The 144179-nt window shown below is 35.8% G+C and overlaps 6 protein-coding genes across 7 annotated transcripts in view; 5 read left to right on the top strand and 1 right to left on the bottom strand.

Moving 5' to 3' along the window:
• Positions 1–47257, bottom strand: part of LOC121375015 (putative polypeptide N-acetylgalactosaminyltransferase 10) — a 55334-nt gene extending 8077 nt beyond the window's left edge. Inside the window, exons 1-8 of the mRNA XM_041502211.1 lie at positions 46797–47257; positions 36872–36947; positions 36277–36421; positions 35422–35777; positions 34280–34457; positions 33809–33926; positions 32965–33075; positions 31088–31309 (exon numbers count right to left, since the gene is read on the bottom strand). Coding sequence (XP_041358145.1) covers positions 31088–31309; positions 32965–33075; positions 33809–33926; positions 34280–34457; positions 35422–35777; positions 36277–36421; positions 36872–36947; positions 46797–46976 — 1386 coding nt within the window. The 5' untranslated portion in view covers positions 46977–47257. The remainder of the gene's footprint in view (positions 1–31087; positions 31310–32964; positions 33076–33808; positions 33927–34279; positions 34458–35421; positions 35778–36276; positions 36422–36871; positions 36948–46796) is intronic.
• On the top strand, positions 3480–12838 carry LOC121375016. Its single transcript, XM_041502212.1, has 6 exons — positions 3480–3572; positions 3971–4060; positions 5752–5838; positions 6243–6393; positions 8055–9001; positions 12191–12838. Exons 1-6 carry the CDS (start codon positions 3501–3503, stop codon positions 12449–12451), a joined length of 1608 nt encoding a protein of 535 aa, XP_041358146.1. The 5' UTR covers positions 3480–3500; the 3' UTR covers positions 12452–12838.
• Positions 17132–25666, top strand: LOC121375017. Its single transcript, XM_041502213.1, has 6 exons — positions 17132–17775; positions 18211–18300; positions 20525–20611; positions 21017–21167; positions 22405–23350; positions 25027–25666. Exons 1-5 carry the CDS (start codon positions 17695–17697, stop codon positions 22821–22823), a joined length of 828 nt encoding a protein of 275 aa, XP_041358147.1. The 5' UTR covers positions 17132–17694; the 3' UTR covers positions 22824–23350; positions 25027–25666.
• Positions 47258–53785: 6528 nt separating the features above from the next.
• Positions 53786–68883, top strand: LOC121375612 (putative polypeptide N-acetylgalactosaminyltransferase 10). Its single transcript, XM_041503155.1, has 11 exons — positions 53786–54145; positions 56439–56514; positions 57648–57792; positions 59132–59487; positions 59881–60058; positions 60586–60703; positions 61434–61544; positions 62513–62734; positions 63567–63677; positions 66636–66779; positions 67198–68883. Exons 1-11 carry the CDS (start codon positions 53960–53962, stop codon positions 67372–67374), a joined length of 1824 nt encoding a protein of 607 aa, XP_041359089.1. The 5' UTR covers positions 53786–53959; the 3' UTR covers positions 67375–68883.
• A 1755-nt stretch (positions 68884–70638) lies between these two features.
• Positions 70639–75036, top strand: LOC121376214 (zinc finger MYM-type protein 1-like). The gene has a single exon (XM_041504030.1). The coding sequence runs from the start codon at positions 72266–72268 to the stop codon at positions 74624–74626; it is 2361 nt and encodes a 786-aa protein (XP_041359964.1). The 5' UTR covers positions 70639–72265; the 3' UTR covers positions 74627–75036.
• A 2642-nt stretch (positions 75037–77678) lies between these two features.
• LOC121374306 (centrosomal protein of 135 kDa-like) lies at positions 77679–143223 on the top strand. Of its 2 annotated transcripts, XM_041501362.1 has the most exons (25): positions 77679–77981; positions 82691–83013; positions 84673–84840; positions 85498–85724; positions 117856–117984; positions 119162–119377; positions 120463–120528; positions 122664–122814; positions 123345–123619; positions 124769–124894; positions 126012–126104; positions 126570–126632; positions 126979–127152; positions 127815–127892; positions 128530–128681; positions 130261–130531; positions 131120–131175; positions 133260–133428; positions 134016–134126; positions 134620–134805; positions 135320–135529; positions 136433–136635; positions 138650–138754; positions 139612–139758; positions 140328–143223. In XM_041501362.1, exons 2-25 carry the CDS (start codon positions 82698–82700, stop codon positions 140470–140472), a joined length of 3837 nt encoding a protein of 1278 aa, XP_041357296.1. In that variant the 5' UTR covers positions 77679–77981; positions 82691–82697; the 3' UTR covers positions 140473–143223. The 2 variants fall into 2 exon arrangements, with proteins under 2 accessions (XP_041357296.1, XP_041357297.1); XM_041501363.1 differs by lacking the exons at positions 77679–77981; positions 82691–83013; positions 84673–84840; positions 85498–85724 and adding an exon at positions 104970–105101.
• The last annotated feature ends 956 nt before the right edge of the window (positions 143224–144179 follow it).

Raw genomic sequence — 144179 nt, 5'->3', positions numbered from 1 at the left:
AGTCATCATATCTTGCCAACATAGATAGTGATTGCAAGATAAAAATCATAAATACTGAAAATATATTCAAAAATATTATGTACATTTATCAATTGGAAGCACGGATATCAAAACAACTCCGATTCAGGTTACCAAGAGGTTACCATATGACAATAACATTCTGAATGCTACTTCTTTCTTAACAATGTAACAGGAAAATCAACATCAACCTCCACTGAGGGGATTCGAACCCAAACACTCTACCAACTGAGCTAATAGGGAAATTCCCACTGGCTACTACCAGTAGGAGCACTTTATACCTACACTACTACATACTCCATTCTCAAGTGAAGCTATGTCCCGGATCTGTCGGATATGGGCAGTCGACTGTTACGGGTTCTAACTGGGTTATAATTGTATTCTTGTGTTAAGAAAACATCCAGTCCCTACGTCCTATCAACTGAGCTAATAGGGAAATTCCCACTAACTACTGCCAGTAGGAGCACTTTGTACCAACACTACTACAACAAAATGTTTGAGTGAATAATATGTCATTCACAATTAACTTGTTTCTTTTTGTACTATCAATTTGTTCCAAATTTGCATGTTTAATTTGTGTAGTCAACGTACCTAACTTCGTAAAGACTAACACAGTTGCAAGCAATCTGTTGTGTTAATTTTTCAAATACAACCATAACTTGTTATGTAGATCTACTAAGTAAATAGGAGAACAGAATTATGAATGTATAACAAAGATAAAAACAACAACACCGATACTCATTGATCCATGTGTGTGTGTGTGTGTGTGTGTGTGTGTGTGCATGTGATACCCGTATTTTCCCATGTATTATGCGTACCGATGTATAATGCGCACCCTCATTTTGAACATTTATATCAAGAAAAAACCCACAAACCACAATATAATGCACACCATTTTGTTTAAACCACAAAATCGACGGCGAATGCAAGATATACCGTTTTCCCCCAGTCACCAAAATTAACTAAAAGTTAAAGCAGTGGTGTATTGAAGAAACAAAACTTAAGTTAGGTACTTGCGTACATAGACCTACATGTCACACAAAACAGGCTAGTACTTGCATACTTACACGTCCAGGGCTTCTAGAATTTTTATAAAATCCACCAGCCATGGGATCAGTGATTAATTTTTTTTACTAGCCAAGATTAAAAATTCACTAGCCCTACTTTACTTTAAGTTAATACAATTTTACTAAATAATAGTGATAATCAGAAATGACACCTAAAGACTATTAGAGAGAGAGATAGAGCTTAAAAACACTAACATTGGGTGAGGTTGGGGGTTTGGGTGGGGGCAGGATATTCATATTTACAAAATAAACTTAACTGCAACATCTGACCAAAAACATTTCACTAGCCGTCGGGCATGGCAATAGTAGTTATTTACTAGCCCAACATTGAATATCACTAGCCATGGGAGGGGGGCTGCCATAATCTGGAAGCCCTGATGTCACAGACTTACACATGCATAAATCAAGACAAGATTATATACCCATACACTGTAAATGACTAAGAAATAAATGAAAACAAAAATATAGCATATTACATTTGGTTTTCGTGCCTAACGTGAATGCGCAAGATTTCTAATTTTATAGTCGTGTCATATATTTCCGGTTTGACAGAAATGGCCAAACTAAATCTCATAGAAATTAAAAATATTACGGTTCATTTTTGTGCACTTTTTCACGATGTAAAGTACCATAAACTACCAATCAATGACTTTTATGGGTGATTGCTGGGCATTTAAAAAATATTTTTTCCTACTGTTATGTATAATGCGCACCCCCATTTTAACCTGTATTTTTCGGAAAAAAATATGCATAATACATGGGAAAATATGGTAGTCAAAATAATTGGAATTATAAAAGTGGATTAAATTGTTGTAACCTATGTTAAAGTTAAAGTTTGTTTATTTAATGACACCACTACACCAAATTGATTTAATAATCATCAGCTATTGGATGTCAAACATTTGGTAATTCTGACATAAAGTCTTGGAGAGAAAACTTGCTATATATTTTCATTAGTAGCAAGGGATCTTTTATATGCACCATCCCAGACAGGATAGTACATGCCACTGCCTTTGGTGTACTGGCTGGAATAAGAAATAGTACAATGGGCCCACTGATGGGGATCAATCCTAGACCAATCTTGCATAAGGTGAATAGTTTACCACTGAACTACATCCTGCCCCCTGTAACCCATGTTATTGGATCTGTAGTTTGTAGTAACCTGTACATGGATTACCAAACAATGCTTCTTTCAATGCCTGGAAGTAGGACTCAAAAGTCTGAATCATCAATTTTTGAATTAGTCTGTCCACCAATAAATAAAATAAAATGATGTTGTGTATACCTTTGTCAATGTTTTATATTATTTGGAAATCTTTGTCAAATTTCAACCATCTACAAACTTTGCAGTTGGCTTGAGACCATTTTACTTGATAAACAGGAACTTTTTCTGTTAAGTATACATTGTGTAGTAAATGTCATTTTCTGTAAATTCGGTGAGCCACATTCAAATATAATGATAAACATCCTTTATTTTCATACCAATTTCTGTAATTAAATGGAACATTAACTAACTATGTATGTACTGCAAGTATACTAAAAGGCAAAATTTATTTTGACATGGATTGTTTGGAGTAATAAATTTGTGAATGGATTTATCGATGTAAACCAGAGAAAATGTGCATGAAACAGCTCAAAGAAATGCAACCAAGCAGTTGTTGCAGCGATTGCATGCTTTGTGCAACAAACATGGAATATTCGGGAGAAATTCTGTCCAGTGTTCACCATAAAAGGCCAGACATGTGCAGCTTTCAGAAGTTCAGAAGTCAGAAAAACACCATTAGTGAACTATTTGATGCAATTTCATCGTGCCACGCCTCGGTGAAAATGACATGGCGAGTCATAGGGATACTTGAATCTGGGACCTCGCACGTCAATTTAACATTGCACATCAATTTAACGTCCACAGAAACACCATATGGCACTTATGGCAATGATATCAACCAGGTCAGGGACCGTCCCCGTAGCGACCGACCACCCGTGACAACCCTTCGCCAAGACACATGGTTGACCCTCAGATCTGGAATGGCATTCACAGGAACTTTCTCCAGCATTTAGTGGCCTCAATGAGACGACGGTGGCAGGCCTGTATCAATGCTCAAGGTGGATAAATTCGCTACTGACTGTGTGAACTTCGCTCTGGACTGCCTCTATTGATGTGGCTCATTTGCATATGGCAGGTGTGCCCTTTTCATGGACTATTGCTTGTTTCCATACCTGCAAACATTTCTCTTTCCATGTTATAACGTTTCATATACGGCAGTAAAATCTTATCATCAGTTATCTTTGTCTTTTGTGTGTCACAATAACTTTTACCTTTTAGTATATATAAGTGCAAATTGAAGGACAAATATTCAGTGAAACAATTCGATTCAGCATTAGTCTGTGGGACGCTGTAGTTTTATAACGTGCAACATGTCACTGCTATTTTGTAGTGTTTGTATCATTCTATTTGCCGTTTGCTCATCACATGCTGAAGATTCAGTTGTAAGTAACTTATAAACATTGATGCAACAGCTAAGTGTTTCTCATCTAGTTTTATATAAGCCTCAACTTTGTACATGAAACATAACTGTATAATATAAATATTGTTTTTTTTTTACAAAAAGACAAATATTTTTATGACTAAAAATCAAATGTTTTACAAAAAGAAACTCTGATGTTTGATTTTGTAAACATTGCAGTATATTTTAGCACTTCTAAAGCATTTATTAAGTTTTGAGAAATTATCTTCATTAGTTTCTGTGCATTACACACATGATCTTACAAACTTATTGAATATGAACCCTTACATATTCTGGCTCCAAGATCTAGATAAGTTGTGTGGTTAGGTTTTGAATTCTACAATGCCACAGACTATAACTAAATTAATTTTGTTTCAATAGAAACTTTCAGGGCAAAGTCATGATGAACTTGTGGAAAAATACAACAAAATTATTCAAAACTTGGAGAAAAAGAATCAAAAGCTAGAACAGGTAAGAATTATAAATATTTTCATATCAAGTAAGCAATTCCCTCTTAACATTTTGTTTCTTAACTTTAATTCAAAGTTTGGATTTTTTTAACTTTATCACATGCAAATGCAATAGATACAATCAAAATTTTTAACATATCTAAACAAATGTAATCAGATAATATTCTAGTAATAGTAAAGACACATTTTAATTAGATGTATGAAAGGGAATAGTGTTTATATTAATTTATCCAGCAATCACTGTATACATTGGCAAGATATGATGACTAGATAAATCTCTATATTTTCGGTCACTGACCAAAAATATAGATCACGTGACATAAGCCCGACTCGACTCAAGTATTTCAGAGTAGATTTTCAATAAACACACTCGTTAAATCATTTGTTGAAGTGCAGTAAATACAAATAACTTTTAGTTTTGCGATAACAATACAAAACTTATATATTTATTTATGAATTAGAGTTTAGAAATGCTTTTTTAATTTGACAGAATGTAGCTAGCATCTTACAAATAATGACATCATGCATCTTGTATGACGTCATATGGCAAAAGCCTTGCTAGGTTGACAATACTCGATTTGCATACACAAAATTAGAATAAATAATGATTTTCCAAATATTCCTGTAGGATTGCAGGATAAAAGAAATAATTGGTTACTGTCTTAATATGTCGGCAGAGCCTCGCTGCATTCGCCATTCTAACCTTCGCAGGATAAAGCCGATATCTTAAGACAGTAACCAGTTATTCCCTATATATCCAATAGCTAATTTAAAATAACGCGACCCGTTTTTCAGTAGGTTTTTTCTTCTTCTGAAACACCTCAATGAAAAACACTTGCCAGATGCCAACTGGGCTATTTTGAGCCTATGTATGTCCGTCACACACCTTTGGACAACCATTCCACAATTTCTATCAAAACAAATATATTTTTAAAGGGTCTAATATGAAACTTTAACTAATGTTTAAATGAAGCCATTATTAACTTTTCCAATTTTTATTTACTTTTCTACTATTTAGTACTTTAGTCATCCAATGTGTACGTCGGTCACAATGGAATTGCCCAGCAGTAACATCACATCTTTTAAAAGACATTCTAATAGTTTGCTAAAATTAATAAGCTATATCTGGTTGGAGAAGGCTTTGGTAATCATTACTCTGCTATTACACTTGCAAAGATGTTGTACAGTTGTATGAAACTGAATGAATTAATTTATTTACACATTTACTTCATGTTATTTAAAACCACACATAATCAATCTCCAGAATTTTTTTTCTAAGTAATCATGTGTTAAGCAAGCTCCTAAGAGTATGAAACATAATATGTTAAAACAGGCCACTGCTTAATACAGGGCTGATTTTCATCAGACCAAGCAGAAAAATGTTTTGTAGACTGGTTTACGCACTTCTGTATATGACAGCCTGATGATGTTAACAAGTTTGGAAGGTATGCCATAGTGTCTGAGTATCCGCTAGAGCGATTCGCTGTGAATACTGTCAAAGGCTTTTTCAAAGTCGATGAAGTTGACATATCCTGCTCTGTTCCAGGATATGTCTCAACTTGCCCTTAATTAATTTGTGGAGTATACATCCTAGAATCACATTCAAGATTGTTCACTAATTTAGATCCTGAAGGTGTTCACTTGATTCTAATCCTGTATTTAATTATTACACGGATTACATGTTTTCTCTAGATCACAGAAGGACTAAGAACTTTATGCAGCAGTTTCAATGACTTGCCCAAAGAGGGGACGATAGTGACACCTGTTGACAGTTCACCAGTAAGGACATAATTCCATTAACAACATCAAATAATGTATTTAAATTTGCTTAAATGCACACAAATCAAGAAATTTTGAGATTTAGTAGGGTATTTGTTTTCATTTATTGAAAATTATTTCTTTGTTGTTGCAGGTATGTGTTAATCTCAACCAACTGAGCTATATTTAAATTTTTAAAAATTACAAAAAAATATATGCAAAATGTCAATATATTTTACAGTTACTATACCCTGAAAAAGAACCAATGTAATGACAATGTATATGGAATAATTAGTCAGCAACTGTGTGTAGTGTATTTACAGTTTTCATTAATGTTGTTATGCATAGAATGTTTTTTTATCTTTATCTTGTCTCTATATATGGATACAATTTCATAGGCTGCATGTATTTGTATTTTATTACAGAACGAACACAGTATCACGCTGCAAGCCAAAACCACACGGGCTGAAACAACTGCCGACAGTATTTTGTATGTTGTAGAATATGAATCACCATCAGAACCCTTGGTGCTGTGGTCGCAACAAACTACAATGTATCATTATGAAGACATTATGTGTAAGATGTGAATTTCAAGGCAACACACCTTGTCGTGTCGTTTCTTGCTGTAGCAGCTTAATATAATATAGTTTAGGAAAGTTCCTCATAAAAAAAAATACTACAAAATTCTGATATGCTTTTCGAAATCAACGTAGGTTGACCTCTGTGGTATTTAAATAATCCATTGGTTTGAGGTAACTTGTTATATGTAGTACTAACTGATAACAACTGTGCAAGTGGTATGGTGCCACTTGTATAACAGCAACACGAGATGGTGGTCAGTCATAGAGGCCATTAATTGAAAAATTTCGAGGTCGACCTATGTTGATTTTTAAAACGGTACTTGTCAGTTGAAAGCACTCTCTAAAATTAGTAGTCACACAGGGCTCAATGCAGAAGTTTTTTTTATTTCACTTGCTGCTGGCTAGTAAATGACAATATTCACTAGCCAAATCACTTCATCCACTCAACAGTTTTACCTAATATATGATTTTATAAAATAGCTATATGGCAATGCCCCAAGTAAACTTCCTGTACATAATATCATACCGCACATGCTCAGGTGAAAACAAAGGGCTAAAAATAAATACATCTATAACAAAATTCTGATGATCTAAGTCGGAGTTTTGTAAAGTAATATAGGAAGTATATATGATTTGTTTCGAAGTCCTGTTATACTAATTACTAAGATATTAATAACTGATGGTTTCATAGATATTTTCATCTTGTTTATGTTTACTAGGTCCATTATTGTGTAGTCGCCATTTGGCTACTACGTTTTAACAGTCGCCTGTGAACAAAAGTTAGTCGCCTGTGAACAAAAGTTAGTCTCCTGTAAACAAACGTTACTCGCAAATGCGAGTGATTTACTCGCCATGTAGGGCCCTGTCACATGACCCTCTCAACAGCTGTATTTTTCACAGAATATATTTTGACTTATAAATTGTATTGAACTGCATGGAGTAATTAATGGTGGTGTTTAACCTTAAACATGGTTATCAAAGTGTATTACATTTAACAGAAGGTAGTATTTCAAGTGTGCTAGTGAATTTTCCAGGTTTCATAATGTGGGCACAACCTAACTTGGTTTGCATAAACAAATTCATACAAATATGTCAATTACATTATATACTAATAGACTCAATCATATAGGTCATGTGGAAAAGAAAAAGTACACCCAAGGTGGTGGAAATTTCAACTGTGGACGAGGCTTGTCAAGTACCAAGGTCGAAATTTTCACAACCGAGAGTGTACTTTTTTTTATCCCACATAACCGCATATAATAAGTCTTTTTCTCCCATCCATTCGATAAATAAACCATTATTTTACACAAAGATGGCTGAAAAAGAAACTTCTTTATTTGACCATTTTATCATAAATAAACTACACTATCATATTTGTCACTACAAATTAATAAGATAGTTTTTATTAACAAAATATCAATGTAAAACCAACTTGCATTAATATGAGGTCATATATTACCAACAACGTTATGTTCTACATGTTAAAGCAATGACGTTATAGTCTATACAAGACAGATTTATTCTATATGGGCTGACTTCATGGAATGGGTCTCTCTGAAACATAACTAACACCCTGGATTACTATGCATACTAAACTGTAGAAATAACCATAATAATTTTCTTCAAATATGCATATTATGGACTTTATTTTTGCAGCAACCAAAACTGATGTCATAACAAATGAATTTGATGGAAAGCATGGGAAAACAACCCTTGTGACTTCTAACACACAAAAATTACGCATGATGGTTTCTTTCCAAACTGAACTGGATTACATTTCTCTCGATCTGACTTTACCAGAAGATAATAAATCTGTTTCGATGGAACAACAAGTACCACCAGTAGAGATGGAAGTAATCACAGATGGAAAAGAGGTATCTTACACAGTTGGTGATATCCTAACATTTAATGTCACAGTATCATTGGCCGGTGAAGAAGATGAATCAAGTTACAGAACTCAAGATCCCGAGTGGTATTTTATTACAACAAACCAATCTTCTACCCCACAATCAGTGGTTGTAATAACACAACATAAAGATGAAAGTAAAAAATTATCTATTTCAGTGGAAAAGTTGATCAAGTCCGATACAAATACTAGTATCACATACCTGTATAAAATGGACACAGGAAAACTTGATGCTGGAGGAATTTTATCTTTCTTTGTAGGTACAGTGTCAGTAAAACACAGTTTAATAACATATGTTAGTGAATCCCTTGGCATAATACTAAAACAAGCAGAGGACACAGGACCATTTCCAGACAGGTTTGTTGGTTTTGTTCCAAACCAAGAAAAATCACACCATGGATGTAAAAAACATGACACATGTGTTATTACATGCACAGCTGTTGACACCAGGACAGATCCAGATCCCATCCAGCTGGTCAATCAAGATGGTCTCAACCCAGAGTTCCCAGCAATCCAGAAGACTATGGGTTATTTTCATTATTCATTCTTCCTTGTTGAAAATATGACTCTGGACAAAGAAGGCAAGTACCAGTGTTTAACTGGGACACCAGTAGCAGCTTCCACCCAAGTAACACTCACAATGAGAGAGCACATCAGAATTCTGAACATTTCTGGAATTGTCAACCAAACTAAAACGGTGACTGTGCATGTTTTTTTTTTCATTATTCTAGATAACTTACATAGCAATCCAACAACAATAACAACGAAAATAAATTTTAAAGTTTTCAAATATTTAGTATATAAATACATGTTTTGTGATTTAGTAAAATAGTTTAATCTAACTTCCCATGTAATATTTTGTTTTACTTTTAAAAAATGAAGTGTTTTGATCTCATTTATTAAACACTTGTTCAAACTTTAACTTACAAAGGCATTGTTAATACAAGCAATACGTTTTTTTTTGTTTATCGCACATCCTAAGTCTACTATATAACAAAACTAAAACTAAATTCTGTTAGAGATCCACCATTTCCAAATTCAACACTGTATTGGCAATTCTTCATCACTTAATTGTAGTTGTACAAGATTTTGTTTTGTTAAAGTTTGTTTTGTTTAACAATACAACTTGAGCACATTGATTTATTAATCACTGGCTATTAGATGTTAAACATTTGGTAATTTGGTAGTCTTAGAGAAGAAACCTGCAACATTTTTCCATCAGTAGCAAGGGATATATTATATTCCTAATCCAACAGACAGAATAGCAGATACCACAGTCTTTGGTATATCAGTGGTGGGACAACAGCTGGAATGAGAAATAGCCCATCTTAATGGACCCATTGGCGGAATCGATCCTAGACTGACAATACGTCCTGTGAGCACTTTACCACTGGGCTACATCCCACTCAATATTTGTTTTTAATGCATATGGATATTATACTTAATATATTTTATGGATGGATGCAGTTTATTTAATTATATTTTGTGGGTGGTATGTATTAAACAAACTGCATCCCAGCTGCAATTAGTTAATAAATAAAAGCAAGTTAAACATAAAAATTGGTCCCCGTTTTGACCCACATTTTAATGTTTGAAATAAAAAAATAAAATAAAAATTTAATTGTAAAATATTATTTTTTGTCATATCTAATAATGTATGCATGCATACACACACACACACACACACACACACACATACATACACAGTAGGGAACATTTACGATATTTCTATGGTTAACTGAAAATTGATTAGCAGCTACTGTTTAATGTTTTAAAATTGTGTACCAATCTCTGAAAATTGTGTAGCGAATAACGATGCGATACTGAACAAAATGTTCCCTGCACGCATGCTTGCACGCACCCACATACACACACAATTGATCACCCCACCCCTACCTAAAAAACTACAACCAGTGCTATCTGGGACTGGTTCATCAAAAGCTGTGCTATTCTGTCTATGGAACAGTGCTATAAAAGAAAGGACAGGCAGGTTTTTAGAAAATTATTTGAGATGGTTATGGGTTTGAAATCTTTTGAAATTAGACACTGCATTTTATGTATTTTGACATATTTTAAACAGCAGTTTTCTTACTATAATCTTTCAAAAAAATTATAACAATGTATCCATTAATTTCTTAGATTTTAGGGTATGTAATTTTACCCTTCGTACTCTCTGGCAGAAACCCTGACAGGAATGTTTGTTTGTTTAACAACATGACAGCACATTTTAAACTATGGCTGTTTGGTGTCTAACATGTGATTATTCCAACATTTGGTTGAAACAGAGAAAACCACAGCTGCTACATAGGCAATCTGATTAAAATTAGCTCTACTGGTCTATCAGTAGATCTAACAGCATTGCGTGTCCAGATGACATTTGGTTGAAACAGAGAAAACCACAGCTGCTACATTAAAGCAGCAAGTAGAAGTTCTGTCAGAGGATTCCAAGGTTAAAGTCATGTACCCTAAAATCAATAAAATTAATGGATAAAGGGGTGCAGAAATGGAAAATATTTCACTAGACTGCCTGCCCAGAACCAACTAAAATTTACTAGCTCGCCAGAATTTCTACTAGTCAGCCAGCCTATAGAACAATATATTAATTATAATTTTTTAACAATATCTTTATAATAGCATGTCCCTGGAACCCCACGCCCAACATTTTTGCCCACTTCGGGGGGCTCTGTTTATGTTCAACTATTTTACCAAACCTCTGACACAAAACGCACATGTATTAATAACCATTAACTATTAACCTTTGACTGACTGTTTCTGAGGAATGAAACTAAATTGAAATTACTATCAAAACGAAACCATTTACCGGTATGTGTTGTTGTTTTTTTGTTCGTTTGTTTGTTTGTTTGTTTGTTTGGGTTGGGGTTTCTTTTCTTTTTTTGTTTTTATTTTGGAGGGAGGGTTTGTGTGTTGGTTTTTGTGCAGTTTTTTGTGGGGTTTATTTTAGCTGTAAGGGCATTTCAATGTATTAGTTGGTGAAAACGGTGTTGGGGTGTTAAAACCTGAAAATGTTTGGTCTCAACATCCATTATTAAATGTTGAATAATGTAAATATTGAATGTCTGTAATGCCGTTTTAGCCATACATTTAATTTTGTGCTTCCGTTTAAGCCAATGCTAGGTTCTGTTTTGTCCAATTTGGTTCTGTATTCGTTTGAGGCCGTTTTGGTACGATTCTGTTTGTGCAGTTCAGAACTCTGAAGTAGTCTATTGGCAATATGGTATATGTACCATTGTTTGAATGGTTTGGAATTTTGACATAGCTGATGCGGAGTCGTGGATTCAATGCAAAAAGATATATATATATATATATTTAAAATAAAATATATAAATAAAATTTGGTCAGAAAACCCCCCCAGATCACCCGACAGACTGTTAGTTGCATTTTTTAACTCGTCAGTCAGAATTTTTACTTGCATTTGGCGAGTGGGCAAGTACTTTCTGCACCCCTGAGGGATACATTTTTATAATTGTTTAGAAAGATAATTGGTAACAGAGTTTCTCTTTTCACTCTCTAGACCACCTGCTACATAAAACAAACAGTGTTGTCTAATTCTTCTGAGGATTGTACCCACCATCAAAAACATGTGCATTTTTAAAAAATAAATGAATGAATGAACAAATTGAATGAATAAATGAATGAATGTTTAATGAATGTTTAATGACACCCCAGCACAAAATTCTTTAAAATATGACTGAAGTAAAATGGGATAGTTTTTGATTGAGGATTTTGATGATTTAGGATAAGATACATGTAGCTTCCAAATCTATTTAAGATCACTCTTGAATTTTCTGTTTTAAATTATACATATGTGAAAAGATAGCAGAAATGATAGCTATAATGCAAATAATATACACGTTATGTATTTCAGAGTCTGACATTTAAGTGTGGAGCAAGAGGTATTCCAACTCCAAACCTCAAAGTCACCAAAAATGGTTTTGACAATGATCTCACCAAGACTGACGATGACAACATCAGTGTAGAACGATACTCAGCAAACCATGTTACCATGGCTACCATAACTATAAGCAACATAGACAACAGTGATTATACCAGGGAATATATGAATTCAATCACTTGTGAAGCCAATAATGAATATGAGATGCAAATTGAACACTATTATGTTCTATAGTCTACTAAAACTACCGACTGTTACATGTACACATTAATCGATTAATTGATTAATAAAAATCTTGATGCACATTATTTATAAAGACAATCTTTGATTTCTTTAAAAAAAATAACTGCTGATGAATAAAACAATTGTGTATAGACAGGAAAATCAAAATGTCAAATTTGTATTCATGAATGACCTGTGGGCATAATTAAGCTCTCTCTTTAAGATGTTCAAAGATGCGCAAATTTTTGGTGCATTTGAAATTAAAATTGTTCCATGTATAACATTAAATGGTATAAGAAGAAAGATTATCATCCTAGGAATCGACTGATCTATAGTCTGTCCCACTGGGAATGCCTTTTTTTCGTGCTATGGAATTTACTATAAATGATCTGTTTTTGAGTTGATTGTTTTTTAAATTAGACATAAATTAAAAAAAAAATTGTTATTTCCAAAACAATTTTACCTTTCTTCTGAAGTCAAACAAAACTGAAATTATTTACCAAAAAGAATGTATGGATGGACTATAGGTTTTATGGTATAAATATATTTTTAGGGGTTACAGAAGTCTGTGTTTGATCAATATCTGTTTCCAACACACTACACAATACAGCATAATGCTTGACTTGTTCCATCCAGTACTAGCTAAAACTCCAACCAGAACCTGAACACCGGTGGGCTACAATGTGCAGCCTCTCTGGTAATCACATGTTTGCACTGGCCTCATACTTGTCCAATGATGGAAGGCCCTCTCCTCATACTTGCCCAATGATGGAAAGCCCTCACCTCATACTTGCCCAATGATGGAAAGCCCTCACCTCATACTTGCCCAATGATGGAAGGCCCTCACCTCATACTTGCCCAATGATGGAAGGCCCTCACCTCATACTTGCCCAATGATGAAAGGCCCTCACCTCACACTTGCCCAATGATGGAAGGCCCTAGTCTCATACTTGCCCAATGATGGAAAGCCCTTGCCTCAAACTTGCCCAATGATGGAAGGCCCTCGCCTCATATTGATGGAAGGCCCTCGCCTCATACTTGCCCAATAATAGAAGGCCCTTGCCTCATACTTGCCCAATAATAGAAGGCCCTAGTCTCATACTTGCCCAATGATGGAAGGCCCTCGCCTCATACTTGCCCAATAACAGAAGGCCCTCAAATCATATTGATGGAAGGCCCTCACCTCATACTTGCCCAATGATGGAAGGCCCTAGTCTCATACTTGCCCAATGATGGAAGGCCCTCTCCTCATACTTGCCCAATGATGGAAGGCCCTCGCCTCATACTTGCCCAATGATGGAAGGCCCTCGTCCCACACTTGCCCAATGATGGAAGACCCTCACCTCATACTTGGCCAATGATGGAAGGCCCTAGTCTCATACTTGCTCAATGATGGAAGGCCCTAGTCTCATACTTGCCCAATGATGGAAGGCCCTAGTCTCATACTTGCACAATGATGGAAGGCCCTTGCCTCATATTGATGAAAGGCCCTCACCTCAAACTTGCCCAATGATGAAAGGCCCTCGCCTCATACTTGCCCAATGAACAGAATGACCCCAAGTAAAAAGATGGAAAGATCCACGATTGCCACCATAATGTATCTTGGACAAGTGGTCCCTATTAAAAGTTGAAACCTAAAGCCCCAGTCTCACGATTCTGCTCCAGACTAGCCACGAATCACTACGACTGTACTACGACTACTCCCCGCCTACTCCGATGTCATACGAATTGGATAAATACTGCTCCCGATCAGCTATGAACTCATTGTGTTTTCGAACTTTATAGAGTGTACATCGACATTGCTTGAGAGATTTGGAAGATTTTGGACGTTTTTGGAATTTTTTGGTAGTATTTTGACAACCCATGCAGACCCAGAGGCTCAGCCACAAGCACAGGTGCAGGGAGAGGCTGAGGTCATGCCAGAGGTCCAGCCAGAGGTCTTGGGAGAAGGAGAGGTGCTTGCAAGCAAGGGAAACCAGGGGATGAACAAGAAGAAGTCTGGTGTGATCTTCACAGATGATCAGGAGAAGGATGTCGCTGAGTTTGTTTGGCCACACATAACAGTTCTCAGATGATGTTATTCTGCCATGGTACTGCCCCACTTGGTGAATTCAAGTAGTGCTTCAGGTACAGTCTTTGCTGCTTGGATGCTATTGTTGTAAAGTTGCCACCCCTAATGTGGGCCATGTTATCCAGGTGGGCACCATCCCTCCAAGCTCCTGGGATAATATTGTGGTTCTCATCTTCGTGGTCTAAGAGAGAATTCTGAGCAACAGGGTACCTCATTCTCATCAGGTAATGAAGGCAGACGCAGGCCAGCACAATGCTATTAACTGTCTCTGGTTGTTGTCTGAGGGTGGTCAGCAAAGCTCCAAATCTGTTGGCCAGGATTCTAAAGGCATTTACTACTATACGCATAGCCCTCGAGCGTCTGTAGTTGAAGATTCTTCATTTGTCATGTTGCGTTTTGAAAAAGGCTTCATGAGCCATGTCCTGAGAGCGAAGGCATCGTATCCGATGATGAAGTAGGGCATGGGTCTGTCATCTGCAGGGAGAGGAGTTGCTGCTGGGAATCCAATGCTACACTCTTCAATGGCCTCCTTCATCTCATACTGGTTCCAGATTTGAGCATCAGATGCAGAACCGTTGGCACCAACATCACCCATAAGAACTTATAATCAGCATCCACCAATCCCAACAACACTACTGAATAATACCCCTTGTAGTTGAAGTAGAGAGAGCCAGAATTATTTGGACACCTCATTGCTATGTACTTGCCATCCAATGCACTGAGGGCATGGTGAAACTGCCATCAGGCATCAAACTGGTCAGCTATCAGCTGCCACTCTTCCTGTGTAGTGGGACAGGGGATCACTTCATCTGCATATTCTTCAATGATGGCTTCACAGACATCACGCACATCAGGGAATGATAACTGTTTCCTGTTGCTAGGTGCCTGAGGGTTAGGGCCAGCTTCAATCCAGGTGGAATTGCCTTCCTGTATCATGTGTCCTTCTTCTCTATTCTGACTCTGTTAAGCAGTTCTTGGAACATCATGGGTTCTAGCCTCATAAAGTTCTTGTAACCAAGTACATCTTCCTGACTCAGCTTAACCATCAGGCGTTCATACTGTCCTAGCAAAGGTCTTCTGGTCAGTCAGGCCCTGGTTCAAAATTGTTTAGCTCTCCTTACACCTCTTCTTCTTCTCTCCTCCTCAACTTGATAGGCAATTGCCAGGTCATTCTGTGCATTATCTGCCTCCAGTGCTTCGAGATCATGCAGAAGCAACACTATTCCAGGATCATCCATGGTAGAAGTTCTTGGTATATGTTCTTGGTAGAGCTTCTTGGTAGATGTTCACTGGTTGGAAGTCACAGAATTAATGATTTCTGGGATGCTGACGGCCTGTATTTAAAATGTTTGGTCCTAAACCGTAGTGAAACCGTAGTGGCATCGTGAGAAGTCGTAGTAGTTCTTACTGCAATCTTAGCGCTGTCGGATAATTTGTGATAATTCGTAGTGCATTCGGCAATATATGTGGTGTTGTCGTCTTAGTTCTTGATATTCGGGACAAATTCTAAGTACGTTTGTAGTGTAATTGGAATACTGGCGACGACATTACGATGGTACTACGACTGCTGCCGATTTTTCAGATCGTGGCTAGTCGGGAGCATAATCGTGACAGTGAGAAGTGGGGCTTTAAGCAATGGACAAACATTTTCCTCTTTTTAATGAGAACAGAGTAATACAAAAGCAAAATGATGGTAAGACTCACAATTTAGTCATTCCAGCATGGTTCCTCAATAAGTCTATATATTTCATTTCTTTTATTAAAACAATCCATCTAGTAATATTGTGGATGATATAACTACATGCATTACCATCAAAACTCTAAGTTAGATTAAATGGTCCCTTTTAAAAATTGAAATCTAAGGCAATGGTAAAATATTTTCAATTTGTTACAGGTAATGTGTAAGGATCTGTTGACTGTCTGCAAAGTAATTATGGGTTTTTTACACTTTTGTTAGTTTTGTAAATATGACTTTCTGTGATTTGTTGTGATGGCACATTTTTTTCAAAACAATTTAACAATGACCCTTTAATTACTCACAGGGTGTCTGTCATTCACATTCTAAGCAGTTGAGTTGAAATGTCCCTCGTACATGAAGCAGTAGAACCATTAATGCCAAAGTGTTGGATTTTTAAATCAACAAAATGTCATGGCCTTTTGACCTCTGGTGACCTAATTATTATACCAATTTGTATATATTGTATATCAGTGTGTAGAGGGGTTTAATATAAACATTTTGAGTGCTAATTTGTGTGGATATGTCCGTTGGTTGCAAAGTTAGAATACATTTGATTATCCCTACTACAAAATAGCATACCAGAATTTGTCCTCACCTCACTGTGACTATGGGGTGATATCCACCAAAAAGCTACTCCTTACTAATTTATTAACTACAGGCATAGGGCTATTAAAAGCCCCCACCCAGGTGATACCAATTCATTAAATTTCGGGATCTGGCCCATGGACTAATTGGATGTTAAACATTTGGTAATTATGAAATAAAGTCTTAGCGAGAAAACCCGCTACATTTTTGTATTAGTAACAAGGGGTCTTTTATATGCACCATCCTAGACAGGATAGCACATGCCACTGCCTTTGGTGCACTGGCTGGAATAAGAAATAGTCCAATGGGCCCACTGATGGGGATCAATCCTAAACCAACCGTGCATCAGGCGAACAGTTTACCACTGTAACCTTTGTTATCGGATCTGTAGTTTGTAGTAACTTGTTCATGGATTACAAAACAATGCTTCTTTCAATGCCTGGAAGTAGGACTCAAAAGTCTGAATCATCAATTTTTGAATTAGTCTGTCCACCAATAAATTAAATAAAATGATGATGTGTGTACCTTTGTCAATGTTTTATATTATTTGGAAATCTTTGTCAAATTTCAACCATCTACAAACTTTGCAGTTGGCTTGAGACCATTTTACTTGGTAAACAGGAACTTTTTCTGTTATGTATATATTGTATATATTAAGCAAATACCATTTTCTGTTTATCTGGTGAGTCACAGTCAAACATAATGATAAACATCCTTTATTTTCATACCAATTTCTGTAATTAATTGGAACATTAACTAACTACGTATGTACTGTAAGTATATAAGTGTGCAAATTGAAGGACAAATATTCAGTGAAACAATTCGATTCAGCATTAGTCTGTGGGATGCTGTAGTTTCATAATGTGCAACATGTCACTACTATTTTGTAGTGTTTGTATCATTCTGTTTGCCGTTTGCTCATCGCATGCTGAAGATTCAGTTGTAAGTAACTTATAAACATTGATGCAACAGCTAAGTGTTTCTCGTCTAGTTTTATATAAGCCTCAACTTTGTACATGAAACATAACTGTATAATATAATATAAATATATATATATATTTTTTTTTTTACTAAAAGTCAAATGTTTTTATGACTGAAAATCAAATGTTTTACAAAAAGAAACTCTGATGTTTGATTTTGTAAACATAGTGCAGTATATTTTAGCACTTTTAAAGCATTTATTAAGTTTTGAGAAATGATCTTCATTAGTTTCTATGCATAACACACATGATCTTACAAACTTATTGAATATGAACACATCAACTTGTTGAATATGAAACTTACATATTCTGGCTCCAAAATCTAGATAAGTTGTCTGGTTAGGTTTTCAATTCTACAATGCTACAGACTATAACTAAATTAATTTTGTTTCAATAGGAACTTTCAGGACAAAGTCATGATGCACTTGTTGAAAAATACAACAAAATTATTCAAAACTTGAAGGAAAAGAATCAAAAGCTTGAACAGGTAAGAGTTAAAATATTTTCATATCAAGTAAGCAATTTACTCCAAAGTTTGGATTAAATTTTTAAATTTTATCACATGCAAATGCAATAATATATACAATCAAAATTTGTAACATATTTTAAAAAATGTAATCCGATAATATTTTGAAAAGTTTGTTGATTTCACGAAATAACAAGACTAAAGGATATAAACAAGCCATTCTGAGTAACAATATGGTTCATTAAGGTTTAATCTGCCAAATCAAAAATTATTATCAATTTGATTAATGAGTTCAGAAAATCTGTAATCAAATTCCAATTTCGATCAACCAAAGAGCCAAAATGGCTGTAGATTTACAAAGGGCAGGCAATTTTAAAATTTAATGATTTTACTCAAAATAAAGTACAAAAAAACTCCAATGCGTTTTTGTTGCAAAAAAATGCTGTAAGAATGTGTTTCAAAAGGTAAGTTATGACGATTTACCAATTTTGACTAATCCCAAATGTTTGCTTCTAAAAATAGCCACCAAATGAAACTTTAAAAAATGTGACAAACATTGGATCTTTCACATCTGCATTATTGAAATCCTGCTTAAAAGTCGGACATCAACTGAAACATTTTTAAAAATGTAATACACCAAAATTTGAATTTCAGTGGTTAACAAACTTAATTAACAAAAAAATAGTTTTCTCATCTGTCTGGGGATTTATTTCAGTCACATATAGGCACTCTTATCTCATATAGTCCTGTATTATAATAAAAATTATCACGCTACAAAGACATTTGTTGAAATGGACTAAACCTGTATATATTTTGTATTCCTAGTTTTGTCCCAAATATTGTTTTTATTGAAAAAACATAGGAAATTAAAGGAGGAATAATTTCCATTTACAAGTTTCATATCTTGCTTCGTAATCTTTCTGTATTCTTGTTCATCAACATTATTCCTATATCAAAAAACTTTTAGAAAAAAGAGAGAATTAAATACCTGAAGCAATAAATAGTAATTAATTTTGTTGAACCTGTTAGTTCGAGTTCAAAAGTAATGAATGAAGACATAACACTGTAACACTCTACACTGGTTATAATCATTTGTGAGTGACCTAATTCACCATAACCTTTAATTTTGTGAATGGATTGTGGAAATAAAGGATAAAGCATAATATTTTAAGTTTAGTAAACCTTTCTTTATTATTGTGTCAGGGAAAGTAGTAATAATGGTGTATATGCTTGACCAAACAAATAGTAAACACTCTAGGATAAATCTAGATTTTTGTCATTCAAAAGTCAGAATCACAAGTATATGTTTCGGTGAAGGGGTGGGACGTAGCCCAGTGGTAGGGCACTTGCTTGATGCACGGTCAGTCTAGGATCGATCTCCATTGGTGGATCCATTGAGCTATTTCTCATTTCAGCCAGCACACCATAACTAGTATATCACCATGGTATGTACTGTCCTGTCTATGGGATGGTGTATAATCAAAATTTTGTGATAAAACAACGAAACACACTGATATTATGTCCTAAGTAAAGAAAAAACCCCAAAACAACTTAAGTATAGCTTGTTCAATAAGGTAACCTTATTTTGAGTTTCATTTCCAGAACAAAAGTACTAAAGTGTATACATGAAATTTTTATCACAGGTTGGAGAAGGCTGGAATAATTTAATTACATGTAGTGTCTAGCAATTCAGAATAAATGTGAGTAAATAGACATTAGTAGTCATCATTGGCCAAAAGGAACATGTCTGCTATATCAATAAATTGAAAGATAATTATGACTATATTTTGTTTCCTTTAGTTTTTGGTTTACTAGTTAAGCAGACTCTAACCTGAAAAATAATGTGTGTATATAAATTTTGTGACTTCAGGTTGGACACAAACAATGCAAAATTAATATGCAGGCATATTTTCCCCAGTTTACAGTATATCATTATATACTAAAAAAAATTAAGTAATGGCCAGTTGATATTTTCAGCATTTTTCATTTAGTACAAATACAGTACATTTGTTTTTGGTTTTATATTGTTAACATTGGTCAAAAGTTACTCAAACAATCATCTGAAATCAAAAGTTGCTAACATACTTGTAAAAAATTACAAAAAAAGTCTACTTGCCCTTAATTAATTTGTTGAGTATACATCGTAGAATCACATTAAATATTGTTCACTAATTTAAATCCTGAAGGTGTTCACTTGATTCTAATCTTGTATTTAATTATTACACAGATTACATGTTTTCTCTAGATCACAGAAGGACTAAGAACTTTATGCAGCAGTTTCAATGACTTGCCCAAAGAGCAAGAGATAGTGACACATGTTGACAGTTCACCAGTAAGAATATAATTCCATTAACAACATCTAATAATGTATTTAAATTTTAAATAAACACAAATCAAGAAATTTTGAGATTCAGTAGGGTATATTTTTTTTCATTTATTGAAAATTATTTCTTAGTACTGTTGCAAGTATGTGTTAGTCACAACCAACTGAGCTATATTTAAAAAAAATTTAAATTACAAAAAATATATGCAAAATATCAATATATTTTACAGTTACTATACCCAGAAAAAGAACCAATGTAATGACAATTTATATGGAATAATTAGTCAGCAACTGTGTGTAGTGTATTTACAGTTTTCATTAATGTTGTTACGCATAGAATGTTTTCTTATCTTTATCTTGTCTCTATGTATGAATAAAATTTCATAGGCTGCACGTATTTGTATTTTATTACAGACTGAACACAGTATCACGCTGCAAGCCAAAACCACTCGGGCTGAAACAACTGCTGACAGTATTTTGTTTGTTGTAGAATATGAATCACCATCAGAACCCTTGGTGCTGTGGTCGCAAGAAACTACAATGTATCATTATGAAGACATTATGTGTAAGATGTGAATTTCAAGGCAACACACCTTGTCGTTTCGTTACTTGCTGTAGCAGCTTAATATAATCCAGTTTAGGAAATAGTTCCTCATAAAAAAAATACTACAAAATTCTGATATGCTTTTCGAAATCAATGTAAGTTGACCTCTGTGGTATTTCAATAATCCATTGGTTTGAGGTAACTTGTGATATGTAGTACTAAGTGATAACAACTGTGCAACAGGTATGGTGCCACTTGTATAACAGCAACACGAGATGGTGGTCAGTATAGGGGCCATTTACTCGCCATGTAGGGCCCTGTCACATGACCCTCTCAACAGCTGTATTTTTCACAGACTATATTTTGACTTATAAATTGTATTGAACTGCATGGAATAATTAATGGTGATGTTTAACCTTAAACATGGTTATCAAAGTGTATTACATTTAACAGAAGGTAGTATTTCAAGTGTGCTAGTGAATTTTCCAGTTGTACTGAATTAATGTTTCATAATGTGGGCACAACCTAACTTGGTTTGCTGGTTGTCCTAGTTGCTTAAAAAAAATCATACAAATATGTCAGTTACATTATATACTAATAGACTCAATCATATGTGGTCATGTGGAAAAGAAAAAGTACACCCAAGGTGGTGGAAATTTCAACCGGGGATGAGGCTTGTCAAGTCCCAAGGTCAAAATTTTCACAACCGAGGGTGTACTTTTTCTATTCCACATAACTGCATATAATGGAGTCTTTTTCTCCTATCCATTAGATAAATAAACCATTACTTTATACAAACAAAGATGGCTGAAAAATAAACTGCTTTATCTGACAATTTTATCATAAATAAACTACACTATCATATTTGTCACGTCTGTTTAATGTGTTAAATATAATTTAACACTACAAATTAATAAGATAGTTTTTATTAATAAAATATCGATCTAAAACCAACTTGCATTAATATGATGTCATATATTACCAACAACGTTAAAGCAATGACGTTATAGGCTATACAAGACAGATTTATTCTGTATGGGTTGACATCATGGAATGAGTCTGTCTTGCATAGCCAGGGATGGGAGAATATTACATTACTGAGTAAGTACTTTTTTAAGAATGTGCTTAATATGGTCACCTACTAGCAGGCTCCAACTTCGAAACATAACTAACACCCTGATTACTATGCATACTAAACCGTAGAAATAACCATAATAATTTTCTTCAAATATGCATATTATGGACTTTACTTTTGCAGCAACCAAAACTGATGTCATAACAAATGAATTTGATGGAAAGCATGGGAAAACAACCCTTTTGACTTCCAAGACACAAAAATTTGGCATAATGGTTTCTTTCCAAACTGAACTGGATTACATTTCTCTCGATCTGATTTTACCAGAAAATAATAGAACTGTTTCGATGGAACAACAAGTGCCACCAGTAGAGATGGAAGTAATCACAGATGGAAAAGAGGTATCTTACACAGTTGGTGATATCCTAACATTTAATGTCACAGTATCATTGGCTGGTGAAGCAGATGAATCAGATTACAGAATTCAAGATCCCCAGTGGTATTTTATTACAACAAACCAATCTTCTACCCCACAATCAGTGGTTGTAATAACACAATATAAAGATGAAAGTAAAAAAATTCTATTTCAGTGGAAAAATTGATCAAGTCCGATACAAATACTAGTATCACATACCTGTATAAAATTGACACAGGAAAACTTGATGCTGGAGGAATTTTATATTTCTTTGTAGCTACATGGTCAGTAAAAGACAGTTTAATAACATATGTTAGTGAATTCCGTGGCATAATACTAAAACAAGCAGAGGACACAGGACCATTTCCAGACAGGTTTGTTGGTTTTGTTCCAAACAAAGAAAAATCACTCTGTGGATGTCAAAAACATGACAAATGTGTTATTACATGCACAGCTGTTGACACCAGGACAGATCCAGATCCTATCCAGCTGGTCAATCAAGATGGTCTCAACCCAGAGTTCCCAGCAATCCAGAAGACTGTGGGTTATTTTCATCATTCATTCTTCCTTGTTGAAAATATGACTCTTGACAAAGAAGGCGAGTACCAGTGTTTAACTGGGACACCAGTAGCAGCTTCCACCCAAGTAACACTCACAATGAGAGAGCACATCAGAATTCTGAACACTTCTGGAATTGTCAACCAAACTAAAACGGTGACTGTGCATGGGTTTTTTTCATTATTCTAGATAACTTACATAGCAATCCAAAAATAATAATATGTTTTGTGATTTAGTAAAATAGTTTAATCTTTAATATAATCTGTACTGGATTAATTTAATATTTTGTTTTACTTTAAAAAATGCAGTGTTTTGATCTCATTTATTAAACACTTGTTCAAACTTTAACTTACAAAGGCATTGTTAATACAAGCAATACGTTTTTTTTGTTTATCGCACATTCCTATGTCTACTATGTAATAAAAATGAAACTAAATTCTGTTGAGATCCACCATTTCCAATTTCAACACTGTATTGGCAATGCTTCATCACTTAATTGTAGTTGTACAAGATTTAGATTTTGTTTTGTTTTCTAAAGTTAAAGTTTGTTTTGTTTAACAACACCACTAGAGCACATTGATTTATTAATCATTGGCTATTGGATGTAATCCATCATTATTAAATGTAGAATAATGTAAATATTGCATGTCTTTAATGCCGTTTTAGCCATACATTTAATTTTGTGCTTCCGTTTAAGCCAACGCTAGGTTCCATTTTATCCAATTTGGTTCCGTTTTTGTTTGGGCCATTTTGGTATGGTTCTGTTTGTGCAGTTCGGAACTCTGAAGTAGTCTATTGGCAGTATGGTACATGTACCATTTTGTATTTCGTCATCATTCTGAACTGTTTGTTTGAATGGTTTGGAATTCTGACATAGCTGACACGGAGTTGCCGATTCAATGCAAAAATATATATATATATTTAAAATAAAATAAATAAATAAAATTTTGTCAGAAACCCCAACAGATCACCCGCCGGACTGTTAGTTGCATTTTTTAACTCATCAGTCAGAATTTTCACTTGCATTTAGCAAGCGGGCAGGTACTTTCTGCACCCCTGACTGATATATTTTTATAATTGTTTAGAAAGATAATTTGTAACACATAGTTTCTCTTTTCACTCTCTAGACCACCTGCTAGTCATACTTTAAAATGTGCTAGATTCTCATAAAACAGATATTGCTGTCTAATTCTTCTGAAGATTGCAACCACCACCAAACACATGTGCATTTCTTAAAAATAAATGAATGAATGAATTGAATGAATCAATCAATGTTTAATGATACCCCAGCACAAGAGTCTTTAAAATGTGACTGAAGTAAAATGGGATAGTTTTTGATAGAGGATTTTGATGATTTAGGATAAGATACATGTAGCTTACAAATCTATTTAAGATCACTCTTGAATTTTCTGTTTTAAATTATACATACCGGTGTAACAGCCCAAAATATACCCCCCGCCAAACTATACCCGGGGTTAAAGTGGGCTAGCCTGTTTTATACCCCTAACCCTAACTCTCATTTTTATAAAATAAATAATAAATAATAATAATAAACGCTTTAAAAGAAAAGCAACTATTGCTTTCATAAAAATAAAACTATCACAGATTAGTCATTTTAGGAGATATTTCGATATTCTCTAGCCCAAAATATATAAATTATGATGAAAAAAAAACCCCTCTGGACATTGAAATACAGACTATTCTGGGTATATTCTGGGCTAGTCCAGTTTATACCCCGGGCAGGGGTATATTTTGGGCTATTACACCGGTATGTGAAAAGATAGCAGAAATGATAGCTATAATGCAAATAATATACACATTATGTATTTCAGAGTCTGACATTTAAGTGTGGAGCAAGAGGTATTCCAACTCCAAACCTCAGAGTCATCAAAAATGGGTTTGAGAATGATCTCACCAAGACTGATGATGACAACATCAGTGTAGAAAGATTCTCAGCAAACCATGTTACCATGGCTACCATCACTATAAGCAACTTAGACAACAGTGATTATACCTGGGAATATATGAATTCAATTACTTGTGAAGCCGATAATGAATATGAGACGCAAATTGAACACTATTATGTTCTATAGTGTACTAATACTACCGACTGTTACATACACACATTAACCAATTGATTAATAAAAATCTTGACACACATTGTTCAACTTGTGACCAATACTTTTTAAGCACATGGCCAGCACATGTAAATAACCTGGCTTTGATTTCTTTAATTTTTTTTACTGCTGATGAATCAAAAATTTGTGTAGAGACAGGAAAATCAAAATACCAAATTTGTATTCATGAATGACCTATGAACAGTCTTAAGCTCATTCGTAAAGATGAAGATGTGCAAATTTTCTGTGAATTTGAAATGAAAATTGTTCCATAGATGACATTAAATCAATCTAATTAAAATTAGCTCCACTGGTTAATTACTAGTACCTGTGGATCTAACAGCACCCCGTTTGAGCTCATGTCCAGTTAACCTTTCATTCGACTAATCAAAACCTTACTTGCAAAATCATGCTAGTGATTTGAAAACATTCGGGATTATGCCGAGGGTATACAAAAATGATTCGGGTGAATTACGAAGTAGGCCAGAAACTAATTTCAATATAAAATTTTATATAAAATTTGTTTCAAGATGAAAAAAACAACTAGTATACAATCCAGAGTTTATTACTGCATGTTTCGCCCAAAACACTTTTACTTTTCTTCTTAGATCAAACAAAATTGAAATTATTTAGAATAAAAAATATGTAGGAGGATGGAATGAACTATAGGTTTTGAGGTATAAATGTCTTTTTGGGGGTTACAGCAGACTGTGTTTGATCAATATCTGTTTTCCACCCTTTTTCAATATAGCATAGCATAAAGCTTGGCTTGTTCCATCCAGTAGTAGCTAAAACCAGACCTGTCAACCCTAAAAACACAGATGGAGTTGTGTTTGACATAAAGTTACTCACAAAAATGGGTATAATTCCAGTATATTTCACACGATTTCGATACACAAACCACAAATGATGATGTAATGTAATCTGTAAGTGTAATACCGTAAATATACTAATTAATGTTTAAATGTCTTGTGTTCTTAACATTTATGGATAAAAGAGTTATTTTTAAAAATATGTATTAAATCATCATAAAATTTAAACTTAAAAAAAAAAAAAAAGAGAATAATATAATGTATATATACTCTTCAAAAGAAGAAACGCAAAACCACATTGTCGTAACATTTGGAGAATTGATTTAATTATTGAATGGTGAGTCCGATAATTACCAAATGTTGCAGGATTGTTCACAATTCACTCTAGTCCATTGTGAGTAAGTGATAGGACACACCACCAAGGTCAAGGTCATCTGGAGTCAATACCGGGTGTGGCCTCCGCGTGTGTTGACAACTGCCTGGCACCACCTGCCCATTGAAGCAACCAGAGTACAGATGACGTCCCGGGGGATGGTGGCCCACTCGGCCTGCAAGGCTGCTGCCAGCTCGGGCAGGGTCTGGGGCTGTGGTTGTCGCTGTCGGAGGCGTCGGTCCAACTCGTCCCATAGATGCTCAATTGGGTTCAAATCCGGTGATATCGATGGCCAAGGAAGGACATTAATGTTGTTGTTCTGTAGGAAAGCCGTTGTGAGACGTGCTGTGTGAGGCCTGGCGTTGTCATGTTGGAACACTGCGTTGGCGTTGGCCATAACTGGAACGATGTGTGGCCGGAGGATCTGGTCAATGTAGCCCTGTGCATTCAGGTTGCCCTGCACGTGGACCAGGTCAGTTCTGCCAGTGTGTGAGATGGCTGCCCACACCATGACACTACCCCCGCCGAATCTGTCCACTTCCTGCACGCAGTTTGCCGCATAACGTTCACCACGATGCCTATACACGCGACATCTTCCATCATGACGTCGGAGCAGAAATCGGGACTCGTCACTGAACCACACCTGTCTCCATCGCAGTTGAGGCCATTGTCGATGAATCTGGCACCACTGCAGTCGGAGTCGACGGTGTTGTGGTGTTAAGATGACACCTCGAACTGGACGTCTGGCACGAATTCCTACCTCACGTAGGTGGTTCCGTACCGTCTGGTCGGATATCCTGCGCAAACCTGGTATTGCTGCGGCTGTATAGGTGGCAGTAGTCAATCGTTCCCGAAGGTGGCGTACCCGGATGTAGCGGTCCTGCCCGGGGGTAGTGACCCGTGGTCGACCGGATCTAGGGAGGTCACGTGTTGATCCATGTTGCTGGTAACGGTCCCACAGTCTGGAGATGGTGCTTGGGGACACATGGAATGCCCTGGCAACGGCCGTTCTGGATTCGCCTGCATCTAGTCGGCCGATGGCATTGTTTCTCTGCGGTTCACTGAGACGTGGCATGTCCTGGATTGTCAACTGTCGGCCAGATACAGAGGCCAGGCAAGCGAACACCCTGCACTTTTATACTGTCGGTGTTCATGTTGCACGTGCAGACAACGCACGTGCAGTGGTGACATGGTTTGCACGTGGCTGCGTTTTTGCGAATATTCACATTTTGGAACTTTATTGTACAGTAGCTGCGTTTTATCGAATGTAACCGTGGGAATGTGTTTGGGACATGCAATGACCTTATATTCACAAAGCATGAACCGGTAGGAAACATAAAATCGGAGTTATAACCCATTTGTACCCTTTTGCGTTTCTTTTTTTGAAGAGTATATATATATATATTTTTGTTTTAATTAATTTTTTTTAATGCCAAGATCTAAGGTTGACAAGTATATATGACATTATGTAGTGTTCATATAATTTATTGTAATAATTTTAAAATCTTGCAATTTTGTGCTAAATTGTGTGCATTTAAAAAATCTCCTGTTTTTTCAACACACACTTCCTGCTTTCTCTTGACTAAAGGTTGACAGGTCTGGCTAAAACTCCAACCAGAACCTTAACATATATGGGCTAAAACTATACATATGGCACACATGACTTGTTCCATCCAGTACTAGTTAAAACTCCAAAAAGAACCTGATCACTGATGGGTTAAACTTATACATGTGCAGCCTCTCACTTAATCACATGTTTGCAATGGCCTCAAACTTGCCCAATGATGGAAGGCCCTTGCCTCGTACTTGCCCAATGATGGAAGGCCCTCCCCTCATACTAGATCAATGATGGAAGGCCCTCGCCTCATACTTGCCCAATGATGGAAGGCCCTCCCCTCATACTAGATCAATGATGGAAGGCCCTCGCCTCGTACTTGCCCAATGATGAAAGGCCCTCGTCTCGTACTTGCCCAATGATGGAAGGCCCTCACCTCGTACTTGCCCAATGACGGAAGGCCCTCCCCTCATACTAGATCAATGATGGAAGGCCCTCGCCTCGTACTTGCCCAATGATGAAAGGCCCTCGTCTCGTACTTGCCCAATGATGGAAGGCCCTCGCCTCGTACTTGCCCAGTGATGGAAGGCCCTCGCCTCGTACTTGCCCAGTGATGGAAGGCCCTCGCCTTGTACTTGCCCAGTGATGGAAGGCCCTCGCCTCATACTTGCCCAATGATGGAAGGCCCTCACCTCATACTTGCCCAATGATGGAAGGCCCTCGCCTCATACTTGCCCAATGATGGAAGACCCTCGCCTCATACTTGCCCAATGATGGAAGACCCTCACCTCATACTTGCCCAATGATGGAGGGCCCTCACCTCATACTTGCCCAATGATAAAAGGCCCTCGTCTCATACTTGCTCAATGATAAAAGGCCCTGCCTCATACTTGCTCAATGATGGAAGGCCCTCGCCTCATACTTGCCCAATGATGGAAGGCCCTCATCCCATATGATTCATCATGTAGCTTTATTATTTGTTTTTGTGTTGATAGGTTTGTGGTAGTGTTCTCCTAATTTGGAATTTCTTGTCTGGAATTATTATCAGCAGAGCAATAGAGTATGTAAGTAATGTATGTATGTATGTATGTATGTAACAAAATTATTTTGGAGTCATTTATGGCTTAAACCACTACTTAAGATTAAAACTTGTCAAATCAATTTTCTGAGAGTTAATTCTAGGCATGGACTCTAGATTTTTATTATTATTTTTATTTAACGATTGTCTGTTATTTCTTTTACGTTAATGAACAAAAAAAATAACTGGCAAATTGTGTGAATCGGCAAAGCCGTTCTTACATAAGTTTGCTGATAAAAAAAAAATTCATACCAGGGCTCGAAATGCAGTGTTAGTACATGCACCGGTGCATGCTGATTTTTGCGTGTGCATGTAACTTTTAAAACTGGGTGCACGCGGTGCATGCTAATATTTTTCAAGTACTGTGTATTGCGTATACTAGTATCCTGTTGCCTACCAGATTCAGACTCAAGTTGTTGAATTTTGCGTATGCATTTCGTAATCTGTTCACCACATGAAAATAATTAAATTTTCTTCGCATTTATACACTTTAAGGCAATCTGATTGGTCCAGAGGTGCCTACTTTCCTTCGTTCATATCTCGATGAACTGAAAACATTTAAGTCATGCCTACCAACACCAACACCCACCCCCGCACCCCACACACACATACACATGGCTGATTCCCACTACTTCTGTGTAACAAACCAGATTATTCAGGCATCCATATTTAGATATTTTGAAGATACAAAAGCAATAACATTGTAACACAGATACCACAAAATAGTACACTTTTTTATATGATAAATAAATGAAAAACGCATTGATAATTAAAAAAACCAATAACACTTCTTCGCTAATGACATAAGACTCGTTCAGTGGCCAAAGAAATGTAGGTACGTTCACACCTGAAACTTACTTATAAGGGTTGTTCTAAAGCTGTTGACAAAAATTAATGGTTCCCTCGACAGTGTAAATGTTCTCTTCATTCACATATATAAACTAAACACGAATTGGACAATTCTTTCCAATATAACAAAAAATGATCCATATACTTGTTTATCAAAATGACGTCATTTACCAAATGATGTCATTTAAAAATTACCTGATTCAAATAATAGTGAATGAACATTTGCATTCCTACGCGATATAAGTATCAATGAAGTTTACACAAACAATACTACAGCTAAACAAAATAAATTCAGTTATGTATTATTAAAGTATGCATATAAATTTAATTATAAAAATTGACCGGTTATTTTTTGGTTCATTAAAGTATGAACTGAAAAAACAATGTGCACACTCTTTGTACGACCCTCTATGCGGAGACATACAGTGTGTAATCGTTTTTTCGATTCATACTTGCATGAACCAAAAAATAATTGTGGTCAATTCTTAAATGAAGAAACTGTCATTTATACATCTGGACCAATGGGATGACGTTATATTGCAAAGAATGTAACAAAAATTTAATTATTATCCAATGTTTCTTCATTTCTTCTAATGATGGAAGAATGGTATGAATTTAGAAAAATTTTTACATTTACAAAAACTTTGGTCACACCTAAAAGATTGCTGGCAACCTTGCAAGACAGAAACACTAGCCTCATTAATAAAAGTATTGTCAAATAAAATTCTTGTCAGATCTGCACTTAACAATTGGAACCACACAAATAAAACTGTTGTTGCCTTGTTCCCATCATGACAATTACGTCAATAAAGTTGAGAATGGTACATCTTTCCAGACAAAGTCTTATTAATAAAAATTCTGATAAGTGATTACGTCTTATTTAAATATACAATATCAGTATGATGAGTATGAAGGAATAACAAAGTATTACTGTGTCTGTCTGTGGAGGACTTTAAAAATAATGGAATATATTGCAAAACTTGATAAACTTATCATAACCTATATGTTACACCAGTATTTTGTGGTCACCTGTACACTGGTTACCATACACTATACTCATTTCCATGCCTATACAAAGATGTACAAAGTGAAAAACAATAAAAACTTACCTCTCCTTCAGCCATTGGTTTTGGTTCTATTGGAGGGTAAACCTTCACAAGGTCAAAAGCAACCTCTGTTATAAACCATTTGAATGACTTGCAGTTCAGCTTTTTCCTGATCTCTCTCTGTTTTGAGATGTCTCCTGGGTCAACACTTCGGTAATGAGGTCTACGTTTGTAGATAAACTCCGCATACTCATCCATCCACACATCAGCCACTCTTCTATAGTTCTGAAACAACCAATGCATATAATACTGTTGCAATACAGTGCTAGTTATGCCAACTGTTATAAAACAGTACCAGTTATACAATGTTAGTAATATCTAAATTTCAGTGCTAGTTATATCTAAATTGTATGTCCTTTTTCAGTGCTACTTATACCTAAATTGTATATAATCTTCCAGTGCTAGTTATACCTAAATTGCATGTACTTTTTCAGTGCTAGTAATACCTAAATTGTATGTACTCTTTCTGTGCTAATTATACACATGTGCTTGCGTGTACTTTTTCAGTTAATTATACCTAAATTGCATGTACTCTTTCAGTGCTAGTTATACCTAAAGTGCATGTACGTTTTAAGTGCTAGTTATACATAAATCACATGAACTCACTCAGAGTTTAACCCTTTCGTAACGTGACAGTGTGCAGCGTGCTGCTAATTAAATAACATCATGGACATGCCGCTATTACTATACCTACTGTAGCTGCCATTGTCTGTTGCATAAACACCCTCAATAGTATAATGTACATACACCATGACGTAATCACTTTATGTACATGTATTCATAGATGTACTCCTGTTGTAATTGACGAATTTACCATAAACAATAGCAATAGGGGCCTTTTCCATTTTGACAAGTTCAGTGATCAAGGTGTCGTTAAGTACTGTCTCTAAAATACACATAGTATCCTAATTCTGATGCCATATACCTTTAGTTGGATCACTTTTTAGTACATTTATAAGAACCAACTTACATGTCGATGATTAGTACAAACGCTACAACAAGAAACCCGATACCCCTAACTGAAAGCAAGTCACAGTCTTTCAGATAGGCGGATCAGATTTCTTCATGTTTGTACTAGTCAACATATACGTTTTATACCGTAAGTGAACTAAAACATGATCCAACTAACGATCTGTGGCATCAGATATAGGAAACTGTGTATTTTAGACATAGTAGACCTACTTACAAAACCCCTTTTCAGTGAAATTGACAATTTCAACATAAAATTGGTCAGTCCTAGAAATCATCCCCACTATGAAATATATCCAATAAAATTATAAATTACTTATGAACTTTTAATTTGTTTTCTTTACATGCTTTAGTTTAAGAGAAAAAACTTTACATAAATAATTTCACTCTCTTTATGAGCTACATGTATAAACATATTATATGATAATAGCGTGACAAATAACAATGTAAATAAAGTATGCCTGCTTCATGACTAGCAAGGCTCAGTCCACGACGTCATTCGAGCACAGACAGGAAACGGTTAAGCTGGACCAAACAATTATTAGTAATTTGGTAAATTCTGTCAGGAAATCTGTAGTCAAATTCAAGTGTCCATTAGCCAACCAAAATTTAACATAATAAGGCTCTTTAGATAATTATATTTATTTGAATGTTTTATTAGTCTTTTGGCAATTTAATAATAAAATATATTTGCCAAATTCAGCATTAATTCATATTATTGGGTAAACAAGAGTCACAACAAGAACTGAATTTGACATCTGTGTCATGCAGAAAGAGAATACATTTCTAAATGTAAACATTCAAAAACATTTACTTACCAATATTCTACAATAATAGTAAAATACATTTAATAACGTTGTCATTCTGGGAATAGATGCACATGCCAGAAAGTAATTTAAGAAAACACTCACTCGTCCAATGAAGTCTCCTACTCCAGGATTAGGGAAAGGAGCAAATTTTCTGTAGATGTGACCGATTCGTGAACATGGAGCATCGACCATCTGCCCACCGCACTGCCAAATCTACAATCATATAGGTAAATACACAAGTCAAAATGTTCTACAATCTCCCACCTATTACCAACTACGGTTGGACTGCTGGTGCTCCCTTGTACCTGCCAGTGCAGGCGGTCCCTCCTTCACCCTCCCCAACCCTTTCCTGTCCTGGATGGAGGAACCTGCCGAGGCCGGTACTTGTACCCAGGACAGGCGTGCGCTACAACAGCTTTGGAATTGGAAGTTGTACAATACAAACAATATCTAATCTAAAGTTTATTTAAAAAAAAAAAAAATGGTATTGTGAATTATTGAATGATAGATATATTACATTTATTTTGCTGTTATTTGTACATACTGGGAAAGAAGGGATACCAGCTGAATCAGACTTGCTTCTGTTAGGCTCATTATTCACATCACATGTCAACAATAAATTTTAAAATGTAAACAATAAAGAAATGTACTATCAGTCTGAAACATAAACATGAAGAAGAAAGAAGGAAGAGGATATCACATGACTAGAACAGATTCTAGCTAATGTTCAGATCAGTCCAATGGAATGGGCAAGTGTCATATCTTTGAGATCAGGTTATGGTATGAAAGAAAATATAAGTCCAGTTACAACATACAGTAATTAATATTGTTTTAAGTTATACTCATCTGTGAAATATCTCAAATAAAATAAATTTTCGAACCATGTTTGAACCAGTAATATTTTCACAGCATATACCATGCTCCACTGATTGTCTGTTTGCTTTACCTTAAACGAGAGCTCATACTGTTCTCCTCCCCATATATCAAGTCCTGGATCATAGCCTCCAAGTGTCCAGAACCATTCACGATTTATTGCAAATAATCCTCCAGCCATAACAGGGCTCCTAAAACAAAACAAAATAACTTTATTTGACCAGATAATCATTACGTTAGTCTAAATTTTCTAAACAAAATATGATTCATAAAACAATACTTCGAACAGTAAATGACCCAAAATTACACCACCACCACCTTCCCAAAACCATATGACCTGTGTTTTACTGGGAATCTACTAGATCATATTAAAAAGTACTGTTTATTGTAACATTTCATAACAGATAAACAAATTATTATTTCCATTAACATTTCTGCAGAAAAGAAAAACATTATTACAAAATTCTACAATTCAACTTCATCTTTATGCCAATAATTTACAAGGAGTGCTTTGTTTTGTCTAAATAATAAAATGAGTACGAACTTAAATGGTTCTGCAGGGTGTTCTAGATCAGACTTTAGAAGAGGTAGTCGTTTGTAGAAGAATTCCCAGTCAAAGGCTCCCCTTGCTCCTTCATCTTGGGCTCGGTAAGCAAAAGTTTCGTAGTCAATGATGTCAATGAATGGGCAAACCACTGTCCGTTTGTCCTGGGCTATAGGTTCTGTTAACACAAGCAATCATCATTGGGACATATATTGAAAAAAAAACCAAAACAACTAAACAAAAGTAACACAAGTAAAGAAATTACTATGAAAACAAAAGGAGTATTAGGGCAATTTTTAGTTGTAGGTTGTGATTATAGTCCAAAACAAATAAAGATCATGAAGTAAACTTTGTAATATAATTTGGGCTCTGTGTTTATCACTTAAAACTTACAAAGTATAAATTTAGTCATGATTTTAAGACTGGACATGAATATGAGCATGTTTTACAAATGTTATAATACGTAATACTAGCATATATTTCTGTATACAGTCAGACCTTGTTACAATGATTATGATTGTCCCTGGGTCACTTTGTCGTTATATCGAAATTGCCGTTGTAGCGAATGAATTTGTCAAAATGATGTAAGAAAAAATACCAATTAATAGTAACTGAAGGCATATTCACTGTCAATCTAATCATTCCCTGGTTAAAGAAATCTATGATTGGTACCTACTTCATTTACAAAATATCATAAAACTAAAAAACTTTATTGTTCAAAGTTAATCCTTTAATTGAACTACAAAAGGATTATTTTTAAAAGCAATACAAGTCTACACATTTAGCCGATATCAGTAACTCGGACATCATGTAACACCGACGGCTGGTGATGAAATCAAGGATGCCAGGTGGCTGTGAGTGTACTGCCAAAGTTATACAGCATATGTGATTATGTAATTTTGTTGTAAAGATGCTTTTTTCAGACGTCAGATGCATGTTTGTCATAATTTGCTCTGTCAGTGTCGGAAGGTGTGAATTCCGGTGTAATGAACAGAATAACATTGATGTACATTTGTTCCCAACAATTTGTGGTTGGATTGTAAATGCCATAGTAACAACGGTCATTGTAACGAGGTCCAAGTGTACTTATAATACAGTTTATAAATCTCAGATTAATTGGAGACCCTTACTAATATACATACCAAGCAATGGAGGCAGCCAGTTTATATTGGCCTCACAATGAGAATCCAGGAAAATTAGAACTTGTCCTGTTGCATGTTTGGCTCCTAGAAGCCGAGCTCGGATCAGGCCTTCACGCTTTTGGGCTCGGATTACCCTCACGTTTGTAAAGTGTTCTTTCAAATAATTGTCAAGTTTTTCTTTGAGGAATTCTTTGGTACTGTAATCGTCAACTAGAAGAATTTCATGTATTAGATATTTGGGTGATCTGTTTATCACACTGTGAGCAGTTCTTAGTAATGTTGACCAATGTTCATTGTGAAATGGAACCACAACACTAGCATTTGGCAATCGGTTCAAATATTTTTTACTTCGGCAACTGAAAGAGACAAAGATAAATTTACTTAAACAGTGTTGGGAATTGGTTGGAATGTCAATAAATTGTTATAAGTGGTAGGATTTGCCCAAATTTAAATTTTAACCTTCTGGTGGCAAAGCATTTCACAGACATGTGGGAAATCTTTTTCCTTACAAATATATATAATACTATATGATAATTTCAATTCTAGGGTGGGACAGAGAAAAGAAAGATGCTGCCCTACACATGCTATTTGAATCAGAAAAGAAGCAAGTGATATTTCATATGCAGTTTCTCATAAATAGAACAGTGCATGCCACAGCCATTAATGTACCAGTTGTGGGGCACTGGTTGGGGTGGGGTGGGGACACTACCAATGAGCCATATCCTGCTTATTGGACAAACATAATGAGGTGTGATGCATAAACAATTTTACATGAAGAATGCTGAGCCAAACTTAAAAATTAAACCAATGCTTAAAGTCAAAACCTAATACAAATAGTTATGAAAGTGGTCTTACTCATTATGTCTTATGTCTTTAACAGATCGTTCCAGTGAAATTTTGTCGCTGGCAAATGCATTGAAGCCATTGACTTTGTAGAGTTCATCTTTATGCTTTTCATCTTCAGCACCTAAAATCAGTGCAGATCCTTGCTCTCCTGGACCTGGGAAGAAGACAGCATTTCAATTGCATTACATTATTAATAAAATATCTGGCCATTTGTGTATCCACCAAATACAGTCAAACCAGCACAAACTGTCATCTCCGTTAAACAAACACCAGTCATAAAATGACATTATTCTGTTCTCCACAACCCTGTATTATGTAGCCAATTGTCTTAAACGGCCACTAATTTTTTTTAATATCCCCATAGACACCCAGACACGTAGCCCTGTACCCGCTCCCACTGAGTGTAAGACCACTACACCCTTTTATCTCTCACTAAGCACTAACAATTAACAACTAACCCACTGTTTTGGACAGACAGCCCAGATAGCTGAGGGGTGTGCCCAGGACAGCGTGCTTGAACCTTAACTGGATATAAGCACGAAAATATGTTGAAATGAAAAAAAAATGCAAGGTGGCATGGCTCTGATCAGCAGTCTGTCACTACCTGTTCTCGACCGTTCCTCTTCTATAAGTTTATAGTTATGCCAGTCTATCTTCTTTAATTCAGTATCAGATATTTCCTGGAAAACAAACACAAAAAAACACACTTTAATTATGTTTGCTACTAAAACTAAAAATTAATTATATACATTTGGTGTTGATTTTTTTTTTTTATGCTGTAGCATACTTTTATTTTTAAAAAAACCAATGAGTGAAAGATTGCACTTTTCAAAATGTTCAGGAATCAGATAAGGAAAATTACCCTCCTCAAAATGCTCAGATGGGGAAATAAATCACACTCCTCAATATGTTGAGATGAAAAAAAATCTCTCCTCAAAATGCCCAGATGGGGGAAAAAAAAATCACTCCTCAAAATGCTTAGATTGGAAAAAAAATCACTCCTTAAAAAGTGCAGATGGAAAAAAAATCACACCTCATACCTATACCCTAATTAGCCACAGTGACTAAATCAATTAATATTCGGCTAATATTAAAATAATAACAATTTGTTTGAATAACCCATTTTTTTACAATTTTTTCTGGAAAACACTGCATATCTAAAAACTGGTTCAAACCATTCTTTTTCCAGTGTGAGTCCTGCCAGTACTTTAGAACCCCTTGCAACTAACAGGTAGTAAGACTGTTTTAGTTTCATTTTGCAATAAAGAGTCTTCCAGACAGTACAAAAAGGAGACCCTAATCCAATCCAATCTAATCCAATAGGGTTTAACGTGCACATTTAGAGCAAGCTGTTTTAGCGCACGTCTTTCCTGGGCACAGGTGCCGGCCTTGGCTGGCTTCTCCGTCCAGGACAGAAAAGGTTGGGGTGGGTAGGAGGAGGGACTGCCTGCACTGGCAGGTGCAAGAGAGCACTAGCAGTCCGGCCATGACCGGTAACAGGCGGAGGGTGGTATGATGCTATGGAATTTGGAATTAATAATTACAGCCAAAGAGAAATGGTGCACATTTTAGGTGAAGGATTTTTGGCGCAATTTTGTACGGTCTGCCAAAAATGAAAGATGGGAGCTATGAGTAGGTTTGGAATTTTAGTATGCCGAGAGTAGCTCGTTAATTGGACCTATTGGGTGCTAAGGTGTCTCCCTAGGTTGCCCATAGGGCCCTTAGAAGGCCTCCTCTTCCATCTCTCCCGTCCAAGTGCCCCTTGTGCCTTTGCCCGCGGCAAGTTTTGGGAATTGGTAGAGAGAGCCGGTATTCTTTTGTCCAACTCTCTCTGGGTGCATTGCAATTGTGTACTCGGAGCCGGTTTTCTTTTGTCCAACTCCTTATTAGAGCAATATATACTCACTGAATGGTTGATTAAAGGGTTGATGCCTAATTCACTAAACCTTCACAACTTTGTGATCTATATGTCTAGAGCACATTTATTTATTAATCATCGGCTATTGGATGTCAAACATTTGTTAATTTGGATATATAGACTTAGAGAAGAAACCTGCCACATTGTTTCCATTAGTATCAAGGGATCTTTTATATGCACCATCCCACAAACAGAACAAAGAAAGAAATGTTTTATGTAACGATGCACTCAACACATTTTATTTATAGTTATATGGCGTCGGACATATGGTGAAGGACCACACAGATATTGAGTGAGAAAACCTGCTATTGCCACTTCATGGGCTACTCTTTGCGATTAGCACCATCATTTAGACAGGATTGCACAAATCACAGCCTTTGATGTACCAGTCATGGTGCACTGGCTGGAGAAAGAAATGGCCCAATGGTCCCAAACCGACCGCACATTAAGCGAGTGCTTTACCACAGGGCTATGTCTCGCCCTACAAACAGAACAGTGTGTACCACAGCCTTTGATATACCAGTCATGGTGCACTGGCTGGAACAAGAAATGGCCCATTGGTTCCACCGATAGGGTTGATCCTAGACTGACTGCGTATCAGGTGAGCTACAATTGGGCTAAATCCCACCCTCTCTCATAGCGCAATGCAAAAAGACTTGCAAAGACCATGCAATATTGCTCAAAAGAGTTTAAGAAAGCTTTGTGAATTAGGCCCCGGAATGGATTCTTCTGTTTAAATTGATACATGGAATGTCTTCTAAATGTTTTTCTGTTAAATATTTGGATTTTTGTTTTTTTTTAGCACTGTATGCTTAGTGTAGAAAGCATTAAGCTGAAAATTGTACTGTGTAAATTTGCCAAAAAATAATTAACTTGTTTCTGTGGAGTCTATTGATTATTTTCCACAAGTTTACCTACCGCTCTGTAGGTTGCATAGTACCAAAGAAGAGAGTTCCGTGTCAAAGTTCGACGTGCACCGTCAAATATTTACGGAGTAAAAGTAGCTGTGGGTGTGATTGTAGTAATATGTGAAATTGATTATTAAATTTTGTGCAAATACCATTATCCATTGACAATAAATAAACACATTTGTATTTGTTATACAGTTGTTATGCAGTATATACCAGAGGTTGAAACTAATGCAGGGTACCCCCAAAAATGGATCTGCAATTTTCAGCAAAAATGATGGTTGCTATTAAAAACATTAATTAAATCTCTTAAATGGTATGTGACCCCGCATTTTCTTGTAGGTAGACTAGATGGGAGGTGCCACACTTTTTATTGCTGTACTTCATGGGTGTGTTGATACACTACTTATACCAGTTTTATTATTAAACATTAACATTATCGGCAATAGGAATTGATTTGGTCTATTAGAATCTGTATACTCCAGTATATACCATATGAAACATGTTTTAGCTGTTACAGTTGTTTTGTAATCTTATTTTATCAAGTATTCTACATGCTGTGACAACTGCCACCAGGCAGGTGAAAAATATAGATTTATCAGTGCATGTATCTAGCAATCAGACAATGCATGTAATTTAGCAATAGCTGGAGGTAAATTGTGTGGATATCATTTGTAGCTGGAAGTCAAATAAATGTAGTCAAACCTGCTCTAATGGCTATTTGTATTAAATGTTTATTCTCCCAAATCATCTACCGGTGATGTAGCATACACTGACCTGTATTAAGCAGCCACTTTGGATTCTCCCTTTATTGGCTGTTTACTAACATTTATGGTATAACAACTCAAGAAAGCACTGTCACAACTTGAACATAAAATAGTGCATGAAAGCATTTGTTTTTAAGTCCCCCCCCCCCCCCCCCCCCCCCCCCCCCCTCCAAAATCAAATTATCCGTAAAATTACATGGAAAGAAAATCTGTAAAACTGGATATATGATACAAAGAAAAAAAAAAAAAATGCTAATAAACCTACTGGTTACTTCAGTTCAATTCTAACATAGCTGCCATTACTACAGCAGTTGTTCACTAAAAATATTAAATGATTAATAAAACAGCTTTGACATTGAAACATGTATTTTGATCATACTGTATTTATTTTTATATATACTAACACCTGTTTATTTTGTGAACTATGAAGTAGAACACAAAATACAGTCCTCTATCAACATTTATTAACATATCTTGTTCTATTTACCGGGTATATACAACATCAGTATTTCTGCCAGAAACAAATTTGTGGGTATGGCGTTATGGAATTGAATGCAACCACACAGTATAAGGGCCTCTTCCAGAAAGAAAATAGGTTACGTTTAGAGTTAGGGTTAAGAAAAGTATTCAGTAATGATAAGAATAATTAATTTTGTCAAAAAGTTAACTTTAAAAAATAAAATCTACCCAAATGGTGCCATACCCATTTTACCCTCTGGCAGAAACCCTGAACATTGTTACACTTGTGCATTTTACAGAAGACCATTTTACCATATGATCAAAAATGTGTAAAATTATAAAATACAGTTTGCAATATCTGTTTTTCATATTAGGCCAGGGCAGGGCGTAGCTCAGTGGTACAACGCTTGCCTGATGTGCAATTGATCTAGGATCGATTCCCGTCGGTGGGCCCACTGGGCTATTTCTCGTTCCATCCAGTGCTCCACAACTGGTGTAATAATCCTGTCTGTGGTATGGTGCATATAAAAGATCCCTTGCTGCTGATTGAAAAGAGTAGCCCATGAAGTGGCGACAGCGGGTTTCTTCTCTCAGTATCTGTGTTGTCCTTAACCATATATCAGATGCCATATAACCGTAAATAAAATGTGTTGAGTGCACCGTTAAATAAAACATGTCCTTCCTTCATATTAGGCCAAATAAAAAAATATATGTGGTTCTGGTTACATGTGAATTCTTTTTAGGGTAGGTATAGGTAAGATATAAAAATTATTACTAAAAACTGTCAACCTGTATTGGCAAAGAGCAATAAAGTAAGATTTCAAACAAATGTTGCGTCGTCTCACTGTTTTAAAGATCAGCGGGTGACAAAAACATTTAGGGTCAACGAAAACAATTAGGGTCGGTCAGGTAACCCAGGGCTTTAGATCTCACTAATTTGGGCACAACAGGAAGGTTGTTTTAGTTAGAACTGTCATTAACAGCTGTTGGAGAGTTGTCAATATTCAGAAATGCATTTCATTATTTTAAACTTAACAGCTGTTTTGATGCAAATATTTTGAGGTCAATATTTGTAGAAATGCATTTTTTGGGCAAGTTATTTTAATCTAATTAAACCCCTNTTAAGCAGGACCACACATATTTTTTTCATTTGGCATTATTATGTTTTATCAGTGGTATGTGGTAGGGCTAGCTGGATTGGCATTGGGCTCGCTGTATTTGCAAAATAATTTTCATCCTACAATCGTGCATTGTAGTTGTTAATGGTTCCTAAATAAATATTTTTAAAAAAGGAAGTGACAAAATAGGATTCAAGCCATCATATATTTATGTCCACAAACAAATAACATAATATATTTGGAAACAGTATGTCGCTGTTTAATACCAAATTCTCCCTAAACTAGATTTATTTTCGTAAAGTCCTAAATTTAACAGATACCCTGCTAGACAAGTGCAGTTAGTCGGTCCCCAATGGATTCAATTCGAGAACACTATATTTGTTTTCTATACATACACATATAAAATCTTAATCAATAGTTATTTCATTCAACTAAAAACATTTGCATTTGGTATTTAAGGAAGTCCCCAAAATTGATTTTATTCCCACAAGACTAAACCAGGTACACAGTCAGCTAAAGGACAACACCCTGTGTTTGTTTAATAAAGTTCTGTATGTGACTTAAAGAAAGAAACCTGTCCTTTCTTTTGGACTGAGTGTACCAATACAGTAAAACCTGTTTGAACAGCGACCACTTGAAAAAAACATTGCTCCAAGGCTTGAAATAGGAAGTAAAATATGACCTGCTGTTATTTAATTTTTTCAAATAGCAAACCAAATGAAACATGACCTGTTTGAAAAAATATAGTCTGCATGTAGATCTAAAAATGGACATGTTTTTGCAGGCTGGTTTTATGAACCCTGTGTTTACCTTCATATGTATCTGATAATATTAGAGGTAGAAACTATTAATAATTTACTAACACTCTCATTTCAGACAAGTAAAGAGTGCAATTTAAATGATGCTAGTCCTAGTGATCAATGTTCTATTGACCAACAATAATTGAAAATTTATTGGTTAGGTTTAACAAATGTGACAATAAATTTTACTGGAAAAGATACAACTTAAATAAATTATATTTTTTTATGTCAAATAAAACACAAAATAACTATGGGTTCCTTAAAACAAATTAATTCTCAAATTAATTAACTGGCAAAATATGTTATCAATTTTTATATATGACAATTTGGCCAACAACAGCTTAAACCCTATTGTCACCAGCTGTCACCATCAGACACCTGGTGCATAGCCAATATAATGAAATACTCCAGACAAACATGCTCAAGTGGTCATCTATAGATTATACTCCAAAACTAACACATACAGTATGTGTAGTGCTAAATTACCTGTATTAAGCAGCCAGTTGTTTTGAGAGGCAAATGTTATTGTTTCATTAAGTGGTCACTTAACCCGGGTTTATATATATGGCACATGAAATATGGTTTACATACTATCACAAGTATTAACTCTGTCCATCACTGATACTAGAACTTGGACAAGGCATGTATTATTTTACAATTTATTTTTAATTTAACAACAATCCAATGCATAGAGGTATATGTGCATGTGTACTAATACTATGTCCTAGCATACTGTCTGACAAATAGAGGATACATCCAGAGTGTCCTGTGATATCATAATTTATCGGAACGAGTTAATAAAAGTATGAAATCCGAGGCTTGCCGATGATTTTTATACTTTTATCGAGTGCTGATAAATTATGATATCACAATACATGAGGGGGGTATTCTTTTTATCATCCATTATCATTCTTTTCATTTGCGACAGTTGTAAACAATGTGGGATGAATGTCACTATATTTGCCAGCGGTAGACTCGTTAACCAGCATAACGACAGTGGCGTGACGTCACTAATGATAGGTTTAGCGTTGAAACACACACAGTGATGTAACCAAAGAAGCAATATATCTCCAAGGAGAATATCGCAGATTATAGTGACAGCAATATCTCCTACAAAAGCCTTTAATGGATGATAACATCAGTTCTATACATTCACATATATGTGCTGGACTAAACGTGAATAATAGCCTTAGGATATTTTAGAAATAAGATTTGAAAGTAATGTTATCAAAACGGCCATTTGTTAATCAAACACACACTACTGTTACCACTACATATCTGCCTACAGCCAATTACATTTTGTAACACAACACAGTTAGCCTGGAGTGTACCTAGTCCAAAATAACTAAGGGATCTCTAAAGAATCTGGGTACAATAATATAGGTTTTTCCCCAGCAAAACGAAACAGCGTGTTTAAACTAAATGGAGCACCTTTTGTATTTGGGAGGAGCAACAGACAGACAGACAGACACACACACACACACACACACACACGCCCCATCCCCATGAGTCATTGCCTTGCTAAGAATCAGGTTTAGGGTTTTTCATATACAGTCACAATGAAATATTGATTAGACGATACTGCTGGTGTATATTTTATATCTTTGCTCTTAGATCTTATGACATGTACAACAATGTTAGATACAATTAATATATTATATAATATATTTAGTTCTAATTTTGAGAATAAATTTAAAGAATTTCATTTTGATAACTACTGAACTAAAAAGTAAAAAACTGATAGACAAGTGCATGTTTAATGTTGTGATTATACATTTTAAAAACATTTATCGCATTATATAATATTTACATTCATAAATTGGTCTTAAGCAAAATATGGGCCGATTCAACAAGTATATGATTCTCTAGAGTAGGAAGGATATCATGGAATGCATAATAAAACAAAGGGATGGATGGCGTTTGACAAACCATATTACATTTTCAAGGTATACCCCTGTCTGATTATGTGTTACATAATAGTTGCACTGCAGACATTAAATGCATTACAGGGGATCTGTAGTAAGTCTCAACACCAACTTGTTCAAGTGCTTCCATAGTTCCACTTGTCCTATTTAAACATTAAAATGAATTTGCCCTACCCAAACATTTCTGCTGAGAAAGTCAAGCAATGTTTAAGCAGTTTTTAGTTAGGCAGCTAAACATTTTCTCATTTAAAATGAAACTTCACATTACAATCTAATTAAAATTAGCTCCACTATTACATGTGAATCTAACAGCAGCCCGTTGGAGCTCATGTCCAGTTGACCTTTCATTCGACCAATCAAAACCTTACTTGCAAAATCATGCCAGTGAGTTGAAAAGAATTTAAAAACATTCGGGATTATGCCGAGGGTATACGAAATGATTCGGGTGAATTACGAAGTATACCGGAAACTAATTTCAATATAAGTTTTAAGACAAAAAAAACCCCTGTCATGGTATAGCCATAAAATCTGTTTATACTAGTATACAGTCCAGTGTTTATTACTGCACTTTTCCCCCTGTTTTTTTAATGTTGAAATAGACCAACAAGTTTGCATATTGCATAAATAGTCTCAACCAATATTTTTAGAATTTGTATGCTCCCGAATAACGTTATAAAAAGCGAAGTGTAATTGGTCGATATTTAACTTATTATTTATAGATGAAAAATGTCACCTGGACATGGGAGTCTACGCAATGCTGTTAGACCAATAGAGCTAATTTTAATCAGATTGGCTAAATGAGTTTAAAATAACAACAATACTATTAATACATTCGTAGTTATCGTAGGAGGTCCACAACAAAATACTGAACAAAATGTCACCTGATAATAATAATTTAATAATAACAACTAAAAAAATAATTGTGTTCATATTTTACCGTCAAGGGATACGTCATCAATATTCACATAAGCAAACATTATCTTTTCTGGAAAGTGCATTTAGCATGTTCACCAAATCTGCTGGAGATGCTCTATTAAATTTGTTAGGGCTAAGGTTAGGCATCTCCAACCATCCAGATTGTGGATACGGCAGTCAGCTAAATCAGCCAGTCCTACAGGGCTAAAAATTTGGCTTTTTTTCACGAGAATCGATGTGGATTCCCATAGAAGCAGTCCACAGGAATCCTCCGATTCTAAACATTTTCAGAGAACTTTATCAACAGTGTTAGTATATAGAATTCTGTGTCATATGCTACTAACTGTATATGGATTTTTTTATGGATTTTTTTTTTAAACCTTACTATTTACTGGAAAGAATAACCAATTTGTCAGTAAGTTTATCCAATTTTAAAGCAAATTTTTTTTTTTTAAATTAAATAAATGTTTAGTTATTGGTTCCATTTTTTCTTTGCAGTTAGTGTTTTTTTAGGCGTCTTACCAGCCCCAAGTTCAGCCAGCAATGTGATCATTTGGTTTACCGTGAATCGCACAAACCTGTTTGGTGGACGGTTTTCCGCTTGTTCTGGCTGAACGCAGCCCATTACTTTTTAAAGATTGTTTATTTGTAAAAGTGCATAGGATACTTTTGCCGGTGCATTTTGCACATTGGTTCAATAATTGTATGGATATTACTGAAACACATTTCCACAACCGACAAAAAGATATAGGCCTACTGATTAAAAAGAGCTGTTAATTCAAGGTTAGGAACATAATATCAGCAAACTAACATAAAAATTTTGATGTATTTATTACTAAATTTGGGAACACTTAATTACGGTCTATTGTTAGCCTATTATGTAAGAACTGAACAAACATGTTCCTTTCGGTTCTCTTTGTTGGAAATTTGGTTCATAGAAATGGGCCAACCACCGCTTGACTCCAGACTATTCTCGATAAACCACTATGTTTCGAACATGCACGGATTTGAATGTATGCTATGCTTTTGAAGCCAGTTTAAACAGAAGCTTGATAACCAGACTATTTTTTATTTTATTTGATTAATTCGGTAACATTTTACTCACTGATTATTCAATTTAATAAAAAAAAATAAAAAATATTTCATGCAAATCCAAATAGATTCAGATGTTTTAAGGCCTTTACACACTATACGCGAATTCGCAAGCGAATTAGACAGGTGAGCGAGTGAAAAATATAGAACAAACACAAACTATACTGTGAATTCATACTGCACGCGTATGAATGGAGAGCGAGCGAATTTAAAAAATAGAATCAATCCTATTTTTTTCGTACGCATTGACAATTCGCCTGCAATGTCATTTCCTGTTCCCGGTCAAGAAGCACGTGGTTAAAAAAAATAGCACCGTCAAACAAAGAAAAGAAAAAGGAAGAACTGATAATAGCCATCCAAGAACATCCAGTGCTTTATGATAAAAGCAGCTGCAACTACAAAGATGCAGAACTGAAAGACAATATGTGGTGTGGAATTTTCTACGGCGTAACAATGATGTCACTGGCAACATTTCCTCATCATCATCCTCGTGGTCAACTTTGACTGTGGCAGACGCCATTTTACACTGACAACTGAAAATTTGCACAAATGTTTGGGGGTTTTTCGCAATAATTACAAAACACTGGCTATTACTAATTATCAAGGAATATAAAGGCATTTCCTTACTGGAATTTCATGCTGATCCTTTCTGTCTGGTGAATGTGGTAGCTTGAGTCCTCTGCCAGTCTCTACATATTCATCTTTTGGTCCACTTTTAAACAAAAATTTCAACGTTAATGGTCCAACAATGACAAGAAACGCTGCAAAAAGTAAATATTTTATAATTGTCACTGTATTTCGTCTCATTGTCAGTTAGCATAAGTAGTAATCCGTGAGAAAACAAAAACAGTCGTCTGTAGCAGACGATCAAGTCTAGCGGACTTAAAAGTTGGAGAACTGTCAGTCGTCTATCAGAGTCATACGGCTAAAATATGCCACTGCGTTGGATTACTAATAATATTTACAATATAATTACACAAATTACCGTTATTTACACGTTAAAGTAATTAAAATATCGCAAGTTACAGTCTGTTTAGTGAAGTTAACAAGTTGTTACAATCGTTCAGTCACAAACTCATCAACACACGATTCCATAGTGGATTGGCTATTGGTAGTTTCCTCCGTGTATGTCCCAAGCATGCGTCAAAATCGAACATGTTAAAAACGAGTGCAAATCACGTGATAGATCTAGTCATTCGCAGAATTTGCATTCCAATGGCAATAATTACTTCTTCTTTTTGTGGTATGTTGACAGCTGACAAATCCAGTAAGAATGAAGATTTCTTTTCTAGCTTTCATAAAATAATATCAGCCGACAGACGTACATAGACAACACTGATTATAATTTGCCATCGATCCATCCTGATTCTAGAAATACAAATGCCACTTGGCTACATAACAAGCACGCCGTCTTTATATACTCGCACACGCACAGTAGAAAGGTTGTGAATTCAGATTTAGTATAGGCGATTCTAATCTAAAGATGACGCAGTTAATGCACGCATACACACACACACACACACACACACACACACACACACACACACACACCGTAATAGATCCAATATATAGGTACTCCTACCAACTTACCTACCTACATACACACACACGCGCACACAGAAACCGACATGGATTCAATATATATATATATATATATATATATATATATATATATATATATATATATATATATAGGTATTCTCTCGCATACGCCGACATAGATAAATATATAAGTATTCATACATACATACATACATACATACATACATACTAGCCAGTGCCAGGTCTGCCCACTGTTTCATGCACGTAAGCGGGATCGACCGCGTAGATTGTAGGCCCCATGCATATGGTTGAGTTAAAGAATTTCCTTTTTATGGAAGCTTCGATAGCTCAGAGCGTATCGTGGTTAGTCTAGCAATTTGCGGGCGAATCGGTGCCACAGGTTCGAGTCCCAGCAACGGCATGGGACAATTTGTGAGGCCAGAAAGGATTTAATTATCCCCTGCGCCAGTGCGTTAATATCTATGTATGTAACAGTCAACCTCGACATACATACAATATATAGATATTCATACATCAATACATACATACATACAGAACGCATCGTGGTTAGTCTGCAATTAGCGGGCGATTCGGTGCCACAGGTTCGAGTCTCAGCAACCGTATGGTACAGTTTGTGAGGCCAGAAAGGAGTTAATTATCCCCTGCGCCAGTTATTAATATGTATGAATGAATGTATGTATGTATGTATGCATGTATGTGAGTTCATTTCTGCAATTTCAGGTCATCTGGATCTTCAAATCCACGATGGCCGCTTTTTACCGTATTTAAAATAACATGTTGGAGACTTTTAACTAATTGAGATAGAATAATAAATAAGGTATCTATTTACACCAAACAGGGGATTCACAATCGTTTTTGTAGGGTTGGGTGTTGTTTTTGCAATTTGAAGTCATTTTGAACTTGAAATCTAATGGGAGGACGTTAAATAAATAGCGCAATATATTTCAAAATAATATTTATATAAGCTGGAACTGCAAATTAAATGAACAAAAGTTCCTAATGTACGATTGGTCATAAATGACACCTAGTCTTTTTTTTTACAAAATTGAACTTCATTCGTCATAACCATAATCGGTCTCTTAAACAAATCAGATTTTGATGTTGTGCTGTCAACATCTGTGTTATTATCTATGTACAGAATAATCCACAGTTAAGGTTCACGAGAGTACTTGGCAGATGTTGCAAACGGCATGGCATTTTTCACTGAGCTCTAGCCAAAATTAAAAAAATAGGGTTGTGTGACAAAAGAAAGGCAAAGCTGAATGAAGGTGGGGGTAATTGGCGTGCATGCAATGCTATTTTAGAGAGTCGCTATCTAATGGGAGCTTCACTGTCGGCAGTCTGTTGCTTTGTTCTTCTGTTAGTACCACATTCTAGCATGAGCTTCTGCAAGATTTAAGCTCTTCGTGCAAATGTTTTAAGGGCATTCATTATTTTAGTGGAGATAGGAAGTGATGATCCAAAATGGCACAGGAGAGCTCGACCTAAAATACTCTCCATGCTCTTTGCAAACACAGCCCTTTTGCCATGACTAGAGAGACCAGAATTACCATCACATTCAGTCACGTTGTGTTTTAATTATTAGAATGGTCGCCTTTATATCGGCCAAGCTGCATACTTGTTTAATAATAGACTGAGTATTCAGCAGCTGTTGAATGTAGGCCCCATCCTTTTTATGGATTCCTCAATAGCTCAGAACGCATCGTGGTTAGTCTTACAATTTGCGGGCGATTCGGTGCCACAGGTTCGAGTCCCAGCAACGACATGGGTCAATTTGTGAGGTCAGAAAGGATTTAATTATCCCCTGCACCAGTGCGTTAATATATATGTATGTAACAGTCAACCTCGACATACATACAATATATAGGTATTCATACATCATTACATATAATTTTATACACATATGAATTAAACGGATTTGATAGTGAAAACCACTATACATGGCGTTAGCCACCGATTGGGCAGGATATAGCGGAGTCATATTTTGATGTCCCGTGACCATTTTTCAGTGACCAAAGTTTGAGGGAGGATTTCAAGTCTTTGGGACCTTTAGAAGAAAAAAATAGAGCCCCCATGTATCTCGTAAAAGTTCTGGCTAACTCCATCAGAGGGTTAAATGTACGATGGCCGCCGATCGGAAATTACCATACTCACTTAATATGTAAGTTATGATCACGACTTACGTGTTTATTTCCATTCCATTACACAGAGGGCGCCTAATCGTTTTGTAGAGTTAGTTCTGTAATTTTAAGGCATCTTCACATTAAAATCCAAGCTAGAAATAACTCAGATAGAATAATATAATAAATGAGGTGTCTATTTCCACTAAACTGGACATTCAAAAATTCAATGAATAAACGGAATGTATGATAAATTGTAACTGAAAGCTAGTTTGTCTCACAACACTGAACATATTAGGTGTTCATCGGAGTGCTAGAGAAGTCTGGCGAATGGGGCAGCATTTAAAGATTATCCCCTGCACTTTCTCTCTAAAGATTTTTCATTGGCAAAACTCCAGCCAGGACCAAGAGACGATGGATGAGTGAGAAGAGAATGACAGCAAAGCTAGATGAAGAGAAGGACCGCAACGATTCTTATTCACTACATAATAAGATGAGTGTCTATTGTCTATTGTCCAGGGCAAATTCCATGAGTGGTGCCTTCATCATCTGTTGAATACTCAGTCTATTATTAAACAAGTATACAAGAGTTTAAACTTGACCAAGATAAAGGCGACCTTCTATTAATTAAAACACAACATGACTGAATGCGATTGTAACTATGGTCTATCTGGTCATGGCAAAAGGGCTGCGTTTGAGAAGAGCATGGAGAGTATGCTGGATCAAGCTCTCATGCGCCATTTTGGATCATCACTTCCTATCTCCACTAAAAAGATGAATGCCCTTAAAACATTTGCTATGGTGACACGAAAAGCTCAAATCGTGCAGAAACTAAAACAGACTGCCGACAGTGAAGCTCCCAACAGATAGCGACTCTCTAGAATAGCACTGCATGCACACCTTCATTCAGCTCTGCCTTTCTTTTGTCACACAACCTTATTTTTTTAAATCTTGGCTGGAGCTCAATGAAAAATGCCGTGCCGTTTGCAACATCTGCCAAGTAATCTCGTGAACCTTAACTGTGGAACATTTTGTACATAGATTGTACATAGATAGTAACACAGATGTTAACAGCACAACATCAAAAATACCAATTATAGTTATGACGAATGGAGTTCAATTTTGTAAAATAGACTAGGTGTCAGTTATGACCAATCGTATATTACGAACTTTTGTTCATTTAATTTGCAGTTTATTCGTAGGCTATATAAAAATTATTTTGAAATATATTGCGCTATTTAATGTTTCAGTACAGCTGCCACGTCCTCCACATTAGATTTCAAGTTCAAAATGATTCCAAATTGCAAAAAAACCCCCACAAAAAAACATCCACCCAAAAACCCGACCCTACAAAAACAATTGTGAATCCCCTGCTTGGTGTAAATAGATACCTTATTTATTATTCTATCTCAATCAGTTAAAGGGCTCCAGCATGTTGTTTTAAATACGTTAAACAGGGGCCATCTTGGATTTGAAGATCCAGATGACCTGAAATTGCAGCAATGAATTCACCTAAATATTGTACATCCTCCTTTTTGTGCAAATAGTCACCTTATTTATGATTTAGCCCCATATATTTAAAGAGTTCCGCTGTTTTTAATTATCATAATCGTGGACAACGGCCATCTTGGATTTGAATGTCAAGATTACCTCAAATTGCAAAAGTAAACCCACCAGAACACTAGGCACCCTCTGTGTAATGTGAATATGCACTTTATTAATGATTCTAATTTACATAATAAATGAGATATGGCGATTATCGATTTCCAGTATGCCTCCCATCATGGATTTGGCCCTCTTGTGAAGTTAACCGGAACTTTCATGAAGTACATGGGATCTAAAAAACATTCTAAAGGTCCCAGAAAAATAGTCACGGGTCAGTCAAATATGACCCCAGTAATATGTTCATCTTTTGAGAATACTTAATACTCTCTCTCTCTCTCTCTCTCTCTCTCTCTCTCTCTCTCTCTCTCTCTCTCTCTCTCTCTCTCTCTCTCTCTCTCTCTCTCTCTCTCTCTCACACACACACACACACATTTAAGTGCATCTTGACAGACTAGTCTTGAGAGTGACAGTCCTCTTACAGACGAAACAGTAAGAACGTGTCATCCCTTATATTTGAGAACTGTAGTGATTCATATAAGTAGAACTTCACGTTCTTGTTAAAACACCCTTTAAACTCTGCCTTGTACAGATATTCGAACTTCGATACGTTAATGATTTTATCGTTGAGATTAAATTCGAAGATCAATAAACTGTGCGAACGCAATAACTGTTTTGGGGTTGTTTTTTGTTTTGTTTGCTTGTTTGTTGTTGACCATTCACACTTTAAGATTAATCATGTGTATTTAAACTTTTTGGGCTTTTTTTTTTTGTCCCAAGTCATATTCAAAGCTGCCACTGTAAGTGACTGTGGCTGACTTATACGTCATATATCTCATAAACTACTTTGACAAATTCTACATTGATGCAGAGAGAAAACGACCAGCGAGCAACACATGGGAATGCACAATAGAACGTAACGATCTGTACTTGTATAAATTAATATGCACACCAACCTACATCTGCTGATATATACTGTTCAATGTTATTTCTTTCAACGCATACCGCGATGTTTTATTTTGTGTATCAAGTTATTCGTCTGTGTGTTGGATATTAATACAATACACAATAAATGTTCCATAATATTATACAGCACGCAAGATGATATTTTGTTTTGGTTATAGCAAGAAATTATTGGGATTATATTAATTAGATAGATAGATACATGTAGATAGATAGATAGATAGACAGACAGATAGACAAATACATACATAGGTGCATATACAGACAGATATATAGACAAATAGACATGCATACATACATACATACATACAGACAGACAGATGAATTGATGAGGAGGACTTGGATGGTACTGGCCTCGGTGGTTCTGAAGGCTGCAAAGTACTTGGTTCCATTCAGTGGGTATGTGTAAGGCTACTACACCCACAGTATTTCCTAGTTTTCTAATGTGACTTTTTGGATACCCGTATAACCCGTATATATCTGTATTAAATGTCTACTATTACATAATATATTGATATATGTGATTGTATGTGTATGTGTTTGTGTATGTGTCTATGTATGGTAATTAATGTATTTACTGTCAACCATCTTGTCACGTGTGTCTAACAAAATGGTTATGTATATATTCCTCCTATGCCATTGTGCAACGGCCCGAGTGTGAATAAAGTCTTGTCTTAACACCGCCGTGCTCTACGGTTGCTGTCAGTGTCATGTTTGTCTTAATATAGAGAAAACTGTTCTCGTGACAAAAACATTCATTATTAATACTGGTCACTGAATCAAATATATCAACGTTAGTAGAGCACTAAACGTGTACAGAGAATTCATGGTCCAAATCCCTCAGTAGAAGTTGACATATTTGTTACATTATAAAGTCATTCATGGTTAACTTTCAACTGCAGTACATGAACTAATGTAACTAATAATAAAAATAATAAGAAGAAGAAGTAGTAATAGTAGTAGTAGTAGCATCGTCAGCAGCAGCAGCAGCAGCAGCAGTAGTAGTAGTAGTAGTAGTAGTAGTAGTAGTAGTAGTAGCAGTAGCAGTAGTAGTAACAGCAGCAGTAGCAGTAGTAGCAGTAGCAGCAGTAGCAGCAGCAGTAGCAGCAGTAGCAGCAGTAGCAGCACTAGCAATAGTAGCAGTAGCAGAAGCAATAGTAGTAGTAGCAGCAGAGGCAGCAACAGTAGTAGTAGTAGTAGCAGCAGCATCAGCAGCAGTAGCAGTAATAGTAGTAGTAGTAGTAGTAGTAGTAGTAGTAGTAGTAGTAGTAGTAGTAGTAGTAGTAGTAGTAGTAGTGGTAGTGGTAGTAGTAGTAGTAGTAGTAGAAGAAGAAGAAGAAGAAGTGGTTTTGGTCACAATATTTCATGATGGCTGACAGCTAAAAATCAACAAGTGCATAGCTAGCTGGTCGTTAAGTTTATATGACCATCTGCAGGTTCTATTTCCCGTGTTACTGTAAAGTCGATATCGTGATGTGGATCAAAACATGCCCAGAATACATAAGACTATTCCACATCAGTAGTTGAGTTTAAACACGCAGTATGAGAAGGCACACGGCGACCATCTTGAAATACGTGTTTTATATTGCAATGCTTATAACTGTTGGATTATTATTTCATAACAGAAGAAAAAAAGCAAATGTAGAAGATTTTTCAAACATGGAACAGAAGAGATCACACCACGACCACCATGATGGAAGACGTCACCATCGCCATCACAACATTTTAGTAAGACACTGTTATATCTTTCTGGATCTTCTTTAACCTACAACCTTAAAGCAGTTAATTAGACAATCATATTTTTTGTAATTGGCTTCTAAACATAATTTCAAAGGTCAAACGTCACGTAATTTAATATGGTGTGTGTTATGGCTTATGTTGTAGTTACCATAATTTCACTGTTCATACATCCGATAATGTCTATGTAGTAGTGTTGGTATAAAGTGCTCCTACTGGCAGTAGCTAGTATGAATTTCCCTATTAGCTCATTTGGTAGAGCACTGGACTGTCGTACTGAGAGTCTGTGGTTCGAAGCCCCTCAGTGGAGGTTGATTTTTATGTTACATTTGGAGCCGACGTAGGGACTGGGTGTGTTCTTAACATATGAATACAATTATAACCCAGTCAGGACCCATAACAGTTCACCTGCCCGTGTCCCACAGCTCCGGGATGTAGCTTCACTTGGGGGTGGGGGAGTATGTAGTAGTGTTGGTATGAAGTTCTACTGGCAGTTACTAGTGGGAATTTCCCTATTAGCTCAGTTGGTAGAGCAGGTTGATTTTTATCTGTTACATCAATAAAACCTGTTTTCTCTTTTTTCTATTGTTTTATTGTGTTTATAATAGGCTACAACCAAATCCAAAAACAGAACCTTGCATTATAAATATGACAGGATATGGAATTGTTTTTATTTACTCTGCACCTGCTAATTTCAAGCATATGGTGTGCCAAATTGCAGTTTATGTTTTTAGCCTAGAAATAAACATTTGCTACTTCTTGGCTAATTGAGATATGTAACTGAACTAAACTGTTTTGTGGCGACATTTGCTACCTCTTAACTAACTGGGATATATAACTGATCCAAAAAAATTTGGGGCGACATTTTAAATATCCATAGAAGTAAAGACAATGTTAAGTATATAGTAGTTTTACCGTTTTTTTTCTGAAAAGGTCAGTCATTTTCAGTTATGGCTATATTATATTACAGAAATTAAACTACATGTATCTACTTTTTGTATATATACTGTAAAGTTTATAATGTGTTTTGGGGTAATGTATCAAGTTACTTCTTTATGGATAATAATAAATGCGTCCATCTACAGCAATAGTCTTCAAAGTATATCGTTTGTATTGATTTAACGTGAATTAAAACAAAACGTTATAGAATTGAACGAATAATTTACTGCTATAAATATTGGGTTCAGTCTCTAAACTTAGACGTTAATAAAGCTATATTTAGAGATCAAGATACAATTAATAAATAAAGCACACAATGAAAGGTGAACTAACGACAACCCAATCCATAATACAAACGTGTACATTCATATGTTTGGTTAATAATGGGCTATTGATTAGCACGAAGAAATTTAAGTCTTATAAATGTAGTATTTTATAGTTTCTATATGACATTCGGCCTTTGTTTCAAATGCCAATTTAAAAAAAAAAATTGTGGGTGAGAAGGAGAAATCTGCGATATAGTTTTGTAGGTTTTTGCATTAGACAGAATCTCGTTACTTAATAGTAATAAGACGTTTCTATAACCAGCGTTAGTCTGTGAATTGGTAGCGTAAACCGGCCTCGGTGGCGTCGTGGCAGGCCATCGGTCTACAGGCTGGTAGGTACTGGGTTCGGATCCAAGTCGAGGCATGGGATTTTTAATCGCGATACCGACTCCAAACCCTGAGTGAGTGCTCCGCAAGGCTCAATGGGTAGGTGTAAACCACTTGCACCGACCAGTGATCCATAACTGGTTCAACAAAGGCCATGGTTTGTGCTATCCTGCCTGTGGGAAGCGCAAATAAAAGATCCCTTGCTGCCTGTCGTAAAAAGAGTAGCCTATGTGGCGACAGCGGGTTTCCTCTAAAAACAGTGTCAGAATGACCATATGTTTGACGTCCAATAGCCGATGATAAGATAAAAAATCAATGTGCTCTAGCGGCGTCGTTAAATAAAACAAACTTTACTTGGTAGCGTAACACCTGGTGCAGTTTGCATTATTCGACATCATTTCTTTTTGTCATTTTGAACCAAATGACATACATAACTGGGTTGATGATGCTTGTCAATGAAGAAACCTATACTACAAACACCTGGTAACGCTATTAAATATATTTATGTTGATTCGGGTTGTGAAATGACTGTGTTGTAAATAGTTTTGGTGATTGTAAATCAATCTTTTTTTGCAATTTGAATAATATACTATATAAGTTTAATGCATTTACTTGACAAAACAAGGTACACCAATAAATAAATACATCGATAGTCATATAAATAAAAGTGAACCTCGGGCATTATTTTGCAGGAATTATTAAAACATGAATTAAAGAAGATAGACTGGCATGATTACAAACTTATCGAAACTGAACGGAAGAGAAAAGGTACAATTAGCACAGTTTAATCTATAACTATCAATCAAATTCAACTCTCTCTCTCTCTCTCTCTCTCTCTCTCTCTCTCTCTCTCTCTCTCTCTCTCTCTCTCTCTCTCTCTCTCTCTCTATATATATATATATATATATATATATATATATATACACACACACACACACACACACACACACACACACACATATATATAACAGTATTGCATTTTATAAGAAAAGCTTAATAAATAATGTTTTACTTTGAAGTTAGCACAATGTGCTTTTAAATATTTTTAAATGTATGGAGTGTCTCACGGGCTGTTTAACCGGATGTTGTACTTTCTAACCTTGGTTCTATGATTTATGTACAGCATGTGACCCAGTCATAAAACCAGTTGTTTTCTTCTACTACTACTATCATTTGCCTCAGAAACAGGAAATCATTATATCTGGGTTATCAAATAAATGAAACCCAGGGGTAAGAAGCCACACATAATGGCAGCTATATCTTTACTTTTGCTATAAAAGCACCTGCATAAATACAGTGTTCTAACTGGCAATAAATAGAAATTTGGTGTCGCCCTGCTGTTTGTTGGCACCATGACCCTGAGTATCGTCGCCCTGTCATACTTCTTTGCCACACAATAGTAATAAAATGAAATAAAATAATTTAAAATCTTTCTTTCCTTTCAGAGAGTGTACAGTGTTATAACTGGTTTGAATTCTCAACTAAGAAATGCTTGACAATACATATTCGGTCACAGCATGGGCGTCGATCGGCGGGGGACAGGGGGGACGCGTCCCCCTCACTTTTCAACGCCGGGGGACAATCTTTATAAGTGTCCCCCCCCCCCCCCCCCCCAAAAAAAAGTTCGTTTAGCAAAAGCAAGTCGTGGCAAGTCGTGGCAAGTCTAAAGTTTCGGGAGATTCGGTGCCATATGTTCAAGTCCCAGCATAGGCATGGGGAAATTTGTGAGGCCAGAAAGGATTTAATTATCCCCTGCGCCAGTGCGTTAATATCTATGTATGTAACAGTCAACCTCGACACACATAAAACATATAGATATTTATACATCAATACATACATGTGATTATATAATATTTTGTCATATTTAATGTGTAATTATTATCTGTTACGATTTTATTCAGGACCGGGGGAGCAGGGAGCTGCCTTGATACCAAGTAAAGTAAATGAGACAGCTAAACAACGATTGTACCACGCTAACGGTTTCAATGCGTACGTCAGTGATATGATAGCACTGGATAGATCGATTAACGACATCAGACACGAAGGGTGAGATACATGTATATAATAAATCTGAAAGACAAAACTGTTATCCGCGATCAAGACCGTATCTCTGCACAATGCAGAGTCGAATGAGCATTTAGCAAAATAGTGGTCGTTTTACGAATCTGTCCAGTGCCCTCTTCTATAGGAGGACTGCCACTCAATAGTAAATTATTTACTAAGCAATACATCCTTCTTGCACCGCCACAAAGAGGACTGCCACTCACATTGCTAATTTATTTTAAATAAAAACTAGCAGTGCTCCTTGGAATAAATGTAGCTGCGGTGACATGAACTCACTAATCATTGTCATAACAATAATGATACTGTGGTGTTCGCAAAAGATGAGCATATCCTGCCCCACCGGTGGTACCTGTCATGTGTACGGCCACCATAGCTGTTACGTTCGTCACTTCATCTAAAACGATAAAAAATAAATGTGCAACAGTTTCACAAAGAGATCAAAAGGTATGAACAAGTTCAAAATATGGAATAGCATTAGCCATCATTTTGGCCAGCGATGAATCGTATTTAGTAGATATAGCCTCCAAAATAATTAATGTTTACCATAAAACGTTATGAATGCCGTCAGGAGTCAATGAACATCATAACCCTGATGGAACAACTTCTGTGCTAAACGGTGTTGTTTGAAATTTGCATACAATGAGCATACCCTAAGGTATCTTGGAAGTTTTGATATGTAGACACCAAAATCTGGAGCAGAAAGTATATTGCTCGACATATAGGAAAACTTGACTATTGGAAACTTGAAGTCGTCCATTTTGTCATACAGCTTAGTTTGAAGACCAGGTGGCTTTGAGTCTCTATGTATAGACTGAGATATGAATTTAATACCTTCAGATGTTTCTTTTATAGGTATAGGTAAAACAATGGAAGGTCATCTGTAATTATGCTATTATTGAATGATATAAGATCATCAATATAGCGCAAAGTAAAGTTAAAAGTTTTAGCCAGATTCATTTGTTTTTATTAAAACAGAATAGTCAGAAATTCAGATTCATATGCACAGAGACAAATCAGCGAGTAGTGGAGCTATATTAGTGTTTTTAAAAGTCTCTTTTTGGCACGATAAACATACATACATACATACAGACAGACAGACAGACAGATAGATAAATAGATAGATAGATAGATAGATAGATAGAAATAGACACAGTGGCACAAAGAGGGACAATGATAGAGAAAAACAAATAAATTAAAAAATCCTTTGTGGGTTACCGTTTTAAGGGAAAATATATATTGTTGTCCCGAGTTTCTAACCCTTTACTAATTATGCTAATTTATTAATGTGCGTATTTGTGTCTTTTTTTTCTTCCCATTCCAGGTGCCGACGAAAACTCTACTTAAGCAAGCTGCCAACAGTCACTATTGTAATTCCATTCCACAATGAACATTTTTCAGCATTATTAAGAACAGTCCACAGTATAATAAATCGATCACCCAAACATCTTATAAAAGAAATACTCCTAATAGATGATTACAGTAATAAAGAGTTTCTCAAAGAAAAACTAGACGATTATTTGAAAGAACACTTTACAAACGTGAGGGTAATCAGAGCCAAAAAGCGTGAAGGTCTGATCAGAGCTCGACTTCTAGGAGCGAAGCTCGCCACGGGACAAGTTCTCATTTTCTTAGATTCTCATTGTGAGGCCAATATAAATTGGCTGCCTCCATTGCTCGGTGAGTATTGGTCCCGTCGGGAAAGATCTGAATGTACGTACGCGTGCGTGTGTGTGCGTGCATGCACGTGCGTGTATGTGTTTGTGTGTGTGTCTCTCTTTCTGTGTGTATGAGTGTGTGTCTGTGCGTGTGTGTGTGTGCACGAATCTCTCTCTCTCTCTCTCTCTCTCTCTCTCTCTCTCTCTCTCTCTCTCTCTCTCTCTCTCTCTCTGTATGTGTGTGTGTGTGTGTGTGTGTGCGTGCGCGCGTGCATTTTAGCCGTTTAAAAAAAAGGAAAGAAAAACTGCTTTACTATTTTAGTCCAAATAATAATACAGATGACAGAACAATTTAGGACTGTAGCAAAATGCGGCTAGTGTGTTATTAATGTGCATTGTTAAATATATTTACCAGAACCCATAGCCGAGGACAAACGGACAGTGACTTGTCCGTTTATTGACGTCATTGATTATGAAACCTTTTCCTACAAAGCCCAAGATGAAGGAGCCAGGGGAGCTTTTGACTGGAACTTCCTGTACAAGAGATTACCCGTCCTCAAGTCTCACCTGGAACATCCGGCTGAGCCTTTCAAGTTTGTAACATATATACAGTTATAAATCTTAATGGCTATTTGTCGGGCGGGACGTAGCCCAGTGGTAAAGCGTTCGCTTGTTGCGCTGTTGGTTTAGGATCGATCCCCGTTGGTGGGCCCATTGCGCTATGTCTCGTTCCAGCAAAGTGCACCACAACTGGTATAACAAAGGCCGTGATATATGCTATCCTGTCTGTGGGATGGTGCATACAAAAGACCCATTGTTACTAATGGAAAAATGTAGCGGGTTTTCTCTCTAAGACTATATGTCAAAATTACCAAATGTTTGACATCCAATAGCCGATGATTAATAAAATCAATGTGCTCTAGTGGTGTCGTTAAACAAAACAAACAAATTTTATCCAAAACCATTTTACTGTGGTCCAAATAACAATTGATTCTACTAATCAAAACACCAATGGCAGCATTCGGAAAAATTATTCTTGGTAGAACATGAGTTGGTCATAAAATGATGTTGGCTCACATAGATACCATATCTAGTGAAGTAACAAGGTCATTTGTTTCAGGAGCCCTATTATGGCTGGAGGATTATTTGCCATAAATCGTGAATGGTTCTGGACACTTGGAGGCTATGATCCAGGACTTGAAATATGGGGAGGAGAACAGTATGAGCTCTCGTTTAAGGTAAAGCAAAGCTAAACATTGAAAACAAGTTTAATAATAACAATATCAAAACCGTAGAACTGCCGTCAGAAATGCAACGGAGAGATCTATAGGCATAGTTGAGTATACGGTTTTTGTTTGTTTTTTTTGCTGTTTTTGTATGTTTGTTTGTTTTTGTTTTTGTCTGTCTTTGTCTGTCTGTCTGTCTGTCTGTTTATGTTTATTTTGTTTTGTTTTGTTTGGTTGATTGGTTGTTTTTCTTGTTTTTCTTTTTTTTAAGGGAGAGGGTGGAGTGTTTTTTGTTCTTTTCCTTTTTGGGATTGGGGTTGTTGTTATTTTATTGTTTTTGTGGGGGGTTTATAGTTTTTTGTTGTTGTTGTTGTTGTTTGTTTTGGGGGTTTTTGTTGTTGGTTTTTTTTGGTAGGGGGTGGTGGGGTGTTCCAGTTAGGCCTATAAGGTTAAAATTTTGAAAATCTTTCAAAAGCATATCCCAGATTACAATGATTCTTCTTCTGAAATACATTACTGGATTGTAAATTAATATTACATATACAAAGGATTTTGTTTTTGTCAATAAACTATCCTCATATTCAACTTGAATATCCGGGTTTCACATTTATTAACATTCTTTATGTTATGTTTTACATGATATAGTTCTAAATTAAGAGGAACGCAAATTAAGTTTAAAAGTATTATTAATGCTTGGCTTATCAACTATAAACTATTTATTTTTATTTACTGTATTTTCTAGATTTGGCAATGTGGCGGGAAAATGGTGGACATACCTTGTTCACGAATTGGTCACATATATAGAAAGTTTGTTCCATATAACTCAGGTGGAAATGGAAACTATTACTATCGGGTACGTTTTTGTCATTTCTGTTTCAAGACCTCCCCCCAAAAAAATTAAAAAAAAATTAATAATAATAAAAAATAAAAATAAAAATAAAAATAAAAATAAATAATAATAATAATAAATAATAATAATAATATCAATATGTATCTTAGCATTATCTACACAGGTGTATCAAGGCATATAGTGAACGTGGAACACGATTTTAGGATCATCTTAAAAATCTCTACTTGAACAGATGGTCTACATCGCAGTTCCCAGCGTGTTTCAGTTCACCACAGTTTCTTATGTACAATGAAGCTTTTGTTGCTACTATTTTCTATGTGAACATAGCTTGTCTACGAAGTGTTATTGCATGTACGTGTACTATTGATTTGTTTTAAAATTCAAGGAATGTTGTGTACAAAGTATTGGTAGTTAAACCCTTCCTGTTATGTGTATATATACAAAACTTTATTTATAGTTAAGCTATTGTTAGAACTATTGATTTTTCAAAACTTGAGAACAGATATATGTTAATCTCTCAGTTACCCTTGTTGAATTGTACAATAATATAACTTTTTAAAATAATTGTAAATGGAAATATTTGGAGGTAATTTTTGTAGACATGTAATTTAAGGTATAATCATAACATTTCATAATATATATACATGTACATATATTATATTGTATTGTATTGTATTTTATTTTATTGTATTGCACTGCACTGCACTGCACTGCACTGCACTGCACTGCACTATATTGTATTGTACTGCACTGCACTGCACTGCACTGTACTGATCTGTATTTATGTATGTATGTATGTATGTATGTATATATATGTATGTATGTGTATATATATGTATGTGTGCGTGCGTGCGTGTGCTGTGTGTGTGTGTCAGTGCGTGCGTGCGTGCGTGTGTATGATAATCATTATGCAACCTTGAGACTGCCCTTTTAATAGTGGAACTCTAGTTGTAGCTGTTGATCTTTTTCAGAACATGAGAAGAGTGGCTGATGTCTGGATGGACGAGTATATAGAGTTTCTTATTATGAGAAGGCCGTTTTTAAAAACCGTGGATTCAGGCGATATTTCTCAGCAGAGAGCTATTAGAAAGAGGCTAAAGTGCAAGCCTTTCAAATGGTTTATGACAGAGATTGCATTTGATATTGTCGACTATTACCCACTAGTTGAACCAAAACCAATGGCAAATGGTGAGGTAAGTATTAATGTTAAGGGAAATAATAATAATAATAATAATAATAATAATAATAATAATAATAATTATTATTATTATTATTATTATTTATATAATGTATTGTCATAGTATAATTAACAACAATGTGTATAATGTATTTAAATATTGGTAAATGCCATACATAATTTTAATATGACTATATAATATTTTTTTAAAGTTTTATATAATATTAATAAAACAATGGTGTATACATAAGCGTACGAGATGGGGGACAGGGTGGGAGGGCAACTGCCTTCCCTCTCCCCCCCCCCCACCCAGTCCTGGAGAAAATCCTCAAATTCAGGCAAAAAAGACAGAACAATTTGGGCAAAATCAGCTGGCCTGAACACTTTTCACCATGTATTTCCATCATTCTACCCACATTATTAGTTGTAATTCATGTAAAAATGCGTGGCTATTGTTTAATAGCGGTATGGCAGTAATGCTATTATGAATAAATGTTGTAATCGAGATTCAGGCACTTTTGTTTAATTCGGGCAAAAATCACCCCCCCCCCCCCCTACAAAAATAGGAGCCCGACAAGTTGGGGTATAGTAAGGTAAATGGCGGTAGGATCGAACACTCTTGTTTGACATATTTGTTTTATTTTACTCTTTTTTTATTTTTTTGCTTTTAGTTTTGATGTTGTTTACTAGAACTCGTTCAAATAATAATAATAAAGAACTTTTCATTATGCTTAGTGAAATGACAAGTGTTTGTGGTTTTTAAATATGTTTAAATTATTATTTTTGTTGTTGTTATTATGTGTGCTTGTGTTTGTTTGTTTATTTGTTTATTTGTTTATTTGCTTCAGATTAGAAACATGGCTAGCCAGCTGTGTATTGACACCAGGTTCAAAGGTCAAAACGAGAGATTCCAGCTTGAAGAGTGTATTTCTGATAGAAATGGTGGAGCTGGTGAACAAGTATGTGTCTGTCGTTTCTGCTTACTCTATATCGGTGTTCCCCAGTAGTTCTAATCACAGCATCCACTGTCGATGAAAGGCAACACGTAGCCCACTGGTACAGCGCTCGCTTGATGCGAGGTTGGTTTGGGTTCGATTCCCGTCAGTGGGCCCATTGGGCTATTTCTCGCTCCAGCTAGTGCACCACGACTGGTACACCAAAGGCCGTGGTATGTGCTAACTGAAAAGAGTAACCCATGAAGTGGCGACAGCGGGTTTCCTCCCTCAATATCTGTGTGGTCCTTAACCATATTTCGACGCCATATAACTGTAAATAAAATGTGTTGAGTGCATCGTTTAATAAACCAGTTCCTTCCTTCCACTGTCGTTGAACGTCACACCTGGGCTGCCTTCAGCCAGACATAGCAGAAAAACGTCCGCTAGACTGGTTTATGCGCTTCACGTTAAACCAACTGGCCACATCGGGAACCAATCAAATAGTTCGCGAACCTTGGCTGAACTTAGGGCTGAAATTTTCTTCTGAAACAATTCAGATACTTTCACTGCATTATGAGGATATAAGCCAATCAAACCAAAAAACGCAGCATTCAAAGTGTATGGTAGCTTAGAACTGCCATCGATATAACAACATAATTTTGATAGTTTTTACGACAAAATGACATACTTTTAGGCGTTTTAACAATATGACAATATAACTAAGCCAGCATAATATGAAAATATATCACAACATGTTGTGAAAACTAACCCTAATCTTAAACCTAAATTATGTCGTTACCTCAATGGCAGTTCTATGCTACCATAAAAGTCATGCTAATTGATAATACCATATACGGTGGGGACGGGTGTGCATAAATTATTGGGAGGGTAAGGTGGTAGAGTCTATATTGTGGTGGCAAATGCGAAAAAAAGTTAAAATGTGCATCCTTCGAAAATCGCGTGTTTTTTCAAGATCTACCACAATATTTGCTTTTGTAACGTAAGATGAATTTGGCTACAGATTTTCTGATCAAATTAGCCAAGCTGTTAATAATTTTTGGAGTTCAGTTTAAAGGGACAGACCCTAGTTTTTAAACACTAAGGCATATTTTTCACCTAGACCCTAGTTTCAACCCGTAAAAATGGACGCTAAGTTTGATTAATTTACAAACCTGTAACAAATCAAATTTTGATACAACAGTGAAACAAGAGTCTGTGATGTTGAAATACCTTTAAACATAGATTAAACCACGATTCCATAATTGTTACTTCTCAGACGCATGTGGGGTTTTTTATAAATATGAAACATGCATTTTGTGGTGTTTAGAAACACCAGGATGACCAGAAGCACTTCGGTTGTACGGAAATGGATAATCTACGCAATACAATATAAGTAATGTTTGATTTCAGTGATCGTAAACGACTCTAATAGTGAAAAAAATGCATTAGTGTTTAAAAACTAGGGTCTGTCCCTTTAAACCCGGATAAGGTGTAATATTTTTAACATCTGCACTCAAGGGCCTTGATATCACTTTGAACATAGGAGAGAGTTCAGCACCCGAAACTATTTATTTTTCTGCACACTCGCCTTCAATGTGTTCGGTTTCTATAAAACTTTACGTTATGGTGTACACTAGTTTATGACAGCAATTAAATCTTAGAGCATTATATTCATGACCCAATTTTCATCTCTTTATGCCAATGTTTATTTTAAATATTTTATTTATTGTTATCGTTCTTGTATTCACTTAAGATTCAAGGAATTTGGAACCAGTTTTTCAACACATCGTATATTTACGTTTATGTTTAGTAGTCATACGTTTACAAGTATTTGGTACCTGTTACATGCGGAAAATTATGTCAGTATGGAAAACGAGTCACGGTAAAGGTAATTGATGTAGATTTTGAACTGTATTATTTGTATTGTATACATTTATAAAGGAGAGGCCTTGATATAGGCATTTTGCCTGTTAGCCAATCCCCAAACAGCATTATAACTGGGAATAAATACTGTTTAAAGCAATTATATCAATTGTTTAACAATCGTAAATTTACGTTTACGTGCAAACTTAGGCTAACAAATTCATATTATATTTTAAAACCAAGCAGCGAATTCAAAATATACATATTTTCTTTGTCACTGCCTTGATCCATATTCGGTACTTTTCTGTGTGCAATAGTTATCTAATACTTGTAAACGCACTACTGCTCACCGTGAAATTGGCTCCTGCAGCTTTCTAGAAACGTTAGTCAGTTAATTGTTTGTGACTGGTAGCCTTAGACCTTACCAATGAGCAATTAAAACCAGAAGCGGATCCACGCTAAATGGCCTGAAAAAAATGGACTGGGTTGCTCTGTTCACGAGTTGGTCCGTGTGCCTTTTTTCCATAGTCCAAGTGACCTCGTCCCCCACCCCACCCCCCAAAAAATGTATATACACATGTATACTTGTACACATATATATATATTCAAATGCCTCTGTTTTCTGGGGGGTTTTGTTGGGGTTTTTTTTATTAATTCTTTGGGTTGTCCTTTTCACGAAATGTGTCCTTTTTATATTTCTTGGATCCGCCCCTAAACATGTATTTCAGGGTGGAGTTGACATGGCGATACTATTCGAGCCTAAAACGCATCCGTATTTTGTCAGTTTGACTGTTTATATATATTTTATCACACTTTTTTTTCGCAAATGGACTTGCGAATTGTAGTTTTAATTATGTAAATGGTAAATTGGTGCAAGAGATATTTTTATCCACTTTTTTGTTTAAAGCGTACGCTGGCATTAATTAATGGCGTACCATTTTTGTGTAAAATAATAATAATTGTAAACTGAAATTGTGAAAGTATTACTAGAGGAAGAGAATAGATTAATGCTGCAAGTAAGAGCCGATCGCGACATTGTTCACCATGATTTCTTGTTATTTACATATGTCCTATTTATTCTTCTTTGTTATTATTATTATTATTTTTATTTTTTTAAAGAGATTCGAATTTACATGGCACAAAGATATTCGACCTAGAAAGAGAGAATATTGCTTTGATACAAGCATGGGAGCAGGAAAGGTTCCAATAATTCTCTTCAGATGTCATAATCAGAAAGGAAACCAAAGATTCAAGTATAATGTGGTAATTATACTTTTTTATTCATGAAAATATACCATTAATATACTATTAATATACTACTTCAACATACTAGTATTATAGTATACTTTAAACATATATTTAAATGCGGAAAACCTTAGCAAATTTTTGATATGATTGACAAAATAGATTATGTTCGAAATAACAGACCAAATAATTATTTTTAAATGTCTTATAATTATTTCAGATAAAAAAAAAAAAATCATATTATAAATGCATTTTATTAAATTAATTACTCGAATTTGGTAACTGAAAGTATTTTTTGATACAGTGCCAACAAAAACAGTCGCAAGAACAGAACAAAACTTTTGTTTTAGAAGACGTACATACGTACACTCATATGTGTAGGAGTTCATATATTAAGTTAATGAATACAAATCTGGGTTTTTTTTTATGTTTTTAGGTTACATCCCAGATATACCACCCTGTTGCTAAAAAGTGTTTGGACTGTGATGTTAACACCCATGAACTGTTTATGAATTATTGTGAGAAAGACTCAAAAACCCAAAAGTGGAAATGGTCGAATGTGAACGTGACAGCTTTAAAAGAAGATTGGGATTTAGTTGAAATGATTAAATAAAACAGATTTTTTTTTTTTTTAAATAATGTATTCTTGCCGAATCGTCATCTTTCTAAACATTCAGTGCCGAATTTACGAAGCCTCTGTTTCTTAAAGGGACATTCCTGAGTTTTTTGTATTTTTTAAGATGTTATCGACTAACAGAAACTTTTTAACGATTGTAATTACATATCAAATATATTTTTCTGAACAAAATCTCAAATAGTTTGTCTAATAAATTTTGGAAAAATTGCTTACAGGCCTTAGCAGCCCTTCAAAATAAAATCAATATAACTTCTTTTAAAGAATTTTTAACGGAACCCGTTTTCTATAACAACAATATAAAAATTAATAAGAAATATTTCTTCTGTTCTGACTGGCATATTAAAGGTGTAACTCAAATTTGCGACCTATGTAATCGTAATGGAACTTTCTTGTCTCATTATGAGTTTATTGAATTATATCAAATACGGACTGATTTTGTTACATTTTATGGTATCATAGGAGCAGTAAATAAATATCTCAAATTGTTGGCTATAGATAAAGAAGAAACAAATATATCAAATGATCAGACAGTATGGATAACCTTACTAACTTCCAAATCTCGTGGTACGAAACATATATATTATACCTTAATGTCTTCCAATGACAAAAATAAGGCTAAAACAAAATGGAATTTGTGTTTTGATCACAGCTTAGAGTGGCCTAAAAAAATTATGAAGGTCTTTAAAACTACAAAAGATACAAAACTCAGATGGTTTCAGTATCGAATTCTGTTGCGGATATTAACTACTAATACATTTCTTGTAAGAATGAAAGTGGTCTAAACCGATAAATGCACTTTTTATTCTAAGGAAAGAGAAACCTTAGTACACTTGTTCTATACCTGTGAGATTACTCAGCCTTTCTGGAAAGATCTCATGCACTGGTTAAACACTTCTTGTACTCACCTTTATAATATGAATCTTAGTGTGGAACTGGTTCTAATGGGATTAAAAACAAAAATAAAAACAGACAAAGTGTTTGATCTCATTTTATTACTTGCTAAATTTTGTATATATAAATGTAAGATACAAAATATGAAAACAAATCTTATTCATTTTAAACATGAATTAAACACTAGATATTAAATAGAACAAAATATAGCATTTAGTAACTGTGAGTATGAAAGTTTTAACAGAGAATGGGCAATGTACAAGCCACTGTTACAATATTAAAACATTACAATATTATTTGTTAAATTCGGACCAAGCTTGTCTATACACCAAAGGCTATCAAGAATAATATATCGGTGTGAATGTAGTGTATGAAAGTGTGTTTAAAAATAAAAAATAAATTCACAGAAGCATTACTGTTTATTCTATACTACATGCATATATTATTATACAAATGTTGTCAAGTTTCAGGTTATTCAAAATAGTTATTAGTTTCTTAAAGTATCATTCCTGGGTCTTGTAGACCTCCTGTCCCTTTTTCCCTGGATTGGGGCAGTTAATTGTAAACAGGGTATCTGTGAATGAATAAATAAATTTAAAAAAAAATATATATATATATATATATATATATTTCTGCATAAAATATTAGCGCCTGTATATTAAACGTGTTTCTGATCGTTCTAATATTTTTACTAGGTTAAATTTCATTTTATTTCCTAAAATATTTCTTTTCGTACGTACGAAATTATTTGAAGACAAAATCCAGTTTGGACTTCTTACAAATATTAAGACGACCAGAAATACATTGAATATACAGACACTAATATTCTAAACAAGAAAATATATTTAATATGTAAGTTTAATCGTAGAAATAGTTTATTAGTTGGAAACATCTTACAATGCAGCAAACTCAGGAATGTCCCTTTAAACGTCGGTGTTTAATAATTGTAAATGTATGCAGTTACACGCGTGTAAGACATAAACAGGCTTTATAAATTCGGCCCACTGTGTACAATCCCACAAGTTGAATTAAAATCCGACTGAATTCAAATCGTTCTATCCATTCCCTCCTGGCGGCCTTCGTCAGGTTATCAGACATGAGCCAAAACTATTTTGTGTGCTGGTGGCCATTTACTTGTAATTTAATTCGAAACACAACGTACGAAACTGTGTGTGTGTGTGTGTGTGTGTGTGTGTGTGTGTGTGTGTCAGGGGTTTGCTGCCAGGTTTACACCTCCGATGTTTTTATGGCTGATTGAACGGCCATCTGGATACTCGTTGTTTCGATTACCCTCCCTCCCATACGAAAAAAATACTATTTTATCTGGACTGACAATACTCTGTTTTACCATACATTTGATATAAAATAATAACCATCCCTTGCTTTATTTATTTTGTGCTAGTTATGCGGTCCTGTATCAAAGTAGCAAATACGATTTGATGCAGTTATATTAATCTTTACTACAAAAGGGATGACTTCAGTTTTCCAGTGGTCAATTTATCCTTTATGTTGAATTATATTCCTTCTGCTTCAACAGTTGGTGGATAGACATTACGACTTCTGAGACATCTTAGGACATGCTCGTTATATGCCAATTGTAAACAATGCCATAGCATTCTGGCATCTGAGTCTGTTTTATTCTGACGTTGTGTACACTTTCTTATAATATGTTATTTGTAACACCGTCCAGTGCGTTGGTGTACATACTGTTCATTATTGATGTGAAAGCAACGAACTTGGCAACATAAGGCCCAAAACACACTGGATCTGGATCTGGGTCTAGCGAGTGTGGTACCAGTGTCCAAAATTTCAACGCATTGAATCGAATGTGACAAAATGGGCCTAACAAAACACACCGCGTGTGTGCTGGCGTGAACTACAGATCTGGCAACAAACGTCATAAAACATGCGCTGTATTTCAATACTGTCTGACTGTCAGCTGCGCAATGTTCGAGCCTTATTATTATTATTTTATTTTTCTTAATAAACAACAGAAAAGATATATATTAAGCAATGTGGAATAATCATAATTATTGTTGTTGATTTTTACAGAAGAAAATATATCCAAAGATACGAACGCAGTCAAATGTTGATAACACGTAACATATACAGACGCAGACGTCAAAATGCACCAGACACCATAGTGTCTTTGCCACACTCTCTAGACCCAGACTCAGTTTCGGTATATTTTGAGTCTTTCCTGTTTGACAGTGATTCATGAGTGCATATTGTCATAACTATCTAAGTATCTATCTAGTTCAGTCTTGTTCAGGTTGAATTTTGGTAAACCTGGGTGGCAGTCCTCTTGAAACAAAGTAAGAAAAATGCATTGACCTAGTCATGGGCGTCAATCGGTGGGGGACAGGGGGGACACGTCCCCCTCACTTTTCAGCTTGGGGGGGACAGCATAGGAAATGTCCCCCCCACTTTTTTCAGACGAAACAAATATTTTCTAGTATATATAGCGTAACTGATCACCATTTGGCATTTCGCCTTGGAGTGCCGGCTCTTATGTTCCTACACTAGACTGGTAGTAAATATACTAATTATTTTACAATCTATTTGTAGTAGTTTTTATTTTAAACCTTGAAAATAGTTGAAGATATCCCCAAATAAATCACAAATATTCATTAATAAAATTATTAAAATAACTATTTACCGAAATACTTTATTTCCTGATATTTCCTGCCATGCGCAGCACCGCAGACCTCAGGAAACTACAAGAGAATAGACTGAGCCAGCTTACTGTATACGAGTATGAATGAACATGTCGAGCTCAGATTAAACATCAAACACCACACTGTCTGACTTAGAACACTTCTCACACCAATCGTAATTGGCTTTAAATAAACGTCTTGTCATCAGTTGTCTCGCCAATAGGATACCGCCTTATCCACTTGCAATTGAGTGTTCTGTTGTTTCACGTTATGCTCCGGCGATTTTAAGCAACTCGAAGCCGATGTTAAACTATTAATTAACAACAATAACAAAATTTTCGCAAACCAGATTTGCTAAAACATGAAAATAAAAACACGCCCATTTCAAATTTACCAAACCTCGAAAATGAAAAACCTCGAAATGTTTCCGGTTATACGGTATCTAAATATGCGTTATTGGTTAAGTAAAAATAACTATTAAAACTTAATGGTTCTTTCTTTTATACTGAAATTGACTAATTGGTTTCGAACTTCATATAAATAACAGGTATTGCTGATTTACTCTTAGCATTATGTCACTAAGTGTGTATGCTATTTTGAATAATAATATATATGCTCTCTCTCTCTCTCTCTCTCTCTCTCTCTCTCTCTCTCTCTCTCTCTCTCTCTCTCTCCTTTCATCATCAATAGAAATATCAATCTATAAACTTAGGTAGTGATGTGTAATTTGAAATAATTATACCCAAGTGTTGGGGCAGAAAGTCTATAAAAATGTAACACCAGAAATGTTCAGTACTGGCATCTACTTTTTTATAATTTGAAAAACCCAATAAAAGACATTTGAAATTAATAATAAAATAAAACACGTAAAGGAAAGACGGAACGAAAGTTATATAAATAATGGTTACTAGCGATATTTGTTAATTTATAATGTAAATAATATTGTTTAATTATTATTATTTTTTTATTTATTCTGAAAAAAATGCGTTTATTTTATTTTGAAACAAGGACATCGGATCAAACTACCAATAGCGCATGCGCGCTAGGTAGATGATGGTCACTAGTTTTAGTTGTTATAGACCGGCCGTGGTTATATCGTCGGAAAAACAACTACTCCAGTCTCCAGGAATCTAATAACGAATATTTTGCATACAGTGTATTCGTCAATTATCATTGTACCCATAGGCTTATATCCGGTTATTTTGACATGCTATTTGATACAACAATTCGAATTTGATGAATTACACGCAGGTTATTTGGCAAACTGCATCGTCCAGGACGAAACGCTAACGGAGATAGTATACCGTAGAAAAACTACCATGGACATTAAAAAGTTCTTCACTGCCATACCACGCCATGCCCAGACTCTGTTGCGAGTAGGGACGACACCGGATTCAAATGTCGAAGTTGTTGGTGAAGATGTTAAAGAAAAAACAGAGAAAAGAGTCACTTCTCAGACACGGTTGCCCATCTTACCGCCAGTGCCGTACCAGCCACGGGACGTCAACTGCATGCCGGTGCAACGGCTCGCTAAACGAACGCTATGTTTTCAGCGCGCGTGGTTCGATAGCTTTCCATGGCTCCACTTTGACGCTAACGTTAGCGGAGTACTCTGCTTTACTTGTGCTAAAGCAGCATGCATGGACTTGGCCGGCATGGCGCGGTGTTCAGAGGACACATTTGTTTCCAAGGGATTTTGCAACTGGAAGAAGGCAATTGAGAAATTCAAAATCCACGAAAAGACATCTGCACATATGATTTCTCATAGCAACCTGAAATTCCGGTCTTCCAACAACGACGTTGACGCACAGTTAAGTACGCACCATCTTGAAGAACAAACGAAGGCGCGCAACGCTCTGCTGAAGATTGTGACGACCGTCCAGTATCTAGCGCAGCAAGGACTGGCAATACGCGGCAAAGAGTCAAGCGACGGTAACTTCATGAAGTTGTTAGAGCTGCGGAGCAACGATGACGTCGTGTTACAGAGATGGTTGACACGCACAACTTCATACACAAGCGTTGCCGTGCAAAACGAACTGTTAAAAATCATGGCACACATGGTGCTGCGAAATATTTGCAAGAACGTGGGCCTTTTTGCAGTCATTGTCGACGGAACCCAAGACATCCAAGGCGTTGAACAGGAGGCAATATGCGTGCGATATATAGACGACGCTTACGACGTTCACGAGGACTTTATCGGTCTGTACAGCGTATCTGAGACGACTGGTGCCAGCCTCAGCAGTATGCTGCAAGACGCGTTGCTCAGACTCAACCTCCCAATCACGCATCTGAGAGCGAAAACGTATGACGGAGCCAGCAATATGTCGGGCAAATACCAAGGCTGCCAAGCACTGATAAAGAAAGTACAACCACTGGCAAACTACACGCATTGCGGTGCACACATCACGCACCTCATCTGTGCGAAGGCCATCGAGAGTGCACCGTTCCTTCGCGATGCTCTTAACGTGGTGCAGGAACTGGGCGGCTTCTACAACTCATCAGGCAAATTTAAAAATTTGTACCTCGATCTGCAAGTTATGGATGATAGCCCCTCCCCTTCACGCCTGAAGCCGCTTTGTCCAACACGCTGGCTGTCACGTGGGATTGCCGTTAGAGCCGTCCTTAGCAACTACGCACACGTGCTGGAGGCACTGAATGAGGCATCATCTACATTTGGCAGCAGCACAGCAGCGAGGGCTAACGGCATTCACAGCCTCCTGTCTACCGCGAAATGTGTACTTGGTCTGGTTGCATCTCTCCCAGTGATCGAATGCCTCGAAAAATTCAACACAGTGCTACAAGGGGCAGAGACAACTGTTGATGGGATGCTAGCTGCTGCATCTGTTGTTAGCAAGAACCTTCTGTTATATCGGCGCGACATAAACATGGAGTTCCACGCGATTTTTGAGACGGCAACTGATAAAATTCGAGAACTGAACATTGAGCCAATCTCCTTGCCGCGCACTCGGAAAATTCCACGACGATACAATGACGGCGAAAAATCCCACACGCACACCAGCTCAGAGGAGTTCTTCCGTGTGCAGTATGTGGCGGCAGTTGACAGTGCTGTTGCTAACATTGATGCCTTCTTCACCTCTACGGACTTGACCTCATACAAGCAGTTGTCCGACATGCTCACCACCGGTGTCGTAGACGAAGACGTCGTTTCTCGCTACCCCGAACTGTCTGAATCACTGCAGCAGGAGCTGACATTCTTCTGCCGACAGTACGAGCACTCCAGCGTGGACAATGTGCGCATCACATTTCGCAGTATGGTACCAGAAGTTAGAAAGTTGTTTCCGCAAGTGTCAACCCTACTACGTCTCCTTCTGGTATCGCCTGCAAGTTCGTGCTCTGCCGAGCGTTCATTCAGCGCACTTCGCAGGGTGAAAACGTGGCTCCGGAGCACTATGACCCAGCAGCGTCTCAACCACATGATGGTCTGTCATGTGCACAGAAATCGTCTTGCCGAGTGCACTGCACGAGATATCGCAATTGAATTTGTCGATGGATCGAGCGATACACGGCGTAGTGTTTTTGGGAAATTTTTGACCATTAAAGACTTGTTGGAATACCATCAGTGGCACCATTGTTTTTATTCATGTTCATTATTTGTACTTGAATTAAGAAATTTGACCAATAAAGTTATATTGTATCTATATACCATTTGTTCAGTTTAGTCACAATAATTAAGGCGAAAAATATTTTGTCAGAAAGCAGCTCGGCTAGCCAGCAGAAAACACCTCAGAACAGCCCTAGAAGGGGTAAATTTTCCAAAATTTTCGGGGGGAGGGCCCCCAGACACCCCGCCACGGGCTTCGCGCCTGCGGCGCTCGCGGTGTCGGGCTTCGCCAGACACCTCGACCCCCCCCCTACAAAAAAATAAAAATATATGTATATGTATCAGTCCCCCCCCACTTTTAAAACCGGATCGACGCCTATGGACCTAGTACGAAGCAACTGACAAGTGTTTGAATATACTAATGGTTTTGTTGTTTCCATTAAAAACAAGATAAACGTGCAACACGTTTTATGACAGACGAATAGCATATTCAGAGATGTGAAAAGTAAATAAAGATACCAAGTCTCATTTGTCTTATTTTTATTTTTGTCTTGTCGAATAATGTCTATTCTGTACAAGGGTGTTCTTACACAACAGACAAAAAAATACAGAATTTATGTTGCCCTTATAACAAATAAATGTACCATGTACAAACTCAGAAAAAATACCTGCAAATCACAGACCATGTGCCCCCACTTTTCAGATATTTTGCTTTATATTTGCTTTATAATAGTGTAAAAGTGTGTAATTATAAAAGTGTGGCCCCTTTCATCGATGACCTTATTTAGCTAAGTGTATAATATTAGTGGACCATTTTCACTACATTGACCACATTAACACCTTTTCCGGAGACAACCGAGACGTCACCCTGTTTCCTTGAAATAAATTGGACAATGTGCTGGACATTGTGTTTGTTACGGTAATCATCATGGAAACACCGAAGATTACCAAACATTATATACCAAACGTTTGTTAGTGATAAAGAAAAACAAGTTGGACTATGCTTAGCTGCTTAGCATTTTACTTCAAAATACAATGCCATCTAATAGCCGCCGGGTTTTTTTTATATATTTTTTTTTTTTTTTTTTTTTTAAATAATGTCATCACTAACACCATTGATTTCTCTACAGCAATATATGACATTTTCACTACTAAATAGATAGACAGTTGTATTTAACATTCATAACCACAACTGAGTTACTTAGCGAATCAAATAAATTGATTAGTCCTTTATTTTTTAAAACCAAAATATGCCGATTTAGAATTGACTTTATTTTAACCACAATCCTATTCTCTGTTGCCTATATAATAGACCTTTTATGTGTTGTTTTTCGAATCAAATAGTACCAGAAACTATTAAAAACAGATATAAGCTAAATAGTCGAAAACAATACCAGAACACAACAGGGGAATTTAAATTTATTATTAAACATTACACAAATCTCCTATTAAACACTCAATAAAACCATATTATGTGTATCTTAATTCAAACTGAATCAACTGATAATACTGTAATAATTCTGAGTAGGCCTAATGTACACTTTAACTACGACCAGTTTTGGACTACAAATAAAACACTGCACCGCATATATTTTGTGGTCTCAAACATATTTATATTTCAAGATTTCATCTCCATATTTTGCACTGACTCTGGGTTGGAGCAGGGATCACTCTACAGGAAAGATTATTTTTAAATATACACTGTATACAATGATTCCTGAGATAATGCCAAAGTGGAAAGAGCACGTATCCGAAGAGGTGTGTTCTTAGGCAACAAAACTGGCTGAAAAATATCTAAATTGTCGAAAGAGAGTAATCTGTGTTAAGATTATACCGGCCTCGGTGGCGTTGTGGTTAAGCTATCGGACTAGGTAAGTACTAGGTTCGCAGCCCGATACCGGTTCCAACCCAGAGCGAATTTTAACCACTCAATGGGTAGGTGTAAGACTACTACACTCTCTTCTCTCACTAACCACTAACAACTAACCCACAGCCCAGATAGCTGAGACAGCTGGACAGCTGGTACAGAAGTAGTTGGTCTACTAATGTGTCTTGAAAGTTTGCATTTATTTCATAATTAAACTGCTTATTTTCAATATATATAATATATATCGTCCTTAATCTTTAACTATGGCCTGACAGAGATCAATAACACTGCAGTTGTCGAATTAAGTACAACACGTTTTCTTCCACTTTGATGTTCTCGCAGAAAACAATGTAGCCTACGATACGTATTTTTGTTTTATATTTATTTTTGTGCTTATATCTAAATAATATTCAAGCACGCTGTCCTGGGCACACGCCTCCGCTATCTGGGCTGTCTAACCAAGACAGTGGATAAATTATTAGCCTAGTGGTTATAGCGAAAGAGAAGTTGATGTAAACAAACTCGCTCTAGGTTGGAGCCGGTAAGGGATGCAAATTCAGTACAAGAAGGCTTAACCAGTACAGGCCGGTAATATAATGTGAATGTGTCGGGAAATCACATTTTCCACAGGTTGCATTGTACCAAAGAAGAAAGTTCATTGCCAAAGTTCAAGATTCACCGACATTTTCTAGAGTAAAAACAGCCACGGTTGTGATTGGTAATAATATGTAACATTGCTTAATTTATTTGTACAAATAACTAAAATCATTTTTATTGTTTGGTATACAGGTGCTACGCATACCAGAGGTTGAAACTAGTGCAATTTCTTGTAGATTAAATGTAAGGTCCCAGACTTTTTATTGGTGTACTGTCTGGATGTGTTGATATGCTGCTCATTAACATTATCGGCAATATGAATTGATTTGGTACATTGGAACCTATACAGGGTAACTAGAGGTTGGACTATACCAATTCAAATCCCATAGGCGACCATGTTAACGTTTGTGTTTAAAAACACTATATGCAATATATCAACCAAACTATGACCCATAAATATCAGTACTACAACCCCTACCTCAAAGTATTAACTGCAGAAAATGGTACCTTTCATGGCTCATTTTCAGTATAACCAGATGTTTTTACAACACTTCTAGTTTCGCACAAAATTTTAGTACTTTTTTTTACATGTACCCCATACATGTTCCAAGCACAAGGCTACTTGACACAGTGGTACTAGATTAATTAAAATTGTATACATTTTTAGCCCAGATGAAACTAATTTTTTTCACAACCAACACACTCACATTTATAACCAATCACAGGACTTGTGGTGTTAACTTCTCTATCAAAAGTTAGGTCGAACTTCGACCCAGCCGGAAATTAATTGGTATAGTGCAACCTATAGGAATTGGCTAAAGGGAGGATACTTCTATTGACTAAAATATCTCAAACTCTTTTTTGTTACAAGGGGAAAAAATTATGCAGTTCCGCCATTTTCAAAACATTGAAAGCTTGTTGTGACATGCTTCGTTTATGTTTTGGCCTAGCTTTTATATGTTTCTGTTTGAATTCAGTAATAGTATTCTGAAGCAGAATTAATTTATAGGTAATTGTGTTTTGAAAATAATTTGCCGTATGCTTCCTAATGTACGACAATGAAAGAAATAATAGTAAAACCACTTGCATGGTGATGGTGACGGTCGATGACAGGACGTACTGATACCATAATTTTGGCTTGGCCTTTCGCAATGAATAATATAAATTTAAGGTGCTACCTAGAGGAAAGCTTTGTATAGATAAATGCCAATTCATTATGTACTCTTGCATATATATTTATTGTAGCTCAGGTGTGTGGAAGAAGGGATGGGAACAGGCCTCCCCCATTCTGAGCACTGGTATCCCCAAACAGTGACATCGGATATGTTATACTTACGTTATATATGTAACTATAGTATTTGTATTACAGGGTTTTTGTTTGAGGATACCTGTGATTTTGAGGGGTGGGACATAGCCTAGTGGTAAAGCGCTCGCTTGATGCACGGTCTGGTATCGATCCCTCAGATTCCCTGTCGGTGAGCCCATTGGACTATTTCTTGTTCCAGCCAGTTCACCACAACTGGTATATCAAAGGCTGTGGTATATGCTACCCTATCTGTAGGATGGTACATTTAAAAGATCCCTTGCTGCTAATCGGAAAGAGTTAGCAACAAGTTTCCTCTCTTATTACAGGATTGAAAAAATCCAGTGCTTGAATGCCTGGGGCTACCAGATTTCATGACCGGGCAATCAGTTTTACCCATGACGTAAGCTCAGCAAGCTATTGGAAGAAACAAAACAAAAACCCACACCTAAAATATAATTTTAAAATCCCACCCCAATACCCCTCTCAAGCAAAATATTTGAAATTACTATTCATCAATTACTTTACCAGCCTCTAAGCAAACTTCAATCAGTCGCCAACCATACAACTGATGTTGCAAAAGCAATAAACGCAAGGCACCGTGTTTGTTTTACAGTAATAATTACAAACAAGTGAACATACTTCAACAATTTATCAAAGGAGTTCTCATCTCTAAAATGATGTCTCACTTGAAGTTAATCCCATTGAACAACCCGACAAATATGAAAGAACGTGTTTTGATAATAATTACTGTGACGGAAAATGCTCTTATTTCTTTTCGCCTGTGGCGATATTAATTGTTTTAGAGGGCCGTGTGCAGTCTCAATATGCACTTAAGCCCAGATGGGCACTTTGTTACGTAATACCTCTGCGCGACCGTGGTCGAGCTGTGCCTAATTCACACCCAGCCCAGGTGCTAATGCCATGTGGCCAGTAGTTACGTAATACCTCCGCTAGTTTGGTACGATCGAGATATTGCCGGCGGACTAGGCATCAGCAAGTCTGGCCATCTACGGAAAATTGTCATCTTGGTCGCTGTGGAAATATCACTTGTAGGTATTCGGTGCCACGAGGTACCCCCAGGCGATACTGAGATTTTATAATAAATAGCTAGGGTTTAGAGATATCGGGGAGAAACATATTGGACGGCTCCGGGGAACGTTAATCCGGCTGGACTTTGTAATTATATATTTTCTGCTCTGTTGTATAACCTTGATGTGATTGATGTGACTTTAAATATTTTAATACTGTATTATACCAATATTATTTAGACGGTGCTGCCGGTCATCTGACGCAGTAAACTGTAGGCTCACTGTTCTAAATAATTATTAAGGCTTAGCCAGTGATCCTAGAGGACCTAGGTAAACTGTAGGTTATTGTCTTTATTGTGATAGGTACCAGTATTAATTCTGTGTTACAAGGTTACTGAATGAGTAGTAAGGGTTAATTAAAAATTAACCAGTTAGGAATAGAGTTGTAATTCCTTTATTAATTAAGTTCCCCTGGCAGCGTTTCTCAATTATAACACGTGTGGGTGTTGTGTCACGGTGAAGTGATTACAATATTGTGTAAACTAGACACCTAGAGATTAACTAATTGAGTGATCAGTTCTGGGTTGTTATTATTTGTTGTTGTTAATTAACTACTGTGGCAGTACATTTGTCAGCATAGTATTAATACAGATTCCAAAGTGTATTGTGTTTTTGTTGTGTTTTCTAGTGAACTAAACGTGCTATAATAATATATACTTTATATAAGATCTTATCTCTGATCATACCTAGACGAGCCACGCGGGTATAACTGCCCATTACAGAGAGATCTAATAAATATACAGTTAGGAGAGTTATTTGGATAATCGTGTTTTATTCAGTTACGGGTATTATAGGATCCCCGTGACAATTACCAACAATACAATTGACAAAATACAATGTTCTTTCCTTAGATAATTGACTACTCAGTTTACAGAAATGCCCTAATTGAAACTGAATTACTCTCACACGTCACACATGTAATACGTACATTTGTCATTTTACATCATTGATCTATTTACAATTAGGTCAGGGGTGCATCGCATTTAAATAAACTGGAAGTCAAATATGTGTCGCATCAGCAACAGAGTTGCCGCCTTGTAAACTAGGTTCACACGTGTGCAATATAATTGCTGTTTTGACGTGTAGAATAAATATGTGTTGCATCAGCAACAGAGTTGCCGCCTTGTAAACTAGGTTCACACGTGTGCAATATAATTGCTGTTTTGACATGTAGAATAAAGGTTAGCAGTTAATTAATACTGTATGACGCATAAAACTTAACACGCATAGTAAATGAGAGGTTGAAGAGACTTTATGTACACTATCACTTCATCGCTGACCATCGGTTTTATATGGATATTCCACAAGTGTGATTATCCTCAATGATTAACAGGAAATGGCTTCTGGGCATTTTATGAAGAAAAAACTAAATTACCCGTTTCTTTCTCATTTCTGCACTTTGTCGGTACAATGTTTACTTCTTCGCTATGATTATTCAACTGTCAAGGTTCACATATACGCAGATTGCTTAAAAACCCGTCTGGAATTAAATGACCCCGATTTGTAATTTTTATTATTATTATTATTCCCATTGTGAATTTACAATGATGATCCCCCAACACACACAAAACATCCCAGACACAGAATGAAAATATCCTACCTATACAAATGACAACATGCTTGTATTATATATATTCTTTATTAATAAATGAGACAAATGATAACATTTATTTGTAGTTTTATTATTGTTGAAAATAATTATCAGAATCTGAAATATAAAGTATAGATAACACTGTATAAGAATATAATGGGGCTATCAGAATATGATGCTGGGCTACCACAATTTAGGTACCTGGGCTACCACTAAATTGAAACATTTTTCCAACCCTGCATTATCTGAGTGGTCTGACACCATATTTAATTGTAATTAAAATTTGTTGAGTGTGTCGTTAAATAAAATATTCCTTCCTTCCCCCATTCTGATATCATATATTGTCTCGGTATGTATTATGGCACGGTAACATTGTGATTGTGACATGCATATTGAAAACTAAACAACCGAGGGGCATACAAGTGACCACGTAATTTAAAAAAAAGTTAAATTTGGGACCGGTTCAAGTCTTGAGAATCAAAATGCACATCAGTTGATTGATATGGACATATAAGCATGCAGAAACACTGCCAATAAACAGATTTTGTACCAGTAATAAAAATGGACACATGACACATTTAAATACAAAAAATTGTCTCAGAGATCGAGAATATGTATATGTAAGTTTCTGAAATATGTACAGTAGATGGAAAGTTTTATTATTATATTAATATTTAAAATGAAAAAGATAGTATAAATGTAATGAGCAGTAAGTTCTCTTTATTTCCCATGCTAACTGACAACACTTGATGTCATTAGAGATAGACAATGTACTTGACAGTATATGGTTTGTGAAACTGTGTAATATTTCACATGAACTGTAACATTGAACATTACTCTGTTTTTGTGTAGCTCTAGCAACTTTAAATTAATATTTGGTGACTCTGAGTAAATTTTAATGCATAATGATGTTTATTAAGACCTATTTAATTCCAATGAGGTGAAATGATGCAAGATGTTAATGCAATTAAAATGGTTTCAGTAGGAATTTTCAGCACTATAGGAAAAAATTGCGAAAACCATGATCGCAAACGAAGTATTGGTTACAAGAAAACATCAAGACATAACCGATATGAGACCTGACCAATCATTCACAACTTATTTTAAGGGCTAATTAAAGTGGTATTCAGTAAAGAGCTTAACACAGCAGATTTTTTGTCTGTTTCATAGCAATTACCATTTGTGACGCCCATTAGCCAATGTGTATTCTTGTGCTGGGGTGTCGTTAAACATTCATTCATTCATTCGTTTTTTATAGCAAGTTCGGTTTAGCACAATAACTGTATTAATAACTGATGAATGGTTGTAGATATGCAGAAATGTATTTCCAGTTACTTTAATCTAATCAAAGCATACCAGTTCAATGGTTTAAAATGAAAATATAGTCCTGTTTGTTTGTACTTAATTTGGGCATTAATTTTGAGTATACATTTATCGTCATAATAATGAGGCTAGAATGTAACTAACTGTAATGATGCACAAAAGTAATGGTTACCTTTTTTTCTTCTTCAAATATATATTTTATTATTAATTCAAAAAGTGCTCCCTAAACAAATGTGTTGTCACATCAGTGATCAACATTGTGCAGTTTCATTTTTAAATGCCTCATTTTAAAATAGTATAATTTATGAGATGGGATTGTTTTCAAGAACTAGCAATATATGTATGACTTGTAGAGCAAGCCTGACATTTATTTTCTGCATATACTCAAAATAATATTTTTTCACTTTTAGCTCCAGTATGGCAGCTACAGGCTCTGATAAAGCCCAGCAGAAGTTTACAAATCTTCGCCGACGTCTTGACCAGCTTGGATACCGTCAATCTCTTGGCATTGAATCGCTTCCCCTTGCTGAGAAACTCTTCGCTGACTTAATCCACACGACCGAGAGCTTGAAAAATGCCAAGCTAGAACTGAGTAAACAGAACACAGATTCTAAGGAAGTTTGTTCTGCTGTTGAGCCTTACAAAAGTGACAATGCTAAACTGGTACGAGAAAACAATGAACTGCATATGGAGCTCATTAAAATGAAAGAACAGAATGAGTCTATTGTTAGAGGTAAAATTAGATGATTATTATTATTTTGATCGTGTATGAAATGGAATTTAATTAAATCAACTTAAGTTTTAGTAATATATATGTTTTGCGACTGACCTAATTTAGCAGTGCTGAGAAGCGAGGACAATTTTGGCTTAAATCCAGATCTAATACAATGAAAGATGTTTGATGTTGAATTTTCTTTTCTAAGCCTTTGAACTGACAAATGTTTAACAGTGATTTATAACTTAACACAACAATATTACTGAGATTTATAATTATATTTTAATAGGCATACCTATGAATATTACTAATAGTCATAGTTTATACCGAGCTGTGAGCTTTGTTTCTGCTGTAAAATGATTTGATGGTTGCTTTCCTGATACTCTGACCTATTACACTAGCTATAGAACATAAAGATGCTAAATGCAGGTTGTCTATAGTATATAGCTATAAAGAATAAAAGGCCACTTCATTTGTCATCTGATTTTCTTCAAACTTGACATATAAGAATAGGATTTTGACATAAAACAAGTTCACATTTTGCCTCTCTGTGTCATAGATCACAGTTACAAAAAAAATATGACTGACATATCCATGTTCCATTTTTCATCCGATTTTCATGAAACTGCTTAAAGGTGTTTGTGTAACTGATAATTAGAAAGTATGTTGTGCATTTTGAGTGGAATCTGGTGCCTGCCCTCTGTCAATTTCAAGCCCTGTTTCCTGCATACCGGCCTCAGTGGCGTCGTGGCAGGCCATCGGTCTACAGGCTGGTAGGTACTGGGTTTGGATCCCAGTCGAGGCATGGAATTTTTAATCCAGATACCGACTCCAAACCCTGAGTGAGTGCTCCGCAAGGCTCAATGGGTAGGTGTAAACCACTTGCACCGACCAGTGATCCATAACTGGTTCAACAAAGGCCATGGTTTGTGCTATCCTGCCTGTGGGAAGCGCAAATAAAAGATCCCTTGCTGCCTGTCGTAAAAGAGTAGCCTATGTGGCGACAGCAGGTTTCCTCTAAAAAAAATATCTGTGTTGTCCTTAACCATATGTCTGACGCCATATAACCGTAAATAAAATGTGTTGAGTGCGTCGTTAAATAAAACATTTCTTTCTTTGTTTCCTGCACCTCAACAAGAAGAGTGAGGAAATCAACTTCATTCCTTAGCTGTTTGCAGTATGACACAACAAAAATTCGTGACTTTGTTCTTGTGAAAAGTTATATATTTTTATGTTAGAAATAGTATTTAACTTGTGCTTCTTAAATAAACATGCAGTTTTTAATACCGGGTATTTATCACAACACTAAACACTAGATTGAAATTAATGGTGTAAAGAACATTCAGTTGACCTGATTATCTAGTCAAAGCAAAAAAATCAAATTAGACTAGAGCACGAAATAGTCCATTGTGCCCACTGACGAGGATCAATCCTAAACTGACCGCGCATCATGCAAGCTCTTTATCTTTTGGCTGCATCCAACCATAGTAGCAGGTTATGACTGTCGATCATCATAATTGGCCAATACGACGAGTGGTTACTGAAAATATATATTGTAGTAGATGGTGTAATATGATTACTAACTTATCTTTGTACCATACTGACCATTTTATTTAGTTTGACGAAATATAGTATGTATACTAAGTAATAATTGTGAACATGTTTTTTCCTCTCCAGAATTTAAGGCTTCTTTGCGAAAGCTGGAGCATGAAAACACAGACCTGAAATTTCTGAACAATCAGTATGTGCACAAACTACGACAACTTGAAGTCGAGGTTACGGAAAAGTCTGACAAGATTCTAAAGCTGCAGGAAAAGAACTCCCACGCTGTTGTTCAGACACCAGGTTGGTGCTTGCTGTGACACAATGTGTGTGGTTATCTCCCTTTCCACAAAATAGTTATTGAGAGCTCTTTAAAGGAATGCTTAAGCAAGGCTTTTGGACTGGTAGGCATTGTGTGTAGGGTATTGTGAAATAACCTGCCACCGCAAAATGATAAAGCTTTCATGCTTTATTACTGTAAATAATTCGGTAAAACTCTGATTAAGTAGACTTTCCCATCTAAAATCACAGAACTGACCAATTACGTAGTCCCAAAGAGAAGAAAATTATCACTTCGGTATTGTGAGTGGTTGTTTTTGCTCTAACATAGCCTAATAGTATGCATTTTTTCTTTGGATTTTTTTAAGAGAGAAAAATATTTTAAATTAAACATGCGATATTAATTTGGATTCATATTTCTTTGGATTTTGCTGTTCTTTATCATACAGTTTTACAAATGTTGTAAAAAAAAATTAATGTACTTTCAAAGTAAATAAAAATATATTTAAAATTCATGAGTCATACTGATTTGACAAAACTCATGTCAGGATTCGTGTATTGCCCTCACTCTCTTGGGCAATAAAAAAATCCTGACATTCGTTTTGTAAAATCAGTACGACACACAAGCTCGTATGATAATCTTGTGTTATTTTCCCAATTTTTACAGTATGTTGTTTACAGGTGGTAAAAAGAAGAATATCCCATTCCGACGTCAGCGAATGGAAACCGACTGTACTCTTCCATACTTTGAATGCCCGCCGTACAAAGTTCCCACCCCTCATGACCCCTATGTCGCAGATCTGCTGCAGGTTGCTGATGCCCGGATTGAAGACTTGGAAGCTCAGCTACAAAAGCTGGAAGACGAGAACAATATTATGGACAGAAAACTTAAGACTTTCCGTCAGCAGGTAATACATGCTTGAAGATTTTTTATTTCTTATTATGTTATTTACCCACACATCTACCTTTGCTTTCCTTAATTAATTTTTTTCTATTAATAAATTTGTGAAACCTTTTATATGGGTTACACAAAAATATATTAGGTAACCAATTTCCTTTTTGTATAATCCATTATGTGCATGTAAATGTTGCCTTAAATTTAATATGCAAAAAACAAAACAAAAAAACATTTCTACAAAATTAAATTTGCGAGAGTGATGCAGTCTTTCTTGTAATTTTAAGAGGCCTGGATTTCAATATCATTTCTTCACAATCTGCCAACTCCTATCTCTTAAGTATCATTTGCTGTCCACCATCACATTCCAGTCTGACCATGACAGAAATTTGTGTCTTGTGGCCATCCATACCACACACCTGCCATTTCCCTTCAGGTTTCTCCTGTGGGTTTAGTCTGACCATATTAGAGAGTGGTCCTTGCTAATATCTGACATTGTTAAGAAGCACTCGGGAAATGTTATTTGTTGTTATTTATTGAAGGACATTTTTTTTTTAATTCCTCCTGACTTCAAACATGCAGAATCGATCTTATGACTTATTTATTACTTAAAACAATACTTAGGTCAAGGCTTTTTTCTTCCACTTACTACCTTCACCTGTGATATCTGTTTAGCAAGTGCGTATTGGATAGATTAAATTACCAGTTACTGTCTGGTACAAGCATCCTTTGGACATAAAACGAATACTCATTAATATCATGGGGTATTGTGATGCATTTTTACTAATCTGCTATGTCCTAATCAGTGATAGAAATCTACTTGTCCAGCAATATTTTCACTTGTCCAAATAAATGTTTTGTTTTATTTAAGTACAAGGACCATATTTTTGATTGCTCAAAATCAAACTACAATGAACAGTTTTACTTGTCCACTGGACAACCATTGAGATACACTTTGCTTGTCTGAGCAGATTTTCACTTGTCAAGTGCTTATTTCGAACACTGCTAATATTAGTCTAATGTGGTGGAGAAAATGTAGCACTTACGTTAATAGCATATATGTAATGAATCATGACACGTGTCACCTTATTGCTTGTGGGAAATTATAATGGCTATTAGTCCCAGGGCTAGTTCTGGCAGTTGCCAAATTAGCCAGTTGCGAGTTTTGAAAACAGCTTTCGAAATGAGCACTTGTCCATTTGTTCCGACAAGTGAAAATTTACTCGGAGAAGCATAATTTATCTCTTTTTTTTTTAAACAGTATCATAATTTTTAGCAATGGTTGTACTTAAAAAAAAAAAAACGTAATCAGCGGCGTCTCATCGCAAAATGTTATACAAATATCGTGATTTGAGTTAAATAAACATGGCCTTGATAACACAATAGTTTTAGCTCGTGAATATTCAGAAAACCTTGGAGTTGCGATTGAGTTCCAAATTCCCCACACATAACGTCTCAGCTGACATAAATAACTTATTTGATCAACAAATTATATTAGATACCATTCATATTTTAAAACAAATTTTTTAATATTGTTTTGTTTAAGTTTAAAACGATTAAAAAACCTATTACTTAACATTTATCATTTTATTATTTAGGTGTAAGTTATATTTACATATATCTTTGCAGTGAATTTTACGAAATAAGTTACTTAAAAATAATTGTGTATGACAAAACAAAATTAAGATTGATCGACAAAACCGTGAAAAGGTGGGATACGCCCGATCATGTGGTTTCTTGTTGATTATCTGGAAATAACAGGCCCTTTCTATATAAATAAAAGTTAAAATATGGCTTGTCTCCCCACCATAGAGGTTGTTACCATCTCCCACTCCAGATATCGTTCCTATGGGCCTAAATAAGCGTCTAGTCATGGACGTTGCCAGGTACAAATGTGTCATATGCCAAGCTTTGATAAACAAAAACTTAATTAATATTAAGAGGAAGTATTTCTGTGTTCAAGCAGTGCGATGTAGTATGTTTTTTTACCATATCATGCACATGCTTATATTTACTAGAACACCTTTGCGTTTTCCGTAGAAAAAAATAGTTTCCCATGTCTATCAATAGACCCGAAGAAGCCAATGCGTTGCGAATGGCTCAACGACCAACGCATCCTTTAAATGAATGATTTCGTCCATCCTTCTAAACTGAACAGTAGATGAATCATCTAGTTCTGTTGTGTTTATTTAAATGTAAATTGTACATCTGAAACCACATGGTTCCGCAGGTAGCAATTCTCATTTATGGCAGAATACTACCTTGGATGAGTTTCCGGATTAGTTCAATAGTTGTGTACCTTCACTTCAGCTCGTATTGCATTTTTGACAATTTCACAAAATGTCAATTAAGCAACCAAAGTTAAATGGAAACTTTTATTTTAAAGTAAGTAAAGCACACCTTATTCATTATATTTATCACTAGCTTTGCTATTATAAAGTTATTTGAATTGCGAACTTGATTGAATTCTTTTACATCTTTTTAGGCCTTTCCGCAGTGACCGGACGATCATGCATTTTATGTTTTAGTTGTTACGTTTTTAACATGTCTTTAAAAAGTAAATTCTCCGGCTTGGATTCGTGGAAAGATGTTGACTGTATTTAATTTTTAACTTTGATGATGAAAATGCACCCCCACGTCCCCAGCTAAGTGCTTATAAATTGCATAAGTTTATCCATATTTGATTGTAGTTTTTATTTGACAGTTTTACTTGGGCCCAATTTGGCACATGGGTTTAGGCTACTGTTTAGAGGAGATTTACTGCATCATGTATACTTGTATATAGGGCCTACCAGTATATGTAGCAGTACATGAATAATAAAGAACAACAGTAACATTATTTTAACATTTGGTGATAGGCACATTTTCATTTATAACAGGTAATTTCGTCATGCACCGCCAAACAATTATTTCCAGGCCTTGTGCTGAAGGTTGAAAACCATGGCAGTGACATGTTTTGAATGGAATGTGCTCGAGGACAATTTAACTGGTTTTCATTGAATTCTAAACAAAAACACATGTTTTTTATGACTTGTGTTTCACGCTGAAACAATCTCGACTGTAAAACATTCTACAGTTTGTCACGAAATTACATGCAATCTGAAGTGAAGAGTAATAAGTGAGTTGGTTTAAAAGAAAAGGTAAAAGGGGTTTAACTTTTCCTTCTGCATCCACTTCCTGCCCTATATAGATGGACAAGTGGAAATATTGCCAGACAAGTAGATTTTGTGGTATACAAAATTTTATTTTGAGTTGGCAAAATAGTTTTATTACATTTTACATTTTTGAAGTTTAATAAATAATTTGGCGAAACTTTGTGTTCACCCAGAACTAGCCCTGAGTCCCCTACCGGTACAACTGGAGGGTACTATAGGTTTCATCTGTCTGTCTGTCTGTCTGTCCCACTTAAAGATCAAGTTTGACTTTCATGGCGATTTACCCATTTTTGACAAGAGTTATGACCCTTGAACTTAGGCAATATGAAAATGTGTTTTCCGGACATTTTTCCCATAAGGGTTTGAGATATTAACCTGAAATTGTGTATATAGAGATTATTACCCTCATGTATTTCGGTATAGTCAATATCATATATTAGAATAAAAATAATGTATTATGCTCGCCTATTCCTAATATATGATATTGACAATACCGAAATACACGAGGGTAATAATCTCTTTATCATATAAACTCAAGCTTAACTCAACGTGTTTTTGTAAACTGTACAAGCAACTTTAATTCCAGTCAGCCATTACTAGATATTCAAATGACGTAAGAATATGTGGCGCGGTGTATTTTTGAATGGAAATGACGTCAAACTCGAAGGACGTCATTTTTGGATGTCCTTACATCAAAATAAAGTTATGCCTAACATTTTTTGTTTTCTGAACGCTGGACAGCTTTCAGTGTCAAATTGCCATTAAAATGTTTTTATTTGATGACTATGAATGCATACGTCAATCATAGAGTGTCACCCAAGTACGTTTGCTTAAATGTCAATAAACCTAGTGCAGAGACCTCGACTAATTTACATCTAATTTGCAAAGTTATCAAATTCTTAAAGTATGTGATCTGAAAAATATCACATACTTTGATTGCACTGAAAATGTAAGATATTATATGATAAATAGCTTTATCATATACTGTTACAGATCAAGTGTGACTTTCATGTCTATATACCCACTTTTCACAGAGATTTGGCCTTGAATTTAGGAGATATGAAAAATTGTTGGGTCAGGTAGGGGACATGTATTGCTTTAGCAGTACTCTCAAAATGCTTGTTTTGTGAGGTTACTTAATTTATTTATTTTTTTACAATTTATAACATATTAGTTACGGTATGCATTTTTTTTCTCTTTGGATTTTTACAGAGGAATCAATACTAAAAACCCATATCATCCTCAGGGCTTCTAGATTATGGTAGCCCCACTCCCATGGCTAGTGATATTCAATGTTGGGCTAGTAAATAACTACTATTGCCATGCCCGACAGCTAGTGAAAACAAAGTCAAAAGTTGCAGTAAAGTCAATTATGTAAATATGAATATCCTGCCCCTATACCAACCCTTCAATGTTTGTGTTTTTAAGCTCTATTTCCCTCCTTACATGACATATCTGATTATTACTATTATTTAGTAAAATTTTATTAACTTAAAGTAAAGTAAGGCTAGTGAATTTTTAATTGAGGCTAGTAAATTTTTTAAATCACTGATCCCATGGCTGGTGGATTTGATAAATATTCTAAAAGCCCTGATCCTGGTTAAATACTTTATTAAATTAACTGGGCATTAATATTGTTTTACAAGTCACGCAGAAGTGCCTTGTCTTAAATTACTGCATTTGTTTACTCTGCATATACTGCAATAGTTTACACAATACAGATGACATCAATTCGTGGCAAGCTGGATTATACTGAGGTGACCAAAATGACCCAGTTATCAGGAATAATCACCTTGTAATTGTAGAGGGACTATAGTGAGTTTTTAACTATAACAAAACGTCTGTTTGTTCCCCCAACACAATAAACACAACCTGCTTTTTTCTGTTTTTTAAAACATTATCTTACCGTAGTATGTTTAAATATAAAGCATTATAGTCCAGAGTGTATGTGCACTAAATGACTGAATCGTGCACTTTTTGATAAAAGCAGGAGACTTTGAACACACATACTAGACATCATAGAGAATATTTTAAAGATTGGAGGCATTCACAATATGACCTGTGGTGGCCATGGCAGCCATTTTTCAAGATGGCCACTGTGGATATATCTCAATATGACATGTACAAATTAACCAAAATAGTATTTTGAGCCATTTTAATGTTACATATGCCATCAAAATGTATATATTAGGATACATTAAGGATATTAAAACTGATATTTGTTGGCCATTGTGACAATTAGGGGTAATTTTAGGTTCAAAACCATGAAATATTTACCTGCATAATGACATTTAATCCATTGCCTTTTCAAGTGAATCATATATGTAAACTTCATGTACTCGGTATATAAAGTTATGTTAACGCTAAATGGCCACACCCCTTATTTGTGTAACAAATAACACACATGTCAGTACTTGTTTAATTTCCATTGAGTATGGGTATATAAGTATGTGGTAAAATATTATTACTAGTTATCTTTTTTGGTTACCATGTGCACAATAAAATATAATATTAAGTCAGCCATACAACACCCTACTTGAACCAGTGACGTCATAATCCAAAATGGCCGTCTTCAATCACATTTTATATATATTATCTTTATGTGCATAATATTTTCTATTTAAAAAATTTCAGTAGATTATGACTCATTTTCATTAGGTTTTCAAATAAATCAGATTAGGGTGATAAAAGGTCTTGGAGACCGATTTTGTGATCACATCAGGGTTTTTGCCTGAGGGTAAAACAGGTATAGCGCCATGCCCAAAAAAATTTGCAGATCTTATTATTTTTATGTTCACCTTTTGACCAAATTAATGACTTGTCTTTACTGTATGATTTTCTTAACCCTAACCCTAAACCTAACCCATTTTCTGTCTGGGGGAGGCCCCCATACCCCCTTTTACACATTGTAAATATTCACTTTCATGGCGCCATACCCAAAAATTTCTTTCTGGCAGAAACACTGCACATGCATGAGTATTCAATCAAAACTCTAAATTGATCATTTAAAACTGCAAGGGTGAATTTTAGGCCTAAAAATAATGTGCCCTTTATAAGAGCTGATACAAATTTATATATGTACACTAAACAACAAGTATTAATAAATTATGACGTGCCAGCCTGAAATTTTGAAAAAGACTTGCTTTGTATATTTTGTTACACACAGTGTTTCCTCCCTGAAACTGTTTATGTATTCATAATTTTAGTTCTTCATTATAAATCATGAACTGAACAAATCAATCCCTTCTTTTATTCGAGGAGATCAGTCTTATTTATTTTCCCATTATGGCATAACTTTTTAAGTGTGAAACATGGGACACTAGTTAGTTTCTTAACAGCAATATAATAGACTAGTGAAACACAATGGTCCCTGCAGGTCTTTTTCTGTGGTTCATATGCATACTCAACTAATGCATACTGAACTAATTTTAAATTACATTTTATATTTGTAACATATTAATATAGATTAATCAATCCCATATATAATCTGCATACATAATTTCTAATTTGCTGGCACTCGGCATAATCTGTGACATCCCCAAGAATACATAGTAAAAATAAAGAAAAAACTGAAATATTTTGCCCCAAGTATTCACAAAAAATAGCAGCCAATTCTTCGTCTTCAAAGGTTTATTGGTAGAAAAATTGGTGCAAAATATGTACCCAAAAACTGAAGTGAGCTGTTGGTCAATCGCTATAGATTTTCTAATAAAATTAATATTTTTTTACTGGTAAATAAATGATTTTATGGTATTGTTTTATGTAGTTGAAGGTATAATCTTCACATTTCAAAACAAAAATTAATTAATAATAACATTTGGTGGGAAGCCGCCATTAACAACTTTGATAAAACCTCGTTGAGAATTTATATACATTTTTACAGTTATGACCTCTCAATATTCTAATTATGTTATTAATTCTAGAGGTTCATTCATGGAAGTAGTTACACATAAAATGACAATAAAATATTATTTTGCCAACACATGTCATATTTAAAATTAATGTCTATGATGTGTAGTACATACCAAGTTTCATGCTTTTATTAAAAAATGCACAATTCATTCACATATCCTCTGGACTATTATATGTATAAATACATTTGGAATAACATTTGACCAAATTATTTCAGTTTATTTTGGAGAAATAGACTTCTTTTTTTCTTTTTTTACGTACAAAGCTATTTTCCCCCCAAAAATGGATAATAAGATACAAAGCAAAAATGCATTGGTTACATAATGTAAGTAAATTTTAATTTTAATAATATAGGCTAAAAATATTTTATTTGCCGAAAACTTTAAATTGATTGCAAACTCGATTGTCTCTAAAATTATGCAATTTTCATTTGTTAAACACTTCTGTGTTAGTGGTCTGGATGCACTTTTCCAACATATTTGTCCTTAGTATCGTTTAATGTTGAATATGTTTCTATTTGTTAATATGTTTGTTTGTTATTAGGTCTTTAGTTTGCTGTATTCCATAGCTATCTGTAAAACGCTCAAAATAACAAACAATATTTTATATTTTTTTTAATGTGTTTAATATATTGCAGAATCACAGAGCAGATTTTCAGTCACAAAACTGTTTTTCTAATTTCTTAATATGTACTTTCCGATAGAGATAGTGTGTGGTCAGATCTTGTCACAATAACTGTGCCTTTCCTATTGTTGCTTCAGGGGTGCACAAATGTGAAATTGTGATAGTTGCCCGGTGGGCAACCAGTAGCTGAAGTTTGGTTGCCCAACATCATTTCTTGGTTGCCCAGATATTTCATAAAACGTTTTATGAATATAATTTTGAACTGTCTTTAAAATGAAACTGAAATTTAAAATGTTTTTATTATTATCATTACTTATCAGTTTAGTTTTATTTCTTTTTTAACATTATTTATCTACAGCTCATCTTCGCTTAGGCTGAAAAAAAGTTTGTTTTGTTTAATGACACCACTGGAGCACACTGATTAATTAATGATCGGCTATTGGATGTCAAACATTTAGTAATTCTGACTCGTAGTCATCAGAGGAAACCCGCTACATTTTTCCTCATGCAGCGAGAGATCTTTTATATGCACTTTCCCACAGACAGGAAGGCACATACCACAGCCTTTGTCCGGTTGTTGTGCACTGGTTGGAACGAGAAATAACCCAATCAGCTGAATGGATCCACAGAGGTGGTTCGATCTCGCTTGGGCTGGCACAGTCATAATAATTGATGAACTCAGGGCTCATCCAAGATTAAAAATACCTGTTGCCAGAAAAATTGCCAAATGGGATTTTTATTTGCCATAATGAAAATGTTTTAGCCAAAATTGTTTTGTGTAGTACTGTATAGAGTATTTATATATGAATATGAAACTTGTATCGTTTTCAGCTAATTATGTACAAACTGGAATACATCTGAATAAAAAAATTATCCCCGATCAATATCAAAGACATTTCAATGGGAGTAGGGGCAGTTAATATATTACTTTGATTTTTCAGTGGGTGAGGGGAGATATGCAGAGTTGGAAGCCAATGCCCTCTGCAAACACACCCAAAATTCTAAGGCCTATTGCATTAATAAAAATCTGAGAGCCAATACTCTTCTTATTTTTTTAAACAGTGCTCATTATTTCTGTAAAATAGCAATCTTTATTTTTGGTTTGAACTGCTTTTAATTGTATTTTAAAATAACCCATCTATTCCACACCCCAACAATTTCATAATTTGCGCCATTTTGTTGATTTCCGCGTCGTGTTAAATGCTTGTTGTTGATTTCAGCTTGTAAAATACGTAGCCTAAGAATGCTGAATTCACGTTATGACAACTATCCATTTACGTCAAAAGGTTTTGATTAAAAAGATAATAAATTAAATTTTACGGTCTTTTTAAAATCTAGCTAACTTTTGAGATGTCACCTCACAGTCAACAAATTTATATAATATTTTATCTAACAAATATCATGATTATTGTAAACTGTATTCAGTGTACGTTCCTTTCCTGCGATTGTGAAATGCATGAGTGCGAAATTAACAAAGACAACGGAAATAAACAAACGAAACAGCAATTAAGTATTCATTAATGCGAACAACTATTTGGTGGTGGGGTTTTTTCTCACAAATTTACATCAAGATTTACTTGCGTATAATCATATTGTTTAATGTCTGCAACAATGTCTTTTGACATGTGCAAGTCTCGACTGACTGTCAAGCATGACCTATATGCACACTGAGAACAGATGCGATTGGTTTCCGACGTGGACATTGGGTTTAACGTGAAGCATATAAACCAGTTTAGCGGACATTTTTGTTTTGCTTGGTCTACCTGAACTCAAACCTAGCCTACTTGTCTTTGGCCCTGAACTAGCATGTGTATTGAAACTGACACGCAATTTCGGTCCTTTTTTATTACTTTGGCTCAAAGACGCTACAGAGTTAAAATAACACGCTACAGAGTTAAAATAACACGCTACAGAGTTAAAATAACACGCTACAGATTTTTCAGACTTTTCTTGCATACATGTTGCCGTTAAAATTAATAACTGTGATTATTAAAATAAACAAATATTGTTATGTTGAATTCTTGATGACACCGCTTCTCGTTACCAGTCGCGAGATCCCTGTTAATATTTGGTATTATTATTATATGTTAGGTGTCGGATAGATTATGTAACTGATTGTTCACATTGGAAGATAGAAAATGGCTTAGCCAAATTTTTTGCTCAGAACTGGATGCTTGTTGGTGTAGTTTGTGGCCTTTCACATGTCTTGTGCCCTTTGCTAATAGCCACCATTCTGAAATGTATCTGTCTGCATTGAACTCGTCAAATCATGCACGGTGGACGCTGAGTGGATGGCAGCGTTATGGTGGATATTTATATTGCCTGTCAGTCAAGTTATCAGTTTCGATACTTTTGAATTGCCCGTGACTGTCCCGAGTGTCGGGAAGTTTTGTTTTTCATTTTACTTGTTTTATGATTTTCTTGGTTGCCCGTCGGGGCAACTGTTTGACAAAGAATGGTTGCCCGCAACATATTTTGGTTGTCCTGGGCACGCGGACAACCGATTGGTGCACCCCTGTTGCTTTGTTTAAAGATGTTTGATGAGTTATCCCCCGTGTATGATGGACAGTGGAGTTGGGTACTGTTGATCATGGATGTTCTTTTATGAATTAACCTTTATAAACAGGTGTAGGAAGGTGCCAAAAAGTGGGGATACATAGTTTTTTAATTCTTTCAATTAAAATTGAATTATTTAATAATCTATAAATGTATAATGTTTTGGGGTTTGTTTTGTGTTTGTGTGTGTGTGTGTGTTTGTGTGTGTGTGTGTGTGTGAGCAGATATATGGTTGAAGCCTTCAGAATAAAATTAATAGATCTGCTTTAGAAGTTATAATTTATTCTAATCTTTAATAAATATAATATATTTTATTAAATTAAAAACATTAGTAAATTATTAATTTAATTATAAAAATTGTTTAGAGAGTTTTAGTTTACATCAATTCAAGATGCCAAATTCACTAATTATGAAATTTAAAAACTATTGGTAAATTTTATTTTAATTTGGCAAAATAATTTCATGTAGTAATTGACATTTTGTTAAATATAGTTGGGTATCTTCAGCTTAATAAATAATTTGACAACATTGTGTGCTTATCCAGAGCTAGCCCTGACCGTTTTATTAATATCTGAAGACAACATTACAAACAGGTTCCGAATTTAGCTGGATTCTCCTGCAAATCCCAGATTTCGGGTCTGAAGCATAACATGATATGGAATCACAAAATGTATGACTTAAATTATTTTTATGTGCAGTTCATCAAGAGGTATAGTAATACAATTAGCTCATACAGTAGGGGTGAATTTACATTTACACTAACAGATCAGAACATTTAACAAATGATAGTCAAGATCAATATGAATTTAAATTTTTTTAACAACCTTTTTCAGTCGGTAATGTACACATTTATGCCAACATGAGTAAACAATGGATGCTGGGTTTTTTTTTGAAAAGAAAATGAAAAGAACAGATAATTTCATTACCGGTAGTTATCTAATATCATATGGTTATGTTTAAGAAAAAAATCGGACATCAGTCATGTTTGTAACATTTTTATCTATACTGTAAGACTTCTACTGGGCATTTATAATTGATTTGTATTTGTGAGTTTGATTACCAAATCAAGCTTGTTACAGACTGGCTGCAACTAATGAGATAGGCAGTGGATTAGTGCTGTGTGTCATTACAATTAATACAACAAAAGGACCTGCTATGGTACTGTTGGTGGAGTTTCACACTTTTGATAACCTAATGATGTGTTGTCAACATTGTTCTAGTTGAGAACTCAGACCCTTGATAACATGTTTGACACTACACTTTTTGTGAGGGAGGGGAAAATTAGAAGTTTTATGTCGCATAGAATGAAGGTAGGGTGGCAATACATGGGTAGAACAGTGATGAAAGATTGCAGGATGTGCTATGCTATTTATTGCAGGTCTCAAATTGCAGCAATTTGCTGCAGTGTCCTAGTCATATGCTCCAATGAAACTTAAACAGAGTAACACGACCAAACTGGCTGTGGCTTATTTTGCATGTTAATTATTGGTCGGCATATTCGAACACTACTCCTACAAAAACATGAAACTGGTCACACTTATTTATTTCGAATAGGTTCTGTTGTGTTATATTAAGACACTTCTTGAAGTTTGCCTTGTTGCCCTGACTTTTGGCTGTAATGCCCTAAACAAATATCCTTCACGAAATGGCCTTGCCATCTAACTTGCCAAATTCGAGAGCTGTGATTTAAGGATTAATGTCTGTTATTTCTTTTACATTCATCAGGGTATATAAAAAAAAAAACATCCGCAAATTGTGTGGATGATTTTATTTTGGTTCATACCCAAACATTTACCAATAATAACATTAAACATTCATAGTGTATTTTGAAAATAAATAAAAGTGACATCATCAGATATGACGTTCCCTGACCATGTTATTTTTATGTTCATCAAGAAATTAACAAAATGGCATTGCTATGGCTGGACAAATGGGATGAAGTTAAATAGACCTCTTTCTCATTCAAATTCACGCGAGATCTCACAAACATAGCCCTGTGTACAAGTTGGGGGGCCATAGACAATGAGAGTCCACACAATAGGAATGTGAATATATCCATGATTAATTATTCTATCAGTAGAAAACCCGAAAATTCTGTTGACATCCAACAAGACTTATTGGAGACATTTGTGAGTTATTGCTTATCACGAAATAAAAAATATTTGGTTCGGATTCGAACGCAGTAAACATTGGATATTGGCTGAAATAATATTAATGTGTGCACGCATGTATGTATACAGATATTTATGGTATTTAACATGATTTAAATATTTATAAAACATTATACAGATAACTACATTCAGGATTCTTGTCGGGATTTTGTTAGGTATTTGGAATAAAATTAAATGATACATATGAAATATGAGCTATGGTACTATAAAACATTAGAATCAGACCCGTATTAATGATATCTGGAGTTGGGGTAGGGGATTGGGCACAATTTGTAGTGGAGGGACACAGTCTAGTTGGTAGGGGGAGGGGGCAAAAGCCATATTTTAAACTGGGTTTATAAAAGTGGGGCTACAGCCCCCCCTCCCCCTCCCCCCGCCCCCACCCCCTTTCCAACTTCTCGGTTGCTACCAACCTGAGAATGGTCAGAAATATAATTGTATTGCATATATAGCTATTTAAATTCGAATCAAGATTATTTAGCATAAAAAACATGTAAGTTTTATTTATAATAGATTAGACTAACCGACAGCTTGATAATATGGCTACAAACTCAGGATGGTCTCTTTATTATAAACTCATGAGGGCTTATTATGCACAGTCATAAGGTACTTCGTTTGAATGTTGGAAGCAAACATATTAAGTACCATGCCTCGGACGACGGACAATCAACAAAAGTAAACAGGCCAAGTCTGAATTTAAGCCAAAATAATTAAAATGGTGAATTAAAAAGAAGAAATAGGGTCTAATAAATAAATAAATAAATATTTTTAAAACTTCGTAAATATCAGATATTTCATGTGAAGTTGTATATGACTAATATAAATGTTGGTGAAGTGAAAATAGAAAAAGAATCAAGCAAATAAAGAAAATAAATTGAATAATAAATAAATAAATAAATGTAAAAAAAAAAAAAAAAATTAACCTTTGTAAATACCAGATATTATTTCAAATGAAGTTGTATGTGACTGATATAAATGATAGTAAATAAAAGAAAGAAAGAAATATACTCTTCAAAAAAAGAAACGCAAAAGGGTACAAATGGGTTATAACTCCGATTTTATGTTTCCTACCGGTTCATGCTTTGTGAATATAAGGTCATTGCATGTCCCAAACACATTCCCACGTTTACATTTGATAAAACGCAGCTACTGTACAATAAAGTTCCAAAATGTGAATATTCGCAAAAACGCAGCCACATGCAAACCATGTCACCACTGCACGTGCGTTGTCTGCACGTGCAACATGAACACCGACAGTATAAAAGTGCAGGGTGTTCGCTTGCCTGGCCTCTGTATCTGGCCGACAGTTGACAATCCAGGACATGCCACGTCTCAGTGAACCGCAGAGAAACAATGCCATCGGCCGACTAGACGCAGGCGAATCCAGAACGGCCGTTGCCAGGGCATTCCATGTGTCCCCAAGCACCATCTCCAGACTGTGGGACCGTTACCAGCAACATGGATCAACACGTGACCTCCCTAGATCCGGTCGACCACGGGTCACTACCCCCGGGCAGGACCGCTACATCCGGGTACGCCACCTTCGGGAACGATTGACTACTGCCACCTCCACAGCCACAGCAATACCAGGTTTGCGCAGGATATCCGACCAGACCGTACGGAACCGCCTACGTGAGGTAGGAATTCGTGCTAGATGTCCAGTTCGAGGTGTCATCTTAACACCACAACACCGTCGACTCCGACTGCAGTGGTGCCAGATTCATCGACAATGGCCTCAACTGCGATGGAGACAGGTGTGGTTCAGTGACGAGTCCCGATTTCTGCTCCGACGTCATGATGGAAGATGTCGCGTGTATAGGCGTCGTGGTGAACGTTATGCGGCAAACTGCGTGCAGGAAGTGGACAGATTCGGCGGGGGTAGTGTCATGGTGTGGGCAGCCATCTCACACACTGGCAGAACTGACCTGGTCCACGTGCAGGGCAACCTGAATGCACAGGACTACATTGACCAGATCCTCCGGCCACACATCGTTCCAGTTATGGCCAACGCCAACGCAGTGTTCCAACATGACAACGCCAGGCCTCACACAGCACGTCTCACAACGGCTTTCCTACAGAACAACAACATTAATGTCCTTCCTTGGCCATCGACATCACCGGATTTGAACCCAATTGAGCATCTATGGGACGAGTTGGACCGACGCCTCCGACAGCGACAACCACAGCCCCAGACCCTGTCCGAGCTGGCAGCAGCCTTGCAGGCCGAGTGGGCCACCATCCCCCGGGACGTCATCCGTACTCTGGTTGCTTCAATGGGCAGGCGGTGCCAGGCAGTTGTCAACACACGCGGAGGCCACACCCGGTATTGACTCCAGATGACCTTGACCGTGGTGGTGTGTCCTATCACTTACTCACAATGGACTAGAGTGAATTGTGAACAATCCTGCAACATTTGGTAATTATCGGACTCACCATTTCAATAATTAAATCAATTCTCCAAATGTTACGACAATGTGTGGTTTTTAACGTTTCTTATATTTGTGAATACTAAATGATATATAAATAAAAAAAAATAAATAAAATAAGATAAATAAAATAATAAATAAGGTACACACACAACACACACACACACACACACACACACACACACACACACACACACACACACACAACCACACACACATACATATAAGATAAATAAATATATGTTTTAAAACTTCGTAAATATCAGATATTATTTCAAGTGAAGTTGTATGTATCCGATATAGTGAAAATAAAATAAATAAATAAATAAGTAAATAAGTAAATAAATAAATAAGTTGTGAATAGACATGTAACATTGATTAGTTGTTGTATGACTGGGTTTTTTAAAAATGAAACTATAAGGTGAAAATAGAGCTGCGATAAAGGTCTATGTGAGTTAGGGGTTTTGTTGTTTTTTTAGGGGAAGGGGAGGCATATTTTATTAAATTTTAAATACTGATACATGTGGAATGTTAAAACATCACTGGAAATCTGCGTGAATATTTAGATATAATTATAATTGTTAAAAGTAGCAAACACATTCCACTAAAGTTAATTTTATTGTATGAATCTTTTAATTTTGCTTTGATACAGCTCCTACGAAGCTACTCATGGCGCTCATGACAACTGTCAATCATGCCCCCCAAGTTGTACATAGCCTTGATACCGTCTAATTCGGCAATGGATGTTACTCTTCACACACATGTGCAATGGGAATGTTAAAGAGGTCTATTGTAATTAATGTAAGGAAAATTTAATTATTGCCTGATAAAATATTTGCATCAGCTGCATTCATATCAAATGCAGGTCAATCTATGTAACATATTGCAAAAAAGACATCTTTCCATTATCTGAGTGTTAAAATGGAGAATTTTTGTTTAACGTGAATTAGGTTAGTGACTATGGAGAAAGGAGGTGTAGCATTTAGCTCAGTCAGTAGAGTGCTGGCCTGAGGGGCTTGTATCACAGGATCAAATCACCTCAATGGACCCATTCTCTGATTGTTTGTTTTTCTGTCTTAGCCAGTGCCCCACAACTGGTATATCAAAGTCCATTGTATGTGCTGTTCTGTCTGTGGAAAAGTGCATATAAAAGACCCTTGTGGCTAATGGAAATACATGTGTATGTAGCGGGTTTCCTCTAAGACTATATCAGAATTACCAAATGTTTGACATCTAATAGCTGATGATTAATCAATTTATTATTCATATTGGCAGAGGTAAGTGGGGAAAGAAGAAAAGAAAAAAAATTCTCCCCTTAGATACATTTTGATGTTATAAACAGTGCTTCTCTATAATTGTGTGTAAGAATAGTTTCCATCATGTCAGTCATGTCAACAACTTACAACTAACTTACGTAATTAACGATACATACATCACAGCTATGATGCAACGCTGTCTCTTGTTCTCAACTTGCAAACTTGTTTTCAACAACAGTATTGTTAGAAAATCTTCCATAAAATTATAAATATTGATAATGGGTAATAAATAGAATACCAAACTCGCTACGAGGCAATACCGTTTATCTTGCACTCGTGAATTGATATTGTCCAACAATTCACTCATGCAAGATAAATAGCATTGTCTTGTAGCTTGTTGAGTATTCTCTAAGTGCTCCAGTGGTGTCATTACACAAGACAAACTTGAACTTTTACTTTTATGGCCAAAGGAGATCGTAGAATGGTGTGTAATAATAAATGTGGATGATCTATATATTCGTATAGCTTCATTAGTAGTTCTTTGTTGTGATTAGTAAAAATTATATGTATATGTCTTTGATAATAGTAATCAGGTAATAACATATCCTAAGATTATTTATTTTTTTAATTTTATTTATTATTATTAATTTTTTTAAAATAAAATCTCTTTGGGTGTGGGTAATTCTTGACATGCTTGCAACAAAGAACTGTCCAAACATGAATGTCGTGACTTTGCCAGAGAGTTATGGTCAAGACAGGCTAATAGCAGCTATTATTGATATGTATCAACATTTCTTTTTCTTGTATTTGCACCATTGGTTACTGTTCTTGACTAAATTGACCGGCCACAGTGGTGTTCCTGGTTAAGCCATCGGACTTAACGCTGGTAGGTTTTGGGTTCGCAGCCTGGTGCCTGTTCCTACCCAGAGCAAGTTTTAATGGCACAATGAATAGGTGTAAGACCACTACATCCTCTTCTCTTTCACTAACCACTAACCCAGATAGCTGAGGTGTGTGTCCAGGACTGTGTGCTTGAACCTTAATTGGATATAAGTACGAAAATAAGTTGAAATGAATGAAATGACTAAATTACCTGTTGATTTTATTAATTTCTATTTTGTGGGGGGGGGAGGGCTATAAGTAACTTAACACGGATGAAAAGGAAACTGGTTGATTATACTGAGACTAATTCTTTGCACTAATTACATGCACGCCTAGGCAGACAGACTGAGACAAGATCATTTACAGGTGTTTGTTGGTCAGGTAATAACCCGGCAGGTAAATGAAGCGTTGGTAATTAGCCATTGTGTGGAACCTAATGAAGCGGATAATACATACTGTTAACGTCCCGGTCCTTGGTTCACATTACCAGCTCGACATTTCTGTGTGAGTTGTTGGATTGCTACGGGTGTGTGTTGTGGTGTAGTGGGTGCTTCTGTCTTTCCTTGTCAAATGTTGCGGAGACGAACTACTAGTAAAAGTAGGGTAAGTCATGGTATTTATGCTCATCTGATATTTGAAGTTTAAATTTATTTATTTTTAAATTGTTGTTTTATTTGTTTTGGGCAATTTGGATATTGAAAGTTAATATTGATTGTTTTAAAAATAACAGCACCTTAAATCTGCAGAAATAAGCCATGTTTTAAATAGCACCAATGTCAAGATGGTAAATGTTGTGCCCATAATAACATGTCCAAGTTAAATACCAACAAGCTGACATTTCAGCTCACCTCATTTCACCTCAGAAAAAACACTGAAATGTTGAGCTTTAGTTAGATTGAATCAATAACATGACATCTATTTTTTAATGGCTTCAACTTTTCTGCAGCGGTTACTAGGTATATAATATTACTGTGATAAATAAAAAAAACGTGCTGTATTCCAGATCATCTGGAAAAAAAACTTGTTGTGCCCAAATAAATGAGATATAAAACTCTGATACGTCCTTTTAATTACATTTTAAAAAAAAAAATAATAATCAGGCAGTTTATATAAAACAAGTACTTCATTGAAATATGTTAACCAGATCAGATTACCTGTCTCCTTTTTTTTTTTTTTCATTGATTATTAATTTTACTTTATTCATCAGGAATTGATCTTAAATGTAGCTCAGTAGGTGCAATGGGTCTTAGGATTAATTACTCTGAGTGGACTTGGGATTGTTTACTGTTCTAACTGGTACATCAAAGGCCCTGGTGTATCCACTGACCAGTGTATATAAGAAAATTTCATAAAAAATAATGGTGCTGTTATTCATCAAGTTAAAATACTTAATTTTGTAACATTGTGTAAACATTTAACTGCAGTAAAAACAATGACAATATGTTCAAAATAGTAATAGTTTAATAAATTATTAATCTTAAAGAAAAATAACTTGTTGCTATTATCATATTAATTTATGTATACTTGTTATTTATACTTAGAAGCAATTTTAAAACACCCTCAATGTATGTGTATGCATGCATTGTTTTGTTTGAAAGGTTAACCAAATCCAAGTCAGAGACCAAATATATAAACTCATATTTTATAATTATATGCAGTTACACTGACTGTCAAATCATGTTTAATTATTTTATATAGATCTGTATTATTAACATATGCTCAGATTTAATTTCACTGTAAACAGGTAGATGTATATATTTTACATGATACGACTACTGTAGATACCCTTCCATCAGTCTGATAACTTGTTAGAGCAAGTTTTCTGTTTTCATTTATCAGGGTATGCCACTCTTGCATAAAGTATACATCTGTTTGAAACCTTTGGTGTGTTTAATTATCCATTTATCTAGTACTTGTATGCTAGATATGTTGGTAAACTGTGTAAATACTGCATATCTTATCACCAACTTGATTGATAGAAAACGTTATGATACTCGAGTCCTTTCTGTTTCAGGGAAAGGCTATGTAGATTACTGTGTAAAATTGAAAGCCCAGTGAAAAAAATGTGTTATCAACAAATCAGTTGTCCTTAGTTACAAGGTCATGTCACAAACTAGGGATTGGGTCATCGAAGGTTGACACCACCTCAAAGTAGATAATTGGCTGATTGCTTGGTGGGTGGGAGTTTTGCCATGTCACTCAAAATGTGAAGTGAATTAATGAGCCTGTTATCAACAGTTTGTGACAACAAAGACTTGAAGCACATTGTCTGCATGTACTGTTAATATATAGTACAACTAGATTATGGCTTATCTCAAGTAGTTTTGAGAAAAAAAATCCCATTTGTGCCTTAAGATATTGGGAGTTTTGGCCATACATATAGATTTCCACTAGGTTGGTCTCTTGAGGTTAGTCTAGATTTTATTTCTTTATTTAAATGCAGTTAGTTTTTATGCTTTCTGGGTTGTTGTTTTTTTAAAGAGGGTAATGTTCAATGATTTACTTGCTTATTAGCATTGCAAATTGTGAATGATATTAAAAATACCAGTGCACAGGAGAAGACGTACACAGTATGTGTGTGTTTGTGGCCGGGGTTAGCTGTGGCAAGTCGTGTCAGGACTTGACATGAACATTGATTTGAGAGGTGTGTAGCCAAGTGGCGGGAACCTTTGAGTGGAAGCCGGGTGTTGTGTACTGCACACACTCACAGCAGGTTGTGGCTCGTCTGGCAAGACTTTTCACCCGGAGTGTTTGTGTCACAGGACAGTGCATTTAAACTTTTATTCTGGCTTTTACATATTATTGCATGTAAGTTTGACATTTACTCATATGTATTTGATGGTCTGTTTGTTACATTTTGATATTTGAGATTGGTTTTTATTTTCCCCTGTTATTTTATTTTACATGTAGTAACTTAGTAACTTAGTTTGAACTTGGACAGACGAGGGCTTGACTTGTAATTTTGTAATTCTTCTTTAAAGAATTTGAATGTTGCAAACACAAAATCATTGACAGTTACATAATTATGTATATATTCAACAGATTAGTGTTAGAAAACATTTGATATGCAAAAAAACGCATTAATATTTGTTTATATTCTTGTATATAGCATACATGTTGTACTAGCAGTTTCCATTTCGTAACCAAGTGCTGTATGTAGAACTTGTCATTTTTTGTAAGTTTTCATTTGCCATTCAAGTGTATGTTTACGTTTTTTGCAAGTTTCCCTAATTTTACATCTAAGAACCTTAATTTCAATGCAATAAATTCATTAATTGAATTACAAATGGAAGAAATAGTTTCAACTTGATTGCTTACCAGTATTCTCCTAGTTATATTTTAGTTGAGGGATTATTAAATATTTTTTCAGCAACTGACATTTGTCTTTGGGCAATATAATTTATAACTCCTTTAAAAACAACAATATTTAATAGAAAAGAATATTCCACCAAAATATTAAAATTTAAATGTGAAAGATTATTAGAATGAAGAATTCATTAATTTCTCTAAACATAATTGTCATGTTTTAGTGTATGTATGCTGTTATGGGCACACAACTCATAAAACTTAACTCCCTGTCCTAGACAGTGGGATAGTGGTTAGAGAGATAGAGAGAGAAGTTGGTATATAGTGATCTTATATCTCCATATTGAGCCATTAAAACTCAGTGTGTGGAAGACTGTAATGGGATGCAAACTCAGTTCCTACCATGACATCACTTAAGCCAATGAGTATAACGAAGGGAAGCTGTGCATTAGATTTAATAAACTGACAGTGGCTGGATGGAGTACGGGTTTTTACCTATTGTTAATCCTTTCAAGGACATCATTACTCAGTGATGGGACTTTGTTCTTCATCTGCTGTATGTTTGCTTCTCCTTCTACTTGTATCGTATGAAATACAAAGTTAGTATGTTCATATCCAGTTGAGGATTACACAGCTTATTCTGGACTGGCTGTCCAGAACAGTGAAGTAAAAGATTTAATAAAAGAATATGTTGTACTGGTAATGTTAGCAATGTACATGTGCCTATAATTGAAACTTATTGATCACAAACACTTGAGTCGCTCATCGATTAGCATTCCGTGAAATGTGACAGTACTGACACAGAAGCATCATCAGCTACACTAACTGAACAATGTGAGAGCAGACTGGTCAATATGATTAATGTATATCTATCAAGTGGGCTGCAATTATATTTACACATGTCTACTAATGGCTGGATATTACTAGCAGGTAATGATTTTATTCTAAGCAGTTATAGAACAAAGGTCTGAAAATTAACGGGCACAAAAGTCAGATGGCAGGTATCGGTACTGCAGCAGTTGGACTTGTTGTATCCGTGGCTCTTTTTTTTCATTTTAACTCAGTATTTTTGCACTTTGAGGTCCAAGCATGCTCTCCTGGGCATACCTCAGCTGTCTGAATTGTCTAATAAGGACAGGGGTTAATGTTTACTTCATAGTGGTTAAAAATAGAGGAAATTAAAAAAACCCACACATTAGCTATTAGTAGATATGGAGAAGTCGCTCTTGTGATCTTACAATAATTGAGCTGTTAAAACTTGCTTGTATAGGAATGTGAACCCAGTACCATCCAGCCTTTAAGGCTGTGACTTAATCACTATGCCATCATATCTGGTGTTAATGACTTAAGCAGTAGGTAGATTTTACAGTACTATTTGTGACTCATTTTTCAGTAAATGGTCATCCTGATATAGTTACTACACTGCAAAGCAGCAAATGATCACAATGCTCTTTTTATTTTAAATTAGCCTTAGTTGCATAGAAGTTAGTTATTAGCTTTAAATATCTGTACACACTCAATGCCGATAATTTGTATTGATTTAGTATGTCGTTTGGACACTGGAGGTGAGTAAGTGCACAAATCCAGCTGGTACTCGATGAAAACTTAATGCTTTTTTATCATGTCACTCAAATTCCATGATCCAGAACAGTGTTTCTTTAATGGCATCTTAGTCAGTGTTGATTTGGGTTCCAGTAGTGACTTTTAACTTGGGCATGAAAAACTTTGGAATTTTCCAGAATTCCAGAAAACCGTCTATGATCTTGGATAAAAATGTTTACAATAATTCCTACTTTTCTTGACATATATGCCACGTTTTCTGAATATTTTGTTCAAGGTCATTTTTATCTTTTACTAACCTTAACCAATAACCAATAGACAGAAGGCTCCATTGACCAAAGTGTGTGCCAAGGAAAACGTGCTTAAACCATAATTGAATATGGTGAAATAATGTATGGGTTTTGTTTTTGTCCGAGCTTCACTGTGAGACAAAATTGTTTACATTAGCTTCTACTGCCATTCAGAGAGTGAAAAAGAAATGTTCTGCCAGTGACATTGAGCACTGCTATGCAGGCTATACAATGCCTTGTGTACAATGACAACTGTGTAAGGTTGTAGATTCTTTGTGCTGTTCTCTTAAGTTGATATATTGGTACTGTAAGACCACTGTCATATGACCAGGGTAGGAAACACTCCTTAGAATACAAACTGTACATTTTGGAATAAATTTTCATATTAAACAGCTGACCTAGCTTTCTATTTCCCATTTTAAATCTTTTATTAATAATCAAAATTGCCCCCATCATAGTTGCAACCAATACATGCCAGAGGTAGGAATGGATATGATTGAACTTTAAGTGGATATAAGCTTGTGACTAGATGTTTGGTTGATCTTTTAGTGGTTTGGGAATTAACAGCAATTTAATGTCTGTTTGACTTGTTGTACAGCAATTTAATATCTGTGTGACTTTTGTGTTACAAGGTACTTTTTTTTTAAAGGAACAGTATAAATCTGAGTAGTAGATTGGAGTAAACAAAAGAACATTTATGGTTTAAAGATATGAAAGATTTTCAGATTTATCTGGAATTCTAGATTTTTAATTGTCTGTATCAGTTTTTTTTCGATTTTTCATTATTTTCCCAAATATTCCATATACACCATCGAAACGTTATAATGTGGTTTCGGCGGATGGTTTGCATTCATTTTGAATGGGGGTTGCCATATTGGGTCATTATGCACCCTTAAAGCTAGGGGCCAATCTCAGTACCCTACCACCTACCAACATGTATTAAAAATTTCTCGATTTATTTTTTTCTGTAAAGTGTAGTTGTGTTTGCATTTTGTATTAGAACATTTTATGACTCACATCAAATTAAGATTCATGCAATCTGTCTTGGGCATACAATTCAACTGTCTGTCCATGAATAAGATCAGTGTTAAATGCTACTCTTTCCGATTAGTAGCACAAGATCTTACTTTTCCACAGAAAGGATAGTATGTACACTGTCAGACCTAGATGTGTCCACTCGCGCTACTTTCAATCAATACAGGTTTATTGTCCAGCACTAATATCTTATCAGCAATTAAACTTCTTGGGGGATCATGCTCCCAGACCTCCATAAAAAAAATCTTGTTGTCTAGGCTGCTTTCTCTTGTGCAGTACTCTGCATCAACTCTGGATTGTAGTTAGTACTAAAATATAAACCCAGTAACTTTCAAGCTAAAACCAGATAATATGACTACTGTGTCACCAGAATAAGCATTTCAAAGGACACCCATCCCCACCCCTGTAATAGAGATAACAGAGATGTTTGATAAGGCGACTTACTTTGACGCTTGTCAATCACAAACTTCATAAAATAATAATGTCTACCTGATAAAAGTCACCTTTGTTATCCATTCTTGCTTGTCCTGGTACCTGGTGTTTTAAACTATCCAGACATTAATACCAGCAGAGTCTCTTTGTGATGTTTGTTATCTCTGCATTTACAGTGTTCACTGCAGCATTAAATCCAAATGTTGATGTTTAATTAATGGTAAACAGAAAAGTGAAATACAGCTGTTCAGCCTGAAAAGTTGTCAAAGTTCCTCAGAGGTCTTTCACAATAATTAATATTTTCACAAGCATACAGAATCATACAGAATGTATAATGCTACTGCTGGTGGTGGTGGTGGTGAATAGATAAAAATATTCCAGATAAAATCAACTCTTTTTTCTTTTTTTTAATGTACACTTTAAAATAGCAAAAAGGTGTATTATCTTAAACTTATGAAAACCTTAATAATTTGAATAGAGCCTTAATTAATTAAAATTCTGAAATGCAAATCATGAACTTCATCCATTTGTTCTTTACTAGTAGCCATTTAATATACTAAACTTTATGTTGTTGAATTTCCTGAACAGGGATCACAACATTATGATCTAGCTAATTTACTCACTAATGTTATCAAACAGTGAAACGTTACGTGTAGTTAACATACAGGGCTGCTTTACGATGTAGGCTAAGCTAAACATTGTGTATTATTCAGTCCACAGGCATATTACCTGTACTTACTGTATATCCAAATTACGTATCTGTGTTGTACCTGTTACATAACTGGGGTATTATGTCTACTGCTATTAGAAAGAATGTTCGGGTATTGTTAATGTTAAGCTTTTTGGTGGATTTTCTGCCTGGTTAAAGTAATTTCTGTGTATTATCTGTTACATAATTATAAATAACAGGCAACCTTATTGAATACAGTTAATTAATTGTACCAGAATGCTAGATGTTTGAAAGTGGTTTAATTTGCAGAATGATGTGCATTCATATTGTTTTAGAAGTGAATGTGGAATGTACAATAATGATGGAGGTGGGATATAGCTTATTTGCCTGAGTTACAGTGGGTCACAGGTCTGATCACTGTCTATTGAATTAAGTGTTTTCCTGTCTTAACTAATACTACATGGCTGGTATACCAAAGGCTATGGAATGTACTGTCCTGTTTGAGAAAGGGCATATAAAAGATCAAATGTTGCTTTTTGGAATGAGTATGTTGACAATAGGTTTCATCTCTTTCCCTCTTTATAAATGGCCATATGTTAAGACTAAATAGCCATTGTTTAAAATATGCTGAGGTTTCATTAAATAAACATTCCTCTCCTTGAATATATCATATTTTTTCAAAATATTGCTTGGACTGGGGTTTTTTTATTCACAAAGATAACTATGTTTTAATAATTTATTACATATCATTATACAGTCAAAACTGCTCATATGTCCACCTTTCTAAAGCAGCCACTTGCCTTCTGAAGGCAATTTAGTACCCTACTACACAGAATTCATGTAAATGGTTGTTCCTGGCAACGGACTGTCTTGATTAAGAGCCCAGTTTGATATTCCTTTGTGGGGATTGATAACAATGACTCCACTGTACATTTACATGTACATGAATTTATAAACATTTATGTGCATTTGTGCATAACATGTTTTTGATCACTGAAGAAATAACTGAAAGCCAATACTATTTTATTGATTTTTCTCATCTAGTAATGTATTATGTTATAATCATGTTGATGTTACTACTGTAGTAACGGACAATGCAATATAAAAACGAAGTCTCCGATGACTTCTCAATAATGCTGTAATCCACATGTCGGCATAGGATTAGATTCCCAAAGTCAACCGCTTTTGAGAATTTCAGTCATGCATGAAGGCAGTGTCAGATCTGCTTCTCTCATTTTGACGCAGGTCTTCAGTTTGTACTTGCCAGTTCAGAAATGTGTCACCAAGGCATAATTGTGACATGCTTGATCTAATTAATAATGCCACTCCAAAGATTGTTGAACAAAGTAAACATCATCTAAAGTGACTTGGCTCTTTGGTACTTGATAATACAAGGAAAACACAGTGAGATACGGGCTTGAAACTGATTTAAGCGGTGTAATGTTAACACATTCGGTGTAACAAGACTGCCCTGTTCAGACTTGCCTTTCAAGAATTGAGAATTCTTGTAGTACATGCATGACCCACCCACTTCACTGGGAAGACTGGACTGGGTTTGGCTGAATGTGTATTCCAGACTGAACAGTCAGTAGGGTCACTATACATGATTGTCAGTGTACATGCAGCTCAAGGACGTGCACAAAGGTCAAACCTAAGAGTGGAGTTCCGTGACTTACAAATTGCGCACACTTGCTTTCTTGTCAAAAGAACTACTTCCCTTTATATACGTGCAAAATATAATTTTATTTGTGAAAATAGGAGAGATGATCATGATATTTATCAGTGTGTTTGGTGTGACCCAACCATAAAGATAATTTTAATATTGTTTTTGAAACAGTAGGAGAGATGAAAACTTAGTTTTGTTGCATGATATTAGGAGTTTTAATCATGTGTGATTTCGTTCAAAACTGTTTGTAAATGATAAATGTAACCAGATTTATAAATTTATCTCTTATTAGCCATATTTGAAATCAGTTTTTAAATTTAAGTTTGGTGTGACCCATTTTTTGTCCTTTAACATTTTGGGACCATTAAAGATTGATTTTGTTGATTTTAATATAAATGTTTTTGCAAACAGTATTCAGCTATTCCTGTTGTCTTGAACTAAAACTTAGTTTTGTTGCTGTTCAAAGTTGTGTTTTATATTAGGAGTTTTTAATCATGTGTGATTTCATTCAAAACTGTCTTCATGTAAATGATGAATGTAACCAGATTTACAAATTTATCTCTTATTAGCCATATTTGAATTCAGTTTTTAAATTTTACACCTATTCTTGTCGGGAGTGCTAACCAATGTAATTGAAGCAGTATAATGGTGAATTGAATAATGTTTGCATCATGTGCACAAAATGAAATAAATTAATACTGTATACCATGTGTGAGGTTTATTATGAGATTAAACATTATGTGCACTAAGTTATATTTTTAGTGAAGCCAAGTTCACAAGTACTTTCTATATATAGTAATTAAAATATTATTACTTCTTGAGCCGGCTTTTTATGTAAAGGTTATATCTCAGATCGATGCTTGCTGTTTGTAGATTTATTGTTCTTTATTGACTTCAAGAGTGGATTTTATGTCTTTATGGATTCTTTATGGCAGTGATATTGGTCATATGCCAGAGTCCTTCCTGATGTCGGGATTTGAATATTAATATCCAGCTCATGAAGGGTGATGGTAATGTCACTTTGTATTAATCTCTTAGGTGGGTTAACAGGCGCATGTGCTGGAATATATGCAGCGGGAGGGTCTAGACTGTGGTGAGCAAATTTTTTGGGGGGGATTGAGTCATGCTCCCCAGAAAATATATTGAATAAAGATAATTTTCTAGAGCAGCTGAGTGAAGGGTTCCACAACTGACACCTCTGCACACATGCCTGGTTACGGGTTGGGAGCAATTTAACTAACTATTTAAAGATTGGTCTTGTTGTAGTTGGCATGTTGCAAGTCATATATACTCTTCAAAAGAAGAAACGCAAAACCACATTGTCGTAACATTTGGAGAATTGATTTAATTATTGAATGGTGAGTCCCATAATTACCAAATGTTGCAGGATTGTTCACAATTCACTCTAGTCCATTGTGAGTAAGTGATAGGACACACCACCAAGGTCAAGGTCATCTGGAGTCAATACCGGGTGTGGCCTCCGCGTGTGTTGACAACTGCCTGGCACCGCCTGCCCATTGAAGCAACCAGAGTACGGATGACGTCCCGGGGGATGGTGGCCCACTCGGCCTGCAAGGCTGCTGCCAGCTCGGGCAGGGTCTGGGGCTGTGGTTGTCGCTGTCGGAGGCGTCGGTCCAACTCGTCCCATAGATGCTCAATTGGGTTCAAATTCAGTGATGTCGATGGCCAAGGAAGGACATTAATGTTGTTGTTCTGTAGGAAAGCCGTTGTGAGACGTGCTGTGTGAGGCCTGGCGTTGTCATGTTGGAACACTGCGTTGGCGTTGGCCATAACTGGAACGATGTGTGGCCGGAGGATCTGGTCAATGTAGCCCTGTGCATTCAGGTTGCCCTGCACGTGGACCAGGTCAGTTCTGCCAGTGTGTGAGATGGCTGCCCACACCATGACACTACCCCCGCCGAATCTGTCCACTTCCTGCACGCAGTTTGCCGCATAACATTCACCACGACGCCTATACACGCGACATCTTCCATCATGACGTCGGAGCAGAAATCGGGACTCGTCACTGAACCACACCTGTCTCCATCGCAGTTGAGGCTATTGTCGATGAATCTGGCACCACTGCAGTCAGAGTCGACGGTGTTGTGGTGTTAAGATGACACCTCGAACTGGACGTCTGGCACGAATTCCTACCTCACGTAGGCGGTTCCGTACGGTCTGGTCGGATATCCTGCGCAAACCTGGTATTGCTGCGGCTGTGGAGGTGGCAGTAGTCAATCGTTCCCGAAGGTGGCGTACCCGGATGTAGCGGTCCTGCCCGGGGGTAGTGACCCGTGGTCGACCGGATCTAGGGAGGTCACGTGTTGATCCATGTTGCTGGTAACGGTCCCACAGTCTGGAGATGGTGCTTGGGGACACATGGAATGCCCTGGCAACGGCCGTTCTGGATTCGCCTGCGTCTAGTCGGCCGATGGCATTGTTTCTCTGCGGTTCACTGAGACGTGGCATGTCCTGGATTGTCAACTGTCGGCCAGATACAGAGGCCAGGCAAGCGAACACCCTGCACTTTTATACTGTCGGTGTTCATGTTGCACGTGCAGACAACGCACGTGCAGTGGTGACATGGTTTGCACGTGGCTGCGTTTTTGCGAATATTCACATTTTGGAACTTTATTGTACAGTAGCTGCGTTTTATCGAATGTAACCGTGGGAATGTGTTTGGGACATGCAATGACCTTATATTCACAAAGCATGAACCGGTAGGAAACATAAAATCGGAGTTATAACCCATTTGTACCCTTTTGCGTTTCTTTTTTTGAAGAGTATATAAACTGTTTTATTCCATACATGTAGAAGTTTTTTAAAAAAGAGAAAAAGAAAAAAATAAGAAAAAAATGATATTAAATAAAGTGGGGCCGGTGCCAATTTAAAAATGTTTTTTAGATAAATGTACTGGTGGTGTAAGTGGGGGAAATGGTTTAAGTATAATTTATATAATTAAATCTTTTTGTATAAAGTAGCCACAAAATCATGTGTGTGCACTGCTGTGCAGAAACAACAATAACTGTTGTGAATGCCACGTTACAACTGAAATTCTATTTTTATACATTATTATTACTAGTAATAGTATTATGGCATGGAATTGGCCAAACTTTCAATAGGTGCCTTTAGTCCATGTGTGTTTATTGAATGTTGGTCGCATGATGCTCTAAGGTTGTATGCCTTTGTTGTTTATGACTGGCTCTTTCAGCATGAACAGTCTTTTGTTGTGGTCATACTTCATGCCTAGCTAGCTGAATGACTCATTGTTATATTATGTGTCTCGTATTCTGTCCTGCTTCAAAACAGTGCTGTTAATATCCGGATTATTGTCCTCGGAGCGTAAATCAACTTTGGTCACAATCATTGTATGTGATTGTCATCATTAGTTTCCCATTGTCACCTTTCATACTGCATATTAAACACTCAAACAATGTGCTTGCTTGCTCATTTATTTTGCCTTTTGTCATTCTTCCCTTTGGGTAGTGGGAGACAATGCTTTTGTCTTGTGGGACTGACTGTTTATCTGTCCCATCACAAACATATATAGAAAACTGAAGCTTGTTGAACATTGTCAGAATTAATTTGATATTTGACTTGGTGGAATGTTATTATCTATTAATGATCATATTTTCTTTTCTTGACATTACAAACATTTTAGCAGATATGGATTTCATTTCCTATAATCATGTTTTATATACTCATGTTAAAACAAGTTCCTGTGCATGTATTGCTCATGGTATGTTTAACAGTAATTAAGAAAAAAATATAATTATTTATTGATCACTATGGTGTGTCATCATCTTTGTCAAATTTCAACCATTTACAGAATTTGCAGTTTGTTTGAGACCATTTTGTTTGGTACACTGGAACTTTTTTAAGTACATGAGTATTAAATATTACCTTGTAGAAGCAACGATCTAACAAATTGTGTGGATTGATAGATACAATTTGTGGAGACTGGATCTATCTCAGTTGGTAGAGCTCTGCCCTGAGGTGGTTGTGGACATCAGGGATTGAACCACCTCAGTGGAGAACTGGATCTAGCTCAGTTGGTAGAGCTCTGCCCTGAGGTGGTTGTGGACATCAGGGATTGAACCACCTCAGTGGAGAACTGGATCTATCTCAGTTGGTAGAGTTCTGCCCTGAGGTGGTTGTGGACATCGGGGATTGAACCACCTCAGTGGAGAACTGGATCTATCTCAGTTGGTAGAGCTCTGCCCTGAGGTGGTTGTGGACATCAGGGATTGAACCACCTCAGTGGAGAACTGGATCTAGCTCAGTTGGTAGAGCTCTGCCCTGAGGTGGTTGTGGACATCAGGGATTGAACCACCTCAGTGGAGAACTGGATCTAGCTCAGTTGGTAGAGCTCTGCCCTGAGGTGGTTGTGGACGTCAGGGATTGAACCACCTCAGTGGAGAACTGGATCTATCTCAGTTGGTAGAGTTCTGCCCTGAGGTGGTTGTGGACATCAGGGATTGAACCACCTCAGTGGAGAACTGGATCTATCTCAGTTGGTAGAGTTCTGCCCTGAGGTGGTTGTGGACATCAGGGATTGAACCACCTCAGTGGAGAACTGGATCTATCTCAGTTGGTAGAGCTCTACCCTGAGGTGGTTGTGGACATCAGGGATTGAACCACCTCAGTGGAGAACTGGATCTATCTCAGTTGGTAGAGCTGGTTGTGGACATCAGGGATTGAACCACCTCAGTGGAGGAATGGATCTATCTCATTTGGTAGAGCTCTGCACTGAGGTGGTCGTGGACATCAGGGATTGAATCACCTCAGTGGAGGACTGGATCTAGCTCAGTTGGTAGAGCTCTGCCCTGAGGTGGTTGTGGACACCAGGGATTGAACCACCTCAGTGGAGAACTGGATCTATCTCAGTTGGTAGAGCTCTGCCCTGAGGTGGTTGTGGACATCAGGGATTGAACCACCTCAGTGGAGGACCCATTCTCTGATTGGGTGTTATCAACTAGTGACCCATGACTGGTACATCAAAGGCTGTGTTATGTGATGTTCTCTCTGTGGGGAAGCGTGATGTTCTCTCTGTGGGGAAGTGCATGTAATAGATTCCTTGCTGCTAATGGAAAAATATAGCAGGTTTCCTTTGAAGACTACGAGTCGAACTCACCAAAATGTTCGACATCCAGTAGCAGATGATTAATAAATCAATGTACTTAATAAATAAAGTAGTGTCATTAAACAAAACAAGCTTTATCTTCAATACAGTATGTATTTGTCATTATGAAATGTCATTATTCATTTGATGATGAACATATTTTGTTTTACCACAGGGCTTCTAGAATTTTTATAAAATCCACTAGATGTAGGATCAGTGATTTAAAATTTTTACTAACCACGATTAAAAATTCACTAGCCCTACTTTACTTTAAGTTGATACAATTTTATTAAATAATAGTAATAATTAGATATATCATCTAAAGAAGGAGATAGAGATTAAAAATACTAACATTGGGGTGTTGGGGTGGGGCAGGATATTCATATTTACAAAATAGACTTAACTGCAACATTTGACAAATGTTATTTACTAACCCAACATTGAATATCACTAGCCATGGGAGTGGGGCTACCATAATCTAGAAGCCCTGTACATTGCATTTGTTTCTTGAGAAGTAACACATAAGTCAGTGATAGGGTATCACCTCAGGTGCATACTTATTTTTCCCCCATCATCTCAATCCGCGCCCAATGGCTGATATTACATGTATATCACTTTTCATATTTCACATCCAAACTGTTCCTGTCCTTGTTGTTTGGTGAAAACCTCACAGTAACTCTCCTCCTTTTCAGGACACAGGAAAGATTTTAAAATATTTTGTTCAGATATTCTCCTCTCAGAATCAATATTTTAATATTATGACCATCTGTATGACAGGCAATTCCCTGTCTATGCACGATGTTGCTGATCAGTAGAACACCTACATGAGGTGTAATAAACTATCATACATACTGGCTTACCATAGCAACCATAGTCTTGCTGTTCTCATTGTGGGAAGGTGTGCTTAAAGATTGTTTTCTGCACATGTTAGCAGCTAGTTTCCACAATCCATTAACCATTTCGGCAGAGTAGAAGGCTCATAATACTGTGCTGCAACATTCATATTCTACAGGTTCAATATTTAATGTTTAAAATGTAGATAAAATAATGTTTAATACTGAGGGTTGTACTTGATTTCCAGGTTGAGTTAAGGGATGAGGAGATAGACCGACTGAACAGGATGCTGGACGGCGGACGACCCTCGGACGTGATGGCCCTGGAGGCCAGGAACCGGGCCAATGAGAGGATGATCTCACATCTCAATATACAGGTACTAGATATAGCCAGCGAGAGGATGATCTCACATCTCAATATACAGGTACTAGATATAGCCAGCGAGAGGATGATCTCACATCTCAATATACAGGTACTAGATATAGCCAACAAGAGGATGATCTCACATCTCAATATACAGGTACTAGATATAGCCAGCGAGAGGATGATCTCACATCTCAATATACAGGTACTAGATATAGCCAGCGAGAGGATGATCTCGCATCTCAATATACAGGTACTAGATATAGCCAGCGAGAGGATGATCTCACATCTCAATATACAGGTACTAGATATAGCCAGCGAGAGGATGATCTCGCATCTCAATATACAGGTACTAGATATAGCCAGCGAGAGGATGATCTCACATCTCAATATACAGGTACTAGATATAGCCAGCGAGAGGATGATCTCACATCTCAATATACAGGTACTAGATATAGCCAGCGAGAGGATGATCTCACATCTCAATATACAGGTACTAGATATAGCCTGCGAGAGGATGATCTCACATCTCAATATACAGGTACTAGATATAGCCAATGAGAGGATGATCTCACATCGGTCGGAATGACTAGAAACTTAAAACAGCCATGATTATTTTATTATTTTATTATACATTACTATACCATTGAAAGTACATATATATCTTAGTAGACAGTATCCATTAGAGTGTCAACATTATGGGCTGAATTTATAACTTGGTCTGTTTTTGTCTTATACGCATGTAACTACATGTATGTTCTTAGAGTGTTTAAACACCTGTATATTCGGCCCATTTTAATGCATGCACTTTCTATCGGTGTCTTCATTTATCTAGCATTAACAACAATTTCACAGGAAGATTGTTTGTTTTTTTTAAAGTATCACACTACTAGGTAAGAATCATGGTACTGGGTATTTAGTATGTGAGTTTTGTGAGTGTGATTTCATTCCCCAAAACACATTACCTATTTGGTTTGATTATTTTATTACAAAATTAAGTTTTTATTGCTACATGTAACATTTAATGATGAAGTTAAATATAAAAACTTTGGTTTTTTTTTTTTTTTTAAAGGAACCTATTTATATTTTTGTTTTAATAGTGGCACTACATCAATGACAGTTTTACTTGTATTCAAGGTTTTTAAAGTTAAATTCATCATTGACTAATATGCTTGTCACCTTTCTGTTAGGTTGACTTCTTGCAACAGAAGAACCGTGAGATGGAGAGAAAATTACAAGAATGTACTGTTTGTCGGGAAGAGGCAGAGGCCAAGTGTATCAAAATGCAGGCCCGAAATCGCGATCAGGAACTAGAGCTGCAGGAACTGGAATCCATGGCGAACAAGTTACACACAGACAAAACTATTGTTGTTAAGACTGCTGACAAAGAGATGAATGAAGCAAAGGTAAAACATGTCTGTAGGCTGGTACAACGTTTTCATGTTTCCTCTGTAAGGAGGTTTTGATCATCTGAGATAAAACAACACTGAATGATATGGTTCAAGCAATTCATTCAATCATTTATTTCAACTGATTTCCCTGCTTATGTCCAATTACGGTTCAAGAATTCTGTGCTGGGCAGACACCTCAGCTATCTGGGCTGTCTGTCCAGGACAGTGGGTTAGTGATTAGTGAGAGAGAAGTCGGTGTAGTGGTCTTACACCTACCCACTGAGTTGTTAAAACTCGCTGTGGGTGAAAGCCGGTACCGGGTTGCAAACCCAGTACCTACAAGCCTTATATCCAATGGCTTAACCATGATACCAGTGAAGCCAGTTTCACGCAATCCAGGGACCATCCTTATAAATGTTTACGTCCAGAATCGGGATTTTGGCTCAAAACACTCTGGAGTTGGATCTGGGTCTGGTCAGTAAGGTACCAGTCAAAAAAAAAATGCACTGAATCGAATGTAACAAAACACTGATGACACCAGATGACATAGAACATGCTAATTTTGGACAGCACCAGACTCGGCTTCAATGTGTTTTGAGCGTTGAGCAAAGTCTCTAGACTGTTTTTTAACTACATACTATTTGTATGATTGAAACTTTATTAAAGCATCAAGTCCAGACATTTTTCTTGTGGTTAAAGTTTCAAATACAACTATGCTGCTTACTACTTGGACGCAAATTAATTTCTAAAGTATACTGAACATCAGAAGAAGTGTAAATACCAACTTAATTTTATTTAATTTCTTTAAAACTATTCACATTGAATCCCATTACTTTTTGACAGTTTGTTTACAGAATTAATTGTATCATGAAAAAAATACATTTATCAGGTATATTGAAATATTTGTGTTTCTTTGTTGTTTGTTATATTTTTAATTTTATTTACAGGTTGCCATTTGGAACTGGCAGATATATTTTATATATGGAAATAGTTAATTTGAATAAGTTGTACAACTGTTGCAGGAGTGGTAGTTTTCTTTGGATGAGACTTAGTGTAATATTTGGTTCATGTTTTTCATATGCATATTTAATATTTTACAGGATGAATTGGAAAAATCGCGGCATGAGCTTGAGGACATGGACATGATTGTAGCCCAGTTCAAAGCAGTAAGTGTTTTACCTGTATCGACTGTAGCCCAGTTCAAATCAGTAAGTGTTTTACCTGTATCGACTGTAGCCCTGTTCAAATCAGTAAGTGTTTTACCTGTATCGACTGTAGTCCAGTTCAAATCAGTAAGTGTTTTACCTGTATCGACTGTAGCCCAGTTCAAAGCAGTAAGTGTTTTACCTGTATCGACTGTAGCCCAGTTCAAAGCAGTAAGTGTTTTACCTGTATCGACTGTAGCCCAGTTCAAATCAGTAAGTGTTTTACCTGTATCGACTGTAGCCCAGTTCAAATCAGTAAGTGTTTTACCTGTATCGACTGTAGCCCAGTTCAAATCAGTAAGTGTTTTACCTGTATCGACTGTAGCCCTGTTCAAATCAGTAAGTGTTTTACCTGTATCGACTGTAGCCCAGTTCAAATCAGTAAGTGTTTTACCTGTATCGACTGTAGCCCAGTTCAAATCAGTAAGTGTTTTACCTGTATCGACTGTAGCCCAGTTCAAATCAGTAAGTGTTTTACCTGTATCGACTGTAGCCCTGTTCAAATCAGTAAGTGTTTTACCTGTATCGACTGTAGCCCAGTTCAAAGCAGTAAGTGTTTTACCTGTATCGACTGTAGCCCTGTTCAAAGCAGTAAGTGTTTTACCTGTATCGACTGTAGCCCTGTTCAAATCAGTAAGTGTTTTACCTGTATCGACTGTAGCCCAGTTCAAATCAGTAAGTGTTTTACCTGTATCGACTGTAGCCCAGTTCAAATCAGTAAGTGTTTTACCTGTATCGACTGTAGCCCTGTTCAAATCAGTAAGTGTTTTACCTGTATCGACTGTAGTCCAGTTCAAAGCAGTAAGTGTTTTACCTGTATCGACTGTAGCCCAGTTCAAATCAGTAAGTGTTTTACCTGTATCGACTGAAGTCCAGTTCAAATCAGTAAGTGTTTTACCTGTATCGACTGTAGCCCAGTTCAAAGCAGTAAGTGTTTTACCTGTATCGACTGTAGCCCAGTTCAAATCAGTAAGTGTTTTACCTGTATCGACTGTAGCCCAGTTCAAAACAGTAAGTCACTGACCCTAGATATTAAACAGTATGATGTGAAATATTTTTAGCTGTAATGAGAAATGTTAAATGAAGTAGAAAAATGCTGTTGTCTGAAGTGATGTTTGAAATGAAGTAGCTATAAGCTTCACATTAATAAATGAAGTATGTTTATTAATATAGACAATAAAACCTAATATTTTTGTTTGTTTCGAGGGTAAGTGGGTAGCCTCAAAAATATAAAACCTTGAAAATATTAACAAATTCTATGAAAAATGCTCATTATGATTGCCATAATAAAGTGACAATTTACTGCAATATTTTTATTTGCTACCAACAAACAGGGAATTGTGTGTGTAAGACACCAAATTATTATATTCCATACAGTAAAATATGTACATACTGGTACACTGAGCTAGCTTACTACACGAGTATGAATGAAATAAAACATGTCAAGCTTAGATTAAACACTACACAGTCTGATTTAGAAAACATTTCACACAAGTCTTAATTGGCTTTATATAAAAATCAAAGGCTATGGTATGTACTATCCTGTCTGTGAGACGGTGCATATAAAAGATCCCTTGTTGCTAATCGAAAAGAGTAGCCCATGAAGTGGCGACAGGGGGTTTCCTCACTCAATATATAATATGTGGTCCATAACCATATGTCCAACGCCATATAACCATAAATTCAGTGTGTTGAGTGCATCATTAAATAAAACATTTCCTTATATAAAAATCATGACTGATCACTTGATACATTTACTCAAGTTACAACTGAGTGCTCTATTGTACTTTAAACACCGGTGATTTCATGCAAATGGAAGCTGACGCGAAACCTTTAATGTTGATTATATGTGGAATAGAATATTTAATATTGTAAACCATAAAAAAAACAAAAAACACATGTCATCAGAGTTGTCAAACCTTGAAAATAAGAAACCTCAAATTTTGAATGAATCCTCAATCTATGAAAATTTTACACCACAAAAATTTCCATGATACAGTATTATTTTATTTTGAACGAAGCTAGTTGGCTATGGATGATATCAAATAAAGTACATGTAAACTAATTTAAATGAATACCCATGTTTTGTTTTGAAGGAGGCTAATCGGTTGAATAAGGATATAACAGATTTAAGAGTGCTGTTATCGGCAAAGGACAATGACAATCTTAGAATGGAAGCTTTACTTGACAAGCTGCAGGAGGAGAAGAAGAGAATGACGCAGCGTCTTAATAAAATGATGGTCAATGGTAAAAACAGCAAACTGCTTTTTTCTTTCATATTATAGCTTAAGTGTTTAATCTGTTATTTACTGAATCTGAATTTGTACATTTGTGAATATATTTCATTTTACTAATTTACGAAAAAGGCTACTTTGAAAGTCGTGTGTTGCTTGAAGATATATACCATCCTTGGTGGCGCAGTTGTTAAGCCATCGGACTACAGGCTGGTAGGTACAGGGTTCGCAGCCCACTACCGGCACCAACCCATAGCAAATTCTTAAGGATTCTTAGTCTTTGAATTTGTATATTTTCCATATATGTGATGTAGAAGTTCTTTTATGAAAAGCAAGAAAAAAGAAATTTTATTTCTCTCATTTATGGGCAAGTCACAAGGAACATCAGTTTCAAAGTTTACAAGACATTTATTGGTTTTGAAAAACTATTGATGAAAAAACTTAATGCGGATCTAAATGGAAATATATTAATATTTTTTGTGTGTGACATTTTGTCCGTTATTTTTATAATACTGATCATGTTTATTTTTCATACTTTTACAGAAAAAGAGCTGGTCTTGGAAATAGAAAGGTTAAAACGAAAGAATGGTCCAATAAAAAAGGGCAAAATACCGAGCAAACTTGATGCATTTATTCGGAGTATTGAGGAAGAGAGAGACTATTACCGTGGGCTGGTCGACTCTCTGCAGAAGCTAGTCCGTGGCGAACCCCCCCGTGCCCACACCCCCATCCGCTCGAGACCGTCTTCCCGATCTGGCAGTCCGGTCAGGGTATCGGTCAGTCCTGCCAGAGAATCATCTTCCAAAACTAATAAAAAGGTAAAACATATTTGAGAATCCATCACTGGGTGTGTGTGTCTCACAGTCCTGGCTCCATGCAAGAGTGGGAAATTGTGAGACCACTGCAGTGATTTATCTCTTACTAACTGCAAAACACTGAATATTCTATAGGTATTTTTTTATTTTTTTATTATTTATTTTTTATTTTTTTATTTGACATCTTTTTAAAAAAGATTTTTTTTGGTGATATCAGTTCATTGATATACAAGTATTTACCTTTGTTTGCCCAAATGGCACAGTGGTTAAGCCATGAATTTAGAGTTTGGTGTGTACTAGGTTTGTGCGTGTCACAGTCCAAGAGTGGGGAGTTATGAGACTTTTCTCTTTACCACTGACTGTGAAGTCTCAAAGTTTTACCTTTGGTTTTAAGAACAGATACCATTGCAGTTGACCAGCTGATATATTGTTTTTATGATATTTAATTTTTTCATGAAATACAGTATTATTTGGTTATTCAGGTATGTCCAAGTGTTTCATCTCTCATAAAAGCTAGTGAATGGTCACAGTTGTTATTGGTGCACTGTATTTTAATACTGGACAGTGCTTAAATGATATTCTTAAACATTAGTTGGTGAGAATACCATGTGTTATTTATGATTGCACATACCTGTTAATACATGTCCACATGTCATATGACTGGCTGCTCCTAGGTGATGACCAGGTCACCAATGCCATACATCCAATAAAAAACCAGCACAATGGAAATCGATTAGACTGTGATGTATAGTTAACCTGACAATCATATGTCTGTGACATGTAAGTCAGCTACAAATGCAATGGCTGTAAATAACTTTTAGTAAAAAAATATGTTAAAATTTGCTTAAAATCTGGTTTTTGAGGATATGTAAGAATTAGAATAATACATTTGTGTCCGTTAGATACAATCTATCTCACAACTCATTAGATACATTTTAAAATAACTCGTGAGATAAATGGTATCTAACGGCCACTCATGTATTATTCTCTATTTACATTTTCTTTAGAGGCCATTAATCACTTGTTACAATAAAACTGTAAGTCCCGTGTTGGATAATATTGTGTTTCTTTACATTTCATTCTTCAATTTTTACTGTTTATTGTAGCTCCCATTTGTTGTTTATGTCTAAATGATTTTACTTTTCATTCCAGTCCATTATGCAGTATGAAACTATTCTGCGGGTGCTAGAAGAAGAGAGGGATTATTATAAGAAAGAATACGAAGTTCTGAAACTTAATAAGCGATCTGGCACACCTGTGCGATTCTCTCCATCAAAGGTAGGCATGGCGACCACACCTTAGCTTAAATCTAGCAGCCTCTCATAGCTCAGTGGTCGTAGGTTCGATTCCCTCGGCACATTGTTTTTGTTACATTATCTTCCAGCCAATGCAACATTTGGTATTATGTCTGTGGGCAAGTATGAAAGATATTTATCTGTTCATATCAAAGGATTGGCCTCGGTGGTGTAGTGGTTAAATCATAGACTGATATGTGTGGTGTTTGCATCACAGTATCGGCTTTTGCCAAGAATGAGTTTTAACAGTTCATTAAAGAGAGCCAAGACACTGATTTTTCTTCTCTCCTAATTATTAACCTCTGTCCTAAACAGATGGCTGATATAGTTGAGATGTGTGTCCAGGTCAGCGTGCTTGAACTTTAACCCAAAAATAGATTTAATAGATTTATTCATTAAGTTGGTGGCAGTAACATGACTTCCAGGCAGCTAAATTGTGTCCCAGGTGATATTGAGCTTGAACTTTTGTTGAATATTAGCATGAAAATCAGTTATACCATCACCATTAGTGTCATTAATGTCATTTCTTACTGCTCATAGTATGCAGTTTGTTTTTGTATTTTCCTCCCAGGCACCAGATCATGTGTTTACTCTACCGTAAACGTGTACTTGCAGTTATGGCAGTCTGACAAACATTGCCAGGTTTTTGTCTAATCAGGCATGTTGTGTGTTCACACCAGCCAAAAGAAAACTGTCACATCATTAGATATGACATAATTTATTAACTCATATACAATAAGCCAGATATAGAATATTATAAGATATTATCTTAAATCTCATGTTTATTTTGTGATTATTTATAGTAATATGTCCTTATGTAGTATCTAATCAAACTGTTTTAAAACAGTCATGCCTTATAAAATATGAGTGTTATATATAGATAGAAAAGAGATCCACATGTCTGTAGAGAGAGGGAGGGAGGGAGAGAGAGATTGTGTGTGTGTGTGTGTTTATTTATCATACAAGTCTGTTAGGTACATATAATTTATTATACAAATAGTACATAACCATGAAGTAGTAGATGGTTGTTTTATTTGTGTTTTATTGTTTTATATGCTAATACAGTTCTAAACATATTTTATTTTTATATATATATACAGAGTGTTAAGGAAGAGGCTGAAGTGGCGAGGTTGACAAGAGAACGGGATGAACTGAAGGGCTTGCTGGACAAGTTCGAGCGACATATGGCTGAGGTGTGTTAGCTTTATTGTCTGTTGTCCAGGAATATCACAGGAAACATTTGGTGTTTCTTGGCTAAATAAAACCTAAGAATACTGGAATTTCATGCTGTAGTATTCAACATGTGAACAACTTCAAATATTTTAATGAATCTAATTGCTTGGATTTTATAGATTGGGTATCAAGTTGGACGAGAATCATATTGCTGGTCAATATGATGTACGCGTAACAGATAAATTAAAACCACTGTTCTCTTTCATTAAATTACCATGTTCTACTTTATGAGATTGTTAGAGGTGATATGCTTATCATGTGATGTCAGTTAGTTTGTATTCTGAATGCATGCATGTCTTTGTTAAAAAGAATCACCTATTTTTAACATATTTTAGTAATTGTTTTATTTTTAGTAGAGTTGTGTACCTTTAAGTATTTAATTTTATTTTATTAAATATTTATGACATTGCATAATTGAATTTCAGATCCAAGCAAATGTTAAAGTTCTAACCTGTGAGAGAGACAGGCTTAATAACATGTATGATGAGGTAAGCTACTGGATATATTGTCTATATACTTGTAAAATAATTTGAGATATTAACCTGTTTAATAAATTGGAACGTTTTACGTGCTGCCTAATAGTAAAATTGTAACAACGTTTGGTTTTCAAAAAGGCATTTAAAAATAAATTATTTTTGTTATGAAATAGTACTCAAAAGAAAGGTTTTCTATACTTCAGTTCACTCTTTCGTATTGATGTCAGAAGGTATGAATTTGTAAAATTTGTTTGGGAGGAAATTAATCGGGACTTTAAAAAATCATTTTGGTTAATTTTAGCCAAGTAATCCTTTAGATTTGGTCTCACTATGTTACAATGACATTTTTGTTCGGCAGACGCAAGAAGAGTTGATGAGAGTCCGAAGAGAACTGGTTGCATCTCCCAAGTCTCCCAAGACCTCCCTAGCTGCCCAGGCTGTACTGCGTCGAGTAGAAAATGAGCGCGACGATGCCATCGCGGACCTCAGGCGAATGTGCACCGAGAGAGACAGTCTGAGAGAAAGACTGAAGGTGAGAGCTGTTTTCCCATCCCACCCACTGTTCCACAGCCGTTATATCAAAGGCTGTTGAAAAATGTATCAGGTTGCCTCTGAAGACTGTCAGAGTTAACAAGTGTTTGACATCCAATAGCTGATAATTAATCAGTTGATGGTCTCTAGTGGTTTCATGAAACAAAACAAGCTTTTGGTAATACTTGCTGCATAGATTTGTAACTTCTGTTATCATAAGGTAGAATTTAGTGTGATAAATTTATCTTTTCATCTTTTATATATATATAGTTAATTACCATGTATACAAATCCATTTTGTTATTTAATGTTACAGTGTATGTCAGTAAACTTAGTTTGGTGAATTATATTTTAAAGTAGTCTTTTGAGACATATAGTTAATTACCATGTTACAAATCCATCATGTTTTTAGGTTGCCTTTTACTTCTTTTTTTTAAATTATTGTATTATTTTTTATTGAGAAGTAGTGGGGTTTTTTCATGAACTCATCTTTAAAACAATTACTATTTCAAAAACTAGCAAGTTTTGTATCATGGAATTTATATAGCTATTTAAATCCATATGCACTTAAATGTATAAGGACAGAAATAATATCACCTATCCTGCCGTGTAATGGTCAATTGTAGCAGACATACTTATGGGATATTAAATTTTTTTTTCTTAGATTGCTACAGAGACTTCACTCTCTGACAGAGCTAAACTGGAGCAGAAAATTGAAGACTTGGAAAATACGCTACACACGGTTTGTGAATTTTTTAATTTTTTTGGTGTTGTTACGCTGACAGTAAATATTATCAAGAACAATTAGAAATGTTTAAAAGTGAATAAATCATTACATATTATTTCTAATGTGTATAAAAATATAAAAAGCAAAATTTGTTATCTTAGATTTTAAAAATTAGTTATCAGTTGTAAGAAGCCAAATAATTGTTGACAGAGCTATAAAATATTGATAAAAATCACCAGATGAAAACTTAGCCAATATCATGTTAAACTGTAAAAAATTTAAGATTATAAAACTTTGAGTACTGGATCATTGAGGATTGTAGTAATCAACAACATCCAGCCAGTGCACCACGACTGGTATATCAAAGACCATGGTATTTGCTGTCCTGTCTGTTGGATGGTGCATATATAAGATCCCTTGCTGCTAATAGAAAAATATAGCGGGTTTCCTCTCTTAAATAATCTAATTGCATATATTTAACATCCAATAGCCAATGATTAATAAATTAATGTGCTCTAGTGATGTCATTAAACAAAACAAACTTTAAAACAAATTTGGATCAACAATACACCATAAGTTATAAACATTTCAATGATTGCCATGATATTCAGCACACATCTGTTATTGTGTGTATTACTGTGCTGTGTTGCAGGTGGAGGCTGAGCGGAGTGAATTGAGTCTGAGACTGAACAACTTGAAGGACGACATGAAGATCATGGAGGAGCAGATCAAAGACACGTCCCTCAAGCTGAGCGAGGCTCTCGAGGAGGCGTCCCGCAGCAAGTCGCAGGCCATGCAGATGAAGTGAGTTAACATCACCATGTAGAATCAGTCTTTTCGATGCAGAACCAATCTGTTTGTTTATAATAACAAAAGCTATGCAGGGCTCCCGAGACGGCATCTCATAGCAAGTCACAGGCTATGCAGATGAAGTGATTTGAATATCACAATAGTTGACAATGCGTTGAACTGATTATTTTGATTATGGTATAAACTGAACAATAAAAGCTAAGTGAGGTTCTCGAAGAGGCAGCTTGCAACAAGTCACAGGCCTATAGAACTAAATGTTTTTATTTTAATATAAACTGAACAACAACATCTGTGTTTTATAATTAAGAATCTTTGAATATTTTTAGTCTTATTGTTTAGAGAGTGGGTGGAATGGAATATTATTATGATAAGTTTTAAAAATTAGTTTTTATCATAGACAGACCTTGCCATTTATGGGAAGCCAGGGTTCGAATTTCACCATGGCATCAACGGAAATTGCCGTAGGTGCCCTCCTTACTTGCCGTTATGCCCCTAAAATATTACTGTGTCAACGGCAAGAAAAATGCCCAGCTGCCTTATCTGGTTTGTCACTGTGCCCTTAGGAATTATTTTTTTAAAACCCAGCATTTTATTATCTAGAAATGACACAAAATATAACATGAAAAATCATATCTAGCGAAGACGGGCTGCTTGTTGACACATAAAGTGTCAGGTCAGTTATACCAGGATGCAAAACAAAACGTGCTAAAATGCCCATACAAATAATGTTATTTACAGCAGTTTACATTTACAACATTTATAAATATATTCTTTGTGACTTACACATTAGTAGTTTTAAATATCATATTAACCAATATATATGTTTGACTTGGCAAGATGATTAGGACATTGCAGCCACGAACAAGCTTCATTCTGTCACGCCAGTCCTGGGAGAGTGGCATTCATTTATTTTAACCCTCTAGTGTCCAAGTACTCAAAATAAATACAAAAAATATATATTGTCAAGCATTAAACTTTTAAGAATTTGTAACTGCTTTTTGCAGACCTTGACATGAAACAAAATTTAGCAGAGTGATTAATTACTTCCCTGACAACATTATGGGAGTCATTTAAGATGTTTTAAGGGAGTGATGGTGAGTGAAGTGGTAGCTTCCCAGGGTCGAATTTAATTTTTTGGGGAGCACAGCAAGTTTAATATAAAAAAAATTGGACACCAAAACAAGTTGGAGGGGCATGAAGGCAAACGTTTCCTTCTAACTAAATAAACTAATACGAAGACAACTTACTTTCTATCAAGTGTCCAATACAAAAATTATTTCACCTTATGGTCTTGTAGCATATACATGTGTATGCTACATATTCCTTAAATGCCCAATGTAGCAGATATGCTACATTATTAAAAGTAAATTATGAAAATTCAAAAAGCAGCATGGAAGTGTTCAATATACACTAATACCTGCAAGTTGAATGAATGTGATAATCTTAAAAAAAAATGGTTGAAGTGGTCCCTCATTTTCAATGTCACTGTAAGATTTGATCACTTTTTGTCATAATGCTAGAGTTGGTAGGTCAGGCTGCTTGTATCACATGTCAATATTTACACTAATTACAGGATGCTGGCTGAGGAAGCTGAGAAATCCCTGGAGGAGACGCAGCGTCGTTTGAGTCGACGCGAGAATGAGCTGCAGTCTCAGGAGACGCGGGCGGTCTCGCTGGAGGAGCATCTGTCCGAGATCAACCGCGCGCTCACGCTCACCAAGGACGAGAACAGTCAGATGAGGAGCACGATCAGCTCACTGGACCGCGAGAAAGACTCACTGCAGCTCACTGTAGACGAGAAGACGGAGAAACTCGCTCAGCTCAATAACGAACTGCACGGAAAGGTGAGTAGCTGGTTAAAAGGTGGGTAACTGGTTGAAAGGGGGGTAGCTAGTCGAAAGGTGGGTAGCTGGTCGAAAGGTGGGTAGCTGGTCGAATGAATTAAAAGAAATTGTTGTTTGCTCAGCTCAGTAACGAACTGCATGGAAAGGGGAGTAGCTGGTTGAATGAAGTAAAAGAAATGTTTGTTCGCTCAGTCGAATAATGAACTGCATGGAAAGGTGGGTAGCTGGTTGAATGAAGTAAAAGAAATGTTTGTTCGCTCAGTCGAATAATGAACTGCATGGAAAGGTGGGTAGCTGGTTGCATGAATTAAAAGAAACGTTTGTTCGCCGACCTGAATAACAAACTGCATAGAGGGTATTTTCTGTCAATGTTCTTGTTCCTCTATGCATAAAACCATGATCAATGTCACACTGATCCAGACAGTTTAAAATAAAACATGGATTGCGAATTTTTTTTTTTTTTTTAGATACTTCACTTTAGCCACATCTCTCCAAAGAGTAATATTTCTTTTTGTTAACATTAGATTTTACATGATTCGAATAATATTTATTTTTTGCATGTATTAATTTTTTGTATTGTTATTGCAGGACAGGCATATAAGTGATTTGAAAACCAGAGTTTCTGAATTAGAAGCACAGCTAGAGTAAGTAATTTGTGTTTATGTTATTGAAATATATACTCCATGAAATGTTTAATCACCAGTCTTTTTATACACACTTCAGCAGACACAACAGCATAATATCAGAGCATATATCTTTTTCTGGAAAGATATTTTTAATTTGATTAAAAACATCTTTTTAAACACTTAATTTTATTTTAAATTTATATAGAGAATAATTAGTTTATAATCACACAAGAACAACATGAGTATATCTTTCATATATTTATTCTTTGGCACAAACGGGGTGCAGTTGTAGTTGCTATGAGTTTTACTGTGGGATACATGAATCTGTCACACAACTGCACCCAATGCTTGAACAGAAATGTAAAGAGAACTACTGACACCATATAAAAGTTAAAAAATGGGTTTAGAAGTTGATAGAAATATATGACTGCAAGATCAGTCACGAGTGACCTCAGCCGACAGTGTCTTTAATTGTTTACTGCAAGATCAGTCACGAGAGTGACCTCAGCCGACAGTGTAATTGTTTACAAACTGCAAGATCAGTCATGAGAGTGACCTCAGCCGACAGTGTAATTGTTTACGAACTGCAAGATCAGTCATGAGAGTGACCTCAGCCGACAGTGTCATTGTTTACGAACTGCAAGATCAGTCACGAGAGTGACCTCAGCTGACAGTGTAATTGTTTACAAACTGCAAGATCCGTTATGGCATGACTTCAGCTGGCAGTGTGTGTTACCCTGGGCGGAGCCCAGCCTGATAGGTTTGGTGGTCCGCTAGCCGGTTACGATTCACATTACTTTTCCTAATACCTACATACTAATTATAACTGAGTTACATTTAACTCAACATCTGTACTTATAATAACTACATTTATATCGAAACATTTATAAACATACACACATACATATGTATAACCATATAGAAACTACCAACAAAAAATATATTTATCCATATAATATATACATGTAAGATGGAAGATATTCTTGGGGGCAAGTGAAAGTTCCATCTACTCTTTAAATAGCCTGTACGAAATATCTTATTTATAAGGTGGATGCGTGGGGATGCTGGCGGTTAGACATTTAAAAAAAAACACTCTTACTAATATACATGACCATGAAGCACAGAATATGAATGACTACTTGCAATCTGCGAATCTCTGGATATGAGCACAGGATACTTGTGCCTGATTGGCTGAGATTGTGTGGCCCTGCATGTATATGTAAATATCTGCATAATAATGTAGCTTCAGTAGGGAGTGCACAGAATAGGCATTCTCAAATCTGATTGGTTAAGGTGGTTACCATGCAAAAATTATATAAATAACTGTGAAAGTAGCTCTCAAATAGGGATTCGTTGTACATGTTTGGAGGGGCCCCGTTCATATGCATTATAAACTCAGTTTGAAGTAAAACTTCAAATAATAATTAATGACATCGGATATTTGCTTTATCCTGTGACGGTAAGAATGGGAAATTCCGAGAGGCTGTGCCAAGTGGAATTTCTGATTCGGCCTGAACAGGATAAAGCAGATATCCAATGTCATTAATTAGTTATTATTTTTATCCAGTAGAACATAAAAAATTAAGGGGAAAAGCTATTATTTCTGTTATTTCAGCCACATTGTACGATGACCTAGAGGTCAAATGAGCGATTTTGTAATGTAGGCTATGTGTGTGACGTCACTCATCACATGATTGACTTCAAAAGTCATATTCTACTAGTAGCAGGATATGATTATACTTTATGCATCGTCATATTCTGTCAGTAGAAACGGTGGTTGCAGGATAAATATTATAAATCTTCATTATATGAATCTAATATAGTATGTAGGTATCAAATAATTTTAGATAATTTTTTTAGATTTTTAGATTCTATTTTTTCCAACATATTTGCTGGGCAAAGAGTGATTGTTTTGTTTCTTGTTGTTAAATTTTGATTTTAACTGTAACCTATAGTAATGATCTTGTTTGTTTTGATTTTAACTGTAACCTATAGTAATGATCTTGTTTGTTTTGATTTTAACTGTAACTTATAGTAATGATCTTGTTTGTTTTGATTTTAACTGTAACCTATAGTAATGATCTTGTTTGTTTTGTTGGCAGACATGCTAATGACAATCTGTGTCTGAAGGACCGTGAGCTGAAGAGCATGCGCCGCCAGTTGGACTCGATGAGCGAGGACCTCACTGAAACAAGCCGCAGCAAGGACATAGCACTCAGGGAGAACAGGAGACTGCAGGACGACTTGGGCGTCATGACCAAAGAAAATCAGGTACATTTTCTGTTGTCAGTCTTTCTGCCAATATGGTTTGTGTATGTAAAACACTAATTGATCCAGCATTTTTAATACATTCAAGTATTAAAAAAATAACAAAACAAAATAAAACAACAAACACACACACACACACACACACACACACACACACACACACACACAACTCCCTCCCCCCACCCCCAGCAAAATAACAATGAGTTTACTGAAGTTACAGAGAAAACAATCATTCTAATTTAATTTGCTTGATCAGGTACACATTACGAGCCAGCTGTGGGTTTTTTTACATCACAGTACCTAAGTAATATGTTTTTTTTTTTTTGTTTTTTTTTGAAGTGCAATACTACAGTTTGGACAAATACCTAAATTGAATGTATAATTAGGTATTGCATGTATCAACAATGATGTGCTTACATAAGATCTGTAATGATCTGCGATGTCACACAATATGAGTGCCTCATACGAGAATAGCCTACTGCATCGCAAACGATGAAATCGTCATGTTTGTCCTGTCACAATCAGCTACTCTCATACAAGGCACTTGCACTATCTGGCGCTACGTTAAGACCTGGTGATTTGTGTTTCAGACCCTGAACCAGGAACTGCAGGATCTGCTGGAGGAGAGAGAAGTGTTGAAGACTCAGGTACAGGAATACATTCTGGAAGTTAAAAGAACAGAAGATGTGCTGTCATCAAAGGTAAGGTGTGAGTGCAACATGCAGTGAAGCTGGTTTGGCACATTCACAGATATAAGTAATTGCTTTAACTGGTAACTGTATCAACTAGAATCAACAAGCTGTATTGTCAGAAGATGACTGTACTTTATCAACTAGTTTCATATTGTTATATTTTGGGATGAGTGTTTCAGTGTGTGTGATATATTTCAGGTCATTTCATCACCTCAATGTGAAAAAAATTGGAGGGAGTTCTCATGGGAACTAAAATTACTTTACTTGAACTAGTCTCAACTTGACTTGAACCTTATTTCGTTTTTGTTTTGTGTAAACATTTAAATAATTTATAAATAATTATAACTGCTATAAAGAGTCTTGCATCATATCAAAGTGAAACAATACTATAGTTATTAATAATAGTAATTGTATAATGACTGTTCTAAATGAGTGTGTCATAAATATACCTGAAGAAAGAGTAACAGTGTTTAAGTTTGATTGTGAATATTTCTGCTTTCAGGAACAAGAGCGCTCTGATCTGCTGGAGCAGTACCGCCGCCTGTCGATGGAGGCTGAGCAGTACCAGACTACCTCACACCAGCTGGAGAGCGAAGGGTCGAACCTTCGCCTCGAACTCATGACCAAAGACTCGGAACTCAGACGATACCGGGATAAGAACGATAACCTGGAGAGAGAAATACAGGAGGTTTGGGGATATTTTATTAAATACACATATAAAATTAAAATACCATAGGAAATATAAACATGTTTTTCTCTTATTGTTTTCAATTTTCTTTTAATCATACTTGGTAATTTTATTCTTAATGAACATACTTTTCTAAAAAAATGTATCTGTATATTCTTTGCACTTCTCAAGTGATATAGATGAGAGAAAATGTGAATGTGGTATTGTTCAAGAACCTTCATTTTGGCATGTTCACTTTCTATTTTTTAGACCAGGCAGATAACAAAATAACTTCTCAGTCACAATAAAAAAATCCTTGCGAGTAAACTTAGTATTGGTTATTTAAGAGATACTTGTGACTCTACAAGTCTACTACATCTTTGTTTAATACAATATTTTCAAAGCAAATGAAGCTCTTAATATTCAGACTTTAACATAAACACTAAATGTAGTTTTAGTCTTGAGGCCAGTGTTATAATTATGATCCAAGTTTTAATTAAAGATATCTAATCTGTGTTCTGTTTTGTTCAAACAGCATCTCCAGGTGCAGCAGACGTATGAAATCCAGGTGTCTAATTTAACCCGTTCTGTGGCCAACCTGGAGGAAAACCTGAGACAGTCCGAGGATGAAAAGCAGAATGTATTTGCGGACTTGACGGCAGTTCGAGAACTCTGCAGCCGACTGGAGGTGACCAAAGAGACGCTGCAGAGACAGCTTACATCAGCACAGCTAGACAGAGAACAGGTAACAGAGAGAAAGTTAACCTGGCTTGGGGTTTTTCTTTTGTTTAAACTGGTTTTATTTTTGTGGTTAAGATTTAAATTTTTGAATTATATAAGAGAGGTTATTGAAATTTAGTTTTTTTGTTTTGTATTAACTGGGATTATCTTTGTGGTTCATATTTAAATTTTAGTATTAAATAAGTAAGGTTACTGAAAAGAAAAACCTTCCATTTGTAACATTTTACTTTTACCTGCTCCATCTAATTTAAGTTTTTTTGGCATTCATTAATTTTAACTTGATGTTGCCATTATGGTTTTAGCTTGATGTCCTGGACACACGCCACAGCTATATGGGCTGTCTTTGACAATGGGTTAATGGGTAATTATTTGTTGTAAGTGAGATAGAGGTCAATATAATTATTTTACTCCTACTTCCTGACCCATTAAAATTCACTCTGGGTCGAGATGATACTGAGGTGTAAACTCGGGGGCCATCAATATGAGTGAAGTTTTTTGATTAATTACTTATCGGGTAATGGATGTCAAACATATGGCAGAGGAAACCAGCTACATTTGTTTGTTAGCAGCATTTATATACACATTACCCACAGACAGGACAGCACATACCTTATCCTTTGATATAGCTGTCATGGTTTCTGTTTACAATTTCAACTTTTTTTTAATGAATTGGGAACATTAAACTTCACAAATACAGAAAAAGAATATATGATTTTAAGTAACATCAAAAGCATAGATTGGCCCCATATGTTTGAAGCTCTCTTACCACTACAACACTGTAAAACTGTCAGAGGCCATGGCATCACTGTGACACACATCATATCCCCCGATGGTTTTACAATATCATTCAAGATGGCTTCAAAAATGTGTGCTCTGATTGATGGTTTGTACATGTTGTGACTTGCAGCTCCAGAGCCAGATCGAGGACCTGCAGCAAGAGGCGAACCTGTTGAAGAACCAGCAGGACACAGAGCGCAGCAACAACAAGAACCTCGAGGGTCTGCTCCAGAACAACCGCGAGAAGGAGTTCCAGTTCCAGCTGTCCCTGCAGGAGAAGGAGGCCGAGGTGCAGATGTTGAAGGACAGGCTGTCACTCAACGAGAGCAAAATGTACGTCTTGTCTTGTGTGTGTGAATATAGATCTGTTGTCAAACATTGCTCAGGCTGTCACTCAACGAGAGCAAAATGTACGTGTTGTATTGTGTGTGTCAATATAGATCTGTTGTCAAACATTGCTCAGGCTGTCACTCAACGAGAGCAAAATGTACGTGTTGTATTGTGTGTGTCAATATAGATCTGTTGTCAAACATTGCTCAGGCTGTCACTGTTGTCAAACATTGCCAGGCTGTCACTCAACGAGAGCAAAATGTATGTGTTGTGTTGTGTGTGTGAATATAGATCTGTTGTCAAACATTGCTCAGGCTGTCACTCAACGAGAGCAAAATGTACGTGTTGTGTTGTGTGTGTGAATATAGATCTGTTGTCAAATATTGCTCAGGCTGTCACTCAACGAGAGCAAAATGTACGTGTTGTTTTGTGTGTGTGAATATAGATCTGTTGTCAAACATTGCTCAGGCTGTCACTCAACGAGAGCAAAATGTACGTGTTGTGTTGTGTGTGTGAATATAGATCTGTTGTCAAACATTGCTCAGGCTGTCACTCAATGAGAGCAAAATGTACGTGTTGTGTTGTGTGTGTGAATATAGATCTGTTGTCGAACATTGCCAGGCTGTCACTCAACGAGAGCAAAATGTATGTGTTGTGTTGTGTGTGTGAATATAGATCTGTTGTCAAACATTGCTCAGGCTGTCACTGTTGTCAAACATTGCCAGGCTGTCACTCAACGAGAGCAAAATGTACGTGTTGTTTTGTGTGTGTGAATATAGATCTGTTGTCAAACATTGCTCAGGCTGTCACTCAACGAGAGCAAAATGTACGTGTTGTTTTGTGTGTGTGAATATAGATCTGTTGTCAAACATTGCCAGGCTGTCACTCAACGAGAGCAAAATGTATGTGTTGTGTTGTGTGTGTGAATATAGATCTGTTGTCAAACATTGCCAGGCTGTCACTCAATGAGAGCAAAATGTACGTGTTGTTTTGTGTGTGTGAATATAGATCTGTTGTCAAACATTGCTCAGGCTGTCACTCAACGAGAGCAAAATGTACGTGTTGTTTTGTGTGTGTGAATATAGATCTGTTGTCAAACATTGCCAGGCTGTCACTCAACGAGAGCAAAATGTATGTGTTGTGTTGTGTGTGTGAATATAGATCTGTTGTCAAACATTGCCAGGCTTCACTCAACGAGAGCAAAATGTACGTGTTGTTTTGTGTGTGTGAATATAGATCTGTTGTCAAACATTGCTCAGGCTTTCACTCAACGAGAGCAAAATGTACGTGTTGTGTTGTGTGTGTGAATATAGATCTGTTGTCAAACATTGCTCAGGCTGTCACTCAACGAGAGCAAAATGTATGTGTTGTCTTGTATTAAACCCCACCCCTCACTTAGCCAGTCCCCTTGTTCAGCTATTGCAGCTTTTTTACCATTAACCTTATTAATAACTATTTCCTGTTGCAGCCAGTGCACCACGACTGGTATATCAAAGGCCGTGGTATGTACTACCCTGTCTGTGGGATGGTGCATATAAAAGATCCCTTGCTGCTAATCGAAAAGAGTAGCCCATGAAGTGGCGACAGCGGGTTTCCTCTCTCAATATCTATGTGGCCCTTAACCATATGTCTGACACCATATAACCGTATATAAAATGTGTCGAGTGTGTCGTTAAATAAAACATGTCTTTCTTATTGACAATGTTTTTCTTATATTATTGTGTTTCTTGTTGTCCTTGTGTTTATAGTAGCTAAACAAACAAATTATGTGAAAGAAAATGTTTACATATGTAAGAAATCTTTTTGGTTAGTGAATGGATACGGCCAAAAGTTATTAACCATTTTCTTTTAAATTTGCAAGATGTTTTAAATATCTGTTACTACATTTGTAAATAGCACTGGGAATTGACTTGAAGCCAGAGACACTTTGTTTTGTTAGACTAGTATGTTGTAGAGGATTCTGTGTTTAAGTTTTGCTGTTTAATGTTAGCTAATATTTGACTATCTTCTTTTGTAGTCAAAGCCAGAGTCGAGAGATAGCGTCTCTGAGGACGAGGAATGTTGAACTGGAAGGCGATGTGGAGAGGTTGCGTAGACAGCTTACTAATGAACGATTCGAGAGGTAATCTTTAGAAAACAAAATTCTTCCTATTTTGCACCCATCTTATGGAGATGCTAAAACATTTGTAGTTGGAACAACTGAAAGTATTCTAAGCTATTTATTTTGTTGATTTGAATAATTTGGTAATAAAATAAAATTAGAACACGCATTTCCTTCCTTTTTTCTTTGTTTTGCATTCTTTAAAGTTGTGTTAAATATAATCTTGTTGCATTTTTTGTATGTGTAAAAAAGTAAAGACCTAAACATCCTAAAACTGTAATGAAAAAAGAAAAATGACACCAAAATAGAGTGCCTTTTGTCAATAATATTATGCAGTTAAATATAATCTGGGGCGGGACATAGCCCAGTGGTAAAGCATTCGCTTGATGCGTGGTCAGTCTAGGATCGATCCCCATCAGTGGATCCATTAGGCTATTTCTCATTCCAGTCAGTGCTCCACAACTGGTGTAACAAATGCTGTGGTATGTACTATCCTATCTGGAGGATGTTGCATTTAAAAGATCCCATGCTGCTAATTGAAAAGAGTAGCCCATGAAGTGGCGACAGCAGGTTTCCTCTCAGTATCTGTGTGGTCCTTAACCATGTCTGCTGGCATATAACTGTAAATAAATGTGTTGAGTGCATCGTTAAATAAAACATTTCCTTCCTTAAATATAATCTATTTTACAAAAACGATATGTAAAATTTTAAATTAGAATCCACTTACTTTTCAACAACAAGTGATCTATGCTGTGATTCACTGACATATAAGCACTGAGATAATAATATAAAAGTAATTTATATTTTTAATAGAAACACCACCTTTTTCTTCTAAACAATGTTTCTCATTGTAATGAATTTTTGCTGTTTTGCTTCAGGGAGCGAGCAGTTCAAGAAATGAGACGTCATGGCATTTCTCCGCCCGTGTTGATATCCGAGTTTACCAGCTCTACCCGAGCATCAAGAACATATAGTCCGGCGAGGTCACGATCCAGATCTCGATCTCGATCCGGTAGTCCTCCCAGGTACATTTTATTATTTGCACATACAATATGTTTTTTTTAAAGGGACAGACCCTAGTTTCAGCCCATAAAAATGCAGACTAAGTCTGGTTAATCCACAAACCAGTAACACATTTGGATAAAGTTACAATTGAGTGAAGCACGAGTCTGTGACTTTGAAATGGTGAAATACCCTCTAAAATATACTAAAACATGACTCCATAACTGTTACTTCTCAGACGCACGTGCATTTTTAAAAATATGAGAAATGCATTTTGTGATATTAAAAACACCAGGATGACCAAAACACTTCGAATGTACAATAAAATCTAAGTAAAGTATGATTTCAGTTATCAAAAACGGCTCCAATAGTAAAAAATATGCCTTAGTGTTTAAAAACTAGGGTATGTCCCTTTATTGTCCTGTAATAACTGCATTTTTATTATACAATGTTTGAATATGTTTTATATATCCAAATTATTATTGTTAAAAATTAAGATGCAAAGATATCAAAAAGGAAAAACCAATTCATTATGAATCATGTTTATCACACACACTATCTCTCTTAATTAGGTATTGTTTTTCGTTTGCAGGTACAGAAATTCAGAAATTTCTATGTTAAGTTCGTATGGCCGGCCGAGATCACCCGAGCGATATAGAGATAGAAATAGCCTGCTGACAATGGGCGAAGATGCATTGAACACCACACCAAAGAGCTTCAGTCAGGATGTTCTGTGAAGACATTCAATACATGTGTCATTGAAATTCACCCATGTGCTAAGACGGCGTAAAGTTTTATCCAAAATACTACACTCACTCGGATTTTGGTGTGTAAACTCCGACATGCATGTAACCTGTCTAAAACTCCGTAGAATATTAATTTAGTAGTAAAAGCAGTATATTTGCTTTTAATATCTGGACAAGAGTTGTAGAGGAGATCAATATCTGTTTTGTGATCTGCAGTGACAGGTTTATTAGGAGACCGTCACACCAGCATATGGTATTTCATGGAATTTAGTAACAACTCTGTTGATGCCAATCGTGCATTAGTATTGTATACAACTGGTATGCAGTGTGGATGTGAATTGGGCAGTGCAGCAGAATTTGGCAGATAAAGCACAATATAACGAGCATTATATTTTTATTTTCAACTTAACCTGACCTCAAACTATTGCCATTTCCCCCCCTATTGTAATAGACTGGTCCAAACATCCAAACATCCTGTGGATGGCGTGAAATCTTCCAGTATGTCTTCTGCTTCCTGTTTGGTCATGTGATGGAGCATAATTTAAGCAAGGGAAAAGTAATCCTACTTTTTTGACACTGTATAGCTGAAATTTGTAATAAGTTGCTCTACTCCATTTGTACAGAGCATTGTTGAAAAATAGGAAAAACAAGTCTTTTCAGTAATTGAGCTACACTGAGGATTCATGTTTACCGTTTTACATTCCCAGCAATTTGCAGTCATGAAAGAAAACACTACATGCTGCCAATGTATGCTCATGTGACGGTTCCTGTAAGAATCTGTTTCTGCAGTTTTGCAACATTACATAAATTGATTCAATTTAGCCCCAAGTTCTAACTGATTCATATTTTTAATGTCTTTTCATCTGGTATTACTTCTAGATAATACTTTCATTTCTGTTTAATCATTTAGCACCAATTTAAAACTGTAAAATTTGGTTTTTGTTGTACAATACCAAGAAAAAGTCTGAAATTTGTTGTTAAAAAGTAAATATGCCATTTGTTTAACCATCTCAGATATGAGTTCACAAAATTGATTGTTAAAGTGTTATTTTGTGATGGAACAGAGCACTGCCAATATCATTATCTGGAAACTCCCAAAACTTTCAGCAATGATCACGGGTGCTGTAATTTTGGATAATTAGAAATGACATCGCAATGTAGCTGGCAGATATTTAATTATCATTCTAATTTAAGTCCTTTACTCTTCCAGCTACAGAAAGTATATCATAGACTGTTCTGGCATTCATCATCACCATCATTCATAAATGTGTATTCTTTTTAGCTTCTCTTTTAGATCCATAAATCGGGGTTAATGAATGTCTGGTAATAAATGTATTCTACCCGATGTTCCGATTTGGTGCTAAGTCATCTCTTATTGGTAACTTGGCTTCCGAGTATGAATGAATTATTCTAATGATTCATAGTCCAAGATGACTATCATGGTCTCCCTTGAACAAGACTATTGAACAGCTAACCGACAGAGCATTCCAGATGTTTTTTGTCACAGAGTTCCTACCTTGTATGGTTATTGTTCGAGCCTATTTGCAAGTATAGATTGTGAAGAAAGACTGGCTCGGACAGGCTAGGCAGCGTCTGGATCAAGTATTGTTATAAATTTTGTTTTTCTCATTACAACTGAAAGACGGTTAATTATCTCAACATCCCCTGAAAGATGGCTGAACCGATTTTGACGTTGAATACATTTTGCTTGTAGTATTCATCTCAAGAATAATTGAGTTTGAAATCCAACTTCAGTATTTATCGATAGCATTACAAGTAGATGCCTGAATTCTACAGGGCTTCTGTTTTGGTATCTATCTGTCCGTCCATCCTTTTTGTTTTTAATTTTATTTATTGTGGTGTGTAGATAAAAATTAGAGCAGGTTATTGTTAAATGGAACACTTATATACACTACGACACGCAAAATATAGTTAGAAATGATAGTCGTAGTTTTGCCTTATCTTTGTGTTGTTGATTAGTGCTTACTCAACAAGCATTTCTGTGATAATTTTTAACTTCCCAGGAGTTGCAACATGAAGACAGAAGCATTGGTGAGCTCATCAAATGCCGAGGTGTTGACCAAGGTCTATACCTTGTGTCGTATTCCGTCCATTTATTTTTACATTTAGTACATAGCCTTACATCCATTTAAATATCGGTACAGATTTAAAATTATGTTGTTTAAAATTGTATGTACATACAAGATTTAAAATGAATTTAGAGAATGTGAAATGGAATTTGAACAAGAAAGGATAATTTAGTTGAATCTGTGTTTGTCTAGAGAATAGATATCAAAGAATTGTGTTGATAATTGTTAGTCTGTATGGTTATTTAAATGGATCAACTCGGTATATTTCTATTTATGTATGGATGTTAGCATTATATAAGATAGGACTTTGTATTTTTGATATTACTAAAATAATATTATTTATATACATATTTGTAATATACCAGTGTATAATACATTCTATTTATGATTTTTATTTCACAATATCTAGGTCTGTTATTGATGGTTTAGGTATGTACAACATTCCTGCTGTAATAAATATTCTGATGTGATTTTTATAAAGGTATTCCTGCACATTGTGTAGGAATAGTTGTATGACACTGAAGGACTGTAAAGCATGTCATGGAACAATTATCTAGAACAAGTGTGATGAAACATTTATATTTAAAATGTCAAATAGTGAATAATGTATCATTGACATCCTCAAATTTTAATAAACATATGTCCAAAGACTGCACTGTTTTTTTCTCCCATATTTAAAATGACAAGCACATTTGAAATTGTCATTAAAGTTTGACAGTTGTTTATTTAATTGTGAGTTACAGACAAGTGTTTTTGATTGTCACTGGCATAGCCTTAGCGGGGGCCATGGCCATCCCCAATCACACTTTTTCACCATACCTTTATATTTTGCTGTCATGCCATAAGTCTGCTAATACACAGCAATATACGGTAGTCACAGAACGCTGTTTGGTACAGAAACTAAAACATTCAAACACTAAATTAAGACGTTTATTAATTTTTTTGCAATAAAAATGCAAGTTATTTCTAAAATATACTGAAACTATCCTGCGATAAATATAAATAAATGGAGTTTGAGATAAAAATAACATGCAAGTTGTTTTCATGTTTATTAACAACAATTTCATACAGTTAACGTCTCAAATATTTAACAAATGCCAACTATTAGCTTTTTCCCCATCCAACAACTTTTTGCACTAATTTACTGCTGTAACATTTTAATCTGGGCAAACATATTTGAATAAACATAATCATTATATTACATAATAATATTTTTGTAAGATAGCTGTAGCTGTAAAAAAAACAAGCAACTCTTTAATAATCTTTCTTCATCTCTAACAAAGACATTACCCTGTCAATTTCACATGGCTTATAAAGACTACCAGTAACTTTATTATAAAAAAAATAAAGACTACCAGTAACTTTATTATAAAAAAAAAAAAGAGTACAAATGCATACATAATCAAGTGTAAAAGCATTATCACCGATTGTACATATCATTTATTTAATTATTTTTATAAACTGTGCTGATTAAATATATGATGTCAAATTAAAAAAAAAAAATCTAAATCGGAAGCACATCATCATACTTATTAAAAACAAATTTGAATTTTCCATTAAAAAATGTTTGTTTTACACATTTCAGTGGTTTGACAAATTAAAATAAAT

Source organism: Gigantopelta aegis, chromosome 6, assembly GCF_016097555.1.
Source record: "Gigantopelta aegis isolate Gae_Host chromosome 6, Gae_host_genome, whole genome shotgun sequence".
Taxonomy (NCBI): domain Eukaryota; kingdom Metazoa; phylum Mollusca; class Gastropoda; order Neomphalida; family Peltospiridae; genus Gigantopelta; species Gigantopelta aegis.
Note: the sequence above shows the minus strand (reverse complement) of the source record. Positions and strands in the feature narration are given on the sequence as shown.

Coding starts and splice junctions, on each gene's coding strand:
- LOC121375612 (XM_041503155.1), top strand. CDS start 53,960: ATGAGAAGGCACACGGCGACCATCTTGAAATACGTGTTTTATATTGCA. Junction 60,704..61,433: donor AGTATGAGCTCTCGTTTAAG/GTAAAGCAAAGC, acceptor TGTATTTTCTAG/ATTTGGCAATGTGGCGGGAA. Junction 66,780..67,197: donor AAAGATTCAAGTATAATGTG/GTAATTATACTT, acceptor TTATGTTTTTAG/GTTACATCCCAGATATACCA.
- LOC121376214 (XM_041504030.1), top strand. CDS start 72,266: ATGGACATTAAAAAGTTCTTCACTGCCATACCACGCCATGCCCAGACT.
- LOC121375017 (XM_041502213.1), top strand. CDS start 17,695: ATGTGCAACATGTCACTACTATTTTGTAGTGTTTGTATCATTCTGTTT. Junction 17,776..18,210: donor CGCATGCTGAAGATTCAGTT/GTAAGTAACTTA, acceptor TTGTTTCAATAG/GAACTTTCAGGACAAAGTCA. Junction 18,301..20,524: donor AGAATCAAAAGCTTGAACAG/GTAAGAGTTAAA, acceptor TGTTTTCTCTAG/ATCACAGAAGGACTAAGAAC.
- LOC121375016 (XM_041502212.1), top strand. CDS start 3,501: ATGTCACTGCTATTTTGTAGTGTTTGTATCATTCTATTTGCCGTTTGC. Junction 4,061..5,751: donor AGAATCAAAAGCTAGAACAG/GTAAGAATTATA, acceptor TGTTTTCTCTAG/ATCACAGAAGGACTAAGAAC. Junction 6,394..8,054: donor TCATTATGAAGACATTATGT/GTAAGATGTGAA, acceptor TTATTTTTGCAG/CAACCAAAACTGATGTCATA.
- LOC121374306 (XM_041501362.1), top strand. CDS start 82,698: ATGGCAGCTACAGGCTCTGATAAAGCCCAGCAGAAGTTTACAAATCTT. Junction 119,378..120,462: donor AAGAGATGAATGAAGCAAAG/GTAAAACATGTC, acceptor AATATTTTACAG/GATGAATTGGAAAAATCGCG. Junction 128,682..130,260: donor TCGCAGGCCATGCAGATGAA/GTGAGTTAACAT, acceptor CACTAATTACAG/GATGCTGGCTGAGGAAGCTG.